At 43.7% G+C, this 144179-nt stretch overlaps 1 protein-coding gene across 2 annotated transcripts; it reads left to right on the forward strand.

The window, feature by feature from the left end:
* The first annotated feature begins 4464 nt into the window (after window positions 1–4464).
* Window positions 4465–79981, forward strand: kdm4aa (lysine (K)-specific demethylase 4A, genome duplicate a). Of its 2 annotated transcripts, none has more exons than XM_078560877.1 (22): window positions 4465–4566; window positions 12739–12895; window positions 16042–16217; window positions 20171–20285; window positions 21633–21826; window positions 24119–24168; window positions 29189–29292; window positions 30760–30897; window positions 32149–32426; window positions 33739–33947; window positions 38755–39068; window positions 47973–48096; window positions 48926–49104; window positions 51527–51743; window positions 58463–58539; window positions 60582–60637; window positions 62508–62616; window positions 64154–64342; window positions 71349–71519; window positions 72104–72223; window positions 76042–76134; window positions 76572–79981. In XM_078560877.1, the coding sequence occupies exons 2-22, from the start codon at window positions 12758–12760 to the stop codon at window positions 76710–76712; spliced, it is 3192 nt and encodes a 1063-aa protein (XP_078417003.1). In that variant the 5' UTR covers window positions 4465–4566; window positions 12739–12757; the 3' UTR covers window positions 76713–79981. The 2 variants fall into 2 exon arrangements, with proteins under 2 accessions (XP_078417003.1, XP_078417002.1); XM_078560876.1 differs by lacking the exon at window positions 4465–4566 and adding an exon at window positions 11541–11668.
* The last annotated feature ends 64198 nt before the right edge of the window (window positions 79982–144179 follow it).

Raw genomic sequence — 144179 nt, forward strand, 5'->3', positions numbered from 1 at the left:
AGAAGGGCAGCTTTTCATCAGCAGAGTCCCTAACTCAACGAGTTATCCTTGGCTTCCTCCTCTGGTGTCCTCACCTCAATGAATTTCAAGAAAAGCAAAGCAGAGTTCCACTTACACCACCTTCGCCCTTCTGTTTGCAGACTGATACTCTTTGACCTTTTCTTCTGACTTCTCTTCCCACTTCCACCTTTCCATTGTAACTGCAACCCCACAACCAAAGTGATGGTTTGAGTTTCTTACTCCCTTTATCCACTAAACAAAGCGTCTGAATTTCGAGCTATCTATTCTTTTAGTTTCAACCCTAAATTTACCACCATTGTCACTGAACAAGGTTCATTCCACTATTGTATGGTACTCAGGCCTTTGTGGCTGGGAGGCAGAGCAGCAGTGAATGACTACTCTGCCCTTCCTATTTCTTGATGATAACTCCATTAACAAACATGCCACCACAAAGCACCAAATTGTCACTGATCTTTCTTCTGGCAAAGACTTTATCCCTTTATTTCAGCCTCTGTATCCCTTATATTTGCAATAGTAGCTTCCATTTCCAAAGTTTTAAAAACATTTTTCTTCAATGAGCCACACATTAACAGTGGTCTTGCTTCAAATCTCATCATTCCCTAATCCTGCACCGCCTATTTCTACCTCCAAGATCCATGGACAGCAGACCCACTGGGCAGAATTTTAACTGCCAAAGGCAATGGCAGAGCTGGTGTGGTCAACATTGGGTGTGGGCTGGGGATTAAGGCCCAGAAAAGTAGCACCAGCTTGCAAAACCAATGTGATCCCAGCAAAGTGTGCAGGTGAGCAAGGAACCCACATGGAGCTGTTGGGTAGGTAATTAACATATGGAAATAGGCAATCAATGGATTTAACTCAGCATTTTGGCTTTAACAGCCATCACCCAGGTTTCCTGAGCTCAGAGGAACTCACCAGGGTCAGTGAGGTGGGAGCGCAGCAGGGCCTCATTAAACAATGAAATTGACAGGCTGGAAAGGGTTAGTGTAATTGCAAGGCTTATGGCCAGCCTCAGTGGAACGTTTGTGCTCAGAGGAATTATTTGGAAATCCTGATTTCACTGCCATTTCCAACTTTTCAAAAATACTTTCATGCATTGTGGACTTACTCACCATGATCTCAAGTTCCTTGCTGTCAGTCTTCACTGCAGCATGGGAGCAACATACAACAGTAGCCTGGACCTCGGAACAGCAACAGGAGCCACACCACCAACAGCAGCTGCTGCCTTCTCTGCAGCCCAAGCAGAAGGGATGGACAGAGGGGTCCAGCTTTAAGGAGATGATATCCCCACCACAGGATATACAGACAGATGGTAAGCTTCCTCAACACGGAAAGAGCAATGTGCCTCAGAAGGCTCGAGCTTTCAGTGCAAGTCGTTGCTGAGATCTGCAGTCTCCTGTAAGACTTCTTCCAAAGGGCCAGATGGGCACACACTGACATTGGCTGTAAAGGTCACCATTGGGGCAGAAGGCAGCTTGTGTGGCTGTCTAGTTGGCGGGGGGGGGGGGGTTTGGGTGGGAAGGGATGAGGCAGAAATACCCTTTCTTCAACTTTCATCTCATGACCCACCTGCACTTCCCTGCTAACCAAGAACTGGAGAGAGTGCTTGTTTACATTTCAGTGAGGCACTGAGCTGCAAGGGGAGGCTTCCCTGCATCAGGTGCAAAGTGGTAGAAAGACAGTGTCCAGGCCATTGCTGAACTGCCATGACTAATTCTCCATGCAGGTGATACTCTTTCCCTGGAGCTGGACATCAGCACAAATGCCCGAGTCATCTTGTCATTCATGCTAAAAATGGACTCCTCCAATCTCTTTCCAAGGGTGCACACTGCATCTGGAACTGCTGACAGAAGCACATACATCTTCCATTGCTGCTCCACAAGATCCCTGAGATTTAGCATATGCATCCAGCTGATCAGAGCTTGGAGTCTCCTGCAGCCTTTGACAGGGGCACTCTACTGTCCCTATCTCCAAGCACCTGCTCCATACAATGTGCTCCTCATATTACAACCTAGCTATCTCTCATGCAGTACCCACTGAGGCATGTCTGTCTGAGTTGGTGGAAAGGGCATGAGTCACATGATGGTACACTATCAGAATGCTTGACCTCTGAAGATTTCTCAGCCTCCACTGCAGCAGCTCTGCTGTTACCCTTGAGGGACCTGTGGGAGATCAAACAAGAGTTTGTGCTAACATGGGGAGAGGGTCAAAACTCAGTGGATATCATGGCATTTCAGTTAATGGTGACATTGGTTCAACATGAATGACTATTAAGCGCCAAGAGGGAGTGTGATACCTAATGCTGTCACCAGGTCTGTGGATCACCCCCATCTCTTCGTCACTAATACCTAGTATGTGTCACGCTGCCCATCTCCAAGCTGAATTTCTCCAATGTGGTCGGGGTGGTTATGGCTTCAGGTCCACCCACTGGTTTCCTGCCTTTCCTTGGAGTTGTAGGCTTCCTGCAATGAGAGAAAAGTTAGGTGTGAGAAGTGGAATGCGAGTTGAGGATAGAATGAGAACATGGAGGGTGTCTGAGGAATGAGTGCAAGATGGCAATAGGATGATTGCCTGAGAGTGTTGGCTGTTCAGATGAAGATTTGCAGGTTTCCTACCCTGATGTCCATTTGTGAACCAGGTGGGTTTTTATGACAATTGGCAATGGTTTCACTGTCATCATTAGACTTTTAATTCTAGATTTTTATTGGATTCAGATTCCACCATCTGCCTTGGTGAGATTCAAACCAGGGTCCCCAGAGCATTACCCCTGGGTTTCCAGATTACCAGTCTAGTGACAATACCACTACAGAGGCATGCTGTGCAGGAGTGCACTAGGGAAGTCAGAGGGTGATCAATGCCACTGGAAAATGGTGTACCACTCCCCTTTCCTGACCAAATGAGGTCATTAAACTTCTTTGACACTGAATCCAGGTCCTGGGCACCTGCCACTCAGCCTCCAAAACTTCCAGCCACATCTGTTTACTTTGAGCAGCTGGCCTCTGTCCTGTCCTGAGGAAAAAGCACCTTCCTGTTCCTCACTGCCTTCAGCATGACATCCAGGAAAAATTCAGTAAGATGGAAGGGTGGGGTGGGTGGTGGTGGTGAGCAGCCTTCCATTTCCTTGCCTCCCCAAGCCTTCAGAATCTGTTCAGTGATTCTGATCCCAGCCAGAGTCCCTTTAAATAGAGATCCTTCATTTGCAGGATTCAGATCATGTCGAAGGGAATAAAAATTACACGTGATCCTGGTTTTGAAAGTCTTTGCAGGTGTGATGGACCAAATGGCCTCCTTCTGTGCTGTTTACTATAATAAATAAATGCAAGTTGTTGTTATTGTATGGTTACAGCTTCATTCCACCCTATGTCTTCAATCCTCTCCAGACTTACTGGTTGAGGGCATGAAACATCTAAATCAACTTGTTTTCTGTGTCCCTATCGCCTTGAGTGCTACAGACAAGGAAAAGAACGAACACAAGCCCTTATTGATGCTTCACTGAAGTAAGTGTACCCAGGCACAAAAACGGATATGAAACTATCCAGTACTGAATAGTAGTCAGACCGGCTAAAAGACAAGACTGTCCGGTGCAAAACCGAACATCTGGCCACCTGAGTCTTATGTACCATCCTATGCTCCACAGTTCAGATTCTGGTTCTCCCCTCATTGCCCACACCAATTGAATTCAAAGCCTTCTGCCTCTCAATACTCTGGAGTTTTCCCCCTAACTCTTTCAATGTTCTCTCCAGCTGAAAAAATCTTCTTCCATTCCATCTTCTCCATCAAGCTTTAGGTCCCATCCCCCATATAGGGCTGGGGATTGGGGGGTGGGGGGGTCACTTGACCCCTTTTCTATGGTAAAGGCACTATATAAATGCAAGTTGGCAATGGAGAGAGATTTATGGTGTGAGACACAGAATGGTTGAAACGGATGAATGTTAGTACCAGAGACTAAAACTTGAGATGTTTTCATGTCCCTTTCAGGCAAACATAGAAAGTGGTTTGTAAATAGTAAAGTCTGCTTTGCAGCTGCCAGATCCACCCAGCCAGCGCAGCTGACAGCAGTTTCGCCCCAGCTCTGCCTGCACCAGCCCCGAGGACTGGAATGTGCAGATCCGCACGCGGCCAATGGAAGCCGCAATCCGCGAGTCGATTGGATAAAAAGCGACCACACGCCACAGCTGATTGGCCCATCACCCAGTCCCCACCCCTCGTTTGTCTACGGGGTGGACCCAATGCCGCCGCTGATTCGCTAACCGCTCACCCGATTGGTCGAGAACGACAAGGACCAAATCCCCCCCCCCCATTGGCCCGTTGGCCAACAGCGGAAGCCCATTGGTTGAAAATGAAATGAGGCTGCGCCAGTCGCTGCTTGTGGCGCTCCGTCGATTTTTAAAGGATTGTGAAAGGCGAATGGCCGCTGACTGACTTCGGACTTGGGAACCACCAGATAAAAGGACAGATTTCAGATAAATCTTTCGTGGCCATAGCGGAGCAATTCCCCATTGGTTACGGCTGAAGGAATTAAATTATTGATTGGCTGAGAACCCAATGGTGAGTGAGTGGTGCCTACTGGACGATGCTGATTGGTCAGCGGAGGTGGAGGGGGGTGGAGTCTAAGGCTCTAATTGGGTAAACGGTATTTACAATTAGCAGCAATTATAGGCTGCTTATCGGACGATTAGTGCTGGTGGTGAGCGTACATTTCCTGCAGCTGAATGAATGTTCGGAAGAATGAAGCCATTGTTTCCAGAGCCTTCCCCAAACTCAATTCCCGAGCCCCTGACTCCATCCATTTTCCTCAGCAGCCAGGCTGATCCTGGGGATGAGCTTCTCCTTCCATGTCTTTATCATCTCTGGACTTGACCATTCCAACACACTCCTGGCTGGCCTCCCACATTCTACCCCCTGTAAAACTGACATCAGCTGAAACTCTGAAATTAAAAACCCCAGAAAATGCTGGAAACACTCAGGTCAGGCAGCATCTCATCGACAGAGAGAGAGAGAGAGAAACAGAGGAACAGAATCTGTGGGGGCAGGCCCGACGTGCTAACACGTAAAATGATGCGCGATGACATCGGACACGTGCCCTGACATCGTCGTGATATTTTGTTCGATGCACGTGGCAAGGGCCCCTCTCAAGACCGTTAAGAAGTTAATTAAAGAACGCTTAATTAGGAACGCTGCCCGTCCAACCTTAAGGCTGGCGGGTGCATCGGTCTCTGTGGCGCAGTTGGTCAGAGCGTTCAGCTGTTAACTGAAAGGTTGGTGGTTCAAGACCACCCAGGTATGAAAATTCCCCTTAAGGCTGGCGGGCAGGTGAAAAGCCCAAGCGGTCTTTGTTTTTCAGGAAACCTCACCCACGGGCAGGATGAGGTTTCCTGAAGTTTTAATAAATAAAATTTCCCACCTTTACCAACATGTCCCAACTCATGACTGGGATACGTTTGAATAAATTTAATTCTATCCTGACGTGATTTTATTATATATTCAATCTCCAAGGCAGCTCCGTGCCTCAGGGAGATGGCTGCGCTCTTTCTCACGGTGAGAAAGAGTGCAGGCCCCAACTCTCCCCAGCCACACATTACGCTTGGCAGGCCTTAATTGGCCCACCTGCATAAAATGGCAGCACACAGCCAATTGTGGGTGGTGATTGGCTCCATGCCCACCCGCCATAGGAAAAATCCAGGCCAGAGTTAACGTTTCAAGTCCAATATGACTCAAGACCATTTTTCAGCATTTCCTGTTTTTATTTCAGATTTCTAACAAAACTCTGCTGCCTATGCTTTAATTTGTGCCAGGTCCCATTCACTCATCACCTCTGTGCTCACTGACCTATACTGGCACCTGGTCAAGCATTGCCTTGACTTGACTTTAAAATCCTCATGTTGTTTTCAAATCCCTTCTTGGCTTTGCCTATCCTTATCTCTAATCTCCTCCAGCCTCAATCCTCAGATATCAGGGAACAAGTGGCAGAATGGATTAGAGAGGGAGCAAAGGGTAGTTTTCCAGAGTGGCAGAAGATGGGAAATGTTGCTCCTCAAGGATCAGTGCTGAGACCACTGTTGTTCATAGTTTACATTAACAATTTGGAATTAAAAATACAATTTCTAAATTTGAGTGACTTCCAATGGCAGGGCAGGTAGTCAATACTGAGGAGGACTACACCAAATTACAGGAGGACATTAATAAACTTGCAGAATGGGCAAATAAATTTCAACACAAATAAATATGAGGTTTGATAGGAAGAATAGGGAGGTCACTTGTTACTTGAAAGGTGCACGTCTAGGTGGGGTAGAGGAACAAAGGGCTCTTGGAGTATAAATATACCAATCACTAAAAGTTGCACCACAGGTTAGCAAAGCAAGCCAAGTAATAGGTTTTAATTCTATACAGATAGAATTGAAAAGTAGGGGAATTCTGTGTCGAACCTTGGCTAGACTACACAGTTCTGCTTGCCAAGAATAGTTAGGCACTGGAAAGGGTGCAGAGAAGATTTACAAGGACAATACTAGAAATGTGTGGGTACACATCAGGAAAGCATTGACAGGCTGGGTCTGTTTTCTCTTGAAAAGAGAAGGCTGAGGGGGTGACCTAATAAAGATCTTTAAATTATGAAAAGCTTTAATAAAATGAATACAGAGAGAATGGTTCCTCTTTTGGAAAAGCACAGAGGTAATCAATATAAGTTAGTCACCAATAAATCCAACAGGGAATTCAGAAGAAACTTTACAAAAAGTGGTGAGAATATGAAACTTGCCACCACAGGGAGTGGTATATGTGATTAGTACTGTACAGATGCATTTAAGGGTAAGTTAGACAAGCATATGATGGAGAAATGAATAGAGGGTTACAATGATAGATTCAGATGAGGAAAGATGGGAGGAGGTTCAAGTGGAACAAATATCGTCAACATAGACAGATTGTGCCAGATGGCCTGTTTCTTATCATATCTCCTATGTAATCCAATGTGATATCTGTGCTACTGTAATTCTGGCCTCTTGAACAACCTGATTTTAATCACTCCACATTGGTGGCTGTTACCTTCAGTTAGCTAGGCCCCAAACTCTTGAATTGCTCATTTAACCACTATGCTTCTCTTTCCTCTTTTAAGACACTTAAAACTTAACTCATTGAACAAGATTTTAGTCATTTGTCCTAATATCATTTTATATGTTTTGGTGTCAAATTTTGCTTTGTAAAACATTTTATGTTAAATCACAGAATTTTAATGGCACAGGAGGCCATATAGCCCATCAAATCTGCACTGGCTCTCCAAATGAGCATTATGACCTAATGCCATTGCCCTGCCTTTTTCCCCATACCCCTGAACATTGCTTGTTTGAATAGAAACATCAAATGCCCTCTTGAATGGCCTTGATTGAAGCAGCCTCCACCACACTTCCGGGCAGTGCATTCCAGACCCGAACCACTCGTGAAAAAGTTTTTCTCATGTCACATTTGCTTCTTTTGCAAATCACTTTAAATCTGCGCCCTCTTGTTCTTGATCCTTTCACGAGTAGGAACAGCTTCTCCCTATCTACTCTGTCCAGTCCCTTCAAGATTGAGCATTTCTATCAAATCTCCTCTTAGCCTTCTCTCCAAGGAGAAGAGTCCCAACCTCTCCAATCTATCTTTGTAACTGAAGTTTCTCATCCGTGGAACCATTTTTGTAAACCTCTTCTGCACTCTCTCCAATGTGTTCACATTCTTCCTATAATGTGGCACCCAGAACTATTTAATACTCCAGCTGAGGTCTAACAAGTGTCTTATATAAATTCAGGATAACCTCCCTGCTCTTGTGCCATATGCCCCTTTTAATAAAGCCCAGGATACTATATGCTTTATTAACTGCTCCCTCCACCTATCCTGCCACCTTCAATGATCTATGCACATATATACCCAGGTCTTTCTGCTCCTGCACCCACTTCACCCCTTATTTTATATGTCTGTCCATGTTCTTCCTACCAAAATGCATCACTTCACCACATTCAACTTCATCTGCCACCTATCTGCCCACTCCGCCAATGTGTCTTTCTCCAGCAATGTAATGCTCTCCTTAACCAATACCACCCCCCAGCCCCACCACCCCCCACCCCCATCTCCCCCCATCCCCATCTCCCCCCATCCCCCCCCCATCCCCCATCCCCATCATCTCCATTGCCATCCCCCCCACCCTCCCCCATCCATCCCCCCCCAACCCCCCCCACACCCCCACAGCCCCCCACCAACCAACCCCCCCACCATCCCATCCCACCAACCAACCCACCCCCCCATCCCACATCCCCAATCCCCATCATCCCCATCGCCCCCCATCCCCATCGCCCCCCATCCCCCATCCCCATCGCCATCCCCCCCACCCTCCCCATTGCCCCCCATCCCCATCGCCATCCCCCCCACCCTCCCCGATCCATCCCCCCCACCCTCCCCGATCCATCCCCCCCCACCCTCCCCGATCCATCTCCCCCCCCATATCCCCACCCCATCCTCCCCCATATCCCCACCCCATCCTCCCCCATATCCCCACCCCATCCTCCCCCATATCCCCACCCCATCCTCCCCCATATCCCCACCCCATCCTCCCCCATATCCCCACCCCATCCTCCCCCATATCCCCACCCCATCCTCCCCCATATCCCCACCCCATCCTCCCCCATATCCCCACCCCATCCTCCCCCATATCCCCACCCCATCCTCCCCCATATCCCCACCCCATCCTCCCCCATCCATCCCCTACCCCCCACCAACCCCCCCACCATCCCACCAACCAACCAACCCACCCCCCCCATCCATCCCCCCCATATCCCCCCCCATCCATCCCCCCCATATCCCCCCCCAACCGCCCCCCACCCCACAGCCCCCCACCAACCAACCCCCCCACCATCCCATCCCACCAACCAACCCACCCCCCCATCCCACATCCCCAATCCCCATCCCCCATCCCCCATCCCCATCGCCATCCCCCCCACCCTCCCCGATCCATCCCCCCCCCATATCCCCACCCCATCCTCCCCCATCCATCCCCCACCCCATCCATCCCCCACCCATCCCCCACCCCATCCATCCCCCACCCCATCCTCCCCCATCCATCCCCCACCCCATCCTCCCCCATCCATCCTCCCCCATATCCCCACCCCATCCTCCCCCATCCATCCCCCACCCCATCCTCCCCCATCCATCCCCCACCCAACCCCCCCCCATCCATCCCCCACCAACCCCCCCCCATCCATCCCCCACCAACCCCCCCCCATCCATCCCCCACCAACCCCCCCCCATCCACCCCCCACCAACCCCCCCCCCCATCCCCCACCAACCCCCCCCCCCATCCCCCACCAACCCACCCCCCACCAACCAACCAACCCACCCCCCCCATCCCACCAACCAACCAACCCACCCCCCCCATCCCACCAACCAACCAACCCACCCCCCCCATCCCACCAACCAACCCACCCCCCCATCCCATCCCCCACACCCGCCCCATCCCACCAACCAACGCCCCCCCCCACCATCCCACCAACCAACGCCCCCCCCACCATCCCACCAACCAACACCCCCCCCCCACCATCCCACCAACCAACACCCCCCCCCCACCATCCCACCAACCAACACCCCCCCCCCACCATCCCACCAACCAACACCCCCCCCCCACCATCCAACACCCCCCCCCCACCATCCAACACCCCCCCCCCACCATCCCACCAACCAACACCCCCCCCCCACCATCCCACCAACCAACACCCCCCCCCACCATCCCACCAACCAACACCCCCCCCCCCACCATCCCACCAACCAACACCCCCCCCCCCACCATCCCACCAACCAACACCCCCCCCCACCATCCCACCAACCAACACCCCCCCCCCACCATCCCACCAACCAACACCCCCCCCCACCATCCCACCAACCAACACCCCCCCCCCACCATCCCACCAACCAACACCCCCCCCCCACCATCCCACCAACCAACACCCCCCCACCATCCCACCAACCAACACCCCCCCCCACCAACCAACACCCCCCCCACCATCCCAACACCCCCCCCCCACCATCCCACCATCCCCCAACACCCCCCCCCACCATCCCACCATCCCCCCCCACCCCCCCCACCCCCCCCATCCCCCCCAACCCCCCATCCCACCATCCCCCCCATCCCACCATCCCCACCATCCCCCCCCCCATCCTCCCACCACCCTCCCCCCACCAACCCCCCCCATCCCCCCCCATCCTCCCACCACCCTCCCCCCACCAACCCCCCCCATCCCCCCCCATCCCCCCCCACCAACCCCCCCAACCATCCCCCACACCATCCCCCCCACCATCCCCCCAACCCCCCCCACCATCCCCCCAACCCCCCCCACCATCCCCTTTGGTTAGCTATATTACTTTATTATATTAGCCCTAACTTTCCCTTATTCCTGGCACTTCTCAGTTAAATCCAACTTGTTTAAAAAACTACAGCTTTAATTTACTCGCCAGGTCCCCCTCACCAAAGGCACTGCACTTTTTGATGAAAGGTAGAAAAGGGAAGAAGCGCTACATTGCTCCTCACCAAACTCCCAATTTCCCCCCCACGCCCCCCCACCAGGGCTGTCTGTACCTTGCTCGCCCTGCTTTCTACACTTAATGTCCCCATTAGCACATTTCTTGGCATCAACACCTCTTTATTAGCCAAGAAATGTGCTAATGGGGACATTGTGCTGATGGTGGTGATACTAGCCAAGAACACCATCAACACCTCTTTATCCTTTTGTCTATCTCCACCTATCACAGGCCCTCTATCCAGCTCTACCTGTCCCACCCACCCCTTTTAAACCAGCTTATATTTCACCTCATTTCTATTTTTCCTTAGTACTGATGAAGAGTCACACGGACGCGGAACGTTAACTGTATCTCTCTCCGCAGAGGCTGTCAGACCTGCTGAGTTTTTCCCAGGTATTTTTGTTTTGTTTTGTTTTCCCTCAGTCATCTTGAATTCTTGCCACTGGGCGCTACTTGTTGTTAAATAGAGGTGCTAATTGGCAGCCAGTGAGGGAAAAATCCGCTGATTGGTGGGTCGTGGTGGCCGCATTTCTGATTGGCTAGTAGCGGAAACCCAGGTGCTGATTGGTTCGTACTGGGAAACGGGGCGCTGATTGGCTGGTAATGGTTGGAAAAGGGCGGGTTGAGATGTCATTCTTTTAACAAATGTAGACGGGAGGCGCTGAGGAAACGGGCGAAGCTTGGTAATGATGGGCATCGGCTTCTGCTGATAATCAGGCGAAGGAATTCTTTTTTTTTTCAAAAACTTCGAGGTTCGATTCGCCGCGATCGTCCAAATTTTTCTAAAATTTATGAATAGATTAATATTGATTTCCGGTTGTCGTAACTCGCGGCAACTTAACTTGCTTGAACAATGGCCTGACCGACAGGACGAATGACCAATCGAGTCGAAGCGCTGGCGTTGTTATGACGTGAACCGTACGGGGCCGTCTAATCAGCAGAGGCAGGGCCGAGTGCGGGGGGAGGGACGGGGGAGGGGAAACGGGCAGGTTTGGTTGAGGCGCACGATCAGCGGCGGCCGCTGTCTCCGAGTGGCGGAACGGAACCGAGGCGAGCCTGCGCCTTTCCGCTGAAAAGCGTCGCCGGCTTCGGGTGGGCAGTGAGGCGCTGAGCCCAGGTGACACCTTGTAAAACAATGGGGAGAACCGGCGGTGGGGGGGCCGTCCCCAGTCCCCCCCCCCCATCCCATTATCTCTTCCCCCAGCGGCCACAAAGGGAATTAGGGCAGCGATTTAAAGAGCAAACGGCCGAGAGGGAAGCTTCTCGGCCCCGGTTCGGTTCGGCTCAGCCCCGGCTGTTTGCAAAGTGCTGCCTCGCCCAGGGTCGTGCGGCGGCGGTGATGGGCCCGGGACCCGGGGAGAGGCGGCGGGCACGGGTGGATTCCGAGGCCAAGTGAAAATGATAGAGGGTGGGAGAGGGAGAGGGCGGCCTGGAGACAAAGGGAGATGCCGAGCCCCCAACCCCCCCCTCCCGGGGTGTGGGTTTAACCCCCACCCCGGTTCCCCTCGGTTTGCAGCGCCGCTTTACATTACGCAGACAGCCAGCAGCTTCCCTTTGTTGACACCGCCTTGCGATCTCCTGGATCGCAACTTGCCTCTCGCGGTTCGCATCCTGCGGCGTTTATGCAAAAATATTTTCTTTTCCATCGTTTCCCGTTTTTGTTTTGCCTATAGATCGATGCGAAGTTTACAGTTCTGTTTCCACCGTAGCGGCCTTTTTTGTCAGTGCGGCGAACATGTTTTTTTTGGCTCCAACCTTTTGTTAGCGAAGATTTCCGAGCGATTTATTAATCCATTATTTATTTCTTATTTTAATTTCCTCCGGTAATCTGATTCTCCCTCCTTGAGAGCGATCAGATATCCAGTTTTATGACCTTATTCCTGGTTTTGTAAGCGTGCTGAAATATCTGGATAATGCACTGTTTCACCATCTAAATTGCTAGCAGAATTATACAATAAATGTTGTTCTGGAACTTCCATCAATTTTAAGAATCCTATAGAAGTGGGATACCTTGCTATGATTCTGTATACACTGGTGTGGGAGTGGTCGGTTGACACTGGTAACCTTAGCTTGAACTGTTTCAGGTCATTTTGTTATAGGCCCTTCTTAATATTTGTAACAAATATGTCTTATCCCATGTAACCTCGGGTTGCCAAATCTCAATTTGTGTGAATGTTTGCATTGCAGGTGATTGAATTTGATAACCATGGCGTCAGATTCTGGAATGCCCAATCCCAGCTCTCGGATAATGACTTTTTATCCTACAATGGACGAGTTCAAAAATTTCAACCGTTATGTTGCATATATAGAATCACAAGGAGCCCACCGTGCTGGACTTGCAAAGGTAACTTGACAAATGCACGTAATTATATTGTATTTTCCTTTCAGGGGATGACTTATACTGAAGTTTCCAATTCCAAAACACTATTATCCCAAGTTGTGAAGCTTGTGATTGTCGCACGGCAGGGACAGATTTGAATCTTGGCAATTGCTGGGCGCAAGGGCTGTATATCTGTGCAGTTGCATAAGGTCCTAAGCCAGTGTGATCTATCTTGGAACGCTCTTTTGTTATTCTAGGAACTCGGGAACCATTTCCAATTTGCTGATAGCAGCAAAAAAATAAATGCCCGCAAAACAGAAATTGATCCTAATAAAAGTGTCACTGTTCCAATACTCCATCTCCGTTTGTCCAGCACGCTGTAATTTTTACGTTCGACCACATTGTGCGAATGACTGGATATGAAGATCCATTGACGTTTTTTACGCGAGCAACCCAAACATTGTAACAGTACGCAGGTTAGGTGCTGTGCACAGACATGATTCAGTGGCTATGCAGTAACCTTCCAGAAAGAAGATGCAAGAATCAGGTAGAGGAGAGAAAGGAACGAGGGTATGTGGGGAACAGGGCCCGGGCTGAGTTGCAGGATTTGTGTGGAAGGCAGTATAGGTGTTTTACTAAAACTGATGGGATCAGCCCATGTATTGGACTGAAGCTTCAGCGGTAGGCATTTGACTCCAAATGCTTAAATTTATTCAGAAAACAAAATCAAGGAGTCCTGAATTTGATATAATCCTGGTCAACATACAAAACCTGTCACCATCTCTTACTCTGAATGAAAATATGCAGCCAAATATGTTCAGTTAACATCTGACCTGACACGGTGGAGTGCTGAAACCCACCCATTGTTCAGTATGAGAGCCCAATAATAAAATGGTCAATTTTAACAATTATTGGACTGTCTCGTTCAAAGCATATTTAATTCTTCACCATCCCTTTTTCATTACGTACAATTTTTATTGGTAAATCTTTAAGATTTCCATAATTATTCAGTGCCATTTACTCTTCTGTCCTATTTTTTTTTAATTATTTTGTCAGTTATTTTTAAATTACCTGTTGCAACCATTTCTTTTCGCAATTGTACATATGGATATTGAACAGCAGAGTAAATGGTAGTACTTAGTTTCATTGTCTAATAAAATGTAGGAGTCCAAAAGCAAACCTCTGGGGACCCTGCAAGGTTAAACCTAGAATACTGCAAACAGTTTTTGCCTCTTTATTTAAGGAGGGATATACTTGCATTGGAGGCAGTTCAGAGAAGGCTCACTAGGCTGATTCCTGGAATGAGGGGTTTGTCTTATGAGGAGAGCAGGTTGGGCAGGTTGAGCAGGCTGGGGCCTATACTCATTGGAGTTTACACGAATAGGAGGTGATCTTGCTGAAACACAAGGTTCTGATGGGGATGAGAGGATGTTTCCCTTGTGCGGAAACCTAGAATTGGGGGCATAGTTTCAAAATAAGGAACCTACCATTTAAAGTGGAGATGAGGTGGAATTTCTTCTGGAGGGTTGTAAGTATGTGGAATTCTATACCCCAGAAAGCAGTGGAAGCTGGGTTATTAAATATATTCCAGGTTGAGTTAGAACAGAATTTTGATGGACAAGGGAGTCAAGGGTCATCAGGGGAACAGGCAGGAAAGTGGAATTGAGGCCGCAGTCAGATCAGCCAACATCTTGTTGAATGGCAGAGCAGGCTCGAGGGGCCAAATGGCCTACTCTTGCTCCTATTTCTTATGTAACACCATCACAGCTACCTGTAACCTGTTAGCACATGATGCAGCTGCGTCTTAGATGTTTTGCACCACGGTTACCATTCTCCTCCACTCCCTGTAGAGCATATCTTTAAGCGATATGATTTTGTAATGCACACCCAAGGGAATCAGTATTATTTAGCAACACCAACAGAGAGGAAACGCAAAACTATTTCAAGTGAAATGTTAAATGTTGCTACTTTTCAATTTTGGCATGCCTCCAGTTTGATCAACTTGTGTATGATAGTTTTTCAACATGTGCCATTGTTGAATAATACTGCAATAATTTTGCTTCAAAATATCAAACAATAACTAAACTATATGCTGAATTAAGCATTTAGTTGATTTCTGAAATGGAACTTGAACATCCCAAATTTCATCCGTTGCTGATGACCTTGGTTACTTTAGATTACCATAGTAATCGAAATTACAACTTTAATGTGTAATAAGGGTGAAAAAGACAATCGTTACCATTAAAACAGATAGCTTATGACGAATCTTAGTACATGCTTCTTTGAATGTCTTGTCTTTTATTTCTCTAAGATAAAAGCAAAATACTGCAGATGCTGGAAATCTGAAACAGAAACAGTAAATGCTGGAAAAACTCAGCAGGTCTTAAAGCATCTGTGGAGAGAGAAACAAAGTTAATGTTTCAAGCCCCTGATGACCCTTCTTCAGAGCAATCCACAGATGCTGTCAGACCTGCTGAGTTTTTCCTGCATTTTCTGTTTTTATTTCAGATTTCCAGCATCTGCAGTATTTTGCTTTTATCTCTATTTGATGAGTTCTGTTATATTCAAATTTCACGTGTCAATTAAATTAATCTTGTGAAGGAACACTTTACAATACTGGAACTCCAAGGTTCCAAATAGATGTGCATAATTTGAGGCATCCCGTGCAGTATTGGGGAGCAGCTAATTAATCCACAGAATAATTTGGGAAGAAGTTTGGGATAAATAACTGATGACATTCCTAAGATTTGATAATTAGGATCCTTGTGTCCAGATCATGTGTTGATGTTCAGACATCTATTACACTGTACTTGGTGATGTCCATGTGGGAGTATAGGCATTTTTTTTTAAAAAAGTACATTTGTAAAAGTGGCAATGCAGCTGGCATTAGAGTTCCAGTTTAGGCTCTTTACTGCTCTAGACTGGCATATCCAAGTACCTGTAGCTACTGTTAAACTGTCGTGATCAGTTATGATCTTAAAGACATGGCTAATGTTAGCAGCTACATATAACAGTCTTGTGTCAGGAGCACAATGAGCAAAGCCATAGGCGATATAGTACATTACAATATTGTTGACTCATGTGACCTATTTCTTAAGCTGTATCACATAAAATGCTATGTACTATTTTTTTCAAACATACATTTAGCTAATTCTCCTTGTCTCTAACAGGTTGTCCCTCCAAAAGAATGGAAGCCTTGTAAAAGCTATGATGACATTGATGACCTGGTGATTCCAGCCCCTATTCAACAGGTGGTGACAGGCCAGTCAGGCCTGTTCACACAGTATAACATCCAGAAGAAGCCAATCACTGTACGCGAATTCCGAAAAATTGCTAACAGTGATAAGTAAGAAAGCCTCTTTCTGTTGCTGCTTCTTATAGTAGATTGTTAGTGAAATCAACCTGTTAGCCAATTGGACAATATTACACTAGAAGCCAACAATTTTTTATTAGACGTGTACAAAATGTGTTTTTGAGGTTTCTCAAGTATCTAGCTTTGGGTAAATCATATTGCGTCCTAATAGAGTCCATTCAGTTTCTGACTTAAGCTGCAGTTATGAGTGGTAAATCAAACTCATGGTATTTGCTTATTATTTGAGTGCTCTAGCATTTCAGTAATGAGCAGGAGAACAGTCAGTAGTTGAGGTGATTTTCATAGGTGGCAAGATAGCAAGCATAGACAATGATTAAATAGTATTTACACCGCAGAAACTGGACATTTGCACCCACCCCCCCACAGTCTGTGGTGTTTATGCTCCACACAACCTTCTAACCACTGTCTTTCATTTAATTCTATCTGCAACTCCTTCCTTTCCTTTTTCCCTCATGTACTTAACCTAACTTCCCCTTTTAAAGGCATCTGTGGTAGTTGCCTCAACTACTCCATGATAGCAAGTTCCATGTTTTAACCACTCTCTCAGTGGTCTTGTACTGTCATCTTTATTATATTTATTGGTGACTATCTTGTAGTTATAGTCCATAATGTTTTATTTTCCTACAAGTGCCAATATCTTCTGTATGTCTACTCAGTGAAACCCATAGATAATTTTAAAGACCCAGCCTCCTCCTCTCTAGAGAAAAGTGTCACAGCCTATTCAGTCTTTAGATCATTGTAACCTCTAGAGTTCTGGCATCATCTTTGTGGGTTTTTTTTTCCACCCATCAGTGCCTCTATATCCTTTTTGTAATGTGGAGACCAGAACTACACCACACTTTTTAGGTGTGGGCTAACCATGCTTCTATAAAAGTTTAATGTAACTTCCCCGCTTTTAAATTCTATTCCTCTAGAAGCAAACTCCAATGCTTTGTTTGCATTCTATTTAGTTTGTGTTGCTACTTTTAATTTGTGAATGTGTACCCCTAGATTCCTTGGCTTCTCCATCCCATTCCTCTGGGAAGTATGTGGCTTCCTTATTCCTACCAAAATGTAACACCCCACATTTTATCTATGTTAAAGTTTATTTGCCATTTACACTTATGTTGGCTTATACTTTCAGTCTTCCTCAGCATCAACTATACCTAACTAATTTGCTGTTTTCTCTTTTCTCTGCAAATTTTGAAATTTTACAGTAAAGTCCTGCAGTTCGCAACTTCTTTCGTGATTGCGCTTACCCGCGCGAAAGTGCTACACGATCACCCTTTGTGGCCCCAAATCTTCGCCTATCCACAATTTAAGCAAACTAAAAACAACGAATTCTTGTAACAAGCCACTTCTTTCTGCGTGTGTGTGACACTGAAAGGGAGAAAAGAGATGCAGGTTTGCTGTGTATGCGCGCACATTTATATAGAGATGTTTTTATAAGCGAGTGAAGGTTAGTTAAACAGTGTATGTTTCTCCCAGTTGTTAGAGTCTGTCTCTTTGGTTGCTCTCAGCTCTTGCTCGGGCCTGGCAACCAATGAGGGTCCCTGTTGTAGTGGCAGCTTCTCGCCCTCGTCCAAACAGGAGAGGGACAGAGTGTGAGAGAGAGGGCCAGCATCAGCAGCAACTTCAATCCTCCTAACTGTCACTTGCACAACAACAAACAGCAACAGAACAACAAGCAGCGACTTTTTAAACATACAACTTCTCTCGTCCAACACCACCCTGAGCTGGGAGCGGTGAGAAGAGAGCACTGATTAGAGAGAGAGAGAGGCTTTAAAAGGGCCGCTGGACGGACAGGACCCCGGCATTTGGCCGTAGTTAAATGTTGGGGAAGTGAGTAAGGGGTTTAAATGCCAGGATTACAGGCGTGAGCCACCTCCATACTGGACAATAATGTGATGTTGTCAATAACTTGGAAAGTTCTCATCTCTCACCATGAAATGGCAGAGTGAAAGGAACTGGCTCGGGGCCAGACTGTGCTTTTTGCATTCAATTTTCTGTCATGAGAAAGCAAACAAATAAGGAGGAAAGGGACGGGGGGTGGGATACTGGATTGGAGAGAGAACCTTGTGTAACGGTTCAGCTGGTGCCTTCAGTACAGGAAAGCCTCTCAGAAAAATACCCAATTAACATCCAAAGTTTGGGATGGCAGGTAACTATCTAATTCACTCCCATTATAAAGGATTTCGCCCTTTGCGAGAATTCGCAGGAGCGTAGCTCCCTTTGAAAGGCAGGACTTCATTGTATTTCCAATTTGAGCTCAAGTCATTTGTGTAAGTGGTGAACAGCAGTGGTCCTAGCACCAATCCTCTGCACACCACTTGAGTTCTTATAATCCCTAAGCTCTCCTGGTTTGTAGTTTGGCTACTTGTCCCCTCAATCTGTGTGCTCTGATTATAAAGTAAACTGGGAAGATGGTGGTGTAGTGGTAATGTCACTGGACTGGTATTCCAGAGGCCCAGATTAATGTTCTAGGGACATGGGTTCAAATCCCACCATGGCAGCTAGTAGAATTTAAATGCAATGAATTAATAAATCTGGAATTGAAGGCTAGTATCAGAAATGGTGACCATACAACCATCGTCAATTATTGTAAAAACCCATCTGGTCCATAATGTCCTTTAAAGGGGAGGAGATTTATCATCCTTCCCGGCCTGGCCTGTAGACCTACTGCAATGTGGTTGACTCTTAACTGCCCCCCCAAATGATCCAGCAAGCTACTCAGTTGTGGAAAAATAGGGATGGGCAACAAATGCTGGCCTTGCCAGTGGCTCCCATATCCCATGAAAGAATAACAAAAAATGACAGATATTAGGGAGCAGGTTCATAAATGGTTTCCATGATCTTTCCCAGCAATATTATTTTTAAGTGCATTATGGAATTTTAATGTTCCATTAAACGTATACTATATAATAAATATATAGCATCTATAGGTAAACATATAGCATCTATAGACACCACTAAGTATAGCATCTGGAGAATGATTTTTTTTAAAGAATTCCCTGAGGCAGTATTGTGAGATAAGACCATATAAAAATGCATGTGGTTTCCTGACTAACAGAGGACTGAAACAATCTTTAGCTGTGGGCACTGGGGAGGTGAAATGGGAGATTTTGGTGTCTTCACTTTATAAAGTTTGAAGACTTGAAAATGGAATGTCAAAAAATTGCTGTGGAGGAGTTCAGACTAGACTAAGGGATTTGTTTGAAGATCTCAGATTCAAAGGGTTCTTGAATTTGCTACTCCTGTAACCTTCCTCGAATCTAATTAAAGCAACACCAATTGAATATAGCCTTAATGGTCAAAGCCCTGGAGTTGATATTATTTGAATACAGTCAAGCCACTTGCACAGTATGAAATAGCGTTTTGTGGTTTGATGTTCAAGTTAATCTAGTTGTGTCCTGGCCCTTTGAACTTTAATAGCCTTATCGCTCAATCTGGAGCTTGTATTTAGGCAGTCAGGCTTGTTAAATTGTTTGTCCAATCTCTAACATGGGTAATGGGAGCAGAAGCAAAGGGAGAATAATGTATGAGTTTTGGGGAAGGGATTAAAGATGTGTATTTTAATTAATGTAAAGCTAATACTCCATTTCTTTGATTTTGAGAATGAAAAATACAACAAATTGTTTTAATATTTTTATAATTTTATTGGGTTACTAGTATTAAAGCTATTGCTGAATTTCCTATGGTTTTATTAACTCCTAATGCTAGAGTTTTTTAATGATGTGTGAGTGAGAAACCTGGGAGGAGGGGAGAATTTATCTGGGTTCACCACAGTAACAATTCAAAGCAAATATTTGAAATGTGCTATTCCTGCTCTACAGTCTAGCTGATGAGCTCTAGAAGTCAAGCTTAACTCATTTCTTCATTTTTGAACTAAATTTAAGTCCAGTTAGTATTGTTCAATTTTTTGGCTATTAAATGTGTACCTCTTTCAGATACTGCACCCCACGCTATTCAGACTTTGATGATCTGGAGCGCAAGTATTGGAAAAATCTCACATTTAACCCACCAATCTATGGTGCAGATGTCAATGGTACATTGTACAATGAGGTAAGGCATAAATAAATCCCTAGTTTTCGATTGTTGTGGTTCCCAGATATATTTAATATAGCGGCCTTGCTTCAGTTTGCCCCAGCCCACCCACCCACCTTGCCCTGAAAATGCTTTTAAATTGAATGGGTTTCAAGCATTACATTGTCTGCGGTGTATTTTGTGACATATCCAGAATTGGTGAGAATTGTCGTCTCCTAAATTAGACTTAATACTACTCATCCTCAATCACTAAATTTTAGTTTAATGGAATCGTAGAATTATCAGAACAGGAGGCCATTTGGCCCATTGTACTTGCATCAGCTCGCTCAAAGGGCTACCAATTAGTCTATCCCCTTTGCGCTTTTCCTACAGCTCTGCAAATATTTCCAGTTTAACATTTCGAGTCCATATGGCTCTTCTTCAGAGCTACACTCGTGTCCTGCCTTGTTACTTTACAAACTCATGTGGGGAAAAATTGCACTGTGTTTTCATAAATCCAATTAGAACAGCTTAAAAATGGTTTTTGAATATTCCCACACTTTAATTCTTCTAGTTCTTAAAGTTATTTTTAAAAACATTTTCAAATCGTCCGTGTCATTCCTCCGCCTTCTCTGCTACAGTGCCTTTATTATCTCCTTTCTTTTTCCCTGCTAGTTGAGTTTGGTGCTCTCTATGCAAAAGATGTTACTGGTGCCTAATTTAGAAATATTTTGTGTCTCCAGCGACACCAAGGGCTGTGGGTTCTAGCTCAATATGAATTAGAATAAAAGCATGATCCATAGAATAGAATTCTAGAAGAGACAGGCTTTATCTTTTTTCTCTTTGCCTCGTTACTTTTAATTGAGACGATCGGTCTGATAGCTGCTTCTAAATCTCTTTGTGACTGGCTGCTCCCTCACCAAATTTGGAAATGCCTGGCCCTCCACTTTGTAACCTCCAGTTGAGATCAGGTACATGCTGAATAACTAATAGCAGGTGTGGAATTGTATCTCATTATTCAATGGAGCATCTGAGAGAGTTATTGTAAATAAATATGCTGCTTGTGACTTGGTCGTTTGACGAAAGGTTACTGTGTAACGGTAATTCGTTTTTCTTTCATAGTGAAGCTAATTTTCCAGGACACTTAGTGGCTGCTGGGAGTAGGCTGCTGGGAGTAGGGGAAATGAATGGCGTGTAATATTTCCTTTTTGTATAAGAAGGAAAGGTTGAATTGTCTCTGGGCACTCTCATTTCCACAAGATACAACATTAGTGTGCACCTTTAGTTAGTTTCTTAGTAATTAAGTTTAAAATTTGCACATTTGCCAAATGCTGTATTTTTTTAACAAAATATTTTGCTTACAGATGCAATTTTCTGTTTGTTTAGGGTGTGTCTGAATGGAACATTGGGCACTTGAACACTATCCTGGATGTGGTAGAAAAAGAGAGTGGTATCACAATTGAAGGTGTCAATACACCATACCTCTATTTTGGAATGTGGAAAACCACATTTGCTTGGCACACTGAGGACATGGATCTCTATAGCATTAACTACCTGCACTTTGGCGAACCCAAGTCTTGGTAATGGGCTCAGATTTATCTTGCACTCTTCATATTTCTTTCTGAACACTATATCTTGGATTTAAAATGTGTTATAGTGAAATTGCTTTAGCTGTTTAATACTTGACTTCAGGCACTAAAATGATTAGTTAAAGGCTCATTTGTTGTTGTAGTATGCAACAACCAGGATGGCAGAAGGCAAACTAGAAGGACCTTAAAATTTTTATTGCCGAGTAATTCCTATGTTGTTGTGGAGCTCCAGGTCAAATCTAAATATGGAGTAGAAGTGAGCTGATCTATTTTGGGAAAGGGGAGAAAGAATTGACTTGGATATTCAGTAACTGCTTGACTTGTGTTTCTCACTGATTAGTGTTCGTACATATGTAGAATAGATTGTGATTAGACTGAGTACTGTTAAGACTTGCAGCTATATGAAAAGAAACAGAAACTTGTATTTTTGTAGTGCCTTTCCAATCATATTGTCCCAAAGTGTTTCATGGTCATTTAGCAACTGTAACTGCTGTTATGTAAAATGCAACAGTTGATAGGTGCATGGCAATGAGCTAAATAACCAGTTAACATACTTTTGGTATTGTTGGTTATGTGATTAAATGTTGCTCAGGACATTGGGACCATTCCTACTGGAAAACCAGCCCCTGATCTAGATGTTGTCTGCAGTCTGCCTTGTGAAATGGAGTAGTAAAGCCATGTCTCCTGTGACATGTCCAGCTACATGTGGAGGGCCCTGGGTCTTGAAATTTGGATAGACTACTTTGTATTCAGCCTATCCTGGATTGACCTTCATCCAGCTTCTTTGGAAATGGGCAAGGAATGTCCTTAAATCCACTTGCACAGTTCCATTCATGTGTCCAATGCAACCAAGGTTATTGAAGAGAAACATTTTTTTAAAAACAGCAAAATTTATAAATCGCAGATTTTACAGCAAAAAATATACACTAGGAAAATGCAGCAAGAATTACTGGAAAATGAGGTGATGGGGAAGCATTTTTGCAGATGTTTCAACATCTACCTACAATTTTAAGAGATCTGCTTGAGCAGGACAGGCCCCATTTCACCTGGGTGAGCAACATAGTGAGCATTTGTTTCCTGACTTGAAGTTGAGTGAAGGATCTAATTTAGATATACAGTCAACGTGAAGTCTGTGCATACTACTAACATGGGCTCCATCTCAGTTCAAAAATCGTCTGTCAGGAAATTTGGTGATCATCGGCCTGTCTGCAAAGATCCACATCCTGCCTAGACCATGGGTAGCTAACCTCACTGTTCCTGAAGTTTGTGTTGAGCCTAGTTTCAGAAGTTCACAAAGATCAAAGATGGAGTGGTCAGAGTGGAAATAAGTGAAATTCAAGGAGCTCAGGGTCACCTTTGTGAACAGAACAGAGATTTTTGGCAAAGCATTCACCAGTTGTGTGTTTGTTCTGCCCCATGTAGAGGATAGTACATCAAGATAGTAGAGGATTAAAGCAAATTGATAGGATTTTCACTTGGTATTGGTTGTGCTATTACTTGCCTGCGAGTACTTGATATTGACATGGGATACTCAATGTGGAAACATTTTACACTGACATCGTGTGTTGTGCTAACTCATTTTCATGAGCGGAGATTTGACAGAGCTATTCAAAATCATGAAGTGCCTGGACAGATGAGATAGAGAAACTGTTCCCATTGGCAGAAGGGTCGAGAACCAGAGGACACAGATTTAAGGTGATTGACAAAAGAACTGGAAGCAACATGAGGAAAAACATTATTAATGCAGCAAGTGGTTAGGATCTAGGATCCAGAATGCACTGCCTGAAGTGTAGTAGGGACAGGTTCTGTTGTGAATTTCAAAAGGGAATTGGATATGCACCTGAACAGAGAATTTGCAGAGCTACAGGAAAGGGTGGGGGAGTGGGACTAACTAAAGTGCTCTTGCAGAGAGCTGGCATGGATATGACGGGCTGAATTGCCTACTTTCGGCAACCATTCTATGATTTTGTACAAATGGTGAAAACAGATCACTTATTCAAAGAAAATATATCTGGTTGACTAATTTAAACTGCATTTTTATTAATTATTTCTGGACTTCTTGTATTGCCTCTCTGCCTGAAATAAGACAGCATAATTTGATGGTGAGCTATATTAAACAACTTCCACCCAGCTTGTTCCATGGAAAGTCAGAACAGAAAATTCCCTTGAGGTGTTTTGTCAGTGGTAGAATTGTGATACTGCAGATGCCTGAGTGGTGGTGCCCAAATAAGGAATTTGCAACATAAGCTACTGAGTAATATATATGTATCTATATTCTTGCAGGTACACTGTTCCTCCAGAGCATGGAAAGCGACTGGAACGCCTGGCTAAAGGTAAAAATTTGTATTGCAATCTGTTTGGTCTTTGTATGAATTTCTTCCTTGAAATAGCTTGGTAGGATAAGTTCAGGAGAGAATTTTCTGTTGAATATACTTCCTCATTTTTATAATTGGTGGGGAGTTTGCTACAGAGTAGAAATATTGCACAGGTTTCCTTTAATGTCTATCTAAGGAACTATCAAGTTTCTTACCGTTGTGAACACAGACAGACAAGATTACATTTCATTCCTTGTTGGTCACTTTGTGACATCACCATGGTGTGCCCTCGAGCATTCCTGTTGGAAATGATAGCAGTTGTGACATAAACAATTCTGAGATCCAATTGAGCTGCATGACTGTTGGCTCTACGTTTAAGTTGTCTTTCTCATCATTTACAACACCAGAACTGCCTGCATCCTCTCCACCCACTGCGCACAGCCCTGCCATTTTTCCTCTAATGTAGTCACTTCCGAATCTGTCCAGTTGGTGATCTCCTGAGAAAGGCATGAGGTTCTGTGCAGTGAAATAAAAATTTTCTGTCCAACACCACCAGTTTATACATTGAATTAATTTTAAAAAATACTATATACCCTTTCTTTACTCCTGCCCTTCTTGAAGGTATAACCTATTTGGATCCAGCCAAACAAAGTATTTTCAGATTTCTGGATGAGTGTGTCTGACAAAGGTTGTAGGGACACGTTCTGGAATGGTTCCAGTATGAATTGGTGCTTTCTACTGGCCTAGAGTCTGATGTATAGCTGCCCGCTCCACATAGAGTCTGGCTTCACCCACTAATTCATGCTCTCAACATAAAGGGGTCTGAGTATCTTATTTACTCATTTCTTTTGGAGGAGAGGAGATTGGAAAGACACAAGTGACTTTCAACTTGAGTATATTGTAGGTGCTTTTAGCCACATTGTATAAATGTACATGAGGTAAACATTGGCAGATGTTTATAATTCAAGCACTCTCTTTCAGCATCACTAATATCTGGGGGCTAATGCCAAAATTGGGAGAGCTGTCTCACAGACTAGTCAAGCAACAGCCTGACGTAGTCATCCTCACAGAATCATACCTTACAGATAATGCCCCAGACACCACCATCGCCATCCCTGGGTATATCCTATCCCACTGGCAGGACAGGCCTAGCAGAGGTGGTGGCACAGTGGTATACAGTCAGGAGGGAATTGCCCTGGGAGTCCGCAACATCGACCCTGGACCCCATGAAGTCTCAAGGCATCAGGTCAAACATGGGCAAGGAAACCTCCTGCTCATAATAACATACCACGCTCCCTCAGCTGATGAATCGGTGCTCCTCCATCTTGAACACCACTTGGAGGAAATACTGAGGGTGGCAAGGGTGCAGAATTGGGTGGGGGACTTCAGTGTCCATCACCAAGAGTGGCTTGGTAGCACCACTGCTGACCGAGCTGGCTGAGTCCTAAATGACATAGCTGCTACTCTGGGTCTGCGGCAGGTGGTGAGGGAGCCAACGAGGGAAAAACATACTTGACTTCATCCTCACAGCCTGCCTGCCGCAGTTGCATCTGTCCATGACAGTATCAGTAGGAGTGACCACCGCACAGTCATTGTGGGGACGAAGTCCTGCCTTCACATTGAGGATTGCCTCCATCGTGCTGTGTGGCACTACCACCGTGCTAAATAGGATAGATTTAAAACAGATCTAGTAACTCGAGACTGGACACCCAAGAGGCGCTGTGGGCCGTCAGCACCACTCGAACACAATCTGTAACCTCGTGGTCCAGCATACCCCCCACTCTACCATTACCATAAGCCAGGGGATCAACCTTGGTTCAATGAAGAGTGCAGGAGGGCATGCCAGGAGCAGCACCAAGCATACCTAAAAATGAGGTGTCAACCTGGTGAAGCTATAACACAGGACTACTTGCATGCCAAACAGCATAAGTAGCAAGTAATAGACAGGGCTAAGCGATCCCACAACCAATGGATCAGATCTAAGCTCTGCAGTACTGCCACATCCAGTCGTGAATGGTGGTGGACAATTAAACTATTCACTGAAGGAGGAGGCTCCACAAATATCCCTATCCTCAAATATGGAAGAGCCCAGCACATCAGTGCAAATGATAAGGCTGAAGCATTTGTTACAATCTCTGCCTCCTCTGGAGGTCCCCAGCATCACAGATGTCAGTCTTCAGCTACTTCGATTCACTCCACGTGATATCAAGAAGCGGCTGAAGGCACTGGACACTGCAAAGGCTATGGGCCCTGAATATTCCGGCAATAGTACTGAAGACTTGTGCTCCAGAACTTGCCGCGCCCCTAGCCAAGCTGTTCCAGTACAGCTACAACACTGGCATCTACCTGGCTATGTGGAAAATTGCCCAGGTATGCCCTGTGTACACCAAGCAGGACAAATCCAACCCAGCCAATTGCCGCCCCATCAGTTGGCTCTCGATCATCAGTAAAGTAATGGAAGGGGTCACCAACATTGCTATCAAGCGGCACTTGCTTTGCAATAACCTGCTCACCTACACCCAGTTTGGGCTCTGCCAGGGCCATTCAGCTCCTGACCTCATTACAGCCTTGGTTCAAACATGGACAAAAGAGCTGAACTCCTGAGGTGAGGTGAGAGTAACTGCCCTTGACATCAAGGCAGCATTTGACCGAGTGTGGCATCAAGGAGCCCTAGCAAAACTGGAATCAATGGGAATCAGGGGGAAACCTCTCCACTGTTTGGAGTCATACCTAGCACAAAGGAAGATGGTTGTGGTTGTTCAAGGTCAGTCATCTCAGCTCCAGGGCATCACCGCAGGAGTTCCTCAGGGTAGTGTCATCGGCTGCTTCAACAATGAACTTCCTTCCGTCATAAGGTCAGAAATGATTGCGCAATATTCAGCACCATTCGTGACGACTCAGATACTGAAGCGGTCCATGTCTAAACGCAGCGAGACCTGGACGTTATCCAGGCTTGGGCTGACAAGTGGCAAGTAACATTCGTGCCACACAAGTGTCAGGCATTGACAACAAGAGAGAATCCAGCCATCGGCCCTTGATGTTCGATGGCATTACCATCACTGAATCCCCCACTATCAACTTCCCGGGGGTTACCATTGACCCGAAAATGAACTGGACTAGCCATATAAATACTGTGGCTACAAGAGCAGATCAGAGGTTTGAAATTGTGCTACGAGTAACCCACCTCCTAACTCCCCAAAGTCTGTCCACCATCTACAAGGCACAAGTCAGAAGTGCGATGGAATATCCTCCACCTGACTGGATGAGTGCAGCTCCCACAACACTCAAGAAGCTTGACACCGTCCAGGACAGAGTAGCCTGCTTGATTGGCACCACATCCACAAAATTACACCCTCCACCACCAACGCACTGTAGCAGCAGTGTGATCCATCTACAAGATGCACTGCAGGAATTCACCTAGGCTCCTTTGACAACACTTTCCAAACCCATGACCACTATCATCTGGAAGGACAAGGGCAGCAGATAGATGGGAATGCCACCACCTGGAAGTTCCCCTCCAAGTCACTCACCATCCTGACTTGGAAATATATTGCTGTTCCTTCACTGTCGCTGGGTTAAAATCCTGGAACTCCCTTCCTAACAGCATTGTGTGTGTACCTACACCACATGGACTGCAGCAGTTCAAGAAGACCGCTCACCACCATCTTCTGAAGGGCAACTAGGGATGGGCAATAAATGCTGGCCCAGCCAGCAAAGCCCACATTCCATTAATGAATAATTTAAAAAAGCGGCAATAGGTGTTACATAATAGGGAATGCAAACAAAAAATCAGACTTTTAATGTATGAAAAATCAATTCAATTTCAGTACACTTTCTAGATACTTACAATTCCTGTTCACAGAAACGTAACAAAACTAGAATTTATGTAGCAGAATGTCAAAATAAAATTAGTTAAATGGTGCCTACCAAAGTTGGTAGTTATCTTGTTTTTTAAGCAACTTTTTTTTAATATATCATTGAGCAATATTACTGGAGACCAGTTTCAGGTTATGACTTCACACTTCCTGAATCACATTTTTGTTACCTAACACCATTGTGGGGACATTACCCCCACAAGGACAGGAACAACTCTTGCAGAAAACCTAGCAACATCACCTCCCCGTCATGTTAAGTAGGATATGCAATAAATGCAACATTTGTCAATATCTCCCATACCATGAACAAGTAGTTTTTTTTAAAAAAAAACTCATCAAATTTTACTGCTTCATTATTTGAAAACAATCCATGTGAGACAGTGACAGTATCTCAACTGAACCCACAGGTGCTGTACCATTCACCAACTAGCAAGCCACCAAAGAATAGATAGAAATCAAAAATGAGTTAACCTTTAGTTCATTTTTATTTTCCCTCAGCAACTTCAAATATCCAACATTTTACAATATCAAATTATATACTACATAATAACATATTCACACTTGTATATGAAATTTTTTTTGTGTGCCATTATAAGCATCAGTATTTGGAGATCTGAGCCTCTCAAAGATCTAAGGCTGTGCATTTTCCTTCATGCTAGAGCTTGGATTCCTTTTATAGCCTCTCTTTTTTTTCATCTGTGTATTGGACTTTAACTGCCTGAACAAATGTCTTAAGCAGTTTTCTGTTTTAAGTGTGGCCAGGTGCAATGGCACAATATCTGATAAATAGTAGTGTTTAAATGCAATTATTTCCTTGCATAAATAGAGAACAATTACCATAAGAGCATTCTTTCTTGCATGGCAATTTTCCACCCCACTGTCTGTAGGAGTAATAGAGTTTAAAATTAGTGAAAAGCAATTTTGAAACTGTTGTCAGAAAATGTTTATTTAAAGAATGTTAATTGTTAGAATGATTTAGCAGATGAACTATTAGAATTGAGTGATGGGGAGTTCAAGGTGCAATTGGATGTTAGACTGAGAAAAACTGGAGTGATAATTCAGTGAGATAAATAGCCTTTCCATGCCTTTGATTTTTGTCTTGTTTTGTAAATGGCTTGTGAGATGAATAATCTCAGTCTTACTGATTTTTTTTTTTAAAATAGGCTTTTTCCCAGGAAGCGCTCAAAGCTGTGAAGCTTTTCTGCGGCATAAAATGACCTTAATATCCCCTTCTATTCTCAAGAAATATGGAATCCCGTTTGATAGGGTAAGTACATGATGCTGTTGGAATGTTGTACAACTCTTGTCTAAATAATTCTTGGGTGATAGGTTTATTTTCATTCATATGGCAGGGGTGGGGTCTCGTCTGTGCAACTGTTGCACTCTATTTCATGGCAGACTTCATTTCAACCAATTTGCTGTTGGAGCTTGTTGATCAAAATCAACTAGTTAAGTAAAATTAGAACCAATACTGAATATGATAGTCAAAACCTATTATGCAATAAATCTGCATTTTTATTGATTTCTTAAGGCATTCAAAAGTTGAATGTATAGAACGGATATAGCTGCATCAGGTGCAGCAAAAGCTTCAAAGTAAATCATGTGATTCTGTACAACTGAGTTGCAAGGCTGTCATCTGACTGTCAAAACAGTCAAGGTTTGATAACTTCAGGCTCATTTAAAAAAAACTAACATTATGAAAGATTTTTCCTAGATATGTAGTCTACTCATTCCAGTTGTTGGATTGTGAAAGTTGATTATAAAATAACTTTGTTCCAGAAATCTTCATCTGAAAACTATTTTTCTCAGCCAACATCAATATCTGTATTATTTGAATAAGGAGATAATTGTTCTGAAATAATTTGGTGGTCTGTATTTGAACAAGAGGTTAATAATAGGGAAGACGTGTTTATTATATAAACTCTTAGTGCTCTGCTATCTAGTTTTTATCTATTATCTGTTATCTATTTTAAAATATTTTTTCTTCTAATCTCCATATGGAAGTATTAAGGCAGTTTTCTTCTTTTAATTCTTTAAAGCTGCTTTTTTGCTTGAAGTGTTTATTGGTTACTTATGTTTTATGTGCCTGTGTCATCAATAGAGCAGTGAAGTGTTAGTGGATTTCTGTTTAGAAGTAAAATATATCAGAATACTTGATCTCTCTGCTTATATTGACTTCAGCTACACCTGCACTTTATTGGCCTGAGGATGGTAGCTGCAAAATTAACCCAACATTTTGGCAGTAGCTAATTTATGCTGCTGAGATGTTATTGCCTGTTTCAAGCTAGGAAAGAACTTGTGCAAGGTACTGCTTCTCTGTATGTTTTGAGAGCAGGAGTGTCTGTTTTATCAGGACAATTTGCAAAACACATCAGCCAGATTACTCAAGTGACCATTCAATTTAGCAGTATTTCTAAGATGCCTTTGATCAACCGTGTTAATTCTTTCTATGGTCTGCTTATACTGGTTACTGTATTACCAGAAATTAGGTGTACTACTTGTCAAAATTAGGTCGTCAAAATTAAGTCATTAAAATTATGCTTCACTAGTAGAGAGAAGAGTGGATTAAGATTTTCCTCAGCAGTTAATCCTCAGGTTTATCTGTCCCTATCTAGTTGATTACTTAATATTTTAATTTCATTTTTGCTGGAATTTGTCTTCATGTTTGCATCAGTAAAGCATTCATTCTAAGGAGACATTCACCTTTTGACCGTTCCTTTTCATTAATTCCTAGGTAACTCAGGAGGCAGGAGAGTTTATGATCACATTCCCCTATGGTTATCATGCTGGCTTTAACCATGGCTTTAACTGTGCTGAATCAACAAACTTTGCCACACTTAGATGGATAGAGTATGGAAAGCATGCTGTTCTGGTATGTATTGCTCTTTTGATAGTATTTTATCATTGATCTCTGGAGGTGACACGAGTTTTATAATGCTCATTGCCTTGGGTTAACTATTGGCACTAATTAATATTTCATATGATCGAATGACTATTGACTGGTTTAGAATTACTATTAATATGCATAGTCTTCTACATGTAAAATCTGTAGCAGTTTGAAAATAGTCGCTTATCAGTTGGGTAAAACATTTTTCATAGAGGAGCAGTGTCTTATTTACTATGTGAATTGCAAGGAAAATCTCTCGCAATTTAATTTCACCATAACAGATTTCCAGCATCATTATTCATGGATAGCCTGTAATTTGAAGCGCAGTTGCTATGTTTAGCTGCTAACTTGGCCTGTTCTTTAAGGCTGCAACTATCAAAATCCTGATAATGGAACCAAATATAAACTGCTACGGTCAGAGTAATTAGTTGTAACTGCTTGTAAATTTTCAAGGCTCCAGGTTCAATTATTAGCTTTTCTTAAAAAAAAACACTTTTGTATATGTAACAAAGTCAGACCTTTGGTGTGAAAAACATGTGCACATATGTTTAAAAAAAAAAATCCTTTGTCAAGGTATAACAGGAGATAATGCTCTAAACCAAAGTGTACTGTTTATGGTCAAGATAACGAAGTATCGAAGAAAATAAGAGCAAGGGGGCAGGTGGAATTGATTACAGTATCCGGACTATAGATTCACATGGAGCGGCATTGATCAGAAGTTGATTTTGTACGGTGGAACAAGTTGACTGAAAATTGTTTTTTCACTTAGTAGTGCTGTTGCTGCATTTAATTTCCAAAAGTGACCTTACAATATAAAACTCTTGAAAGTTAGTGATGTACCCATTTCTTGAGAGGAAATTTGATTAAAGTAGACACATTTTTCAGAGAAAGGAAGGATTTCAAGTGTCATCAGCTAATTTTGATCTGTATTTTTGAACTCAGATTTCTAAATAATTGAAGTACTGTCTATTGATTTGTGGACAGTTCAGAGATTTTCATGTTGCATTTGACAAGAAAAAAACAGTATTGTCAGTTTTGGTATAGAACTAATCACAGTGGAACCTCCCATTTATCTATCTGTCTGTCTATTCGTCAGAAGTTGCATTTTTCCATTGTATTGTACTTGCCTTCGTTCCCATTTCCTGTGTATTGCTGCACCATGAATAGAAGACCAAAATTTATGGACTTGCCAATTTTCACTGCATTATGGTAATTATTATAACTCTTTCTATCCAGTGCTCATGCCGGAAAGATATGGTAAAAATTTCGATGGATGTTTTTGTGCGCAAGTTTCAGCCTGAACGTTACAAGTTGTGGAAAGTAGGAAAAGATACCATTTTCATTGATCACACACGAGCCACTCCAGAAGCAGTTGAATTTCTTGGTGAAGAATTAAACTCTGTAACTGCAAAGAGTTTGAAGGACCAGGATGCTGATGCAGCTGAAATGGAATTAGATGACAAAGTTGAGAAAGAAGTATCCAGTCAGCAGGAAGACAGCAATGAAAGAAGAAGGTACAATTATTTCCAGTGCTTGCACCTCTTAAATGCTAACCTGGTTAAATCCAGTATTATGTCGGGAAATGCCACTTACTTTGTTAATGTCTGTTCCAATGTGTTTTTATTATGTTCGTTCTTGGAGTGAAAAATGTTAGATAAGACTTTCTTAGCATAGATACAATGTGTGTCTTTTCAAGTAACAGTAGCTGGTAGCTTGTGACTTTGTGCCTGTGGCGCTTGAGTTCAAATCTCTATTCTTATCTTTTCACTTGATGGAATTGATTTTTTAATTGTGAAGCTCTAATGCAATAGGATAGCTCCATAATTTTTGTTTTCATATTGTAATTTCAGGAATTATTTTTCTAACAATTTATTCCTACATCATTAACAGTGTAAGGAAGTAGTTTAGTCAACTAATCAAAGACTTTGGCAAGCAGTTCTTGTTATCTACAGTTTGAATGCTCTGTTCAGCACTGTCTTTAATACTCTTTCTTAGCAAGGTGTTTTTTAACTTTTAGTAATAGACATGTTAACATAGTACCTTGAGAACAACCTTCTAACAATTGGATATTCCAGAGTAATGCATGACTAAGTTATCTACAATTCTGCTTATAAGTGCATTAGCTCATGAATTATCTTATGAGCATTAATAGAAATTCACTGATTCAATTTTTAAAAAGCATTATTAATAAGTGTACTTATTGTTTCAACAAGTCAATACTTCAAAAGCAAGGTGGTGGCAGGATAAAGCCTATTGCAAGCTTGGAAACATTTTATCATTGCAACTCAGAGCCCTTGTATAAATACACGAGTGTACCAAGTAAGAAATTAGATCTTCATTTAGATTTCTGAGCACTTAAAGTGTCAAGATTTTGTGCTTGAAAACTTAATTTGGAGTGACATCATGCTGCTTGGAAAGTTGCTAAGTTTAGTGAACTATCATGGGGAAAATCTCCATTCCATTGGGTGTATTCGTGCAGATAGGAGATTTTAGATTTGGCGTATAAATTATAAAATCAGAATTTTTGGCTTTTGGGCTCCCTGGCTGATGAAGTTACTGATCTGTACAGCACTGAACCACACAGACCAGAAAGCCTCTAGTGTAATGCTGTACAGTGGAAGGGCCTGTTAACGCACAAAGATAGGCCACCATACTCCAGAAATTGAAACCAGCTGTGGAAAGTAGAGGAGAAAATTGGTGGAATGCAACAAAAAATTATCTTTATTGTTTAGTGAGGAATGGATTTTTGTGTTTGTAGACAACAGTAGTCATTTCGATTGTGCTTTTACTACAATTTGCTAATGATCATTGTTTTTCATTATCCAGCCCAATAAAGCATCGAATAGGAACAAAGAGACACAAGGTTTGTCTCGAGCTGCCGCAGGAAGTGAGTGACCATACTGATGTCTTGAAAGAAAATGAAGAGAGTAATCCTGTTCCACTAAATGAGCCTGAAGACTCCAAAGGGGAACTGAAAGAGGATGAGAAGGGATGCGGTCAAGTGGGAATTGACAGTGCTGATCTGATTGTGCCAGGTAGGATTTGGTAAATACTATTCCAGTTACTGTAATCGACAATCATAATTTTTTTCTTGTTTTCTCTCCTGAATGCTGTGCCTTGTACTGTGGTATGGTTGCAGCCTGGTTGCCAAAGTGCGGACTGAGCAAGTTACCAGCAGTTGTTTTATAGGAGAAATGGGGCTGAATTTTATGGGTCACCTGCAGCTGGGAAAGTAGGTAGGTGGAGCCATAAATTAAGGCACCATGCTATTGGCAGCTGGCCCACCCTCACTGCGATTTTATGAACAGTAGGGGTAGCATCTGGTGGATTGCCTGCGTGTGGCCCAATTGAGTCCCTTAAGTGGGCAATTAAGGGCCTCATCCCACCACCGCTCTGATTTAACAGGTGGCATGAGATGTTAATGTTGCAATCCTGTCACAATGAAGTGCATGCATGAAGTTGACTGTAGCTGGTACTAATTGGGGAAAGATTAGGACATTTTCCCCAAAACAGGTGGAATAGGAAATGGAAGTCTATGCATGTGTTCTCCTATGTTAAGGAAAGAGTGGTTCCAGATTCTTTCTTGACTCAGTGAATGAGCAACGAATTATAACATAAGGCTGGTGCTCAACCTGCAGCCTGGTAGGTTTAAACCCACCAGGTGGTTGGGGGGGGCGGGGCTTTTGTCAGGAATCTGGTCCCAATCTGAGGCCCCTACTCACATTCACCCTCTTCTCTTGCCCTGTCCAACATGCTCCCACCCCTTCGCTGGGGCCTGAATGTCCAAATCCGTCGTTGAAGACCACCTCCTTGGCTTCCTTGCAGCACCAGCAGTGGCCACTGCTCCTGCTGGCACTGCTGAGGTGCAGAAGGCCAGCAGCTCTGAAGCAGGAGTTGCAAGAAAATTAGAGGTGCGAAATTATAGAGTAGTTATAATGCGGGACTTTAATTACCCAAATATAGACTGGAATATTTGTTTGAAGGACAGATTGGGGCAAAAGTTCCTAGGGTGTGTTCAGGAAACTTTCTTGTTTCTCAGTCCAGCAAGGAATGAGACACTGCTAGACCTGGTTCTTGGAAATGAGGTGGGACAAGTAGATTAAGCGTTGGTAGGAGAACATTTAGGGGACAGCGATCATTGTATCCTCCTCCGGAGGTCCCCAGCATCACAGATGCCAGTCCTCAGCCAATTTGATTCACTGCACGTGATATCAAGGAACGGCTGAAGGCACTGGACACTGCAAAGGCTATGGGCCCTGACAATATTCCAGCAATGAAGACTTGTGCTCCAGAACTTGCTACGCCCCTAGCCAAGCTGTTCCAGTTCAGCTATAACACTGGCATCTACCTGGCAATGTGGAAAATTGCTCAGGTATGTCCTGTACACAAAAAGCAGGACAAATCCAACTCAGCCAATTACAGCCTCATCAGTCTACTCTCGATCAGTAAGATGATGGAAGGGGTCATCAACAATGCTATTAAGCAGCACTTGCTTAGCAAATCTTCCATATTCAGCCCAGTTCTCAATTGTAGTTTCTTCCTAACACCTGTCATAAGCACACATTTTCTTCTTTTATCTTAATTTCTATCTTCTTTGTCATCCAGGAGCTCTGGATTTGTTTGCCCGACCTTTCACTTTCAACAGAATAAACCTCAATTGTGCTCAAATTCGCTCAAAAGAAGCCCACTGGTCAGCAGCCAACATTTGGCTCCAATTTATTTGGCCCAGATCCTTTCTCATCCCATTGAAGTTGGCTTTCCTCCAGTTAATTTTAACTGATGCCCAGTTTGGATTCCGCCAGGGTCACTCACCTCCTAACCTCATTACAGCCTCGGTTCAAACATGGATAAAAGTGCTGAACTGCAGAGGTGAGGCAAGTGACTGGCCTTGACATCGAGGCAGCATTTGACTGAGTGTGGCATCAAGGAGCCCTAGCAAAACTGGAGTCAGTGGAAATCAGGGGGAAAACTCTCCGCTGGTTGGAATCATTTAAGGCGGGGTGGTGGCATAGTGGTATTGTCACTGGTCTAGTATTCCAGAGACCCAGGGTAATGCTCGGGGGACCCTGGTTCGAATTCCACCACGGCAGATGGTGAGATTTGAATTCTGGAATTAAAAGTCTGATGATAACCACAAAACCATTGCTGATTGTCACAAAAACCCATCTGATTCACTAATACCTTTTTAGGAAAGGAAATCTGCTGTCCTTAGATGGTCTGGCCTACATGTGACTCCAGACCCACAGCAATGTGATTGACACTTGAATGCCCTCTGAACAAGGGCAATTAGGAATGGGCAGTAAATGCTGGCCTAGCCAGTGGCACCTATATCCTGTAAAAGTATAAGAAAAAGAGTGGGTATGGAAAAGTACAAAGAACAGTCCAGAGTAAGAAAAATTAACTGGAGGAAAGCCAACTTCAATGGGATGAGAGGATCTGGGCCAAATAAATTGGAGCCAAAGGTTGGCTGCTGACCAGTGGGCTTCTTTCAAGTGAATTCGAGCACAATTGAGATACTTTCTGTTGAAAGTGAAAGGTCGGGCAAACAAATCCAGAGCTCCTGGATGACAAAAGATAGAAATTTAAGATGAAGAAAATGTGTGCTTAAGACAAGTGTTAGGTAGGAACTACAATTGAGAACTGGGCTGAATATGGGAGATTCAGAACGGAGGTGAAGAAGCAAATAAGAGAAACAAAGAGGGAGTATCAAAAAAGTCTGGCAACTAACATAAAAGGGAATCCCAAAGTCTTGTATCGGCATATAAATAGTAAAAGGGTGGTAAAAGGAGTAGAGATGATGAGGGACCAAAAGGGGAGCTTGCACATGGAGGGTATAGCTGAGATAATAAATGAATACTTTGCATCTGTCTTTACTAAGGAAGAAAATGCTACCTAGGCCATGGTAAAAAGGAAGGTAATTCGGACACTAGAAGGGTTTAAAATTGAAGAGATATTGGATAGGTTATGTGTATTTAAAGTTGATAAGGCACGAGAACCAGATGAGATGCACCCAAGGATGCTGTGAGAATTGAGTGTGAGAAATTGTGGAGGCGCTGGCTATAATTTTTCCATCTTCCTTAGACTCGGCACAGGTGACAGAGGACTGGAGAATTGCAAACATTGCACCCTAGTTCAAAAAAAGGTGTAAGGATAAGCCTAGCAACTACAGGCCAGTCAGTTTAAATTTGGTGCTGGGGAAGCTTTTAGAAACAATTTGAGACAAAGTTAATAGTCACATGGACTATTAGGTTAATTAAGGAAAACCAGCATGGATTTCTTAAGGGAAAATCATGTTTAACTAACTTGCTGGATTATTTTGAAGAGGTAACAGAAAGGGTTGATGAGGGAAATGCTGTTGATGTGGTGTACGTGGACTTTCAAAAGATGCTTGATACAGTACTACACAAGATTTATGAGTAAAGTTATAGCACATGGAATAAAAGGGACAGTGCAACACGGATATGAAATTGGCTGAGTGACAGGAAACAGAGTAATGGTTAATGGATGTTTTTCAGCTGGAGGTAAGCTTGTAGTGGAGTTCCCAAGGGGTCAGTATTAGGACCCCTACTTTTCCTGATATATATTAATGACCTAGATCTTGGTGTATGGGGAACAATTTCAAATTTTGCAGATGATACAAAACTCAGAAGCATTGTGACCTGCGAGGAAGATAGAGTAGAACTTCAGAAGGGCATAGACAAGTTGGTGGAATGGGCAGACAGTTGGCAGATGAAGTTCATTGCAGAGAAATTGAAGTGATTAATTTAGTAGAAAGAATGTGGAGAGACAGTATAAAATATGGGATACAATTCCAAAGGGGGTGCAGGAGCAGAGGGATCTGGATGTATTTGTGCATAAGTCATTGAAGGTGGCAAGACAGGTTGAGAGAGTGGTTAATAAAACATTCAGTTTCCTGGGTTTTATTAATGTGGGCATAAAGTACAAGAGCAAGGAGGTTATGTTGAACTTGTATAAGTCACTAATTCGGCCTCAGCTGGAGTATTGCATCCAGTTCTGGGCACCACACTTTAGGCGCCTCCTGCGCCAGACAAATTCTGTGATATCTCTATGGTCTCAATAATAAGAACTGAAGGCCTGTTGCTGTTTTTGTGGTGATGGGTATTTGTGGCGTCTGAGTATCATGCTTTGGAGAGGCAGGACACTTCAATTAACATGTTGAAACTGAACTCCCACAGTGCAGTTGGAAACCAAAGTTAACTTTTACAATTGCTAATGGATTTCCCAGGGATTGGGAAACCCAGCAGTGAAAGGGAGGCATTCCTTGTAGGCCGGAGACCTCCCTGCAGCTGCTTGAGGAGGCCTTTGGCTCCATACCCTTCTACAATTTTTGATTGCACCAAGCCCCAACGATTCTTCCTATTTCCAGCCAATTATGGCCAACATTCTCTTTTCTCTTCCCATAGCCAATTAATGAATCCCTGGCTGTGGCCTCCTGCATCTGGTTTTCTTGCCCTGTCAGTTTGGCCAGTTGCTAGCAGGAAATGGAAGAAAATGCAGTTGGACCTTTCCATCCTCCACTTTTCTGGCCTCCCTGGCATCTTGCAATAAACGTTGGAGTTTTTGTTTCAGTCCCATGGCCTGGCACAGACAAAGTCACATATTATAAAGCCCTTGCATATGATTTTTGAAACAACAATCTAATACAATTGAAGGGTGTTGTGAAATTCTGTTGATGTATTTGTACTGAAGGTTTGCTTTTAGAGTTGAACATAAGTGCACAGAGATTCTACATTGTGCATATATTTGTTATAAGCTACAACCAATTGTTTAGTGAAATCGCAATTTTTTTTTCCATCTATAATCCATTTTTTCCTTTTGCAGAACCTGCTCCAGCACAAGTCGAGCCACACATTGAAAATGGTCCACTTGAAGAGAAGCTTACGTTGAAGCGAACCATGTCCAGCGCAGTGGACACAGCTGTTACTGTGTTAAACTTCTCTCTAGCCGCTCCTTCCCAAAATACTCCCATCCCATTTGTGAAATCATTTGAATCCAGCTCATCTGATTCAGAGACTACAAGTACTCAAAGTTCAAGCCAAGAGAGTGCTGCAGAGGACTCTGATAATAGCCCAGATTGGAATGAAACAGTCAAAACAAATATTGGAACTAGTCTCAATGAACAGGACCTTGCGGAGGTATTTATACATCAAGTAATTACATATTGCTTTGAGTTGCTTCCCTTTTTTTCTGTGTTGAGCAGTCTCTCGATCTACCCTATAAAGCAATGTACATCAGTTAGATTGATGCAATATAATGAGTATGGTCGGGAAAATAGTCACAAAATCACTTTAAGTAGAGGGTAAGGTAACTCAGTCTAATCATCTTGTGAACTGTTGATCTACAGGTTGAAGGAGTCTTCAGAAAATCAAGTTTAAGTTATTGATCACTGTGTGCCTTTGGTGAATACTTGTTCCAACTGACGCTAGTGTATTATTCACAGCGTTTTCATTAGAAGATGAATTGATGAAGGTTTTTTTGCAGGTTGTATACTCTTGTACACAAGAGTATACCTGGAAACATTTTAAATTTTTACAGAAGGCCATTCAACCGATTATTACTGGAGACTCTGTCAAAAAGCTACCTACCAAGCCCTTTGACAAGTTTATCGTCGTCCATTTTACCCTTGATTTGAGGATGATGTTTACTCAGGGTTGCAGGTTTCTGCCATGGGTAGTCTTGTGACTGAACAGCCTGATTCCTGATCTGAAGAACTTTGGGCACATGGGGCAGGACATTCCATGAGATAGTGGGATCTGGAGTGCTGGATTTGCTTCCTTTTCTTTCCTTCTGTGCTGCCGCTCTGCCTCATCAAGGCATTTAGACTCAAAGCATGATGCAGTTCGATAGACAAGTAGGCATCATTTTGAATAACTGGTAGCAAACTCCTCCTAGTCATTGATGTCAATGCTGCCATGCTTCAAAGAGAGCTCCAGAGTGTCTTTGAAGCGTTTTCTTTGCCCTCCACTGGAACGCAGACTATGAGAGTTGAGAAAACAGGACCTGGCTGGGGAGATTTTTTTCAACCTTCTGGACACGGTGTCCAATCCATCAAAGTTGATTGTGCCGGAGTTTTGCCTAAATCTTGTAGAACTGGCTTCTGGCAGGTTTTCCCATTAAATCCAAAGGATGCAGCAGAGGCATTACTGATGGAATTTCTCTAGCACTGTTACGTGTCACTGATACACAATCCAGGTCTCACTGCAGTGCAGGAGTGTAATGACGACACTAGGACTTTTGTTGACTTGCGGAGGTTTTAGTTGTCAAATGCTCGCTGCCGTACAGCTGATCTAGTACTGTATTGAATTTCCTCATCAGTGGTGGCACTGTGAGCGAGGTGGCTACCAGGCATATGGGAAGTGCTCAACATATTCCAGAGTGTCTCCTTCAACATGTATGGGAGGTGGAATATTTGGCTGACCAGGTGTGGGTTGAGACAAGTTTAGTTTTGGCAGCATTCAAGGACAGACCAAGTCTCTTGTATGCAGAATTGAAGAGATTGAGAATGGCTGGCTGGCTGGCTGGCTTGCAAATCTGGTGGAGAGTGGGCAATGACACTGCAGTCATTTAAATCATGTATATCTCTGGTTGTTAGTTTTGGCATGGGCACGACTGAGGTTAGTTTTCCATCTAGGTGGTATGTAATACTCTCACCACCAGAGGGCAGTTGATCTTTGTGGTGAATAGCCATTGATAGGTAGATTGTAAATAGTATGGGGGCAATCACACAGCCTTGCTTGACACCAGCCCAGATTTTGAAGGCACCTGTTTCAGATCTTCCACTAAAGACAGTTGTAGTCGTATCATCATGAAGCAGTCACAGGATTGTGATGAAATTTCTTCATCCAAATCTTTGGAGCACAATCCACAGAACCCACTATTTACTGAGTCAAGTGCTTTCATCAGGTCACTGAATGCAGTGAAGAGCTCATGGTGGTGTTCTCCACATTTTTCTTGGTTTTCTCTGGCAACAAAGGCCATGTCAGAGATTCCTCTGGAAGGTCTAGAGCCACACTGTCTCTGGGAGGATTTCTTCAGTCTGCACTGGAGTACTGCTTTGATCTGCAGCAGAGTGCTTAAGTTGATGTTTAGTGACTGAGGGACTTTGGTGAGGAGGGAATGAGGTGATCCTTTGAGTACCATGAGTACGGTCGGGTAAGTATTTACTACTTTTACCGCTTAGTTTTTAAGTTCTTATTTTGTGGTTCATCGTTTGTTAGGGCTATATTCTGTAACAACAAGGAGCAGGGAAGAAGGGCCCTAAAGTAATTAATATTATTTGATTATTAAGTATCTTCAAAAAGGTTTAATTTAATTTAAAGGGGTAAGTCATGGCAGGAGAGCTCAAAGCAGTGGTGGGCTCCTCCTGCTCTGTAGGAAGCCGGGAACATTTCCAGTGCCCCGGGCCAGCATGTGTGCGGGAAGTGCCTCCAGCTGCAGCTCCTGGAAGCCCGGGTTTCAGAGCTGGAGTGGTGGCTGGGGACATTGTGGAGCATCCACGAGGCAGAGAGTATTGTGGATAGCACGTGTAGGAAGGTAGTCACACCGCAAGCTAAGAGTCCACAGACAGGAAGGGGATGGGCGACCACCAGGCAGAGCAAGAGGACTAGGCAGGCAGTGCAGGAATCTCCTGTGGCTATTCCCCTGCAAAACAGATATACCGCTTTGGATATTGTTGATGGGAATGGCCTCTCGGGGGAAAGCAGGAACAGCCAAATGCGTTGCACCATTGTTGGTTCTGCTGCACAGGGGAGGAGTAAAAAGTGTGGGAATGCAATAGTTATAGAGGATTCAATTGTAAGGGGAATAGATAGGCGTTTCTGTGGCCGCAAACGAGGCTCCAGGGTGGTATGTTGCCTCCCTGGTGCTAGGGTCAAGGATGTCTCAGAGCGATTACAGGACATTCTGAAGGGGGAGGGTGAACAGCCAGTGGCCGTGGTACACATTGGTACAAATGACATAGGTAAAGAAAGGGATGAGGCCCTAAAAGCAGAATATAGGGAGTTAAGAAGTAAGTTTAAAAAGTACGACCTCAAAGGTAGTGATCTCGGGATTACTACCAGTGCCACATGCTAGTCAGAGTATAAATAGCAGGATATATCGGATGAATATGTGGCTGAAGAGATGGTGTGAGGGGGAGGGTTTCCGATTCCTGGGACATTGGAGTTCTGGGGGTGGTGGGACCAGTACAAACTGGACGGGTTACACATGGGCAGGACTAGGACTGATGTCCTCGGGGGAATGTTTGCTAGAGTGGTTGGGCAGGGTTTAAACTAAAATGGCAGGGGGATGGGAACCTATGCAAGAAGTCAGAGGAGGGGGAATCCAGGACAAACACAAAAGACAGAAAGGGGAATGAGTAAAGTGATGGGCAGAGAAATCAAGGGCAAGAATCAAACGGCCTCAGTGAAAAATAGTGGGAACGGGACAAGTAATGTTAAGAAGTCAAGCCTTAAGGCTTTATGCCTTAACGCGAGGAGCATTCACGGTAAAGTGGATGAAGTAAGCGTACAAATAGATGTAAACAGGTAAGATATGGTCGGGATTATGGAGACATGGCTGCAGGATGATCAGGGATGGAAACTGAACATCCAGGGGTATTCAGTATTTAGAAAGGACAGACAAAGGAAAAGGCGGTGGAGTTGCATTGCTAGTTAAAGAGGAAATTAATGCAATAGTGAGGAAAGATATTAGCTCTGACAATGTGGAATCTGTATGGGTAGAGCTGAGAAACACTAAGGGGCAAAACACATTAGTGGGGGTTGTATATAGACCTCCAAACTGTAGTGGTGATTTTGGGAATGGCATTAAACAGGAAATTAGAGGCACATGCAATAAAGGAACATCTGTAATTATGGGCGACTTTCATCTGCATATAGATTGGGTAAATCAAATTAGTAACAATACCGTAGATGAGGAATTCCTGGAGTGTATATGGGGTGGCTTTCTGGACCAATACGTTTAAGAATCAAGTAGAGAACAGGCCATCCTCGACTGGGTATTGTGTAAAATTGGCAGTCTAGTTGTGCGAGGCCCCTTGGGGATGAGCGACCATAATATGATAGAATTCTTCATCAAGATGTAGAGTGACGCAGTTGATTCTGAGACTAAGTCCTGAATTTTAATAAAGGAAACTACGATGGTATGAGGCACGAGTTTGGCTATGATGGATTGGGAAAAGTTACTTGAAGGGATGACGCCAGATAGGCAATGGCAAACATTCAAAGAGTGTATGGGTGAGCTGCAACAATTGTTTATTCCTGTCTGGCGCAAAAGTAAAACGGGAAAGGTGGCCAAACCATGGCTTACAAGAGAAATTAGAGATTGTGATAGTTGCAAGGAAGAGGCACACAAATTGGCCAGAAAAAACTACAAACCTGAGGATTGGGAGCAGTTTAGAATTCAGCAAAGGAGGACCAAGGGATTGATTAAGAAGGGGAAAATAGAATACAGGAGTAAGTTTGAGGGAACATAAAAACTGACTGTAAAAATTTCTATAGGTATGTGAAGAGAAAAAGATTGGTGAAGACAAATGTAGGTCCCTTAAAGCAGAAACACGGGAATTTATAATGGGGAACAAAGAAATGGCTGACCAACTAAATACATACTTTGGTTCTGTCTTCACAAAGGAAAATAACATACCAGAAATGTTGGGGAACACAAGGTTTGGTGAGAGGGAGGAACTGAAAGACATCAGTATTAGTGGGGAAATGGTGTTGGGGAAATTGATGGGATTGAAGGCCGATTAATCCCCAGGGCCTGATAATCTACATCCCAGAGTACTTAAGGAAGTGGCCCTAGAAGTATTGGATGCATTGGTGGTCATCTTCTGAGATTCTATAGACTCTGGAACAGTTCCTACAGATTGGAGGATAGCTAATGTAACCCCACTATTTAAAAAGGGAGGTAGAGAGAAAACAGGGAATTATAGACCAGTCAGCCTGACATCAGTAGTGGGGAAAATTCTAGAGTCCATTATACAAGATTTAATAGCTGAGCACTTGGAAAACAGTGGCAGAATCGGACAGAGTCAGCATGGATTTATGAAAGGGCATTCATGCTTGACAAATCTACTGGAATTTTTCGAGGATGTAACTAGTAGAGTTGATGAGGGGGAGCCAGTGGATGCAGTTTATTTGGACTTTCAGAAGGTTTTTGACAAAGTCCCACACAAGAAATTAGCGTGTAAAATTAAAGTGCATGGGATTGGGGGTAGTGTATTGAGATGGATAGAAAACTGGTTGGCAGACAGGAAACAAAGAGTAGGAATCAACGGGTCTTTTTCCGAATGGCAGGCAGTGACTAGTGGGGTACCGCAGGGATCGGTGCTGGGACCCCAGCTATTCACAATATATATTAATGATTTAGATGAGGGAACTAAATGTAATATCTCCAAATTTGCAGATGACACAAAGCTGGGTGGGAGGGTGAACTGTGAGGAGGATGCAGAGATGCTTCAGTGTGATTTGGACAAGCTGAATGAGTGGGCAAATGCGTGGCAGATGCAATATAATGTGGATAAATGTGAGGTTATCCACTTCGGTAGCAAAAACAGGAAGGCAGATTATTACCTGAATGGCTATAAATTGAGAGAGGGGAATGTGCAACGAGACCTGGGTGTCCTTGTACACCAGTCGCTGAAGGTAAGCATGCAGGTGCAGCAGGCAGTAAAGAAAGCAAATGGTATGTTGGCCTTCATAGCCAGAGGATTCGAGTACAGGGACAGGGATGTCTTGCTGCAATTATACTGGGCCTTGGTGAGACCACACCTGGAATATTGTGTGCAGTTTTGGTCTCCTTATCCGAGGAAGGATGTTCTTGCTGTAGAGGGAGTGCAGCGAAGGTTTACCAGACTGATTCCTGAGATGGCGGGACTGACATATGAGGAGAGATGGAGTTGTTTAAAATTATATTCGCTGGAGTTCAGAAGAATGAGGAGGGATCTCGTAGAAGCTTGTAACATTCTAACAGGACTAGACAGGGTAGATACAGGAAGGATGTTCCCGATGGTGGGGGAGTCCAAAACCAGGGGTCACGGTCTGAAGGTACGGGGGTATACAATTTAGGACTCAGATGAGGAGAAATTTCTTCACCCAGAGAGTGGTGAGCCTGTGGAATTTGCTACCACAAAGTGGTTGAGGCCAAAACGTTGTATGTTTTCGAGAAGGAGATATACCTCTTGGGGCGAAAGAGATCAAAGGACATGGGGAGAAAGCGGGAGCAGGCCTTTGAGTTGGATGATCAGCCATGATCATAATGAATGGTGGAGCAGGCTAGAAGGGCCGAATGGCCTACTCCTGCTCCTATTTTCTATGTTTCTATGTTTCAGCTACCGGAAATGGGCAATTCAAGAGAGTACATGTCAAGGATTTTCCCTGCTATGGACCTCAATAGTTTCGACAGCATGATTTATCTCCCTCCTTGAAGATAGTTACAATTTTGGTATTCCTGAAGTCGGGGGTGGGGGGAAGGGAGGAATTATTTTCCCTCCCAAGTCTATAGTTTGAGTAAAAGACCTTTGATAAGGTCTTGTGACTAAGGTCAGGACATGTGTAGCTGGGACCAGTTGCAGAATGGATAGCAAGCCAATTACAACACTATTAGTGGAGAGTAGAGGTTAAAATTGGCTGCGCTGGCTGGCAAAAAGTGAAAATAGTGTTCCACTCAATGCTACGACCACTATTGTTTACCATTTACATAAATAATTTGGAATCAGAGGTATAATTCCAAAATTTGCATTCACACCAAATTAGTGGGATGTAGTTAATAGAGGTGGAGTGCAACAAAATATAGGAAGACATTGCAAAACTTGCAGAGGGTGTGTGATTGAAATGAACTTGAATATGGATAGATGTAAAGTAATACATTTTGGTAGGAAGAATAAAAAGGCTGCATTCTCCTTAGAAAATAAGTATCGTAATGAGGTAGAGGACCAGAAGTACCTGGGGGTACAGATAAATAGCAAAATGTAGTGACATAGGTTAATAAAGCCACTTAAAGATAAAGCAAACAAAGCATTGGGGTTCATTTATATTATAGAATTTAAAAGCAGAGAAGTTATGCTAAACATATAGGGCAGAATCTTCGGGTCAGTGAGCAGAGGTAGGCTCCGCTCGCTGGCACATAAAATGATGTGCCGTGACACTGGGCGTGCGTCCCGACATCACCGCGCGTCATACTGATCCTCAGTTCGGCAGGCGCGCAGCAGAGTTGGCTGCACCCCTGACGAGCTGTCAAAGGCCTATTAAGGCCATTTAAAAATTAATTAAAGTAATTAACTGAGCTGTCCGTCCAAACTTAAGGTTGGAAGGCAGGCGAAGAGCCCAGGCGGCCTTCGCATTTATCATGAAACCTCATCCACGGGCGGGATGAGGTTTCATGAAGGGTTTATAAATTAAATAAATTTTTTTATTAAAGTTCATTGATATGTTCCAGCTCATGTCACACTGTCACATGAGGGGACGTGTCTTAAAAATTTCATTTTTCTTTATTAAAATTCTTTAAAAATCACACTAAGTTCCCTGAGGCAGCTCCGTGTCTCAGGGAGATGTGTGTGAAACTGTGCAGGCCCTAACTCTCCCTCCTCTCCCCAACCGCGCAGGGAAAACTCAGTGCTTCCGGGTGCGCATCATGCTGGGCGGGCCTTAATTGGCCCACCCACGCAAAATGGCGGCACCCAGCTGATCACAGGCGGTGATTGGCTGCGTGCTCACCCACTCCCGCCCAACCCCCCCGATGGGGAGAAAATTCTCCCCATATAGAGGCTTGGTGAGGCCACACTCGAACGCAGACACGATGGGCTATATGGCCTCTTTCTGTGCCGTAATTTTTCAATGGCTCTAACACTTCTGGTCTCTAATATTAAAAGGATATCGAGGTACTGGAGAAGGTGTAAAAAAACTGGTAGGATGGTACCAAAACCGGTATATTGATCAGAAAAGATTGAACAGGCTTTGGCTGTTTTCTGCAGAAAAGAAAAGGCTATGGGGTGATCTGATTGAGGACGTTAGGTTTATGAAAATGTTTGACAGTGTTGCCGCTTGCAGGAGACTGAACTAATGGCTATAAATGTTAGATGGTCATTAATGAATTCAGGAGAAATTTCTTTATCCAGAGAGTGGTTAGAATGTGGAACTCTTATCATAAGGGGTATTTGAAGTGATTAGCATAGATGTATTTAAAGGAAAGCTAGATAAACATATGAAAGAGAAAGAAATAGGATATCTTGAGAAAGGTGGACGAGAGAAAACTCTTGTGGGATGCATCCGTCCAGTCCACGAGCGTGACCCCCAGTTCCGGTCACTGATCACTTTATCCTCTGCTCCACTCCCACTCTGACCTTAATGTCCTGAGCCTCCTGCGCTGTTCCAACGAAGCTCAAAGAACAGCACAATCTGATCTCAATATTGAGTTCAACAATTTCAAATCATAACCTCTACCTCCAGTGCTTTTTTTTCTTCTGTTTTTGCATGGTTGATGATTCTGCTTTTCCCATTTACACATTTAGACATCTTTTTGTTTCTTCACATGTCCCATTATCATTTCCTTTTGCCTTACGTCATCATTCCTTTTGTCAATTAATCTCTCCTGCCTTGCACTCTATCACTGACATTCCTTGGGCTTCACCCCACCTTCCCTTTTCCTGCCTCTACTTGCTTAAAACCTGTTGCACCACCAACTTTTTCCAGTTCTGAAGAAAAGACCTATCAAGTTTCATGTCAATGATCTAACTCCTCTGTTTTTCTCTCTCCATATTTCTAGCATTTTCAGTTTTTATAACAAAATTTTAACCTGTTTGCCTCCAACCTTGTGTCTGTGTCTTTGGGAGCATATTTTGCATTTGATATGTTACGCTTGATCAATGGGGATCATCGATAACTTTTCATGCCTTCAATCTTAACATATAAATAATGCTAGCATAATTACTAACTCAAGACTTGCAAAAAGGACTGTTGTCAACCATTACAAGTTTCCCTAATACTAAAATGCAACTCCTGTCCCTCAAAGGAGCATTACAGACCTATTGTTTTATTCTACCACAGATGGCTGAGCAATACATGAAAGAAATGAAATCCAAGAAGAAGGCCAAGAGTCGGCGTCAGCCTCTTAGTAAACCACCACGGCACCACCCGCTTTCTGTGGTAAAGGACTGCGTTAGCGATGAAGGTGTGTAACCAATGTTAGAGCTTATCATGCAGCCATATTCAAGAGGCTTTACTGTTGAAGGCCTTGTTGGGAACTGAATTCTACTACTTTAGACTGGTTCATATCTGGGGTCAAGTATGTAGCAAAATTTTTTAATCTCGTGCCTATATGTGTAAGCAACAAATGTGTTCTCTTGTAGTTTCTTCTCCAATGTTGCCTCTCTTTAATATTTCTATGACACTAAATCTATGTTGTGGGTAAAATATGTGCAGTAGAAAAACAAACTTGTAAAAGCATGCCTTGTTTTTGCCAACTTTGTGTGCAAATGAAACCTTTCTCTCCATGCCTATGGCTCTTGGTTAAAGATTTAGTTCATTTCATGTTGCCAAGATAGTGTATGCAATATGATGAGAAAATATGATCTATGATGAGGGAAAGTCCTGAGGCTTAAAGGAGGCAATGGGAATATCAAGTTTATTTGCGATAAGACAGTTTCAATGATCTGGTCTGTCAGCATGCTGTGCAATAGAATAAGTAGTGTGTAGGGTTGTGAAGAGAGTTCAATAGCATTTGGGAGAGAGAAGGGTCCTGCTATGACACATGGTAGAAGGGAGCTTAGTACTATTATGGTACATGCAGAACTAATAGTGGAATGATTGTGAGGCAAAAAAGAAAATAGGACTGCTAGAAGTAGCAAGTAAACACTGAAGGTATGATGGCAAGACAATCGTAAGTCAGAAGTCACTAGAAAGTGCAAATGACCATACTATCTACTTTCATTTGATAATGTTCAATGGACATTAACTGTACTGGACTTGATTCTTCTTTAAAACTGCTATTTTTGTAACAGAAATGCCAGACTTGTTGTCGGTAGAAGATGACCCAATGGAATCCGAACCGTGGGCAAAGCCTCTTGCTCATCTGTGGCAAAACCGGCCCCAGAACTTTCTTGCCGAACGAGAATACAACTGCACAATGGCACAGCTGATGCCTTACTGCTCAATTTGTGCACTCTTCCAGTCATACCAGGTTGGGATATTTTTCATTTTACTTTCCAGCGTTTGAACTTGGACTAAAGCTTTCCTTTATAAATTACCCTGCTAATGATTAATCCGGATACTGGTAGATCTTAAAATTGTACTGCTTAGAAAAGTCAAAACAGTTTTTCAACTTTAAGAATTTTTGTAGAATGACCATGGATTGTGAAAAATGAAACATTTTTATTCTAAATTAATTTGTGAAGATATTTTATTGCATTTGCTGGTGGTCATTGCAATCCGCTTTGTAAATATGTTGCAAAATGATCCCTGAATTAAAATGCAGTCGGTCTTCAGTTGTCACTGGTTGAAATTCCAATTACAGTAATTGTTACATATTGCATAATTGTGGGATATAATGAAATGAAGGTTTGTTGGAAGGCATTTCTTGTAGTATCCTCCATACATGATCAATTTGTTTTGTAGTTTTTATGATGTTGGCAGTTACTTGTGCAACTTTTTTCCCAAATGGGGATGTGTAATGGGGAAGGGTATAAAGTGTGCTCCCGACCACCTGTTAATTTATGCCTGAATGGTAGAGAAGTTCCCTTTTTTTAAGTTTCTACTTTTTTTTGTCTTAAACTGTGGTAGAACTGAATAGTACCAACTGACACTTCCCTACTGGGTTCAAGCATCATATGAAGGATATCCAAAACAAAAACAGAATTACCTGGAAAAACTCAGCAGGTCTGGCCGCATCGGTGGAGAAGAAATCAGTTAACATTTCGAGTCTTCATGACCCTTCGGCAGAACCCTTCGGTCATGAAGACTCGAAACGTTAACTGATTTCTTCTCCACCGATGCTGCCAGACCTGCTGAGTTTTTACAGGTAATTCTGTTTTTGTTTTGGATTTCCAGCATCCGCAGTAGCTTTTAGCTTTTTGTTTTTATCTATATGAAGGATATGTTGTGCTATTGAAGGTGCCATCTTTTTGGGTTAGACTGCAAATATTTTTTTTTGTTCATGGGATGTGGGCATCGCTGGCTAGGCCAGCATTTATTGCCCATCCCTAATTGTCCTGTCCAGAGGGCATTCAAGAGTCAACCACATTGCTGTGGGCCTGGAGTCACATGTAGGCCAGGCCAGGAAAGGACGGCAGATTTCCTTCCCTAAAGGACATCAGTGAACCAGATGGGTTTTTACGACAATCGGCAATGGTTTCGTGGTCATTATCAGACTTTTTATTTTTATTGAATTAAAATTTCGCCATCTGCTGTGGTGGGTTTCAAACCTGGGTCCCCAGAGAATTACCCTGGGCCTTCTGAAATACTAGTCCAGTGACAATACCACTATGCCACCACCGTGATATCTGCCCCTTCAGGTAAATTTAAAGGAACCCATAGCACTTTTCAGTGAAGAGCAGGGATTTTGCCCATCACCCTGGTCAACAATTATCCCTCAAACACCACCATCAGAAACAGATTATTAATTGTTCAGGCATTAGAAAGATTGAGGAATCTTCATCTGTCCTTTCCCTTCTGTGTAGGGAAGAGTATTCTTTTGATGCTGCAAGTTGATTTGAGTGGACCCTCAAATACAGATTTTATCTACTTTTATTTTTTTCATGACCGTTCCATCATTCTGCAACTGTGTAGTCATTTCACATTCCAAACTCTCACCCTGTTTTGAATGACATTGTGTGATTTTTCTTTTTCTGGAAGTGGATCAAAGAGATCTGGTATTCTCCTGGTGGGATGGGTCATATGGACAATGTTATCAGCATTAAAACATTTTGGAAGGGCCCTTGTATTTGCTCTTCTTGTGGCATATTTCCATTCTAAGGAGCCTCTCATGGAGGATACCAAGTGGTGAGACCTTGAATTGTGTTTTGCAAGACAGGCACTCTGCTTGGGTTTCTTTAAAGTTTTACTGTGCACATGCACAGCAAGTGACTTTCTAAAATGTTTGTGAATTGAGGTCAGCGACTGAGGTACATGCATTTGTTTTGATCATTTATAGCACAGTGGGATAATAAAACCAAATCTCTCGAGTTCATGCAATAATTTCTTATCAATTCCTGTTCCTCCTCTGAAACAATTGTTGATGATATAGGCTATTCCACCCTGTGGTTACAATTAGATGGATATATATAGCCTTTCCAGAAGCTGCTGAAAAATTCTATAACTGCTTAATGTTTATTCGCTCTACCATTATTTGTAAAAGGCAATGTTGTCACCAGCTATATAACGAGACATATAACCTGAGCTTCTGTGAACTCATCGTTTTCTTAATAGGGCATTCCTGGTTCCAAGAACATAGTGACTTAACTGAAAATTAAAACCTTGCATTGAAAGATACTGAGTGGTGGCTATATCCTTGTCTACCATGGAGTCTGCTTAATATAAATTATCTGATGTAATTAACAATATGTTTCTCTTCCCTTACTGACACCTTCCCACTTTTGTTTTGACAGGTAGATTGTCAGGAGAGTCAGGGTACCAGAAACAAAAGCCAACCTTTGGATGCAGGCAAACCCAGAAACCAAATAAAAAGCAAGCCATTGGTTCCAGAAATGTGCTTCACATCTGGAAGTGACCATGTAGACCTAACGCTCCCCACTTCTTATGTTGACGAAGATGGAACAAGCATCCTTGTAACATGTGCAAAGTGCTGTGTATGTGTTCATGCAAGTAAGTGTTATGGGCTCCTGTGGTAGAGAAAGGAGGGAGCTTGGAAGGAGGAGTAGAAGAGCAGGCGAGTTCTCCCAGGTGTACCAGTCAATATTTATACCTCAACCAATGTCAGTAAATATCACTAAAATGTCAGATTATCTCATTGCTGTTTGTGGGACCTTGCTATATGTAAACTGGCTGCAGTGCCTCCTACATTATAGATGAAGCATTTTTGCAAATATAGTACTGTTAAGTGTTTGGAGCATCCTGAGGAAATGTAAATTGCTATAAAATTGCAAATTCTTCCTTCATATTCTGGTGGCTAGTTATTCTGTGTATTGAATTTGGAAGTCCTAAGTATTCAAATTCTTAATCGTCACAGTTGACCAAAGCTTAGGTTCCCCATAAATTGAAGCTGCTGGAACATGCATTTAAGGGCATTGGTTCTTTGCTCTCTGGATCCCAATGTATGATTAACCCACACACTTGGATTCCATTGCAGGCAACATGCCAACTTTCTGTTGGCTGCTTATTTCAGTGATTTCAGCAGTCAGCATGTTTAGCTGTTGTTGGCTGTTGATTGACTGGATGCATTGGCAGTGGACCACTTAAATTTGGTCTGCACCTCTCAAAGGGGTGATTATATTGTGGCTGGAGGAGCAGCTGCCAGTCCAACAGGAAATGACTAACTTGGGAAGAATGGCACCCAATGGGAGAGAAAGGATTCAATGTTTTCAATGCTGCACCGGAGGTCTTGGGGGAGGATTTGGAAAGGAAGAAGATTGTTGTGTATCTGCAGTGACCTAGGAGGCCCTCCAGATATATGCTCAGAAGGCATCGGGAGCAGTTAACTGTGGAGATCCATGCTAGGAGTAAAGCCCTGAGGACCTGGGTGCTGTGCTGCAAGAAGCTCAGACCTCAAGGTTGTATTTTCAAATGCTATACCCTTCCTGCCATGCCACTAGTCTTAAATCATGCCCATCACTCACCTGTCAGCAATCTTTCTCAAAATGGATTTGTACCTGACTTGCAGGTGCTTCACCACACTATCACACCTTTATTTATTTATTTTTTATTCATTCATGGGATGTTGGCTTTGCTGGCTGAGCCAGCATTTAATACCCATCCCTAGTTGCCCTTGATAACGTGGTGGTGAGCTGTCTTCTTAAACTGCTGCAGTTCAAGTGGTGTAGGTACACCCGCCGTGCTGTTAGGAAGGGAGTTCCAGGGTTTTGACCCAGGAACGGCAATATATTTCCAAGTCAGGATGGTGAGCTACTTGGAGGGGAACTTCTATCTATCTGCTGCCCTTGTCCTTCTAGATGGTAGTGGTCGTGGGTTTGGAAGGTGTTGTCAAAGGAGCCTTGGTGAATTCCTGCAGCGCATCTTGTAGATGGTACAAACTGCTGGTACACACTGCTGCTACTGTGCATCAGTGTTGGAGGGAGTGAATGTTTGTGGATGTGGCGCTAATCAAGCGGGCTGCTTTGTCCTGGACAGTTTCAAGCTTCTTGAGTGTTGTGGGAGCTGCACTCATCCAGACAAGTGGGGAGTATTCCATCACACTCCTGACTTGTGCCTTGTAGATGGTGGACAGGCTTTGGGGAGTCATGACGCGGGTTACTCGTCGCACGATTCCTAGCCTTTGACCTGCTCTTGTAGCCACAATATATGGATATATGGCTAGTCCAGTTCTGTTTCTGGTCAACGGTAACCCCCCACCAGGATGTTGATAGTAGGGGATTCAGTGATGGTAGCGCTATTGAACATCAAGGGATGATGGTTGGATTCTCACCTGTTAAATATGTCATTGCCTGACACTTGTGTGGCACGAATGTTACTTGCCAGTTGTCAACCCAAGCCTGGATATTGTCCAGGTCTTGCTGCATTTAAACGTAGACTGCTTCAGTATCTGAGGAGTCGTGAATGGTGTTGAACATTGTGCAGTCATCAGCGAACATCCCCGCTTCTGACCTTATGATGGAAGGAAGGTCATTGATGAAGCAGCTGAAGATGGTTGGGCTGGGGACTCTACCCCAAGGAACTCCTGCAGTGATGCCCTGGAGCTAAGATGACTGACATCCAACAACTATCTTCCTTTGTGCTAGGTATGACTACAACCAGCAGAGAGTTTTCCTCCCTGATTCCCATTGACTCTAGTTTTGCTAGGGCTCCCCGATGCCACACTCTGTCAAATGCTGCTTTGATGTCAAGGACAGTCATTCTCACCTTGCCTCTGGAGTTCAGCTCTTTTGTCCATGTTTGAACTAAGGCTGTCACGAAGTCAGGAGCTGAGTGGCCCTGGCGGAGCCCCAACTGGGCATCAGTGAGCAGGTTATTGCTAAGCAAGTGCTGCTTGATAGCATTGTTGATGACCCTTTCGATTACTTTACTTACGATTGAGAGTAGGTTGATGAAGAGGTAATTGGCCTGGTTGGATTTGTCCTGCATTTTGTGTACAGGACATACCTGGACATTTTTCCACATAGCTGTGTAGATGCCAGTGTTATAGCTGTACTGGAACAGCTTGGCTAGGGACATGGCAAGTTCTGAAGCACAAGTCTTCAGTACTATTGCTGTAATATTGTCAAGGCCCATAGCCTTTACAGTATCCAGTGCCTTCAGCCGTTTCTTGATATCACATGAAGTGAATCGAATTGGCTGAAGACTGGCACCCTTGATGCTGGGGACCTCCGGAGAAGGCTGAGATGGGTCATCCACTTGGCACTTCTGGCTGAAGATTGTAGCAAATGCTTCAGCCTTATCTTTTGCACTGATGTGCTGGGCTCCTCCATTGAGGCTGGGGATATTTGTGGAGCCTCCTCCTCCAGTGAGTTGTTTAATTGTCCACCATCATTCACAACTTGATGTGGTAGGACTGCAGAGCTTACATCTGATCTGTTGGTTGTGGGATCACTTAGCGCCGTCTTATCACTTGCATGCTTATGCTTTTTGGCATGCAAGTAGTCCTGTGTTCTCGCTTCACCAGATTGACACCTCGTTTTTAGGTATGCCTGGTGCTGCGCCTGGCATGCCCTCCTGCACTCTTCATTGAACCAGAGTGGACCCCCTGGCTTGATGGTAATGGTAGAGTGGGGATATGCCGGACCAAGAGGATGATGTTCGAGTACAATTCTGCTGCTGCTGATGGCCCACTGCACCTCATGGATGTCCAGTCTTGAGTTGCTAGATCTGTTCGAAATCTATCCAATTTAGCATGGTGGTAGTGCCACTCAACACTATGTAAGGTATCCTCAGTAAAGGCGGGACTTCGTCTCCACAACGACTGTGCCATGGTCACTCCTACCGATACTGTCGTGGACAGACGCATCTGTGGCAGGTAGGTTGGTGAGGATGAGGTCAAGAATGTTTTTCCCACTTGTTGCTTCCCTACCTGCTGCAGACCCAGTCTAGCTATGTCCTTTAGGACTCCGGCCAGCTCGGTCAGTAGTGGTGCTACCGAGCCACTTTTGGTGATGGACATTGAAGTTCCCCACCCAGAGAACATTCTGTGCCTTTGCCACACTCAGTGCTTCCTCCAAGTGATGCTCAACATGGAGGAGTGCTGTTTCATCAGCTGAGGGAGGGGGGCATGTGGTCATCAGCAGGAGGTTTCCTTGCCCATGTTTGACCTGATACCTGTGAAAGAATAGAAAATTGGCATGATTTCACTAAATTTGGTTTGGCTTATTGATTTTTGTGGTAGCCTTTATTTTTGTGTAAGGTATGGGACTGTTGATGAATGGGGAATTGGAGTTGCAGTTACTGATATTGCACTGAGTCTTTTCCAGACAGACTACCAGAAAGGGCTGTGTTGGTTTCCTCTTTGTTTCTCCTCCCTTTCTTCTTGTGCTCCCACTGCTCAGTAACTCACCATGTAGCTGGTGGCTGTCCTTGCTTGATGGCAAATTTATGCAGAAGAATGGGTATCTTGACACTCTGCCAGGTACTACATGACTCTGTCAGAGTGGTTCAGGCAGCAGCAGCATTGTATCAGCATTGTAATGGTCTACTCTGTCATATTTCAGGTTGCAGGATGGCTTTCATTGAATGCATCCTGTGCATAATGTTAAGAGGGTCAGTGCACCAGAGTTATCAATTGCGTGGTCATTGGATAGACCTTACTGCACAGTAGAGATTCTTGGTTTGCCATTATAGGCGGAATGCAGCTCGCACAGTGGGCTGCAGAATTTAGTTCCTGTGATGGGGGTCCTCCCTACCTTCTGGAGAAACAGTGGGAGCACCACATTTCTCTCCAGGAGGCTCAACACTATTTAAGTGCAATCAGGCATTTAAGTGGACAGCGTTGGGCCTCCCACACAATCACAACCCCAGTAGATTGGAAATCCAGCCCCTGAGAGCCGGCAGCTCCCATTATTGGCAATGCCACTGGGAGTGGTGGTTGCTGCTGGTAATGCCCTGAGGCCAGGGATGATCGCTTGATCCCATGAGACAGATGAATAGGACGGGATGAGGATCGGATGCAAGGGCACGGGGTTGGTTTTCATTTGCCAGTGTGTCTGTGAGCGAGGGAGGTGCCCGGCAAACGCAACAGGGATTGCTGCGCAGTCTTCGGGGGGCATGGGTAAGCCCTGTTAAATCACTGAGCCACCGTTAAATCCTGGTGGGCTTGGGGATAATTGGCTTTAAGTGACTCATTAATGAGTCTAATTGACATTCTGTCACCAGCAGGCGGAATTCTTGCAGAGGGCCTTTACCACACCCCCAATAAATTAGGGACAGTTTTCCCAATGCCAGGAATTGAACGTGAGTGCTCCTGCCCCATTCTCCCGCTCCCTCTCTTGGGGGGGGGGGGGGGGGGGGGGCTCCATTAAATTCTGTCCGACATATGGCGCCTACAAATTAATGTGCATGCCGACAGTAACACCCTGCGCCATAGGGAAGGCTGCAGTCCTATCAAAGTCACGTGCTTGCTCGACCTATTTTTCTCTGGCAAAAATAGAATGTAGTTGGCACTCGTTGATTAGAGAGCTTGAGTGGACTTCCCTTGCACAAACTGGAGGGTAAGCTGCGAGATGTTGTAAGCATCTCCAGCCTGGAGGGAGCAAGATACATGAATGTTCATAGGCTCTGGGAATATGGTTCTTCTCCTGCTTTTGAGCTTGTGGCTGCAGCAGATTTCAGCGAAGATGTCCTTACTGAATCACAGATGTCACACACACTGTTCCTTACTGAGGTTCTGGTAGGATAATTGCTCCATGATCATCCTGGGTGGATGTGGCCTCCTGCTGAGAGCCCTCTTCCATCTAGGAGCTAGTCCTGCTCTGCGTGGCCTCTTTTCATTCTCTAACTTGTTCTGTATTCCAAAGAGGAATGTCTATGATTGCACCCTGGGAGCAGATAGTTTGTGCAGAAGCCTTGAAATCATAAAAGCTTCGTCAGCACCTGCCACACCACTTCCTGTAGGTTTTTTGCAACTTGAAAGAATTAAAGAAAGCACCGAACACATGTAGAATTGAAGCAACAGCTAATGGCACTGGTGGAGTGTCCTTCCTGCTGCTGAATGAGTGTTGGTGGCTGTACAAAGTTAAGAAAGGGTATCGGCTGGATCATTGAACTCCACATGGCACTACTGGTATCAGATCAACATTGCACGCTGAATGTTGTTGTGATCTATCTGTTCTGCATACTTCTATGGATTTTTACACCGTCGCCAATATGTTAGCTGGCATTATTCACCCCAAAAGTGTGTGCTCACAATACAGAAGCGTTTTGTAGTTCTTAAGGGCACTCGTAACATTCAAAAATATGGTGGAAATGGTCCCAATTTCTGCCCATAGTTTTTCCATGTTATTACTTGCTGTTCTCATCCAGACAATCTGGGGAGGTGGTAAACCGAGACAGTCGTTTTCAACTTTGGCAGCAGAAGTAATTTCTTGATTTTTGCATTATGTTGGTTTGAATGAAATTGACAAAATCTGTGGCAGAAAGGTGGCTTCCCTAAAAGTGAACAATTGGCATATCTGAGTGGGAGAATAATTTCCCTTAATGGAATCCTGTGCATTGTGGGTTGGTCAAGATATGGTATGTTTTAAATGAAAGAAGTTGCATTTATATAGCATTCTTTATGACCTCAGGGTATCTCAAAGCCCTTTACAATCAAGTGCTTCCTTTTCTTGTGAAGTATTGTCACGGTTGGTAATGTAAGCCAATTTGTGCACAAAAGGGCTTCCACAATCATTTTAATGAAATCTATTTGAGATGTTGATTGAGGCATAGTTTGGCCAGATCACTGGGAAAACTCTCCTGTTTTTCGATTAGTGTCATGGGGTGTTTTGCATCCACCTGAGAGGGCTGGAAGGCCATGACTTAATGTCTCATTGGAAAGTCAGCAGCTCTGACAGTGCAGCATGCCCTTGCTGCCAGCCTTGGTTGTCTGCTCAAGATGCTTGATTGAGGGTTTAACACTCAACCTTAAAAACTCAGGCGAGCATGCTACCACTGAGCCAGGGATCATAAATTTGTCAACAAGGAAAAGATCATGAAATTAATTAAATTACCATGATGTGTTTAGTGCATAGAATGCCTAGTTAGCTGCTAAATTTGAACATCCCTCTCTTTCCTCTCTCCCATCCTAACGTCTGTGGAGAGAAAATTTTTAAATTACGCAATTAAACATTTACTCTTTTAAAAGGATAGTATAATTTTAAAAAGCTGCATGACTTGAAGCTTGTGATAAACTAAACAGCTTGAATTTTGTTATGCATCTTCTGAAGGTTGTTATGGAGTGGCTCCTGAGAAAGCAACTGATGATTGGATCTGTGCAAGGTGTGCAGCTAATGCTTTAGCAGAAGTAAGTATTTTCATCATTATAGCAATTAGGCTAATGTAAAACATGGCCATTTTTATTGGAGACCTGAGCATTATCTTGAAATGATCTGGGTTTCACTTTTTTAATAAAAGCAGCATTGCACAATAATCTTCATTGATCCATATTCTTGGAAATTGTGCAGCAAGCTAAGGGAAAATGCAGCCATTGTTTTAAATTGTGAATTCTTAACTGCAAAACCTTTTTGCACTCTGTTAATTGAGTTCTGGGACACTATCTGTAAACCAATTCCCTGAGCTACATCTAACTCAGTTATTTTGGTGGCTGTATCATAGATCCAGTCTTTTTTGGTGAGGGGTGGCCTGTGTTCCTGTTGTCAGGATAAGGAGGCTGGATTTAAGAGTGAGAATGCACAGACGTATGCTCGAACTCATCTATGTTCAGACACTAGACTTGGATTGAGTAAGCATTGGTGGTTAGTGGTTGAATTTTTGACTGTTGGTCCAGATTCATTTTCTGGCCTTTCAAGTTGTGCATCCAGTTCTGTCCTCCTCCTGTCAAAAAGCATTTGGTTGCTCTTCAAAATTTAGGGCTTAAGAATAGGGAGTGATGGATTGCGGATTGATTAATGGGCAGAAAACAGAGTATGGATAAATAGGTCATTTTCGGGCTGGCTGTAAATTGTGGGATGCAAAACAAGGATCAGTGATTGGATCTCAGTTATTTACATTCTATATATCAATGTCTTCGAGATGAGGGGGCTCTGTATTGTATCCAAGTTTGCTGACGATACAAAGCTAGTTGGGAAAGTAAGCTATGAGAATGATGCAAAGAGGCTGCAAAAGGATAAAGTTGACAAGATGGAATGTAACATGGGGAAATTCAAAAGTTATCCACCTTGATAGGAAAAATCGAAAGTCAGAATTTTCTTTAAAAGGAGAGACTGAAAATGCTTGTATACAGAGGAAACTAGGTATCTTTTTACACTAATCACAGAGACAAATGCAGGTACAGCAAGCAAATGGTGTATTCACCTTTTATTGCAAAGGGATTGCAGTATAAGAATTAACTAGTCTTATTGCAATCATATAGGACTTTGGTGAAACCACACCTGGAGTCCTGTGTACAGTTTTGGTCTCCTTTCCTTTTGGTTTCCTTTCTACTTGCCTTAGGGTACAGCAAAAGTTCAGTAGGCTGTAAGGGGATTGTCCCATAAAGAGTGATTGAGTGGACTAGACCTAAGGTTAAGAAGAATGAGAGGGGAATCTCATTGAAACAACATAGTATTTTTAAGAGGCATGATGGAGAAGATGCTGGGAGGATGTTTTCCTTGGCTGGAGTGTCTTGAACTCTGGGTTAGAATTTCAGAATAAGAGTTGGCCATTTAACTGAGATGAGAAGTTTCTTTGCTCAGAGTTGTGAATCTTAAGAATCCTCTATCCTAGAGGACTGTGGATGCTCAGTAATTTTGGCATGTTTAGGGGAGAGATAACAGATTTTCGGATACTGAGGGAATCGAGGAGTATGGGGATGGGGTGGGAAAGTGGAGTGGATATATTTTAAAAAGAAAATTCTTATTGAATGGCAGAGCACACTTGAAGGGTTGAATGTCCTACTTCTGTTATTCTTGTGTTCCTAAAAAAGCAAAGTGAGCTGTAGAAGTGGCAGTGTACAGAGTCTTTTTAAACTTTCTTTTAAGCATGCTTGTACGAGTTTACATTTCCATTATTCTTGCAGTAAGTGAAGTTGAAATTTGCTCTGCCGATCTGTTTGATTGTGATCTGATCCAAATATTTTTTAAAATCTCTGAAATATTGCAGTACGAGCCTGCTCGACCTTCTTGTGCAATGATTTATATATAGTATACTTTATACTGAAACAAAATCAAAATGCTGCAGATGCTGGAAATCTAAAATGAAAACAGAAAATGCTGGAAAAACTCAACCAGCCAGGCAGCATTTGTGAAGAGAGGAAAACGAGAGTTAATATTTCTGATTGATGACCTTTCATCAGAACAGTTCTTGACGATTTTTGATTATAATACTTTTTTCCTTGAATCTGTACAGGATTGTTGTCTATGTACCCTTCGGGGAGGAGCACTGCAGAAAACCACCGACAACAGGTCAGACTAACCAATACACCCATACAGTGTGCTTTTTTATTTTATAAATGATACTAAACCGTAATACATAGCTGCAATTAAATGTTCTCTAGCAATCTCAGTTGGAGCAAAGTGTCATTGTATTTTATTAAGTTAGAGAAGTGACACAGGACCAAGTTTATGTTGGTTGATACATCAGAGGCTGTTCTGAAATGAGCTGCATTGTTTGTTTGCAACTTCTCATTGTCTACTTTCAGTTTTTTTTGTTGCTTTGACCCCAAATTCACTGGATCTGCTCAGGGCTCTGAAATGGTTTCTTTTCAGCTGTCATAGGTGACAGCACATAGGAGTGACACCAGTTGCCTTTAAACCTTATTTCTAGGGAACAGACCCCTCAACCGATGTAGGACTTTCTGCTGTGCTGTTCTATGTTTGTAGGGCTGGTACCATCTCCCATCACTGTTTAGATATATATCCTAGATATACTCTCATGAGCATATTGTCTTGGGCTATTAAGTGTGCAGATATGAAACTGTTTTTGTTTATCTAGGATGCGGTACATAATTGCATGCTAACTATTTGGCCTTAGCAATCCAGTCTTGATTTGTTTATTGATCTGTATACTTACAATACAAGTCTGGTTAAAGAAAGAGTTGTAAAAAATTAGAAATGTTTTTTATTAAACTACCTTTCTTACTCAGTATTTCATAGGCTCCTTCCTGAACAATATGATTCTATTTGGGCCGCCATTTCTAGGCTAGTTTTTGAAAAAGCTATCAAACTAGTCACACTTTCCTGCTCTTTCCCCATAGCTCTGCACTTTTTCCCCTTTAAAGCATATATTCAGTTCCCTTTTGTAAATTACTATTGAATCTTTTCTACCACCCTTTCAGTGCATTATGGATCATCATAACTTGCTGCAAAAATCAAAGTCGTCTCCGCCTGGTTATTTTGCAAATCACATTAAATCTTTGTCCTATGGTTATTGACCCTCCTACTGGTGGAAGCAGTTTCTTCTTACTTTATCAAAGCCCTTCATAAATTTGAACTTCTCTATTTAATCTCCCCTGAGCCTTCTCTGCTCTAAGGCGAACAATTTCAGCTCCTCTAGTCATTCTTGATAACTGAAGTCCCTCATTCCTGGTTTCATTCTGTAGAGTAAATTCCTCTACACAAGATCTTGACATCCTCCCTGAAACATGGAGATCGAATTGGACATAATACACTAGCTGAGGCATAACCAGTGATTTATTAGGGAATAGCATAACTTCTTTGACGTGTTAAGTACCGGCCAAATTATGTAAAGGGACTTGGAAGACTATTGGCCACTCATGTTAATGTTCATTCAGGTCTTTTCGCTATAATTCTGAGCTGTGTCATTCATCCTGTAATTTCAGCTGTGTATATTCATTTCACTTCCTCAGCAACTTCTCCCAGCTTGTGAAACCATGGTTGGGAAAGGAGGCTTATCTTGTGCCATGTTAAATATCTTTTGCGACCTGAGCAAAGTGGTATTTAGAAAGTATTGTTGGAAGTGAGCAATCTTTGAGAAGTCTGTAGCTAGAATGGGAAGTGGAATAAGAATAATGTATTATGTATATTATGTATACTTTAAGGCTGAGATAGATGGATTTTTGGTGTCTCAGGAAATTAAGGGATATGGGAAACTGGAGTTGAAGCCCAAGATCAGCCATAAGATATTGAATGCTGGAGCAGACCTATGGTCCACTCCTCTTTTTTCTGGTGTTCTTGTGTGCATTTCTTACAGAAAAATTCTGAAAAGTATTAAAATTAAAGTATATGCTATGAAATTTGTTTGAGTGAAAATACTCCTCCATTCATTTAGTCACTGGATTTATCCCAATTCAATACTTCTTTAAATATTGTACAGGTGGGTTCATCTACTATGTGCTGTTGCAGTGCAGGAGGTACGGTTTGTCAGTGTTGCAGAACGCAGCCCTGTGGATGTCAGCCCAATACCACCACTACGATGGAAACTGGTATGGAATCACGAAGTTGAAGTAACTTAATAAAATTTAAATAACACAGACAGAGTTGGGAATGAATGCGCAAGCTGCCAAGTTCACAGTTTTTTGCTTTTATCCTGTAATGTACTGTATGCTTTGGTTATCTGCCTCAGAGAAATTGCATCTAATCTGCACCAGCATAAGAGAAGTAATAGGGCATTGCTAACTATCTAACTTTAATCTCTACTGTTTAAGTGCATTTTCAGTCTTTTTGGCGACTGGCTGGTGGTGCTGGTTAGACTTGTCCCTCTGTTGAATGCAGCCTAGACAAATGGGGTAAAAAGCTTATCCTCTCCAATGGGCATGAGTCCATGGTAAACTATTTCTATTGTAGGAAACTGCCCTCAGAAGAACATGCCTATTTTATGGCAAAAGGACAGAACATGATTGAGGTAGTAGCCTCAATTTTCCATTATTCCATTGTTTTGCCCCACTGTTTAGAAGTGTTCATTTTTTAAAAATTGACAACTCCAACGCACTACTGGTGATGAGATGTTAAACTGAAGCCCTATTTGCTTCAAGTAATGTGTTTTGTTAAAAACTCGCAGTGCTAGAATGATTTCTTCCCTTGATCTTCAGAAACTCTGTTTGAATGGAAACCATTGTTTTAAGTGTCCACAACGTCTTGTGTCCAGGCCAACATTTATCACTCAGCTACCATTAGCAAAGTTAATTAATGGATAATTTATCTGGCTGTTTATGCAACATTGCTGTGTGCCATTTTGCTGTTGTGTTTCCTTACCTGCCAATTGTATTCACTCTATGTATGTTTGTATAGGGAAAAAAAATAGGTTACCTATCTTTTTTGGGCACTTTAATTCATCAAATAGTTTCTTCTTCTTATTCATATATCTCAATTATGTAGCCAATCCATCTGTCCTTTCCAGAAAACAGATTTCTTTTTAATTCCACTTCATCATGTAAACGGAAAACATGCTTTCCACTTAAAGAACAGCCTTTAAGTTGCATTTTTATTTCTTCACCGTCCCTACCATTTCATTATTTATATTCAAATTTGGGTTATGTAAATGTTAAGAGTGCGATCACATCATAAATAGTTCAGCTTCGCTCTTTTTAGTTAATCCTTTACAGGAAACGAGAAGAGCTGCTTTCAATTATTAAGAATGTGGTGAAATATGATAACAAAAGTATAAAAACAATTTATCATTCTCTCCTCTATGCCAGAAGAGAAGTTGTAGAACAGAATAAAATTGATGGAATGGACTTGAGGAAAGAGGGCAATGTGGACAATGCATACAAAAGTTATCTTTTTGGCAACTGATAGAAACTGAAATTACTTTTAGTCGATAAGTTGACACGCTTGGTAGTATACTGCAAATATGAATTCATTCCTTAAACCAATATAGAAGGTGCAGATTTGTAAACTTCAATGTGTGTTAGAACTCCTCTTTTAGTGGTATACTTTAAAGCAAATTGACCAGTGTTACCCAAATATCTCAACCATACAACCGTGTGTGCTTTGTCAATGATGTAACTTTGGCCATTACAGAAATGCTTCTACTGTAAGAAACGGATGAAGAAGACTGGTGGTTGCTGTGTGCAATGCTCCCACGGCCGTTGTCCGACTTCCTTTCATGTGACCTGCGCCCAAGCCGCTGGAGTGGTCATGCAGCCTGACGACTGGCCATTTGTGGTCTTCATCACCTGCTGCAGGCACAAGACACCCAACCAAGCAGAGGTAGGCCAAGTTTAAGAGTAGCAACAATTAACTGCTGCCAAATGGATTGATTACCCCACGCCCACTTCTTGTCAAATGTCTTAACCATATTGTTTCTAATTCAGTTAAGGCGAAATATCTTATTCAAAGTGTGGGTATATTACCAATGCCGTTTTAAGTTTTGAAGTTATTCATGTTTTAATTGTGGTGATTGCTAATTAGAAACCTGCTTTTTTGGGAGGTACTGGTTTAAATCATTAACTCTTAAATCCTTAATCCATGATACTTAAAATTAGCAGAAATTAAGGTTAAAAGGATATCATTGCTTTGAGTATCCACGACTTGTTCCTCTTTTGATAAGTTGCAGGTATCATCTTATTTCATCTGGGATGCTTTGTTCTTAATGTTTTCATTCCCCAATGTGTGGGTAATTCTCATGACCACAACTCTTGTCTAGATAGAAACCTGATAATGTGGCAGTGCATCTTCAAATCCATGCAACTGGCAATGAGCTAGAATGTTGCAAACTTTGCCTTGGCAACTACTTAAATCATAGTCATTTTAACACATAATGAAGCCATTCGGTCCATCGCTTCCATACCAGCTCTCTGTTGAGCAATCCAGCCACTCTCATTCCCCCATTCTGTTCCCATGGCTCTGTAAGTTTAATTCCCTCAAGTGCCCATCCAATTTCCTTTTGAAATGTATCCATCTCGGCTTCCACCATCCTTGTATGGCAGGTCATTATCAATCATAGAGTATAATTGTAGAATGATACACCACAGAAGGAGACCAATTGGAGGCTGTTTGGTTGAGCTATCCAATTAATCCCACTTCCCTGCAGCTGTGGCTCAGTTCATAGCACCCTCGCCTTTGAATCAGAGGGTTGTGGGTTCATGTCCCACTCCCGGAAAACCAAGAACTGTGATTGTACTTGAAAGAAGTTGCAATCTGTGACTGTTGGTAACTCGAAAGAGTTTCCCTGCTCTTTCCCCATAGTCCTAAAAAATAAATTTCCCTTCAAGTATTTACCCAATTCCCTTCTTAAATGTTACTGTTGAATCTGCTTCTACCATTCTTTCAGGGAATGCATTCCAGACCACAAAATCTCGCTGTTTAAAAGCCATTTTCCTTATATTGCCTCTGCTTCTTTTGTCAATCACCTTGAAGCTTTCACCTCTGATTATTGACCCTTCTGCACTAGAAACAGTTTCTCCTTTTTTACTCTATCAAAATCATCCATGAAGACCTCCATCAAATATCTTATTAACCTCCTCTGCACCTTCTCCGCATAACTGAAGTCCCTCATCTCTGGTACCATCCCAGTTAAATTGTTTCTGTAACCAGTCCAAGGACTTGTCATTCTTCCAAAAATGTGGTACCCTGTATTTAAGAGTATTGCAACTGAGGCCTAACCAGGCCTAAAGGTTTAGCATAATTTATTGAAACTAGGGATTTCATTTCTTTTTCAGCAGACTTCTCATACTCCTCTGACACTTACAAAGATTTTGTGTGTATACATTCCTAGGTCTTTCTGCCGCTGCGCTCCCTTGAAAATTGTACAATTTAGCTCATATTGCCTCTCCTCATTCTTCCTACCAAGTGTGTCATGTCTTACTTCTCTGGATTAAATTTCATCTGGCCAAGCATGTATCTGTCTGTTTCACCAGTGTCTCTACATCCTCCTGAAGTCTGTTACTACCTTCGTGGTCATTTATGACATATGAGTTAAATATCATCTGCACACTTAAGTTGGCTCTCTGCAAGCAATGAGTAAAAATAAGGTTGCTCAGTGAGAAGATGAAACATTTTGAAATGGTAGTCTGTTTAATTGAAAATGTTAGTGTTCAGTGATGATTGTGTCAATAATGATTATTAAATGCAGATACTCCCAAGTTGCAAATGTTAACTTTTGTGTGATATACAGCTGGATTTCTGGTCACTGCAGAACAGTAAACACTAGAGAGTGTAAAGGGGATTTTTAAAAATTCTTTTACGGGATGTGGGCATTGCTGGCTAAACCAGCATTTATTGCCCATCCCTTATTGACCCTGAGAAGGTGATGGTGAGCTGCCTTCTTGAACCGCTGCAGTCTTTGTGGTGTAGGTACACCCACAGTGCTGTTAGGCGGGGGGGTGTTCCAGGATTTTGACCCAGCGGCAATGAAGGCAAGGCAATAGGGAAGGCAATGGCGTAGTGGTATTATATGCTGGACTAGTAATCCAGAGACCCAGGGTGATGCTCTGGGGTTTAAATGCCACCACGGCAGATGGTGGAATTTGAATTGAATACAAATCTGGAATTAAAAGTCTAATGATGACCATGAAACCATTGTCTTTTAGGGAAGGAAATCTGCCGTCCTTATCTGATCTGGCCTACACGTGACTCCAGACCCACAGCAATGTGGTTGACTCTTAAATGCCCTCTGAAATGGCCTAGCAAGCCACTCAGTTGTATCAAACCACAACAAAGTCTCAAAAAAGGGAAAAGGCCAGACGTACCACCCGGCATCGACCTCGGCACTGGAAATGACAACGGCAGTCGCAGCTCTATTGACCCTGCAAAGCCCTCCTTACTAACATATGAGGGCTAGTGCCAAAATTCAGAGAGCTCTCTGAGTAGTCAAGCAACAGCCTGACATAGTCAACCTCACAGAATCATACCTTACAGATAATGTCCCAGACACCACCATCACCATCCCTGGGTATGTCCTGTCCCACCAGCAGGACATACCCAGCAGAGGTGGCGGAACAGTGTTATACAGTCGGGAGGTAGTTGCCCTGGGAGTCCTCAACGTCGACTCTAGGCCCCATGAAATTTCATGGCATCAGGTCAAACATGAGCAAGAAAACCTCCTGCTGATTACCACATACTGCCCTCCCTCAGCTGATGAATCAGTACTCCTCCATATTGAACATCACTTGGAGGAAGCACTGAGGATGGCAAGAGCGCAGAATGTACTCTGGGTGGTGGACTTCAATGCCCATCACCGAGAATGGCTCGGTAGCACCACTGCTGACCAGCTGGCCGAGTCCTAAAGGACATAGCTGCTAGACTGGGTCTGCGGCAGGTGGTGAGGGAATCAACAAGAGGGAAAAACATACTTTACCTCTTCCTCACCTGCCTGCCGTAGGTGCATCTGTCCATGACGGTATCGGCAGGAGTGACCACCGCACGGTCCTTGTGGAGATGAAGTCCTGCCTTCACATTAAAGATACCCTCCATCGTGTTGTGTGGCACTACCACTGTGATAAATGGGATCGATTTCGAACAGATCTAGCAACTCAAGACTGAGCATCCATGAGGCGCTGTGGGCCATCCGCAGCAGCAGAATTGTACTTGAACACAATCTCTATCCTCCAGGCCCGGCATATCCCCCACTCTACCATTACTATCAAGCCAGGGGATCAACCTTGGCTCAATGAAGAGTGCAGGAGGGCATGCCAGGAGCAGCACCAGGCATACTTAAAAATGAGTTGTCAAGCTGGTGAAGCTATAACACAGAATTACTTGCATGCCAAACGGCATAAGCAGCAAGTGATAAAGCTAAGTGATCCTACAACCAAAGGATCAATCCTGCCACATTGGAGTCGTGAATGGTGGTTGACAATTAAACAACTCACTGGAGGAGGAGGCTCCATAAATATCCCCATCCTCAATGATGGGGGAGCCCAGCACATCAGTGCAAATGATAAGGCTGAAGCATTTGCCAGAATCTTCAGCCAGAAGTGCCGAGTGGATGACCCATCTCGACCTCCGGAGATCCCCAATATCTCAGATGCTAGTCTTCAGCCAATTCAATTCACTCCACGTAATATCAAGAAAAACAGCTGAAGGCTGTGCACACTTTGAAGGCTATGGGCCCTGACAATATTCCAGCAATAGTACAGAAGACTTGTGCTCCAGAACTTGTCGCGCCCCTAGCCAGGCTGTTCCAGTACAGCTACAACACTGGCATCTACCCGGCCATGTGGAAAATTGCCCAGGTATGCCCTGTACACACAAAGCAGGACAAATCCAACCCGTCCAATTACCACCTCATCTGTCTACTCTCCATCAGTAAAGTAGTGGAAGGGGTCATCAACTGTGCTATCAAACGGCATGATGGGAGGGAGTGAATGTTTGTGGAAGAGGTGTCAATCAAGCCGACTCCTTTGTCTTGGATGGTGCCAAGCTGCTTGAGTGTTGTTGGAACTGCACTCATCCAGGCAAGTGGAGAGTTTTCCAGCACACTCCTGACCTGTGCCTTGTAGGTGGTGGACAGGCTTTGGGGAATCAGGAGATGAGTTACTTGCCATAGGATTCCTAGCCTCTGACCTGCTCTTGTGGCCACAGTATTTATGTGGCCAGTCTAGCACAGGTTCTGGTCAATGGTAACCACAGGATGTTGATAGTGGGGGATTCTGTGATGGTAATGCCATTGAATGTCATGGAGGGTGAATGGTTAGATTCTCTCTTGTTGATGGTCACTGCCTGCCACTTGTGTGGCGTGAATGTTACTTGCCACTTGTCAACCCAAGCCTGAATATTGTCCGGGTCTTGATGCATTCTTTTGGACATGGACTGCTTCAGTGTCTGAGAAGCCGTAAATAGTGCTGAATATTGTGCAATTATCAGCAAAAGTCCCCACCTCTGACCTTATGATGGAAGGGAGGTCATTGATGAAGCAGCTGAAGATGGTTGGACCTAGGACACTATCCTGAGGAATTCCTGCAGTGATGTCCTGGAACTGAGATGATTGACCTCCAACAACCATCTTGCTTTGTGCTTGGTATGGCTCCAACCAGCGGAGAGTTTTCCTTCTGATTCCCATTGAATCCATTTTTGCTAGGGCACCATGATGCCACACTTGGTTAAATGCTTGAGGGGTCATCAACAGTGCTTAGCAATTACCTGCACATTGACTCTCAGTTTAGGTTCCACCAGAGTCACTCAGCTTCTGACCTCATTACAGCCTTGGTTCAAACATGGACAGAAGAGATGAACTCCCGAGGTAAGGTGAGAGTGACTGCCCTTGACATCAAGGCAGCATTTGACCAAGTGTGGCATCAAGGAGCCCTAGCAAAACGGGGGTCAATGGGAATTGCTGCTGACTGCACAATATTCAGCACCAGTCATGATTCCTCAGATATTGAAGCGGCCCATATCCAAATGCAGTAAGACCTGGACGTTGTTCAGGCTTGGGCTAACAAGTGGCAAATAACAACATACGTGCCACACAAGTGCCCGGCACTGTCCAATCTCTAACAAGAGAGAATCTAACCATCACCCCGTGACATTCAGTGGCAGTACTATCGCTGAATCCCCCATTATCAACATCCTGGGGGGTTACCATTGACCAGAAACTGAACTGGACCTGTAACCCCCCAGGATGTTGATAATGGGGAATTCAGCAATCACGATGCCATAAAGGGTAGGTGGTTAATTCTCTTGTTGGAGATGGTCATTGCCTGACATTTGTGTGGCACGAATGTTACTTGTCACTGAACAGCCCAGGCCTGAATGTTGTCCAGGTCTTGCTGTATATGGACATGTGGACTGCTTCAATATCTGAGGAGTTGTGAATGGTAATGAACATATTGCATACAATTAATAGAATATATTGTGTTGTACCAGTTGCTCATTCACCAGCATTGAAGATAAGAGACCTTGTTCTTAGTGTAAGCAATCAATCATCTTTAAAAACGATTCCAATGCAGTTGAGCCCTTTATAATTTAGAAGGGTAAATGGCCTCTACAGTCAGGCCAGAATCTACTCTCAAAATAATAGCAAGGCTAATGACGTTCACCATTATTTATGGGTAAACAGTATCGCAACTTCAGCCGCAAAATTAGATGTGCTGTTAAATGCGAATACTAAAATATTGCTGTCCGAGTTGTTCTGCTCCACTGTTAGCTTTGCAAATAACAGAATGCCCTGGCTGAAAGGGCAATGGAGGCAGATTCAATTGTAACCTTCAAAAGCGATGAGCATCAGCGGGGAAAATTTTTGCAGGGCTATGGGAGAGTAAGACTTGCTGAATTTGTTTTGCAGAGAGAACTGACATGGACTTGACAGGCCAAATGGCCACCTCCTGTGATTCTGTAATTTGCTGCATTTTTCCATTTAATGCCCATTAAATTGGCCACAAAGTTAAGTCTTGTCTTTAAGAGAGTGTACATATGCCCTCTGGCACTAAAATTACCTGAAGCGTGAATCTCCTTCAGGATTTTAATTTTTTTTAGATTTTAACAATATCCAATTTTTTTTCTTCTTTCTGGTTCTTTTTCTTTCCCTCTGTCCCTTAATCCAACCTTTCTTCCTCTCCTTACTTCCGTACCTATTTTGATATTAAATTTATCCCCTTTAATTCACCTTCCTTTTTTCATCCTTCTGTGTTTATTTCCTAGTCCTTGACTCTCCTTGGTTAAGAAGATTACCCTGTTGGTTACCTGTTGGCTCAGCTCCCAAATATCCAGCTTCCATTGCAACTTTCAGAAACTTAGTGGGCAAAATTTGTTCCTGGGAATGAGACGGCTGCCCTATGATGAGAGGCTGAACAAATTGGGCATATATTCACTGGAATTTAGAAGAATGAGAGGCGAGCTCATTGAAACACAAGATTCTGAAGGGGCTTGATAGGTTGGATGCTGAGAGATTGTTTGTTTGTTTGTTTCTTTCTTTCTTTCTGCTGGTCTGGGAATATAAAACATTGGCAGCGGGGTGGGGGTGTACAGAGTGCAGACAAGTAAAATCGAAACAGAGGTCCTAAGGAATAAACTACATTAAAGCGGAGTGACCTTACTGTATTGAATGGTGGAGCAGACTCAATGGAGCAGAAGTGGTTTACTGCAGCTATTTCTTGTTTTCAGCTGGAGAGCCTGGGACAAGTCTGACTAAAGGCTATGGCAAATGCTGTCCCGTTGTCTTGCATTTTATTAACATGGCATCCAAAGTAGCTTTATCTGATATTGGATATTTTCTTTTTCAGAATAGTTAATATCAGTGAAATTCTTATATAAGATTCTGATGATTTACTTTTCACAGCGTGCCAAATTAGCTTTGAATGATATTGAAATTGGGCAGAAGGTCATCTCGAAGCACAAGAATGGACGCTTTTACCAGTGTGAGGTGGTGGGATTGAGTAAAGAAACATTCTATGAAGTGAATTTTGATGATGGTTCCTTCAGTGACAATTTGTATCCAGAGGACATTGTGGTAGGTGGAGATTTTGTTTCCTTAAAAAAAAACTTGACTGAAAATAATAGTACTGCCAAGATGCATGTGAAGCTTTTTTCACAGTTCTCAACACAATTCTCAAATCTTCACTATAGTAAATCCGGATCTCCAGCTGGTTACTGAAAATTTGCCTGATATCACAGAATGAATGTTGGGAGTTTATTGAGCTTAGTCCTAATCAGCAATCTGTTGTTCTTCCACCCAGTTTTGTGTTGATCGTAAGACTACTGCACTAAATAGCATACTAAAGTGGATGACCAATACACCCTTTTCATAGATATGAGGGTGATCTTTCTCAGTCCCCCTGTTACCCTAATGAACATGGTATTTGTGAATTAAATATACTTGCCTATTTTTCCAATCCGACTATGCCTTTTTGTTGCGATGCCATTGAAATTATGTTTTGATGTTTTTCCCACTAAAAAATGCCTTGTATCAAATATATTGCATTATAATACCGTTTTACCTGTTGTTAATAAATTTACATTGTTCTAAAGAATAACTTTGAATGTTCAGAACACAAGTAGAAATTTCTGATTCTTTAATTTATCGCTGATTTTCAGAGCCGGGACTGCCTTCGTTTGGGACCCCCTGAAGGGGGAGAGGTGGTACAAGTCAGATGGACCGATGGGCTAGTATATGGAGCCCAATTTGTAGCATCACATGTTATACAGCTCTACCAAGTAAGAAACCATTCACAATGTATTGTGCATACAGTAATAACCCTGAACTGTGTGTGTCCCTGTGTGTGACCCTTGGAGCTTAGGGTGGTTATTGCAGAATACTTGATGTGTCTAATCCAAACTAGTCGCTTAGATCACGATTGCACTCCAAGCTGCAAAACTGAATTTTGGTTAATCATTTTAAGTACAGTAGGTCCTCACTTAAAGTTGTGGCTGCGTTTCTGAAAATCAAGACTTGCTAAGTGAAATAACTTCATGTAAATCAAGAGTTCCCATAGGAATCAATGCTGAATCTAGAGTTATGGTCCTTCAGACATTTCTTGCCCAGAAAAACAGTGTACAAGTCAAAGTACTGTACTGTACATGTACAACACTGTGCATTCTCTTAGCTGGAATAACTTGCAAAATAAAAGAAATCACTGAATATAACAGAAATACTGTATAGATTGAAATTAGATAACACTAAATCGTCCAAACAAGCCCTGAGTAGCGCAGTTTCTGTGTCTCACTCACTGCACTGCTGAAAGACAGCTTAGCTTAATTTTTTTGCATGCTTTCCTTTCTCTGTCCCTTGTCTGCTCACCTGGCCCACCCCACCCCCTCTTTTCCCACTCTGTCTCCGTGCCTTTCTGTCTCCAGAGCCTGGACCCCATCTTGACAGTTTGCAGGGGCTGAGCCTCCATCCTGTGGGGTGCCATGGATGAAGCCAGGTGGTGGTGTTGATTGGACCTGGTGGGGCCGTGCAATGAATCAACGGGGCAGAAGCCTGGGCGGGCCCCTCTCCTCGCTACCTGCCCCCCACCACCACCGCTCAGATTACTCAGGATTCATCACCTAATTGGTGGTTAGGAGCTGTCCTGCCCTGCCCTGCCTACACTCCTGCTCCCGGATCTCAGGACTCACTCTCTCCCCGCAGCCTGCACCTCTGGTGACTGCGGTGGCTGCTCCGGCAACGGAATGTGGTGGTGGCTGGCCCTGAGTTCTGCGTGGAGAGGGTGGGGCCAGAGTGCAGACAACGTAAAATCGAAAATTACAACGTAAATCAAAAAAAAAAATGATACGCGTAAATGACATTAGTACGAAATGACTTTAAGCAGTATGACTGAAAGTGAGGACTTACTGTGGTTGATGTGCAACCAGGGTATTGTCTACATGTGTTTAGATTGCTGACAGTCATCAAAATTTTTTTTCCCTTGGCTACTCGTTACTGGTAAATAATTCAGTCTCGTATGTCAAAGATTCCTCCTATACAGCTCCAGGCGATTGGTTCTGTAATGCCCAGTCCATCACCTATAATGTTTACATTTGGTGCTAAAATTGGAGCAATTGACTAGTTTACTCAAAATCTTGACAAAAGGGAATGAGGTCTCTTCAAAATACAGGTTTTCCATAGTTTTTTTTTTAAAGTCTTGGTCCTTCATACAGAAACTTGGCGCGCAAACAGCATTCAAAGCCAGCATTCAAAGTCAAAGTATGCGAAATGCATGTGATTTTCTATATCTAGGTATCTATCTATCTATTTTGTCTTTGTACATGAACTACAGGAAGTTTACATATACAACAACCAAACAAACCCTTTATTACAATGGGATTGGAGTACAAGAGTAGAGAGGTTTTACTGCAATTTTTTTAATTGACTCATGGTATCGGAGGGTCGCTGGCTAGGCCAGCATTTATTCCCCATCCCTAATTCTCTTTGAGAAGATGGTGGTGAGCTGCCTATTTGAACCGTTGCAGTCCATTTGGGTGTAGGTATACCCACAGTGCTGTTAGTGAGGGAGTTCTAGGATTTTGACCCAGCGACAGTGAAGAAACGTGATATATTTCCAAGTCAGGGTGGTGTGTGGCTTGGAGGGGAACTTCAAGGTGGTGGTGTTCCCATGCATCTGCTGCCCTTGTCTGGTACATACAGGGTTAATATGAGACTGAGTACAGTACCGCCCACACAGCGATGTAGGAAGACACCTGACCCAGAGCCAGGGTCAGTTTGGAAATGGACACAGTTGGGTTAAGACCTAGAGTGGGGTCAGCTCCATACCTATACCTTCTACTATAAATTTGTACATAGTTATGAGTTGTTAATAAAGACTCACTGTTACCATACTCCAGACTGGAAGCCTACTTCATGGTGTTTGTAGCAGAATCCTTCAATGGTTCAATGAGCCACCTTCCATGTGGTGTAGATAGACTCTGTGCTGTTTGGGAATTCCAGGATTTTAGCCCAGTGACAATGAACGAATGACTATGTAGTTCCAAGTCAGGTTATTGTGGCTTGGCGAGGACTTGCAGGTGAGGGTGTTCCCATGCATCTGCTCCCCTTGTCCATCCAGGTGATAGAGGCTGCATTTTTGGAAGGTGCTTTCAAAGGAGCCTTGGTGAGTTTCTGCAATGCATCTTGTAGATGGCGCACACTGCTGCCACTGTGCATCGGTGGTGGAGGGAGTGAATGTTTGTGGATGTGGTGCCAATCAAGCAGGCTGCTTTGTCCTGGATGGTGTCAAGCTTCTTGAGTGTTGTTGGAGCTGCATTGATCCAGGCAAATGGAGAGTGTTCCATCACACTCCTGACTTGTGCCTTGTAGATGGTTGACAGGCTTTGGGGAGTCAGGAGGTGAGCTAATCACTGCAGGATTCTTTAGCCTCTGACCTGCTCTTGTAGCCACAATATTTATATAGCTAGTCCAGTTCAGTTTCTGGTGAATGATAACCCCCAGGATGATGATAGTGGGGGACTCAGTGATGGTAATGCCATTGAATGTCAAGGGGCTATGGTTAGATTGTCTCTTGTTTGGAGATGGTCATTGCCTGGCACTTGTGTGGTGTGAATGTTACTGCCGCTTGTTAGCCCAAGCTTGGATATTGCCCAGGTCTTGCTGCATTTGGACATGGATCTGAGGAGTTGCAAATAGTGCTGAACATCCACACTTCTGACCTTATGATGGAAGGAAGGTCATTGATGAAGCAGCTGAAGATGGTTGGGCCGAGGACACTACCCTGAGGAACTCCTGCAGTGATGCCCTGGAACGGAGATGATTGACCTCCAACAACCACAATCATCTTCCGTTGTGCTAGATATGACTCCAACCAATGGAGTTTTTCCCCAATTCCCATTGACTCCAGTTTTGCTAGGCCTCCTTGATGCCACACTCAATCAAATGTGGCCTTGATGTCAAAGGCAGTCGCTCTCACCTCACCTCTGGAGTTCAGCTCTTTTGTCCATGTTTGAACCAAGGCTGTAATGAGGTCAGGAGCTGAGTGGCCCTGGCAGAATCCAAACTGAGAGTCCGTGAGCAGGTTATTGCTGGGCACATGTCACTTGATAGCACTGTTGATGACCCCTTCCATCACTTTACTGATGATTGAGAGAGACTGATGGAGCAGTAATTGGCTGGGTTGGATTTGTCCTGATTTTTGTGTACAGGACATACCTGGACAATTTTCCACAAGTCTTCAGTACTATTGCCAGAATATTGTCAGGGCCCATAGCCTTTACAGTATCCAGTGCCACCAGCTGTTTCTTGATATCTTCATTCAAAACGTTGTGAATCTTTGGAGTTCTCTACCCTAGAAAGCTGTGCATACTCAGTCATGAAATGATAGATTTTTGGATGCAAAGACATTATGGGGATAGTGTGAGAAGGTAAAGTTGAGGTAAAAGATCAGCATTATCTTGAAAGCAGAGCAGGCTTCAATTACTGAATGGCCTACTCGTTCAATTTCTTTGTTCTATCTTGTCACTCCTTAGGCTTAAGTTTAAATTAATTTGTCCTATCTTCAGTTCCCAGTGCACACCTGACCATGCTTTGCTTATTCATTCAGGTGGAGTTTGAAGATGCATCCCAACTGATGGTGAAAAGAGAGGATGTGTACACTCTTAATGAGGAACTCCCCAAAAAAGTCAAGTCCAGGCTGGTTAGTATGTTGTCATTCAGTTACTGCTGTAATCTAAACCCAGCAGGGTGTATTGGTGTTGGAGGGAGTACAGTGTAGATTTAGAATGATACCTGCACACCAAACATTACATTTATGAAGAAGAATTGCACAAACTCTATTTTGTTTTCTTTGAAATTTAGAAAGTTAATGGGTGATTTGATCACTGTTTTCAAGATTTTAATGGAAATTGTTAGGGTAGAGAGGAACTATATCCACTGGTTGGAGAGTCTAATAGGAGTTGTCTAAAAATTAGAGTCCGACCTTTCACAAGTGAAATTAGGAAACATTTCTAAATTCAAAGGGTGATAAAAGTTTGAAACTCTCTGCCATAAATAGCCATTGGTGTTACATGGCTTTTTGTTAATAACAATTTCACAGTAAGTTTTAAAAAGCATGTCTTGTGTTTTGTTTTACAGTCTGTCGCATCAGACATGCGCTTCACTGGAATTTTTGCAGAAGAAGAGGTTGCACCTGTGTCAAAGCGACAGCGAGTTTTGAACTCCAGGTATCGCGGGGACTATGTTGAGCCATCTCTGTACCGTGCAATTATGGAATAAAATGACTGTCATTACAGAAACTGTTCAGAACTTCACCTATGGAAGCCATTGGGACAGATTGGTTTTCATATCTGGTTCTATTGTAGATACACGAAAGCAGTTGAGGTGCAAGCTGAGTTCTAATCCCTCTAGCAACAAAACTACTCTTCATCACCAAGGGTACCTCATTAACAACACTCCCATGGAACTCAAAATATCGAATATCTTGGGATTTCAGCAAAGCTGTTTTCAAGCATTCTTTGGTCTTGCTTCGGACTCCTGCTGCATTGTAAAGTGCAGACTAATCTGGATCATGGAATGTCTTTAACGGAATCTTCAGTGGGCTAGAAATAGGATTGCAAAAAATATCTTTGGGTTAGATTTTGACACTAACATCCATGTTCAGAATGAGAAATGCATTTATGTTTTAATATTGCTGGTCTCTCTTTGGTAAATTTCATTAACATCTGCATTAGACTATCAAATGAAACCTATTGCATACTGGTCTGTTGAACACAATGTACTAACTTATTGTACAGTAAGATTGATTGACGCATGGCTCTTCATAGACATAGAAGCATTCCCTCTGTACACAGGCTATGAAGTTCTGGAAGGTGTGAATGGGTTTTCACGATATCCAGTCATTAGCCCAAAACCAGGGCCATCACCGGTGCTTGGAGTTAAAACTCTTATCTGTATTTATAGGGAAGTCTTAAGACTATAGGTTGGCTCAAATGATTAGACACAAGGTTTTTTTAAAGTTTTCTTTCCCTGCTAAATATAGCAGTTTATTCAGTGTTTGCAATGGAAGTAAATAGAATATGGAGTCCCTTGAATGGCTAAGTATTAGTGATGAAGTAGCACATGATTTATTAAAGGCCAAATATATTTGAAAAGTGAAAGAAAATAAAACTGTTCCCATTTTCCCTGCCCCCACTACCAACTCCAACTTCACCCTTCCAAATGTGTGCTGATCTTATGTGAACCTCAAGTACCGGATGGACTTCTGTGCTGTTTTTACCTGTGCCACAAATTATATTTGTTTATTCAATCAATTATTAAATTTTATTCCAATATTCTTAAACTTAATTGCAATGTAAAATGTTCCTTTCAATTGCTTTATTGGTTTGGTGTAGACTGTAGAAACAGACATTGGACAAAAACGCCACAAAAGGTTACTGATCAAGATTGAAGCCATGATTGAGTTTTCATCTGGGCCCGATTTATTTTCATAATGTAAAGTTGTTTGCAAAGGTTGAACCAGCTACAAATTAATGCAGTAGACCATTTTGGAGTTGACTAGTTTTGTATATTTATTTGGTTCAATCAGTGCCATCTGTTGCTGTTGGTTTAGCTTGGGGGAATAATAGAACCGAACAACTTGATGTTATTTTTAAAAAGTAGGTGGTGAATTTAAGAGCAAGATGGAAAGAACTACAAAACACATCCCAGTTGTTAATTGCATGTGTTCTGAAAGTCTTGTTGCCCCTTAAACTGAAAGGAGAGTGCACCAGTGAGAATCTTAGGCTGCTTTTCTTATTTTTAAGGGAATTAGAAGTACCTTTGAAAGCCCTTTTGAGTCTGTAAACAAAAGGGAAATTTGTATCTAAATTTACTTGACTGAGGAAAAGAATGCAATGATGATTATAGCCATATGATGTAGTTAGCCGGTATAACTGTGATACTTTCATTTCCTTCCCCAGGGAACAGTAAGCTTAAACTTTCTAAACTACTTTTTTTACCTTGGTTCTGCAATTTTCTAGTAGCATCCAGTTTGTGTTTTTGCCCCTTCAGCTTAATTTCCCTGTTTTAGAAAAAAAAATCCCCCTCAGTCTAATCCCCCTCCCCCCTCTGGTTGGATCTGAATTGCCATGTGCAGTTTGGGAATCTTAATTAAATCCAAACAGTGGGGTTAGAACTCTGGAAATGTTTTGCCGTTTTCCATTTTGTCACGAGCTATTACTCCAAAGCATTTTGTTGGTTTCTGGAAAATCCACCAAACTGAGATTGGGCAATTAACTAATATACCCAAATGTTGTTTATCATTTGGATAAATGAGAGCTCAATTTTTCAACTTCAATTTCCTTCCTTGGAGCTAATCACTGTGCTGATCATCTTCATCCCATCAGTTGCCCTCAGTAGACACTTATTGTCAGCAGTTTTAAACTTGTTGCTACCCGATTTGGATTCCTTCTGATGGCATTAACGCTGAACCACCTAATCACAGTTGGTCTGGATTGATAAAACTTCATATCTCTAATGCAATTGGACCTTAAATGGCAATGGTAATTTTTCCAATATTTAAGCAAATTTATTTGCAATATTTTCTCACCTCCACAAGTTGAACTTCCTTTATTGCACCTTGAGAAAAATCTAACCTCTAACCTTGCTTGATTCCCATGAGCTTTTTGATTGTATCCTCCAGTCATAAATTCACTGATATTAATTAGCTTGTTTATTTCAATCTCCCTTACTACTTTCATTATCTAATTTTAAAGCATTATCTCAATGCATCTCTTCCCAGTGAAATTACTTAATAACCTTGAGATTTCCTTCTTAGTTCAGAATAAATGAGAGTTGATGCTGTTTAAGATATGATCTAGTTATACCTAGAATGTTGTATTTACTGTCACAATTTCTAAATATGCGGTCTGTGAGTTCAATGATGCCAAATCTTGTTTTCATGTGTTAATTTGGAAACAAGAAGGTTACCTATTGGCTTGCGTGTATTTTCACTTTATTCTTCAACCTCTGCTTTACAAGTGATCACCATCGTCGTAGTGATTCTTCCTTCAGAGATGGTGAAAGAGTAGTACATCTCTATAACTTGATGCTGCAACTATGTGAAAGTGATCCAGTGCAGCAACTATAAAAACTGATTGGCAGTGGGTGAGGGATAAGTAATTTCTCAAGACCAATTTAACAGCTCTTCATATTTCTTGGCTATATGCACTGTTCTTTTTGAATTAACCAGATTTGTGGAATAATATTTTTGTGTTGCATCTCCACAGCAAAAAAAAATCCACCTTAAAAACCCTTATGGAACAGTTTCTCACTCCCCATCCCCAATCCAGTAAATGAACAGTTCTTGAAATCATTGTGTCTAATCTGAGAGACCTACAGTCTACACTACAACCACCTCAGGAGTCTGTACATTAATTGATTGTATTGATCTATGAAAAATGACTGTATTAGTTCAAGCAAACATGAAGTTTAAATGGCTTGCTGTGATTGTTTAGGAAAATAAGACAGGTTGAAATGATTTGCAGTCAATAAATGTGTTTTTTTTTGTCTTTGATTCTGCTTTGTTCTAATCACCATAAATCCTGTCCTTATGGGTTAATGCCACTCCTATGACATGGCTGTCCACTTGCACTAAAAATCAAAGAGCTTTGCCTGCTCTTTTTTTCGCTAATTGCAACAACATTAGGGCTAGTTAGAATGTGTAATTTTCCTGCTCTGGAAGGGAGAGAAGGCAAGAGGTGGGGAGAAAGACTTCATCAATAAATTGTGTGATAAACACTCTATCTTCTGAAACAAGGAGGCTGGCACCCTAACTTTCCAATGGTTGGCACCTATGTGGAAATGTAAGACCAGAAGCTAAAATTGAGTTTGTGAGGGATCAAAGGTGATTATTGCTGAAAGAATTCTATCGCACATCTTGCGAAACAGCCAACAACTTCACTACTAGTAAGGATAGAAATGTTCCCAAGCTTCTTTTAACATTATAGGTCAAGGAGAAGATGTTGACTTGTTTTTCTGCCTCTCTTGACTGACGTGAATCTTAAATGAAGAAAGCACAACTATTATCTAATTTATTACTTTGGACATGGATGGAATGGTTTTATGTTATAAGATGCACACTGACAATAATATGTTGTTACTCTAACACATCTATAACTGATAGTAACATTCATCCCACAAACGGAGAAGGCAATAAACTGTGGTGTTGAACAAGGGAGAAATTTTTTGTGCCAGATTAACTTCCAGTTGTCCTCCATAAGTTTATGGCAGAAAAACTTGGAGTCACCAATTCCACCAGGGTTGGTGAAGGAGCTGGTCATGTGGAGCAGGCAACTTCAATCTCCAATGCCCTTGTCAGACAAATAATCTACGTAAACTATAATTGATTGCCTTCAATAGATATCTCTTGACTTTTCCCCCCCAATGAAAACTGTGGAGAGTTGGCATTCTGATATCTAGCTCATGTATTGATTTAAATTGATAGGGCTTTAGGAAGTGCCATGTGTGAAATAATAGGACACCAAATTAACCCATCACCAATGGGGAAGGTCTGATTGACAGCTGAAATGTTATAATTTGGATTTTTTGTTAGTTTTTTTTCTTTTGTGAACCATGATGAACTGTATTTGATCTTTGGTGGAGTGATGCCTAGATTTTGTTTCTGAACTGATGCTCTTCTGTTCTTGCTATACCCCTGCATTTCCCAGCCTCCAATTAGGAATGTACTCATGCTTCGCTTGATACATGCTAAGCACATTTTTGGTCCTGTGGCTCAGTTTGACATTTGATGCCATGTTAAGGATTCCATTGTTAACAATTGCCAGCAGTACTATAAATGTCTTCCCTTTATCCTTGGTGCTGAAAACAAATCTTGGTAATTTTCCTGAAGATGGTCATCATTTTCAAAATAGCACTTGCAACATTAAAATAGACTGATTTGGTAACCCCTCTATAGGAACATGGGAACAGGAGTAGACTATTTAGACCCTCAAACCTGTTTTTGCGGTTAATGAGATCATGGCTGATGTGATCTAACTCCAGATCCCTTCAATTTTTGCTAACTAAAGGTATTATCAGTTGTCACTCAGTAGCACTCTTGCCTTGCTTCAAGTCCCACTTCAGTACTTGAATACAAAAAATCTAGGAAGATGCTCCATTGCAGTACTGAAGGAGTGCTGTAGTGTTGGGGGTTCTGTCTTGCAGATGAGATTTTAAACCAAGGCCCTGTCCTCTCAGGTGGAAGTAAAAGATCCCATGGTACTATTTTGTAAACGAGCAGGAAGTTTTCCCTGATGTCCTAACTGACACTTATTTGTCAATCACCATCACACAAACAATCTGGTCATTATCACATGGTTGTGGGAGCTTGTTTGCAAATTGTTTACAATTCCTATGTTACACGAGCTATATTTCAAGGTACTATTATTATCTGTAAGCCACCCTGGGATGCCCTGTGTTGGTGAGAGCTTTAATATTTAGACTCTGCCCCCTAGGCCTAGACTCACCATGGGGCAGAAATCCTCTTATGGAGCCACACCAGTAATACAAAACTTTAAACCCCCCCCCCTACCCTCCAAGGAGAAGACAAAGATGCTGCAAAGAGACTTGGTCATGTTAAGTTAGCTGCCAACAGGGTTCCAGATGAACTATAATATGGGGAAGTGTGAGGCAGTAACAACAGAAAAGCAGAATTTTTTTAAAAAGCCATGAAACTTGTAATGTTGATGCTCAGAGAGAGGTGTGCTCGTACAAGGAATGCAAAGTTAGTATGCAGGTACAGCAAGCAATTAGGAAAGCAAGCAGCATGTTGGCCTTTATTGCAATGTGACTGGAGAATGTGAACAAGGAAGTCTTGCTACAATTGTATAGGGTTTTGGTGAAACCACACCTGGAGTATTGTGCGCTGTTTTTGTCTTCATATTTAAGAAAGGGTATTGCTTTGGAGGGAGTGTGACGAAGGATCACGGTATGCTTCCTGAGGAGAGACTGAGTAAATTGGGCCAATGCTCGTTGGGAATTAGAAGGAGGCGAGGTGATCTTATTGAAACGTGCAAAGGGCTTAGTGGGGTAGATACTGAGAGGTTGTTTCCACTGGCTGTGGAATCTGGAACATGGGGACACAGTCTCAGGATAAAGGACCAATCATTTAGGACTGAGATGAGAAATTTCTTCAGAGTTTGTGTATCTGGAATTCTCTACCCCAAAGGTTTATGGATGCTCCATTACTGAGTATATTCAAAACTCAGATCAATTTTTGGTCTCTCAGGGAATCAAGGGATATGGTTAATGGGAGTTGATGCACAGGAGTGAGGAGTTGAGACAAAAGATCAGCCATACAATCTACACTTGCTCCGTCTTACGCTGTCTTCTGTTCTTCTACCACATTCCTTTTCACTCTTCTGACTGGAATGACCTGCACCACAGAGCGATGATTGGTTGCTCATTCATCGTGCAGACTTTGCTGTTATCCACACAGGCACCAGGAACCTCCTACCTGTTGGATAGGGCAAAAGCACTTCACTTGGAGTCCCCTTACCTGCCTAATTCATAGTCCCTGACCGCAAACCAGATCAAAGTTACTTCCTAATCTAAGGGGTTTTACTACCCCCTGGATCAATGTGTCCAAGTATCTCTTTCCTCCTTGCTGATTTCGTGCATCATCTGCACCTTAGGCCCCAGCTCTACAACACAGCTGAAGTTTCTCGAAATTATGACACTTATGGCATGCTCTTCACAAACTCTCATTTGCTGCAGTTGTGGTGCCCCACACACTGCCATCCCTATATAAACCTGTTTTATTTAATTAATTGGCTTATATTTATTAAATGTAACTTAAATTTTAGTTTTTTAACTAATTGATTTAGTTTGTTATAGGTAGATTAAATTCAATATTTATTCATACATGATCCACTACAAGTATCTGAGGCAAAAAGCAAAATTTCCTTGTATTTTTAAAATTTATTTAGTGGAATAGCATATGCTTATGTGTCTGCCTGCTTGAATATTTTGGCTCTCTGTAAGGGATGATTGTACTGGCACTTTATGCATCCAAAAACATATTTGAACACGAGAGGGAGCCAAGTAACAGTCGGAATGCAGACCAGCTGATAAAAGTGAATCTAGTTTCTTTTAAAATACTGGGGTCTTGGGTTTTTAAGACTGCATGTTTATAAATTATTCAGATAATTACACGCAAAGAATTTGAGCCAAATGCTTAAAAGTACAATGCTGCAAGCGGAGTATCAGGATTTAATTAATTTGTTCTGGATTCTACATACAGTAATAGAATCTTTAGCTCTGAAGAACATTCCCACACCTAAATACATATACTTGAAATGATATAGTACCTAATGTCCTTATGCCAGCCATAAGTACTTTTCAACCAACAGATTACATTTATAGTGAAGTCACTTGTGAGCAAACACAACAGACAATTGATCACAGCAATGTTTCACAAACAGCAAATGTCCTGAATAAGTAAATAATCTGTTTTTTGGTGGTCACGGTTGAGAGAAGAATGTTGGCCAGGGTAGCAGGAGAAGCCCCTACTTTTGAATAACGGCATGGGATCTTTCACAATCCTATGTAATTCATATTCTTTTTGCTTTTATTTTCTTCTTCCTGTGGTTTTCCTACATATTCTTTTCCAGGTGAGAAGCTGAGTCACACATGTGCAAGCAGTTTTCCACCTGTTCCATTTTTTTTGTTTCTCTGGTTGTGAAGATGGGTGTGAATGATCTAAACACTGCTGGAAAACAATCTGGGAACTTCCAGTGTGGAAAATGTGTGATCCTGCACAAAACGGGTGCAGTAAGTTTCAGTTTCTGTGTGCTGTGCTGTCTTCAGCTCTTTATTTCATCTTGATGCAAATAGCTTAAATTGATAGCGCTGTCAAGTCCTTTGTCCTCAGTCATGATCTGAGAATGAATGCCCAAAAATGTTCTTACAAATGACAATCTAGTTTATTCGGATATAATCTGCTGCTGAATAATGGCATAAGTGATATCACTAGTTAGCATGCAGTGATCCATAACTATTGTGTTTAATCCTTTTGTGGCAAATAGTTAAGTAAGCACTCTATTTTGGTGGCAATTCCAATTATAATAATCTACTGATGCCAGTTTAACTGAGCCTGAAAATCAGCCCACATTACTGGGAGTGAATTTAAAACAGCAGAAAAACCAAAATAGTCACCTCAATAACCTGATCCTGAATTTATTTAACTTTTTTTTCTTCATTGCTTCTAGCTGCTAACTTCCATCAGACACCAAAGAACTCCCAGTAGTGCAGAATAGCAGAGATCTCTTTCAGATAATGTTCTGTGCCTGAGGAACTCGTCCTGCTCTTTAATATTGTGTGTCTACTTATTCTATTTAGAATTTTGTAGGAGATCTCTCCATTGGAGTGATAAATAATGGCACTGTACAATTTAGTACTTAGAAGATCACAAGTTTAATTGGTGGTCTTTTATCTCTGTAAGTTTAGCAGTTCATGGTTACAATTGGTCCACACTGGGCTAGAAGAAACAATATTAAGCTGGGTGTCCATTTCTAATTACTGTTTAGTGCCTTCTGCTAAAACTGAATAAGAAAATGATGAGGTTCTCCTGTGATTGACTGTCACTGTCTGAGCCCATTACATATAAGAAATTCAGGAGGATATAGACAGATGAGTGCAATGGGAGGACACATGGCTGATGCAATATAATGTGAAAAAGTGTGAAATGTGCTTTAGGAGATAGGATAATCTAAGCGGTACTATTCTGATTTAGGTGCAAGGGTGGAAAGACTTTGAAGGTGGCTGGGCAAGTTGTCATCAGCTGTCCCTCCATCCAAGGATGACGTTGACTCGGGGTCATGTGTTTCTGCCATAAATCATCTTATGACTAAACAGGCCAATTTTGACCTCCAGATCTTTGGGCCCATGGGGCAGGACATCTTATGAGATAGTGAGATCCAGAGTGCTGCCACTCTACCTCATTAAAGTGTTGGGACTCAAAGCATGGTGCAGCTTGATGGGCAAGTTGTCACCATATTGAACGATTGGTAGTACGCTCCTCAGGCCATTAATGTCAATGGTGCTTGAGGGAAAGCTTCAGTGTCTTTGAAACCTTTTCTTTGTCCTTCCCTGGAACACTGACCCTTTTGAGAGTTGAAAGAGTAGGACCCAGCGGGGGAGAAGGTTTTTGGCTACCTGGACAGAGTCCATTGGAGATGATTTTTGCAGAGTTTTGCCTGAATGCTGGCTTCAAGAAGGACACTGGCGTTTGTTCGATGGTCCTCCCATTGAATCTAGAGGATGCGGCAGAAGTATTGCTGATGGAATTTCTCCAGCACTCTGAGGTGTCACTGATACACAGTTCAGGTCTCACTGCAATACAGGAGCATGGTGAACGATAACAACTCTGTGCACTGAGGGCAGAATTTTTTGGTCCGCCATCAGTGGGTTTGCAGGTAGGGGGGGAAGACCCGTAAAATTCCACAGGTGACCTTTCCACTTGCCACTGCAAGTATTCTATAAGCACATCAATAGTAAAAGAGTGGTAAAAGGAAGAGTAGGGCCAATTAGAGACCAAAAAGGGGGATTTACACATAGAGGCAAGAAGCATGGCTGAGGTGTTATATGAATACTTTGCATCTGCCTTTACCTACAAGGTAAATGCTGCCCAGGCCATGGTGACAGAAGGAAACTCATTCTCTAGAAGGGTTTAAAATTGAAAAAGTGGTGGTATTGGATAAGTTGCTGGTACTTAAAGTTGAGAAGGCACCTGGACCAAATGAGATGCATCCAAGAATATTGAAGGAAGTGAGAGTAGAAATTGCAGAGGCACTGGCAATAATCTTTAAATGTTCCCTGGTTTTGGGGGAAGTGCTAGAGGACTGGAGAATTGCAAACATTACAACCTTTTTTGAACAAGGGCATAAAGATCTGCCCTGCAATTACAGACCAGTCAGTTTAACTTCGGTGGTGGGGAAACTTCTAGAAACAATTATTCAGGATAGAATTAATGGTCACATGGAAAAATGTGGATTGATTCGGAAGAGTCAGCATGGATTTGTTAAAGGAAAATCGTGTCTCTAACTTGCTGGAGTTTTTTGAAGAGGTAACAGATAGTTGATGAGGGCAAAGCCGTTGATGTGGTGTATATGGACTTCCAAAATACTTTTGATACAGTGCCACCCAACAGACTTGTGAGGAAAGTTATAGATCATGGAATAAATGGGACAGTAGCAATGTGGATACAAAATTGGCTGAGGGATAGGAAACAGAGAGTAATAGTTAATGGGTATTTTTCAGGCTGGATGAAGGTTTGTAGTGGAGTTCCCCAGGGGTCAGTTTTGGGACCCTTGTGTGCAGGGGACAATTTCAAAGCTTGCAGATGACACAATACTTGGGAGAATTGTAAACTGAGGAGGACAGTGTAAAAATTCATAAGGACATTGACACATTGGTAGAGTGGGCATATAGGTGGCAGATGAAGTTCGAAGTGTGAGGTGATACACTTTGGTACAAAGAACACGGAGCAACATTATAAAATAAAGGATACTATTCTAAAGGTGTGCAGAGAGACCTGGGTGGATATGTACATAAGTCATTAAAGGTGGCAGGACAGGTAAAGATTTTCTAAAGCATGCAGTATTCTAGGATAAAAGCCAAAAAGCTTCCTGTAAGGACTCCATCCCATTCTCTCAGTTCCTTCGCCTCCGTCGCATCTGTTCTGATAATGCCACTTTCAAAAACAGTTCCTCTGACATGTCTTCCTTCTGTCTTAACTGAGATTTTCCACCCACGGTGGTTGACAGGGCCCTCAACCGTGTCCGGCCCATCTCCCGCACATCCACCCTCATACCTTCCTCTCCCTCCCAGAACCATGATAGAGTCCCCCTTGTCTTCACTTATCACCCCACTAGCCTCTGCATTCAAAGGATCATCCTCCACCATTTCTGCCAACTCCAGCATGATGCCACCACCAAACACATCTTCCCTTCACCCCCCTGGCAGCATTCTGCAGGGATCGTTCCCTCCGGGTCCACCCTACACCTCCATCACCCCCTACACCTCAACCCCCTCCCACGGCACCTTCCCATGCTACCGCAGAAGGTGCAACACCAGCCCCTTTACTTCCCCCCTCCTCACCGTCCAAGGGCCCAAACATTCCTTTCAAGTGAAGCAGCATTTCCCTTGCACTTCCCTCAATTTAGTCTACTGCATTCGTTGCTCCCAATGCGGTTTCCTCTACCTTGGAGAGACCAAACACAGACTGGGTGACCACGTTGCGGAACACCTTCGGTCTGTCCGCAAGCATTACCCAGACCTCCCTGTCGCTTGCCATTTCAACACACCACCCTGCTCTTACGCCCACATGTCCATCTTTGGTCTGCTGCAATGTTCCAGTGAAGCTCAACGCAAACTGGAGGAACAGCACCTCATCTTCCGACTAGGCACTTTACAGCCTTCTGGACTGAATATTGAGTTCAACAATTTTAGATCATGAACTCTCTCCTCCATCCCCACCCCCTTTCCGATCCCCCTTTTTTCCAATAATTTATATAAATTTTTCTTTTCCCACTTATTTCCATTATTTTTAAATGTATTTCCATCCATTGTTTAATCTCTACCTTTTAGCCTATTTCGATCCCTTCCCCTCACCCCACCCCCACTAGGGCTATCTGACCTTTGCTTGTCCTGCTTTCTACCCTTAATGTCACCTATTAGCACATTCCTTAAATAATATCACCACCTTCAACACCTCTTTGTCCTTTTGTCTATGACATCTTTTGGTTATCTCCACCTATCACTGGCCCTCTACCCAGCTTTACTTGTCCCACCCCCTTAAACCAGCTTATATTTCACCTCTTTTCTATTTTCCTTAGTTCTGTTGAAGAGTCATATGGACTCGAAATGTTAACTGTGTTCCTCTCCGCAGATGCTGTCAGACCTGCTGAGTTTTTCCAGGTATTTTTATTTTTGTTCAGTATTCTAGGTTTCATTAGTAGGGGCATAGAGTACAAGACCAGGGAGGTTACGATGGACTTATATAGGACACTGGTTAGATCTCAGCTGGAGTATTGTGTATAGTTCTAGACACCACACTATAGGAAGAATGTGAACACATTAGAGAGAGTGCAGAAGGGGTTTATGAGAATGATTCCAGGGATGAGACACTTCAGTTATGAGGGAAGATTGGAGAAGTTGGGTCTGTTTTTCTTGGAGAGGAGAAGGGTAAGAGGAGACTTGATAGTAGTTTTCAAAACCATGAGGGGTCTGGACAGAGTAGATAGGGAGAAGCTGTTCCCACTCATAAATGGATCGAGAACCAGTGGGCACAGTTTTAAAATGTTTTGCAAAAGAAGCAAATGCGAGGTGAGAAAAAACTTTTTCAGACAGCGAGTAGTTAGGGTTTGGAATACACTGCCTGGAAGTGTGGTTGAGGCAGGTTCAATTGAAGCATTCAAGAGGGCATTGAATGATTATTTAAATAGAAATAATATGCAGGGTTATGGCGAAATGGCAGGAGAATGGCACAAATATAAAATGCTCAGAGAGCCGGTGCAGACACGATGGGCTGAATGGCTTCCTTCTACACCGTAACAATTCTGTAATTCTGTGAAAATCCTGGAACTTCCTCCCTAACAGCACTGTGGGTATACCTACACCACAGGGACTACAGCAGTTCAAGAAGGCAGCTCACCACCACCTTCTCAAGGGCAATTAGGGATGGACAATAAATGCTGACCTAGCCAGTGATGCCCACATCCCACAAATAAATTTTAAAAATCCACTACCTGCTTCTACCTATCCACAAATTTACAGGGGATGGGTGAGGCCTAGGCTGGTCAGCTTATCATTGCCCCATTTGAGGCCAAAACATAGTCATTAATTGCCCACTTAAGGGCCATTTCCCACCCAGCCTCAATTTTGAGCTTTGTGGGAGGAGTTCAGGGCTGGGGGAAGCCCAGCAAGTCACCCTGATCGGGCCTCGGAGGGTGTTGGGGAGGTGGAACACCTGCTCAACAGCCTCCTTTCCACATTGGACAACTACCCCCAGCCCTGACAAGGTCTGCTCCCTGTAAGTGCTCATTTCCCTCTCCCCCAGCATCTCCAAGGCCTCCATTCCTCTCTCCCCACCTCCCTGGGCCTTACCTCCTCACACTGTCACGAGGCCACCCACACTTGGACTATGGGATTTGAATCTGGGTGTTGCTTGTAATCCTAGTCCTGGCCACCACTGCTACTGGCCTTGCTGGGACTACAGAGCTATTGGCCAATCTGAGGCGAGACTTCCTCCTGAGTAAGGACGGAGGTCCCATCTCCAGCCATTTAAAACTCCTTGGAGTGTTATTGGCGGGCAATGCTGCCTCTTTTGGTGGCGGGGTGGGAAACCCCACCATCTGAAAAATCCTGCCCTAGGGCTTTTGCTGATTTGGGGTGTCTTTGCTGTCAAACACTCGCTGCTGTAGTTTGTAGAAAGCTGAACTGGTGCAGCTGATCTGGTGTTGAACTTCCTTGTCATTTTAAGAGAGGTGGCCGTCAAGCTATGGGAAGTACTCAACATATTCCAGAGTCTCTTCTTCAACATATATGGGAGCTGGAATATTTGGCTGACCAGGTGTGGGTTGATATGAGTTTTGTTTTGGCAATATTCAAGGACAGGCCGAGTTTCTTGTATGCGGAATTGGAGAGATCGAGAGTAGCTTCCAAATCCAGTGCAGAGTGAGTAACGTCACTGCAGTCCCCTGCAAACTCTAGATCATGTATGTCTATGGAGGTTAGTTTAGTTTTGGCACAAAGGCAACTGAGGTTAAAGAGTTTTCCATTTAGGTGGAATTTAACACTGATACCAGAGGGCAGTTGATCTTTGATGAGGTGAAGAGTCACTGTCAGGTAGATTATGGGAGCTATCACACAGCCTTGCTTATTCCTAGTCTGTATTTTGAAGGCTTCTGTTTCAGATCTTCCACCCAAAACCATTGCAGAGGGACTTTGAAGGTGGCAGGGCAAGTTAATAAGGTGGTTAATAAAGCTTATGAGATACTTGCCTTTGTGATCAGAAGTATTCATCATGAAATCAAGGAAGTCATGCTAAAACTTTACAAATCACGGGTTATGGATCAGCTGGTACTCAATAGTACAATTGTGGACATCACAATTCATGGCCTTGGAAATGGTACAGAGTTTTACCAGGATGGTGCCAGGGATGAGGGATTTCAGTTTTGTGCTTTGAGAAGCTGAGAATGTTCTCTTTACAGCAGAGAAGGTTTAGAGTAGACCTTAAAGAGGAATTCAAAATTATGAGGGATTTTGGAAGAGAAAGTAGGAAAAATCTGCTTCTTTGCGCAAGTGGATCAATAGCCAAAGGATATAGATTTAAAATAATTGGCTAAAGAAGTAGCGGGGAAATGAAGAGAAATTTTTCTCTCTCAGTTGTTAACACCTGGAACTTGCCACCTGGAAACAGATTCCATGGGAACTCTCAAAAGGCAATTGGACATGTACTTGGATTTGCAGGGTATGGGTTAAAAGCTGAGGCATATGATTAAATTAGTCAGCTATTTCAAAGAGCAGGCATTGTGTATTAAAGGGCGGAGTTTCTTAGATAAAATTTTAAATAGGGGAATTCAAGTGGAGATTAGAATTTCACATATATATAAATAAATGTACTTGAGTGGTTTGAATATGGTATTCTCTGCCATAAACCATTTCATAGGCTGAATCCATAAGAAGGAATTAATTCAAAAGCAAAATACTGCAGATGCTGGAAATCTGAAATAAAAACAGAAAATGCTGGAAATTCTCAGCAGGTCAAACAACATCTGTGGAGGGAAAAACTAAGTTAACGTTTCAGGTCAATGACCTTTTTGTTAGAACTGGAAAAAAGTCAAGATGCTCCAACTTTTAAGCAGCAACAGAGGCAGGGAAAAGAGGGCTGGAGCAGAAAGACATACAAAAGAGGTACTGGAGTAAGGCAACTGAAGAAAGTAGTAGTGTGGGGCGAGGTGTGCACAGATCTGATCTGAAACGGAATTCATTGCTCAATAAAGAAGATTACTAAAGTGTGTACAGTGTAGGGAGCAAGCGAGAGAGTAGGATTAGACTAGATAGTTTGCAAACTAGAATTCATGATGGGCAGATGCAAGAACTGGTTGACCTGTTTTGTGCTGTAATATTATGTAATCTAGTAAAACCTACAGATACTGTAAAAATTGAATTGATTTTGGTTGTGTGTCCAGATCTTGCCTAATTGCTTAATCTCATGAACAGGCTTTACAGTGTAAAAATAACATGAAAGAATACTAACATGTATAGCAGAATTCACTCACTCACTTTTCCAGAACTGCTCCATTCAATTTAGGGTTGCAGGGAGTCAGAGCCTATACCGACAAGCAATGGGTGCCAGGTGGGGTATACCCAGGACAGGTAACCAGTCCATCACAGGGCACACACTCAGGGACAATTTACCATAGCCAATCCGCCTAACCAGCATGACTTTAGACCGCGGGAGGAAACCGGAGTACCTGGCGGAAACCCACGCAGACACACGGAGAACATGCAAACTCCACACAGACAGACACTCAAGGTCACAATCGAACCCAGGTCCCTGGAGCTGTGAGGCAGAAGCACAACAGCGTGCTTCGAGGTATGAGTGCTAACTTAGGAGTTTGGTGCAGGTGGGAATCTCTAAGTTTTAAACAAGTAATTAAGAAGGCTAATGGAATGCTATCCTTTATTACAAGAGGAATTGAACATGAAGGTAAGGATGTTATTGTTCAGTTATACAGGGCATTGGTGAGACCGCATCTCGAATAGTGTGTGCAGTTTTGGTCTCCTTATTTAAGGAAGGATGTAAATACATCAGAAGCGGTTCAGAGGAGGTTTACAAGATTGATACCTGGAATGAGGAAAGGTTGGACAGACTGGGCTTTTTTCCACTTTTTAGAAGAGTGAGGGGTAACTTGATTGAAGTATATAAAATTCTGAATGGTATTGACAAGGTGCACGTGGAAAGGATGTTTCCTCTTGTGGGTGAGTCCAGAACTAGGGGCACCGTTTTAAAATTAGGGGTCGCCCTTTTAAGTCAGAGATGAGAATTTTTTTCTGAGGGTTGTGTGGCTTGTGAACTCTCTGCCTCAGAAAGCTATGTAAGTGGGGTCATTGAATAATTTTAAGGGGGAGGTAGGTAGATTGTTGTTAGGCAAGGGAATCAAAGGTTATCAAGGGTAGATGGGAATATGGAATTTGAAACACAAACAGATCACCCATAATCTTATTGAATGGGGGAGTAGGCTTCAGGGGCCAAATGGCCTACTTCTGCTCCTATTTCATAAGTTCATATGTTTTTCTCAAGCCATAATTTAGATTAGCACTCAGATTCTGATTTTGAACTTTAAAACTGCATGCCAGCTAAAAAGCCTAGTTTAACAGAAACTGCCTAGCAGCACAACTATCTGTCAATCAACTGAAAGTGAATAGGTGTTAATCACTTCAGCAGAAAAAGCTGATTTATCAGGTGTAACTTGGGTGTGAGTCATCAGCTCTCAAAAAGTAGTTAGGTTTCTCTACCACACAGAGTATGGGAGCATAGTATGAGCTGAGGATGGAGTGCTTCGAGGTACAAGTGCTAACTTTGGAATTCATTGTAGGTGGACATTTGGTGCAGAGGGGTTGGGTGAAGGAGGTGTTACTTTTTATACCTTTTTTCAGCCTCCAGTAGCTGGTGAGTGTTAAAAGGCATTAATTAGGTGAGCAGGTAGATTTGAGTTTTAAGATTTTATCCCTGTAAACAGGGGCATTGGTTTAAGCCAGTACTGGTATTGCAATAAATTTATAGCTTAACTAGTTAAATTACTTAATATAACTACAAATAACATTTAAGTGACATTTGTAAATAAATAAAACACAATAAAGATGGCAGAACAGGTGAAGTGTTGCAGCTATAGGTACAGGTGGACACCAGAGTGATCCATGACCACCACATCTGCAATAAGTGTAAGTAGATCGAGGAATTCCAAGTTGATGAGTTGGAGTCAGAGCTTCAGATACTGCAAGCCATTAGAAAGAGGAAAAGTTACCTGGACACTTTGTTCCAGGAGGCAGTCATACCCATTAGTCAAGGTAATTCAGGTTTTGTCTGCAGTCAGGGATAGGAAGGTGTGGCTGCGAGTCAGGAAGTCATAGGGACCCAGAAATTGGCAATGGAGGGTCCTAGCCCTTGCAATTGTCCAACGGTTTTGAGGTTCTTGTAGCCTTTGTGGACGACAGCAGTGACCATTGCACCATGGTGCAGGCGCCATTCATGAGGGAGGAGTAAAAAGGAATGTAGTTGTAGTAGGGGATGGCAAAATTAGGGGGATAAATACTGTTCTTTGCAGCTGAAAGCGCCTGCCTAGTGCCAGGGTTCAGAACATCACGTTGGGGGGGGAAGAACTTGGAGTGGGAGGGGATGGATCCAGTTGTTGTGGTCCACATGGCCTTAAACAACATAGGTAAGAAAAAAGTATGAGCAGCTAGGGGCCAAATTAAAAAACAGAATCAGAAGAGTAATAATCTCTGGATTACTACCTGAGTCACAAGCAAATTGGCATAGGGTAAATAGGATTAGAGAGTCAAATGCATAGCTCAAAAATTGATGTGCGAGAAATCAGTTTTGATTCATGGGCCACTGGCACCAGTACTGGGGGAACAGGAGATATACCTTTGGGACAGTCTACATACTGTGACTGTTGAGTCGTAGAACTAGGGCTATAGAGAGGGCTTTAAACTAAATAGTGGTGGCGGGGGTATGAGGATTCATGTGAGGGGAGATTTGGAAATTTAAAGAGAAATGACAAGGTAATGCAGGATAGCTGTATGGGTAATGGTAACCAGAGTGTGACATGAGGGGGCCACCTTAAATATTCACTCCCTCCACCATCGAAGTACAGAGGCAGCAGTGTGTACTACATACAAGATGCACTGCAGCAGTTTATCAAGCCTCCTTCAACAGCATCTTCCAAACCTGCAACCTTTACCACCTAGAAGAACAAGGGCAGCAGACGCATGGGAACACCAACACCTCAAGTTCCCCTCCAAGCCATGCACTATCCTGGACTTGGAACTGTATCACCATTCCTTCACTGCTTCTAGTCAAAATCCTATAACTCCCTTTCTAACAACACTGTGGATGTGCCTATAGCAGATGGACTGGGGCACTTCAGGAAGCCAACTCCCCATCACTTCCTCAAGAACAATTAGGGGTAGACAACAAATGATCAGTGAGGCTCACATTCAGTGAAAGAATTAAAAAAAACTCTTGGCTATTCAAAGGCTTGACCTTGACAGTCCTAACTCCTTTCTCTTATTAGCAGGCTTCAGCACTGTGGTGAACATTGTATGAATATCCTCCGATGTTCAGACTGCAGAAGGTGGGAGGTGGGGGGAGGGGGTTGCTCATAAATATTGATGACCAGTACCTTCTCAACCAAGCTCTGTGCAGCTGACATTTTTAAAACAGGCAATCCATGAGTAAAAACATCAAGGGGCTGGAAAAAAACCGAACAGTGCTCTCAGGACTTTGTAAGAAAAGGCCAAGCAAGGATCTGGAAAGGGTCAAGCAGCCTGGGCACGTGCGTTTTTTTGTGCATTGGAGACAACATGAGGCTACAAAAATAGAGAGGATTTCAGCACCAAATTACCTGGATTTTATCTTCCAAGCTTTTGAAAATGCCAGGGCTGTGAAGCGTGAGGCGGATGTAGGTACTTCAGGCAATCCTATCAGAACACTTGTTCTTGCTTTGCAGCTCAGTAGAAGCAAGAGCTGTTAAATGTTGAGAATCTCAGATCCCTTTAATTATCTGAGCAACTGCGCTAAATACAGGGACAATCCTGCAGCCCAGAGCAAGGAGTGGACACATCACATCTATTTCATGTAAAAAATGAGTATGAAAAATATATTTAGATATAAAATGATTTTCAACAATAAGATCTTACAGCACTCAACTATAACAGTGATTTAGAACAAGTTATTGTGAGCTCACTGTGATGTTTGCACTCCATGTGCTATCTAATGACATTCAATATTGGAAGTGGATGGGGTCAGGTCTCCAGCTGTCATACAAACATAGAAGTAGGCCATTCAGCCCATTGTACCTGCCCTGCCATTCAATATGATCATGGCTGATCATCCACTTCAATGCCTTTTTCCCACACTATCCCCATATCCCTTTACGTCATTAACATTTAGAAATCTGCCAATCTCTAAACATACAATGACTGAGCTTCCACAGCTCTCTGGGGTAGAGAATTCCAAAGATTCACAAGCCTCTGTGTAAAAAATGTTCTCCTAATCTTGGTTCTAAGTGGCTTCCCCCTTATTTTGAAGTTGTGTCCCCTGGTTCTAGACTCCCCGACCAGGGGAAACATCTTACCTGCATCTACCCTATCTATCCCTTTAAGTATTTTGTAGGTTTCAATGAGTTCAGCTTTCATTCTTTCAAACTCTAGAGAATACAGGCCCAGTTTCCCCAATCTCTCTTCCTAGGACAGTCCTGCCTTCCCAGGAACAAGTCTGGTGGGCCTTCGTTGCACTCCCTCTGTGGCAATAATATCCTTCCTAAGGTAAGGGGACAAAAACTGCACACAGTACTCCAGGTGCGGTCTAACCAAGGTTCTATACAATTGAAGCAAGGCTTTGCTACTCCTGTACTCAAATCCTCTTGCGATAAGGGCTAACATACCATTAGCCTTTCTAATTGCCTGCTGCATCTGCATGTTAGCTTTCAATGACTTATTGATAAGAACCCCAGGTCCTTTTGTACATCTACACTTTCTAATCTCTTACCATTTAGGAAATATTCTGCACATCTGTTTCTCCTACCAAAGTGGATATGCTCACATTTTTCCAGCTGCCATGTTCTTGTCCACTCAATAAGTCTGTCCAAATCCTCTTGAATCCGCTTTGCACCTTACTCACAACACATATTCCCACTTAGTTTTGTGTATTCCATGAGTGGAAATCTTACATTTGGTCCCCCCATCCAAATCATTGATATACATTGTGAACAGTTGAGGCCCGAGTACTGATCCCTATGTTACCCCACTAGTCACAGTCTGCCAATGTGAGAATGACCGGTTTATTCCTACTCTCTGTTATCTGCCTGTTAACCAATCCTTAATCCATGCCAGTATATTACCTCCTATCTCATGTGCTTCAATTTTGCTAACCAACCTCCTGTGAGGGACTTTATCAAAAGCCTTCTGAAAATCCAAGTATACAACGTCCACCAAATCCCCTTTATCAATTCAATTAGTAACATCCTCAAAAAACTCCCATAAGGTTCATCAAGCATGATTTCCTGTTCATAAATCCAAATTGACTATGCCCAATTAGATCATTATTATCCAAGTGTTCGGTTATCACATCCTTTAGAATAGATTATAGTATTTTCCCTACTACTAATGTAAGGATAATGGGCCTGTAGTTCCCTGTTTGCTATTTTCCATTTGCTACCTTCCAATCTGCAGGAACCATTCCAGAATCTATAGTAATTTGGAAGATGATCACCACTACATCCACTATCTCCATAGCTACCTCTTTCAACGCTCTGGGATGTGGATTATCGGGTACCAGGGACTTATCAACCTTCAGTTCCATTAATTTCTCCAATACAATATTCTTACTAACACAAATTTCCTTCAATCCCTTATTCTCTCTACTCCCTTGGATCTCTAATTCTGGAAGATTTCTTGTATCTTCCTCAGTGAAGACAGACACAAAGTAATCACTTAGCTTCTCTGCCATTTCTCTATTCCCCATTATAAATTCTCCTGACTCTGCCTGTAATGGACTCACATTTGTCTAAGCCAAATGTTTCCTTTTTACATACCTATAGAAGCTTTTAAAGTCCATTTTTGTTTTTTGCTAGTTTACAGTCATATCCTATTTTACCTTTCTTTATCAGTTTCTTGGTCCTCCTTTGCTGTACTCTAAAATCCTCCCAAGCCTCAGGTTTGCTATTATTTCTGGCAACTTTATAGGCTTTTTCTTTTAATCATATACATATAATCATATATATATATATATATCATATGCAGTTGAATGACTTTTCTTTTTGGGCTTTTGTGCCTAAAAGGAATGTATAATTGATGTAAACAATGTAATAATTCTTTAAAGACTGTCCATTGCCAATGTACTGTCACACCTTTTAATGTATTTTCCCAATCCACCTCAGCCAATTTTCCCCTCATATCTTCATAATTTCCTTGTTCAAATTTAACACCCTGGCTTCAGATTGAACTGCCTCCTCACTTTCAAACATAATATAAACTTCTATCATATCATGGTCACATCTGATGCATAGATCAACATTTTTTGTAAACAGCAAATAAATGAAGTACTCAAAGAGTTAATTTGAATGGGACACAAGGACAAAGGGTTTAATAGATGTGTTTGCCTAATTTCTCAACTATTTTTTCTATTCCTATTTTAGTACATTTTGTGTGAAAATTCTTTTAAAAAGTGCTTCTAATTTCTAAAAGCAAATGGAGAAGGTTGAATAATAATGCATGAATCTAGAAAAGTAATAAAATACATGATTATTTTGTACCCCATCTTACGTGCTCTTTGATTATTAGCCATGTGTGGAAGATGGCTTTTCAACAATTCCCAGCTCTGCAGGTTCTGTGAGGTGATCAATAGTACATGAAACTTATACCAAAGCAAGTCTTTGTGAAGGTTATAAACATATTGTCCTTGCACTGTCATGCAATTCCTACATTTTTTGCATACTAAGATGTCTGCCTCCACTGCGATTGGATTGAATTAGGTAATTGCTGCTGATAATCTATGGTTGGCAAAATGGTCAGAGACAGAATTATATTTTAGACTGCCAAAGGAAAAATATAGAAATTAGTTGTTTGAGTATGCACTGTGCTAAAACATTCACATAATTAAGGAGAGGTGGTGGCATAGTGGCATTGTCATTGGACTAGTGTTCCAGAGACCCAGCATAATGCTCTGGGGACCCAGGTTTGAATCCCACCATGGCAGATGGTGCAATTTGAATTCAATAAAATTCTGGAATTAGAAGTCTGATAACTACAAAACCATTGCTGATTGTCATTAAAAACCCATCTGGTTCACCAATGTCTTTTAGGGAAGGAAATCCACTGTCCTTTCCTGGCCTAGCCTGTATGTGACTCCAGACCCACCAGCAATGTGGTTGACTCTTAAATGTCCTCTGAGCAAAGGTAATAAACGCTGGCCTAGCAACCCACATCCCATGAACAAATTTTTTAAAATTATTTTTAGGGTATCCAGTAAATTTAGTTAGTGCTTGATTTCAGAAGTGTTTTTCTATGTGAGCATTGTTGGCATTTTACTGATTTGCATCAATAGTATCTCCTCAATCAGCTTCAGGATAAAAATCCAGATAGCTGGTATGCAATGGAAGTGTACAATGTGAAATTACAGTGAAACTCTTTGGTATTAGACCAACCTATTCAATGAAGGCAAGACACTAATCAATTCATGTGTTGAATATGATGATGTGATTTATACCTATATTTCATATGCAGAAATAATTTTCAAAAGCAGTGATCATTTTTCAAACTCCATTTACATTTGTATTTGGATCTGTCCTATTCAATCCATGGCGACTCCAAGCACAGCATTTCTGTTCTCATTATAACTTGCCATGAGCCTTGGGTAAAATCACAAGCTAGTTACAAATGAGGAAAGCCATCCAGAGAGATCCTAACATGTCCTCATAACATGGTAGATAAAAGTGAACATTTTCTGAACCTGTGCAGGTGGCTGTCGGTACAGACTCAGAAAATTTACCGGAAGCAACAGAAAGAGAAACAAACTTGAACAGAGAAAGAGAATGGCATAACAAAAACAGAATTACCTGGAAAAACTCAGCAGGTCTGGCAGCATCGGTGGAGAAGAAATCAGTTAACGTTTCGAGTCTTCATGACCCTTCAGCAGAACTGAGTATAGTTAGGAGAAAGGTGAAATATAAGCTGGTCTAAGGTGGGGGGGGGCGGGGGGAGAGAGAAGTTGAGGGTGTGGTGATTGTGGGGATAAGCAAGCAGTGATAGGAGCAGATAATCAAAAGATGTCACAGACAAAAGGATCAAAGAGGTGTTGAAGGTGGTGATATTTGTCTAAGAAAAGTGCTAATTAAGAATGGAAGGCAGGATACTCAAGGTACAGCTCTAGTGGGGGTGGGGTGGAAAGACTAAAAAAGTTTTAGTTTTAGAATTAAAAATAATGGAAATAGGTGGGAAAAGAAGAATCTATATAAATTATTGAAAAAAAAGGGAGGGGGGAGAAACGGGGTGGGGATGGGGGGAGGGGGAGCTTAAGATCTAAAGTTGTTGAATTCAATATTCAGCCCGGAAGGCTGTAAAGTGCCTAGTCGGAAGATGAGGTGCTGTTATATATAACATTATATGCTGTTGTATATGGCATAGATGGATCAGTTGGGGATTTCCAATGGGGATCTAGGAGAATGTTCTCCATGTTCTTGAAAATATTGTTTTTGATTATTCATGTCTCCCACCCCCATGAGATTCATTAAGATGGTGAGTATTTGTGATAGTCTGTTGAAAATATGCTGAAATTACCTTTTCTCATTTCGTTCTTGCTTGAATATTCTTAAAGATGTTTGAGCGGTCATGTCTGAGACCTATAAAACATTGCTGTATTTTATTTATTTACTTGCATAAACTCAGAGTCAAACATTGTTTTATCCTAGGCTTATGTTAAATTATTGTAAAGTAGCAGCACTCAGGGTTGTTTCTTTTGTGAAGGTAATTTGTTGTCCATTCTAGACTAAGAAGCATGCTTTGACTTGGCTACAAAGGTAAAACTATTTTGATGCGAACTCAGATAAATTGTTTATCAAGTAATTTTGTAATATATTAACAATGATGACTCCCATAGTTTTAATACAGTCAACCTTCAAAATAATGCAGCAGTGATGGAAAGGGCATGCAAATGAGTTTGCTATCTATAATTATTAATCTTTGAATAATGTTCAAGTACAGAATAGGTTTTAGCCTGGCAATAGATTTGCTTCCTTACTTAACCCTCCTCAGTTCTTTTTCCAAATTCCCCTCATGGCATCAATGAAATTCAGACCGCAATGTGGAAAATTGAGAGCTGGAAGCCTTATCCTACCATTCTGTGATGTAACAATTTTTCAATAACTCTTTCTGGTAGCTGTACAAATCTCACAACTCTAGAGTGTTAATAATCAGACGAGATCTGTGCTTTGGGTAGCAATAGCACAAAATCTTCACTGACACCAAAATAAAACCATCTTGGAGCACCAACACACTGCAGCATCAAGACAACATCATTAGTGATTCTGTTTTCAATATTCCAGGTTTAAGCACCTATCGATTTTTTAGTGTAAATGTACTTCAATGGATTAATTCAAGAACAGATCCTACATGTACAAACTTATGGAAAGATTGTTGAGACAAATATTACAAACCCAATTGTTCGAATATGACTAATTCAGTGTTGCTGGGTTCATCATCATTTCAGTCTGGTCAGAAGCATAGGAAATTCAAAGCAACTAAGAAATTCCAATGTTTTATTTTCAAAGTTTAGTTTATATTGGCAACCAGAGTAACCCCCACTTAATACTAAGCTATCCCAGTTAACTTGTAGATTTTTCTTGAGCTTTGTATATTGAAAAAGATTTAATTTCTCTACTCTTGTTTACTTTGCCAATTGCCTGCCTTTCTCTACTCACAATGCTGATAGGGTTTATAGGGTTGACATTTCGAGTCCTCATGACCCTTCAACAGAGTTCTGTTGAAGGGTCATGAGGACTCGAAACGTCAACTCTTTTCTTCTCCGCCAATGCTGCCAGACCTGCTGAGTTTTTCCAGGTAATTCTGTTTTTGTTATAGTTTTATAGGCACTGGCTACCTTCCTCAACTCTGCTTAAGTGGTCATTCTTTATAAAGTTGAGCAATGAGTGATGGCATAAAAACAGAAAACACTGGAAATAGTTAGCAGATAGATCTGTGACTGAAATGTTATCTCTGTTTCTCCCAGGCTTACTGAGTATTTCCAGCATTTTCTGTTTTTTATTTCAGATTTCCAACATCTGCAGTATTTTGCTTTTGTATTGGTGACAATAAATTATGGCACTCTGCTCATCCTAGTTCCAGTCCACCATTTGCAGACTGCTGAGATCCACTTGCACAGCACAGGCTAATGTTGAACTTGGGATATTTCTGATTGTGTGACTCTGCCCCAAACTGCACAGTGCCTTTGCAAACTGATCTATTAGGAGACAGTCTGTTTATTTTATATTTTACTCTCGGGTGGAAAGCTGGGGAGAGGTTTCCAGTGTAAATATTTGAACTGAGTAGTGAGAGTTTAGCCTCATGCTGGGAGAGGCCAGTTGGATGATCAAGTTTAACCTCAGCAGGAGTTTACCCCTGAGGTATCATTGGACATGGTTTTGTTACTAAAATTAATATTCAGTGAAGTAAGTAAAATAAATGTGAATTTTGTGAGCATTTAGCGTTAGTGGTAGTTCAGTCTAACATTTTTTAAGCTTAAAGACTGAGTGGTGGCCATGCAAGGAATATGTGTAGGGTGAGATATGGGGACCATGCTAGATCCTTAGGGGAGGATTTTGCCCTCGTCAGGTGGGCTTGGCGGGCAGGGGCATTTGGGAAGCTAACCACTGCCCGCAATCGGGGCCGGACCTTGATTTCACGCTGGTGGGCCAATTAAGACCCGCCCAGCGTGAAACACGAGCAGCAGCGCTCAGCGCTGCCAGCACAGAGCTGCCTCAGGGAGATGAACAGTTTTCAAAATAAAAAATAGAGAATCTAAAATGTTATAAAACATGTCCCCCCATGTGAATCTGTCATTAATTACATTTAAAAATTTTTATTTTATTTTTATTTGCTGTTGGAAACCTCATCCCGCTTGTGGATGAGGGTTTCTAAAAAATGCAAAGGCCGTTTGGCCTTTTCACCTGCCCGCCAACTGTAAGGTTGGACGGACAGCAAGACATTTCTTTTAATTACCTTTTTAATGGCCTTATTAGGCTTTTTAATTGTCGGCAGGCGCGCTGCTGACTCACCTTCACGATACCAATTGTCTTCTCAATCAATGAGCATGTTGTAGAATGAGCAACTTTATAACTCTCCTCTGAGGCACTTTGTGGCCATTGAACGGGCGCCATCAACCACATCCTTTGTGGGTAGCCTTTGTCACTTAGGAGCCAACCTTGGGTGTGCTGAGGGCCCTCGAAGATCTGTGGCACCTGTGAGTGAATCAAGGTGTATGAGTCGTGTGAGCTTCCAGGGTGTCTTGTACATACCGATATAATCTGTTTCTGGCAGTTGCAGACCAGCTGCACATTGAGAGAGTGGAACCCTTTCCTTTTGGTGAATTGTAGTGGCTACAGCCAGGGAGATCTTAAAGCCACATGAGTGCAGTCGAGCACCCTGCACCTGTGTGAATCCGGAGATTGCTGCAAATCCCACTGCTCTGGCAGCCTGGCTGGCTTCATCTAGGGCAAATTGGATGTGATTTGCGGGCCTTGCTAAATAGGACGTCCATAAACTCTCGAATGCATTTGTGAGCCGATGCTTGAGAAATCCCACAGTGGTCCTCAGTGGAGCCCTGAAATGAGCCACTTGCGAAGAATTTCAGAGCAGCAGTCACTTTTAAAGCCACTGGCTATGGATGGCCTCCCAGTCCCCACGGCGTCAGCTCCTCCCGGGGAATGTGGCAGATGTGAGCCACCTCTTCCCTAGACATGCCAAGATGTCTACAGCACTGTTTCTCACTCATCTGGAGGCATGAGAGGTGTCTTTTGCACACCTTTGGTCTTGCAAGATGCCTCTGCTCAATAGCTCCGTCAGCCTCAGCTTCTAGCTCTTGAGGGGGCCCTGCTAGCCCGGCCTGATGGCCACAGGCCCTTCTTCTCCTCCTTCTTAATTGTCTGATTACAATGTTGCCTGCTCCATCCATGAGGCACTCGTGCTTGTGTCTACAGAAACATTGAATAGAAATGTGAATGAACATAAGCCTGCAATGTACACCTTCCAGTCGCTAACTAGGAAGCTAGTGTGGAGCCCATGGGTCACTTTCATCCCAGCCATTACATCCCCAATTAGTCTCTCGGAGTGTTATTACAGCCTTCTGGATCACTGGTAGGGCACCTAGCCTGCCCACCCAACCACTTCTCCCCCACCCCCACCCGTGACACAGGCATGACAGGGCTTTGACACAAGGGCTTGGATCTAACTGAGTTCTGCTAGGCAAGAGAAGCCTCAGTCTGGGCACTGACAGACTGTATCCTTTGGATTATATAGTATCCCCAACTTGCACTCATAAGAGCTTTGTAGGGGGGGCGAGTGTGACAAACCTCAAAGGGAAAAAAGGAAAAGAAAAACTTACCTTTTAAAACAGCCTCATTCCCAGCAAGCCCTGGCGGTATCTGCTCATGTGCCGGCCAGAGAATGGTTGCACATGTGTGGTTCGTGCATGTTCACGTCTTCTGTGCAGCTTGTTTCTTGTCTTTTTTTTAGCTGGAAACTGTTCCTGCACATCCATGCAGAAGGGGAAACAAGCTGCGAAAGTGAAATAGCATGAAAAAGAAGGTCAGGTAACCTTCTGCAGCTCCACAGAGAATGGTATTCAGAAGGAAGTGCCAGAAGAAACAGGATGGAAGCTGCAGGGAGCAGGTCCCAAAGACCAAAGAGGAAAGGTCCCAAAACCAAGGAGTGGGACAGAAAGAGGTCCCAAGAAGACAGTCAAGTCAAAGGAAAAGAACAGGAACCTGAAAAAGGTCCTGTCAAGTGAAATTAAAAGTAAGGAGTAGAGGAAAAGATCCTGAATTAAAGAGACAGAGCTTCAGGGAGCAGACTTAAAGCAAAGCGGGCTTGAGAGAAGCCAGAAGATTTGAAAAGACAGTCAAAGGTTGGTGACTCCTTAGTACGGTCTTTTGGAACAGTGGTGATCTGTAGGCATGGCTGAAATCTAACAGAGCGCTTGTGGAAATTGGAGCTTGAATGTACAAAGAGATCTAGAGGAAGGAACATTGGAAGGAGAGCTCAAAACCCTGGAGGTGGATCCTTGTTGAAGACATCCGAGAGAAAGTGACTTTTGGGGGAGAATTCCAAGGCAATTTCTTCGAGTGTGGAGTTTGGAAACCCTCGTGATAAAGACAGAGTTTCAGTGAGATCAATTGGCTCACAGTGTAACAAGCGTCTGTGGGGTGGGGTTGGATGGGTTGATGAGAAATCCACAAAAACTTGGTTTTGGAGTGTGATGTGTCTGACCACTGTTTACCTATATGCTTACATGGGCTGTATACGTACTATGAACATTAGATTATAAGATAGATTTTGTAACTTGCGTTATCTTTATGAGGTTGTATATATCTGTAAAGGTATAGTTGAGGTGAAGGAGTAGTGTAGTATAGTTCATCCTTTCTTGTTTAATAAATGCTTTATCCTTTTGTTAAAAGTTCATCAGCAGGCTCCTGTGACTCTGTTCAGTAGCCGCCCTCTACATTTCTAAACAAAAAATAAATAAAAGTTAGGAACTATCAAGCCAGATTCCACCCTGGGATCTGACTTCTCCAGTAGTAACATCAGATGGGATTATAACAAGGGGCCTTCAAGTTCTTAAAATGCCAGCTGCAAGGTTTAAAGTTGCTAAGACCATGAGGTATATGCATTTTGGCCCATGGACCCTTTTCAGTAGGTCCCTTCTGACACTTGGGATTTCCCACAAGAGGGACAAAGGGTTTTTGGAAGCCAATTCTAAAATGGCCCCAATTCGGTTTATACTCTCGCAAGAATGCAAAACATGAATTAAGGTGCGAAATTCTCTAATTTGGCATTTGACTGTTCCTAACATGTCTCAGCTTTGCCTTCCTCTCCATATGGTAAAGCGGAAATTAGTAGAGTACCCCTTCAATCAGCATACAAGTGCAGTAGCCGACACCTCCCAAAAGCCCTGACAGCCCTCCCCAGCAAATTTTTCTCATAACTTATTTTTCAATTGAGTCATTGGATCAGCTTGAAAAATGCTGTTGCTGAGGTTTTACTACCAGACCAGCTTCAATGAACCCCCACCACCCCCCATCTCTGTGTTCTCTTCCCCAGTCATTCCTCACCTCCCCCCTGTCATGTTTCTCTGTGCTCTCTTCCCCAGTCATATACCCCCCATCATGTCTCTGGGCTCTCTTCCCCACTCATACCACCCCCCTCACAGTCAGATGTCTCTGCGCTGTCTTCCTCAGTCATCCTCCCCGAGTCAAGCCTTGCCTTTCAGCCCCTTCCCTTGCCTCTGCCTTGTCTCAGCACCCCCTCAGTCAAACCTTTGTCCTCCAGCCCTTCCCCTTGCTTATGTCTTGTCTCAGCAACACCCCCCAAGTCAAGCCTTTAACCTCCAGCCCCTTCTACCCCACCCCCACCGTACCTTCCCACTGGTCTCGCATGGTAAGCCTTGGCTCTGAGCCCCCCCTTGAGTTCCCGCTGGCCTTGCCTGCACAACCTTGGCATGGAGTCAGAGCATTCATGAACATAGCGCTATAGAAGGTGGGCGAACATGCCTCGAGGTCACGAGTGAAGTGGTGCTCGCCAGGTGCATGTCACTTATATCCAGCCGTGAATCATGCCATTCTAATTTGTCGCCAGTGTGGCCACTTGATCTCGAGTGGAGACGTGATTCTGATGAGCTGCCTTTTTAATGAGCATTCATGATATTTAAATCAATGCAAATGTGATTCCCGACATAGCGCAGTGGGCTACCCAACTTGTCATGAGAGTTGGGAGCAGAAAATTGTGAACTATTTTTTTGCCGGCGGGAAACTGACTTTGGGCTGTTCTCCACATTTTTACATCCCACCCGCCACGATGCCCCCCTTCACTGACGGGACTGGAAAATCCCACCCAGGGTTGTAGAAGGGATAAAAATAAATGAAGAAACCAAGAAAAAGAACGAAGGACAATGTTTTAAAAAATAAGTGGGAGTGGTATGTATGAGAATGTCTAAACATTCAAAACAAAATTGAACAGCTAGAAACATGTAAAAATATGACATAGCAGCTGTAACAGAGACATTGCTCCAGTTTCTATAGGATTAGGAATTTAATATATAGCATTTTCAAGAGAAATAGGGAAGGAGAAATGGGTAGGAATGGGTGTCAATGTTATTGAAAGATTTTAAAAATAGCATAGAACATAATGTCCTAGGAGAAGGGAAGGGAAATTGCATAACTTTTTTTTTGACACACCAAACCACAAAACATTGGCTATGATATCGAGGTGCAGATCTGGAGACAGTTCAGGAAGATAGAGAAGCTAGAAATGTGATAATATGGTGTCGGTTGTGTTGGCTCACTGATGAAGTCTTGAGACTTGTATGTTTAAACATGAGCCCTTTGTTGTTAATCTTGAACTATTTACGGATCCCAGTTAATGTCATGCATGGTGCTGCTACTCCATGTAGGTAGGCTTCTTCTAGAATGTTCTTCCTAGACTGTTCTCTCAGTCTATTGCCTTGTGACCCTATACATCATACCATGAGGCTGTGCTATTCTCCAGTCTCTCATTAACCTTGGCTCTGCTGAGCACCTTTACATTACAATGGCATGCAGGCATATACAACATCATTAGACAAGAACCATACAATAACATTCAGTCATTTTAACTATTCAAAGTTTGATTGAAATAACGGTAATGTGGGCAAAGTGGAAAATGTTTTTTTCAGAATGTACTCGGGATTGCATCCTGCCTAGTTCAGAATATGTTTAGTTCAATAGAAAAAACTTTGATCAGAATAATAAAGTAGGGCAAAAAGCTGATGTGACAGTAAGGGCAAAATTGGAAAATACTGATCACAACAGGCAGGAAAAAGTTAGAGTAAATGGCCTGGACTTTGGAGTGAGCAATGTTGACACTTGCATTTCACCTTGCTGACAGCTACACACAAAGATTTTGTAGGCTTTCGAATCGAGATATTTGGACTAACCCTGTGTCTGATCCAGTGGGTGCCCTCTGGAGGACATCTGTGGCCAAGAGTTAGTGAGGGGTGGCGAGAGAGAATGTGAAGGGATAAGGGAGAGACAGTGTGAGAGGTTGGGGGGAAAGAGGGTGTGGGGGGGGTGCGAAAGAGTGTAAGGGTTGGGGGAGAGACAGTGTGAGGGCTGGGGAGAGAGAGGGTGTGAGGGGGTGGGGTGGAGAGAGAGGGTGTGAGGGGGTGAAGGGGAGAGAGAAAGTGTGAGGGGTTGGGGGAAAGAAAATGTGAGGAGATGGGTAGAGAAAGAGTGTGAGGCATGGAAGAATGTTGGTGGGGAGAAAAGAGAGTGCGGGGAGAGAGAGTGATTCACGTTAATTCCTTGGCGGTGGTGGCCTGAGGAGGTGAAATGCAGCATAGTGTTTGTGTTGCCTGCTGGCAGCTTTATATGGAATTTACAGCACAAAAGCAGGCCACTTGGCCCACCTCATCTATGTTGGTGTTTATGTTCCACACGAGCCTCTTCCCAACCTTCTTGATCATCCAACAGGGTAACCTTTAGCTTCTTTCTTCCTCAAGAGTTTATCAAGTTCCTTGAATGTATCTACACTTGAATCATAGAATGGTTATAGCACAGAAGGAGGCCATTCAGCACATTGACTTTGTGTCAGTTCTCTGCAACAGCAACTCAGCTAGCTCCACTCCTCTGCCTTTTCCCTGTGGCCCTGTAAAATCTTTTCTCTTCAGATAACTCTCCAGTTCCCTTTTGAAAACCGCAACGGAACCTGTCTCCACTACATGCTCAGGCAGTGCACTCCAGATCCAAACCACTTATTGTGTAATGAAGTTTTTTCTTATGTCGCTGCTAGTTCTTTTGTTAATCACCTTAGGGTTCTCAACCTTCTGCTGATGGGAATGTTTCCTCCCCATTTACACTATCCAGACACCTTGTGATCCGACAAATCTCCTCTCAACCCTCTCTTCTCCAAGGAGAACAGTCTCAGCTTTGCCAATCTATCCACATAAGTGAAGTCTCTCACCTTGGGAACCATTCTCGTAAATCTTTTCTGGACCCTTTCTCAAACCTTCACATCCTTCCTGTTGAGCCTGAACCAGTGTCCTTTGTAAACTGTGTCTCTATTTATAAAACCCAGGATTCAGTATAACTTATTAACTGCTTTCTCAACTTGCCCTTCCACCTTCAATGATTTATGCACATATACACCCAAGTCACTCTGCTCCAGCATTTCCTGTAGAATTGTACCCTTTATTTTATGTCATCTCTCCTCATTCTTCTGATCAAAATGTATCACATCATCTGCCACATGCCTACCCATTCCACCAGCCTGTCTTTATCCTCTTGAAGTCTATCACTATTCTCCTCACAGTTCGCAATACTTCCAAGTTTTGCATCATCTTCAAATTTTGACATTGCGCTCTGTACACCCATGTCTAGATTATAAATACAAATAAAGAGAAGAAATAGCCCCTCTATATACCTTTCCCCAGTCAGAAGTAAGTAAAATTTTCTGCAATTCATGTTTTTAATGGATTTGAATTAAATAATTAAACTGTTACATAATGAAATTCTAGCTATGCCAAAGCCTAATGATTCAAAATACCACATGATTAGAAATAAAATGCCTACCGGCACTAATATTTCTCACTTAAAAAGCATAGTTTTACTGACATTAGGGGACTCAAATAATTAATACATTGGGAAACAACGTAATTGTGGATATAGATATAGTGTCAAAATTTGACACTACACCACTGGTTCTCAATAGAAGGCCTTAATTATCCATCAAGAGTTTTCAGCAAGCGCTTTTCCTTCTCCTTCCACCTCAGCCAGGTGCAGTACCTCAGGTGCCTATGCTTTAGCAAGGGGGTGGTCACCGAAATGAGCCACCTCCTACAACGAAAACTGCAGCCTCACAGCAGGGCAAGAATGAAGGTGGCTGTCAAACATAGAAACATTGAAAATAGGGACAGCAGTAGGTCATTGGGCCCTTCGAGCCTACTCCGCCATTAAATATGATCATGGCTGATCCTTTATCTCAACACTATACTCTTGCTTTCTCCCCATGCCCCAACAGCTTTAGAGTCTAGAAATCTATCTACTTCCTTCTTAAATATATTCATTGACTTGGCCTCCACAGCCTTCTGTGGTAGAGAATTCCACAGGTTCAGCACCCTCTGAGTGAAGAAGTTTCTCCTCACCTCAGTCCTAAATGGCCTACCCCGTATCCCGAGACTGTGACCCCTTGTTCTAGACGTCCCCCCCCGCAGCCATTGGAAATATCATCCAGTCTCTCCATCCCTGTCAGAATGAGATCCCCTCTCATTCTTCTAAACTCCAGTGAATACAGGCCTAGTCGACTTAATCTCTCCTCATATGACAATCCTGCCATCCCAGGAATCAGTCTGGTGAACCTTCGCTGCGCTCCCTCTATGGCAAGTATATCCTTTCTTAGGTGAGGAGGCCAAAACTGCACACAGTACTCCAGGTGTGGTCTCACCAAGGCCCTGTACAGCTGCAGAAAGACATCCTTGCTCCTGTACTCAAGTCCTCTCACAATGAAAGCCAACATGCCATTTGCCTTTTTAACTGCTTGCTGCACCTGCATGCTTGCTTTCAATGATTGATGCACAAGGACACCCAGGTCCCTTTGTACTTCAACATTTCCCATTCTAACACCATTTAAATAATACTCTGCTATTCTATTTTTCCTATCAAAGTGGATAACTTCACATTTATCCAAGTTATACAGCATCGGCCATGTATTTGCCCACTCACTCAACATGTCTAAATCGCCTTGAAGCCTCTTAACATCCTCCTCACCACTCACATTCCCACCATGCTTTGCATTGTCAACAAACTTGGAAATATTACATTTGGTTGCCTCATCCAAATCATTGTTATGTATTGTGAATAGCTGGGGCCCAAGCACTGATAACTACAGTACGCCACTAGTTACCGCCTGCCACTCCGAAAAAGATCCATTTATTCCTACTCTCTGTCTCCCATCTGTTAACCAATTCTCTATCCATGCCAATATATTACCCCCGATTCCATGTGCTTTAATTTTGCACACTGACCTCTTAAGTGAGGCTTTATCAAAAGCTTTCTGAAAATTCAAATACGCCACATCCACATTTGCTCCCTTAACTATTCTGCTAGTTACGTCCTCAACAAACTCCAGTAGGTTTCTCAAACATGATTTACCTTTCATAAATCCACATTGACTTTGTCTAATCCCACTGATCTTTTCTAAATGTCCTGTTATCACATCTGTTATAATAGACTCAAGCATTTTCCTTACTACTGGGGCAGAATATTGTGCTCGTCGGGTGGGCACGTGCCCGACCCGAACAAGCGTAAAATGACGTGCGATGACATCGGGCAAGCGTCCCGAGGTCATCACGCACTCACGCGATATTTCGGACGGTGAGCATGCACGGGAGTCGGCAGTGCACCCACCGACAATTAGGCGGCCTATTAAGGCCCTTAATCAACTAACTGTTTGCTATTTTTCTCTGTCCATCCAATCGTTTGGTTGGCGGGCAGATGAATTGACCAAGCGGCCTTTGCATTTTTGGCGAAACCTCATTCGCGGGCGGGATGGGGTTTCGTCCGGTGATTAAAGAAATAAAAACTTTTTGCACTCATATTTTCCATATCCCTGCTCATGTGACAGAGGGGACATGTTTTCATTATTTTAATATTCTTTATTTATATTGATAAAAATCTTCAGTTCCCTGAGGCAGCTGTGTGCCTCTGGGAGTTTTACTGTATACACCCGCGGGCATGTGTGAAGTTCAGCGCTTATGCCCCTGCCGCCCCCACCCCAGCAGTGCTGCAGCGTGTGTTTCATGCTGGCTGGACGTTAACCGGCCAGCCAGTGCGAAATCCACATCGGGGCCTGATTGTGGGCGGTGGTCAGCTTCGTAACCGTTCCAGGGCCCGATGACGGAAAAATTCTGCCCTGATGGCTAATGTTTTCTCCTTCCCTCCTTTTTTAACTAGTGGATTACATTTGCCACCCTCCAAATTGCCAGGACTGTTCCAGAATCTACAGAGTTTTGGAAGATGACAACCAATGCATCCACTATTTCCATGGCCACCTCCTCTGGGATATAGATTATCAAGTCCTGGGGATTTATTGGCTTTCAGTCCAATTAATTTCCCCGGCAGTATTTTTTTCATCATATGAATTTCCTTCAATTGCTCTTTCTCACTAGACCTTTGGTTTCCTAGCGTTTCTGGGAAGTTACTTGTGTCTTCCTCTGTGAAGACAGAACTAAAGTAGTTGTTTTAATTTCTCTGCCATTTCCTTGCTCTCTAGTATAAATGCTCCCATTTTGGACTGTAAGGGACCTACATTTGTCTTCACTAATCTTTTTCTTTTTACATGCTTATAGAAGCTTTTACTGTCAGCTTTTATGTTCCTTGCAAGTTTACTCTCATACTCTATTTTCCTCCTCTTAATCAATCTCTTGGTCCTCCTTTGCTGAATTCTAAACTGCTCCCAGTCCTCAGGCCTGCTACCTTTTCTAGCAACTTTATAAGACTCCTCTTTGGATCTAATACTATCCTTAATTTCTTTTGTTAGCCATGGTTTGCCACTTTTCCTGTTGTGTTTCTGCACCAAAAAGGAATGTATAACTGTTGCAATGCATACATTCGTTCCTTAAATATTAACCATTGCCTATCCATCATCGTGCCTTTTCATGAAGTTCCCCATTCTATCTTAGCCAACTCATGCCTCATGCCTTCATCGTTTCCTTTGTTTAGGTTTAGGGCTCTATTTTTGGATTGGACTACTTCTCTTTCCATCCTAATGAAGAATTCTATCATATTATGGTCACTCTTCCCTAAAGGACCCGCACAACAAGATTATTAATTAACCCCTTCTCATGCACAATACCAAATCTAAGATGGCCTGTTCCATAATTGGTTCCTCGATGTACTAGTCTAAAAAACCATCTCATACACACTCCAGGAATTCACCTGCCACACTATTATTGCTAATTTGGTTTGCCCAATCTATACGTAGATTAAAGTCACCCATGATTATTGTAACACCCTTGTTACATGCATCTCTAATTTCCTGTTTAATGCTGCCCCCTACTTTACCACAACTGCTTGGAGGCCTATAGACAACTGCAACTAATGTTTTCCACTCCTTGTTGCTTCTTAGCTCCACCCAGACTGATTCTACATCGAGATTTTCTGAGCCAATATCCTCTCTCACTATTGCACTGACTTCATCCTTAACTAACAATGCCACACCATCTTTTTTTCCTTTTTGCCTGCCCTTCCTAAATATTCAGCACTCTTGGATATTCAGTTCTCAGCCTTGGTTACCCGGCAGCCATGTCTCAGTAATCGCAATCATGTCGTACCTTTTTACATCTATTTGCGCTGTTAATTCATCTACCTTATTGTGAATGTTACACGCATTCGCATGCAGTGGCCAGAATTTTCCAGCACCCCCTCCCCCTAGCCCCTGCAGCAGGGCTGGTTAGCCATTGAAATCTCTGTTCACATGGCGAGAACAGAAGATCCCGCCAGCGTGAGGGGCTGAATAATTCCGACCAATGCCATTAGACTTGTCTTTTTAACATTTTTACACATCTGTTTTTGTACCATGGCCCTATTTGCTGCTAGCTCTTGTTTCCTCGGCCTTCCACTTTTGCTTTCGACTTTTCTACATTTTATTTCTCTCTTTGTTTCCCTCTCTTGTGTCTCCCTGCTCAGGTTCCCATCCCCCTGCCACTCTAAACCCTCCCCCACAATTAAACCCCACAAGATCAACAGCCCCCTAAATTTCTACACCAACAGAACCTTCCAGGCAGGAACAGATTAGCAATATTTCATAGGTGCGTCACTGCATCGCAGAGGTAACAGAGGCTTTGTTTAGAAAAACAGAGGAATTTGTTAACTTCTCACTGACCAGAGAGAAGCAGAAGGAGTGAGCATATTGATTTGCCAGGTTGGCAGATTTCCCAATGGTGCAGTGCACCACTGACTGCATTCACATGACTCTGCGGGGAGATGTACAGCAACCACAAGAGCTACCACTCTATTAACATCTAGCTGGTGTACAACCATGCCCAGAAGCTCCTATTGGTGAATATCTGTTATCCTGGCAGATGCCAAGATGCATTAATTTTGCACCAGTCAGTGGTATTTGCCATTTTGGGCCACCACGAGGAACTAGAGGCTGACTGCTGGTTGACAAGGGATACCCACTATACATATAGTTCATAACTCCCCTCCACCACCTGACCACATGAGAAAAGAACATCTGTATTGAGAGCCATGCATCAATCAGGTGCAAACTGTTCTGCTGAAGCAATAGTTCCACTCCAAGGAGCCCTTCAGCATTCACTGAAATGTGTCTCCAAGTTTATCGTAGTCTGCTGCATCCTCTATAACCTTACCATCATGAGGGCACAGCCCTTGTCACTAGGCCTTCAGAAGCCACCTCAGGAAGAGGAGGAGGAAGGGACGAGGCATCTGGAACCCCTTTGCTGTTGACGAGCTATTCGTGAGTGGATACTCAGACTCCAGATCCACTGAGATGTCATCCCAATGTTGCAGTTGCTCTACAATTCCCCACCTTTCAATCCATCTGCTACGTGCTATCACAGCACCCCCTTACCAAAATCTTAAATTAAAATCCACCACATTCCATGACAATTTTACCCAATAACACTTCCAGTAATAGGTGCCTTTAGTGCTCCTATGCATTGTTACCCCAATGGTTGCAGCATGGTTGGTAGAATCTGCTGACTTGCACTTGGGGAGACTGAGATGGCCTCGCAGGGCTCTTCCAAGGAGCTGTGTGCCTTGATTGATCGACTTTTAACTGCACCAAATTGGCATGAGTGCCAGCAGCCTGGGCTGGCTGGCTGAGAGACAACAGCAAAGTGAAGTGGCAGTGGTGGGAACTCAAATGCTGTCACCCAGAGAGGACAGCAGGCTTGTGAACCACAGAGCCTCTAGCACCCTCCAGGTTGGCACCTCGGCAATCCTAGTAATGTTGGAGAACAAACCGCTGGACTGCTGTGAGAGCCCGTAAGGTCCCTTGAGAACTGATATCCATAGCCATGATTGAAGCATTCTGAGCCTGCATGGCACCAAACATGACTCCTATGACCTGAGTTTGAGCTTCCACTCCATCACTGAGATGTTGGGTGTATTTTTTCTGTGCTGTAATGAAAACTGAGACATCAGCCTTGAGACACTGCCTCATGGGTGGGTCCGGAAATGCTGTCAGGGGGTTGGCCACCACTTCCATGTTGGAAAGGATGGGCTTCAAGCTGAGTGTGACACCCTGTGCTAAGTTGGAACCAGACTCCTCGTTCTTTGACAAGAGGCTGAGTGGCAGGCGTGTAAATGCACCAAGCATCTTGGTATGCATGCCCATCAGAGTTCTGTATGCCTCCCCATCAAAGTCCTCTGCAGAAGATCTCATCAGTGATCTCTCCCTCCAGGAAGCTGGCACACAAATGATCATTTTGACTAACTTGGTTGCAGCTCACTCATGCCCAATGACTCACCACATGCTTTCCCAACTCTATACTATACCCTCTAAAAATTGCACAGCGCCAATATCTGAGCTGGTGGTTGCAAGTGTCAGTTCAATTGACAATGTTTCTTCATCAGAGGCCTTTCTGAGGAAATTCCACTGACTATTCAAGTGGCAGTTCTTGGGTATCTGAAAGCACAAATGCAGAAGGGTGGGGTTGACGTGAGGGGGTGGAGTATGTGGAAAGCAAGACATCTTTCCATCCTCAACTTGCGCTTCATTCCAGATAGCAGGATGACGGTGAGATGGAATTGAGAGGGAGCATAAGGCAGGAACATATCATCATCCTGAATGTTCTCGGTGACTCTGGATGCAATGGCTTAATCACAGCCAGCCCATGATGTAAAATACCACCTCCTCCAGAGGATTCATTTGATGCAGACATCCCTATCCCCCATTGCTATTCTGCTGCTCCCTGCAGTTATGGACTACCTTGCCCTGCAAGAGAGAGGGAAGAAATTCAATGAATGTGATTCCATAACTGAAGAGCTGGAGATATCTAGAAACAGCAAGAGGTGGGTATGTGGCTGGCAGCATTGGCCAGTGTGTGAGGGTGAGGTGGAGTATCTGAATGTTAGTAGGTGTCTGATTGCTGATGAGTGAATGATGGTGGTGTGCTGCATTGAGAAACATGAGGGGTTGGTACACAGGAAATGTCATGTGATAATGCATTCACTGACTTTGACCTGTGTGAGGTCATTGAACTTCTTGGAGCACTGCAGCCAGGTCCAAAGGGTCAGGCTCTAAATCTCCCTGGCCACCTGTTCCCATTCTCTTCTCAGGGTATGCCTTGAGGGCCTCTGGCCCCTTCTAGAAACATGGTGTCTCTCCCCTTTTCTATTTGCATTGTTAATGCCTCCAGTGGCACATCAGCAGCCTTCTCTCTTGATTGCTGCTCCATTTACTGTGATTTTTCTTCTGGTCAGAGGTTTTGGCAGCTCCTTTTATGCTTGAAGAGATCTAGGCCAGCTGTATGTGTCATGCTTGCCATGCACATTGTTGGGCCTCCTACTGAGCATGCAGCCAGCCACTTAGCCCATTCTACGCTGCATTGCATGCTGCAATTGTGTTGATGAGCAGGCAGCACTAGGACATAAAATTACATTTTCAGGACCAGAGAGGTTGTTTGATAGTAATTATCCCTTATCAAATTATCACTTATCACACCATTAAAAATCCACTTACTCCTGAATGCACAGCCCTAATTTTTCTGGTGTCTTTATTGGGCAAGTACTGCAACTTCGCACCATTGGATTGGTTTTAATGGCAAGTCTATTGGTAAGCACTATTAAATAGGGGCTTAAAGTACTAGGGTAAAAAAATAAGATCAATTTGTAAAAACGTTAGTTGTGATGTTTGAGTACTGTGTGCAGTTTGGGATGGTTCATTGTAGAAAAGACTTCAAATCCATATTACAAAAATAGTTTCAGTAGGATGATGCTGGCTTGGACATGAGGAGAGTTTTGAGATACTCGGAATATTTCTGCTGGAGCAGAGGAGCTAATAGGAGACCTAATTTTGACAAAATAAATTGCTCCACCATTAGTCACCATGTCTTCAACTGCCTAGGCCCTAAGCCCTGGAATTCCCTCCCCCTAAACCTCACCACCTCTCTACCTCCCGTTCTTCCTTTAATGAGTTCCTCAAAATCTATTTCTTTGACCAAACTTTTGGACATCTGCCCTAATATCGCTTCAAGAGGCCTGTTGTTTAATTCTTCTTGATAACGCTCCAGTGAAACACCTTGGGACGTTTATTGTGTCAAAGGCACTATATAAATGCAAGTTTGTTGTCAAAGAAGAATTTTAACACAAACAGTTCAAGTTTTAATTAGGGAAAGTTTTTTGTGATTATTGACCCATGCAGTATATATACCTTGCTTTCTGTTCTTTTACCTTTTTGGCGAGGCAGCATCAAATACTTTGAAATCTCACACAGCTTGGATGCATAATGCCATGCTTTGGAAAGCTGCAGATGATCTTGAAATCCCAATGCAATATTATCTAGGCAGTATCATATAAACTGGTTTGCCACTAACATAATGGAACAACTATGGAAGCATATTTCACTTGCTTTCAGGTTGCATGGTTACGTGTCTGGCTTAAGTATATTGACGCAGCAGTGGTAAAAGAATGCCATTGTATGTCCAAGTCAGCTTGTTGTATATCTTGACAGGGAATTTGGAGGTGATGGTATTCCCATGACATTGCTGCTCTTGTTCTTCTTGGTCAAGAGGTCAAAGGGTGGAAAGCGCTGTTGAAGTAATCTTAGTGTGTCAGCAAAATTGGCATACTTCTCTTGGTAAAATATATCATTTTCAGTAAGCTCAGCTTTCTTGAAAATTATTTTGAAACTTCCAAGGATGACAAAAAATTACTTTTTACGCTGAAGTTTATTTTGTTTAAACAATTGTGGCATAATTCACTATAGAGCATTGCTACGAATACATCCAAGCAGTCATGTCCAAATGCTTGTTAGCTTACTTTTTCTCTGCCACAGGGATCTATAATTGGGAAAGTAATGTCAGCATCTACACTTCAGCCTGAAATAAATTAAAATTTAAGTGAACAAATGCTGAACAGAAATGAAATGTGCTTAATGTAGGCGGCAGTGTGGAAGTTCTTGTTTCAGTCAGAGACAGCTGTCTGGATTTCTCATGTTTTGTCATTTATGTGAATTTAAGCTTAGAATAATATGACTATACGACTTCGGGAAGGAAATTGCTCAAACAGCCAACTAAGCTGCTATTTAAGGTGGGGGTGGTGGGGGAGGTGGCGGGTGGATGGGGAGTGGGTGGGGGAAGGGTGGTGGTGATGAGGTTCCATTTGAACACAGCACCATTTATAAGTGCTGAAATTCTCTCAATAAACTCACTTAGCCTCTTTCACTCCAGTTAAGCAAACAAATGTTCACCAAGGATTTATAAAAAATGTTGTGAGCTTCCTCATCTAAATGTGTATAATCAGCACTCTTTCAGTCACATTTTGAATATTTTACTTATATTCAGGTTGTTACAGATAGTTATAGATTGGAATGCCATTCCTCCTGTATAAACCTTATAAAACATATTTTCTCTTATTAGAAAATAACATCTAACTAATATTGAATTGGGTCCAGTTTAACAGGAGATGCCTACACAATGCTCAAGAATCGATTAGTGACATTAATGTTGCCAGTACTTAAAAAGAAAGCAGAAATACCTAGCTGCCAAAACCATTTGTGTAATTCACAGGAAATCTTTACACTCACTTCCTCATAATAGTCATAATTACGAAGTTAACTAGTGATGTTCAAGGTACAGAAATATCACTTTTTATAAGATACAAAGGCTAACAATAAGAAAATATCTATGTGGAGATTACCTGTTTCTTATGCTTTTCTTTTAGTAAGTGGGTCACCTTTGAAAGAAGAATTAACTTAGTGCACAAGGGATAAGTAAATCATGCAAAGTACATCACACAGTACTCAGAGTAGTTTATTTCAAACTGTGTCACGAAGAAACTGCAATAACGCAAAGAATATAACATAAGAAATCGGATCGGGAATAGGCCTTTGAGCCTGCTCTACCATTCAGTAAGATCATGGTTGATCTTCTACCACAACTCCACCTTCTTGCACTACTTCCATATTCTCCGATTCCCTTAGCATTCAAACATTTATCAATCTCCTTTTTGAATGAACTCACTAACTGAGCATCCACAGCTCTCTGGAGAAGCGAATTCAAAATATTCACAACCCTTTGAGTGAAGAAATTTCCCCTCATCACAGTCCTGAATGGTCGACCATTCTGCAGCTCTGACCCCTAGCTCTAAACATTCCAGCCAGGGAAAATGTCCTTCCAGCATTTACCCTATCAAGCCCTTTAAGAATTAATATATTTCAATGAGATTTAAAATTTCAAAATCTGAAACCAGACTTGAACCTGAATGAATTAAACTTGTGGTATTAATAAAGAAAGGTTGGGAGACAAGTGACTAACCTGTTCTCGAGAGGCAAATCGGTTATTTAAATATGGTAATGAGGATGCTTGCTTCAAATCTTATCAGGCTTTTAGAGTTGTTGTCTATGGGCTCAGGAAACCTGGCAGCTAGAGGGATGCAAGAACCATTGTATCCAGTAAATGTGTTTTTTCAGCATGGCTTATGGGCCAGAAGGAGCAGGATATTTCCCCACGCACCACATACCACAATGGCTCCTTATGCAAATCAGCTTGCCTCCCTGTCATCAGCCTCCCTACTCGGGATTAACCAACAACTCCTACCTGTGATACGAAGTCCCCATGATACAAAGTCTCCCATGATTTCCAAACCAGGGTCTGTTCACAATCTCTTCAAACCAGCACCCTCCCATCTACAATCTCCCCCAACCTGCGACCTCTTTTCTCACACCCCCAAACACTATCTGCTCTCCAATGCACAATCTCTTCAACCCTTCCAATCCCCCTCTCCCCTTCCTCTCTCCCTTCCCTTCCTTGTTTGTGGACTTCCAGAGCAAGTTTTATTACTTGAAAGCCAGTCAGTCACTCATTCTGGCTGCCGGCCAGGCAATGGAGGAAAAAAATTCAAACGAGTTCCTGCAATTAAATTTGGCCGGTCCTCCACATTACCTGCATATTCAGGTTCCCCGGCCACTCCAAGTGTTCCCCACTCCCAGCCCAAACACTCTTCCTGTAAGATTTGAGCTTGGGTCTCAGCATTTCTGCCTCTGTTGTGATTTTGTATTTTTGAGTTGCTAGCAATTTCTTTTCTCATGTTCTATATGAATAAAAAGCAATTTCTGCGATTTTGGCAATAGTTCCTCTGAGCAGTTAATATTTTCTTTTAGATGTTTGGAGAGGGGCTGCTCCACTTGGCATTTGCGGAGGGCTCTTGGGAGTACGTCCATGCAAAAAGATTTTGTGAATCAGTGTATTAAAGAAACAATTCGAAGCAGTCATTTTAGCACGGCCTGCATTAGCAAACTAAACTTCCGTTCTCCTAAATAAGAATGAAAAAAATGAGAAAAATGATAAACAAAAAACAAAATGCCAAAATGCGTGGAGCTATGGCGTTAATACTTATGATTCCTCATAAAAGGTTGGAAATTATTGCAGTTTATTTCCATTCAGTATCTATTTACCATATTGATCATTATATACTGAGCGAAGAGGAGAAACTGAACCAGCCTGAAAGTTCCCACCACAATCCACCAGAGTAATAAAACCAGAACTAAAGTCACTCCAGAATATGCATTATTTTTCCCTTTACATATTCAATGTCACAGAGTCACAGAATCACACAGTGCAGAAGAGGCCCTTTGGCCCATCGAGTCTGCACCGACATGTGAGAACCCTACCTAATCCTATTTACCAGCACTTGGCCCATAGCCTTGAAGGTTATGACATGCCAAGTGCTCATCCAGGTATTTTTTAAAGGATGTGAGGCAACCCGCCTCCACCACCCTCCCAGGCAGTGCATTCCAGACCGTCACCACCTTCTCGGTAAAACTTTTTTTCCTCACATCCCCCCTAAACCTCCTGCCCTTCACCTTAAACTTATGTTCCCTCGTGACTGACCCTTCAACTAAGGGGAACAGCTGCTCCCTATCCACCTTATCCATGCCCCTCATAATATTGTACACATCGATCAGGTCGCCCCTCAGTCTTCTATGCTCCAACGAAAACAACCCAAGTCTATCCAACCCGTCTTCGTAACTTAAATGTTTCATCCCAGGCAATTTCCTGGTGAATCTCCTCTGCAACCCCTCCAATGCAATCACATCCTTCCTATAATGTGACCACCAGAACTGCACACAGTACTCCAGCTGTGGCATCACCAAGGTTCTATACAACATGATCTCCTTACTTTTGTAATCTATGCCTCGATTGATAAAGGCAAGTGTCCCATGTGCCTTTTTCACCATTCCACTAAAATGCCCCTCCGCCTTCAGAGATCTATGGACACACACACCAAGGTCCCTTTATTCCTCGGAACTTTCTAGTGTCATGCCGTTCATTGAATACTTCCTTGTTAGCAGTTTTCGAAACATATACACTATTTAATCAGAGGGTATGATGTTTAGTCATTTGGTAGTATAGAACTTGAGTATTGCTGAAAAAATATATTTTGTTGAAGCTTTCCATCTCGCATTCATCAGGAAAATCGCAAGAATACCAATGTCAGGGGAAGCAACAACTTTATACTGTACGAGAAGAGAGCGCTGATTGCTTGGCAAGTCGACTCTGATTGGTAGAGGCATTTCTATGGAGAATGCACCAGTTAATGGTGACTGACAGTTAACTACCAAGCATCGTTTGAAATTTAAACCAGGCAGCTTGATTCTGATTGATCAAGACATTGCCCTGAGGAATGAACCAGCTAATGGCTATCACTTATTTTGTTTAGCCGAAACAGGCACAACGTATGTACATATTCTTTCTGTTTGCAAAGAACAGGGGCCTGTATATTAATATATGTAGCTTCCAATACACACAAATGCACCATATTGTGAGCCCGACTGACAATCTTAAATTGGCTGCCAGCATAATTTTTTGCAATCAGAGTCCACTTGCTAACCAATCAGCACTCTCTTTTCATATAGTATAGTTATTGTTTCCCCTGACATTGGTATTCTTGTGATTGCCCTGATGAGTGCAAGATGAAAAACTTTGGTAAAATGTCTTTTTTCAATCAATACTCAAGCTATGATGTCTATTTTAGTGTCGTCTTTGATGTTAGAAACACTCAAAAACATTTTGGCTATTCAGATGACAATTTTGTACCCATAATTACCATCTGTCAGGTTGAAGATAAACTCATTAATCTCAAAACTATTAAAAGCAAGTAGTATTTTTAATTCCTTTTCTTTGAAGGTATATATGGCATAAACCATTCCCATTCCCGGCTAAAATTACCTTTAAACTGATGAATAGAAAGTGTGTGGGTATTATGCGGGTTGACTTGCCCTTAAATTTCCACTCCTTTTTCATGTTTTTGATCAGGAAATGTAGCTGAGATTTGGAACTCACACCAAGCTTGGAATTTTGCAGCAGTGAGACCATGCCATGCCACTGAATGTCGGGTGGAATTTTCCAGCCACGTCTGCTGCTGGGATCGCCCATGGGCCGCCGAATCTCCTGGGGTGGGCTGACAGGGCCGGAAATTCCCAGCCGAAATGCTAATCACCCAGTAATTTTTCTACCTGACCACAGAGGGAATGTTTCACCTTTGTAAAAGTGAAGCTTCAAATGGAGACTCTCTCAATACGTGCAGCTACATGTTGTGCCTATATTGGCAACATTTGCCTGTGGAATTCTCTTCCCCAAGAGTGGTGGAGGCAGGGTCGCTAAATATTTTTAAGGTAGAGGTAGATCAATTCTTAATTACCAAGGGAGTCAAAGGGTATATGGGATTGGTAGGAAAGCGCTGTTGAGGCCACAATCGGGTCAGCCGGGACCTTATCTACTGGCGGAGCAGGCTCGAAGGGCCAAATGGCCTCCTCCTGCTCCTAGTTTGTATGTATCTGTCATCAGGAGTTAATGATGGTAATCGACTACATAGACTACACAGTACAATGTATATAAGAATTTCTAGGAACAGGAAGAGACTGATAGTTAGGCTTTAGTATATTGCTTATCAACTAAACATCTATTTAATTATGTGTACATGAATCGAGTTGAATTGGACAATTTTGGTTTGATTCATGGCGATCTAATATTTGTTCAATCGAGAGTAAATCCAATGTGAGTCTGCCCGCTATTGACAAAGGCTACGCTCATAAGTCTTAGGCAGTCCAGTGGTGAATATGCATCTGTTTTTGTAGTTGTGTTATAAGAGAGACCTTCTTATCCCTGGTTATGAAGAGATATGTACACATCAATTTTCCCTGATGATCTATCTTCAGAATGTACTTCTGTTTTCCTTGTCAATGCTGTCAATCTCATCTTCTTTCCCTTTCCGCATCATTTTTTATTTGTGTTTAGGATGTTAAAATATGCTGGTAAAGCACCATTCATTGCACCTCCCAAATGACAGCATTAAAAATCAAACATGTAGTGGGGGATTGGAATCACACTTGGATTAGACTGGAGGGCACAGCAAGTTCCCATCCTTGAAGGACATTGCGGTCAAACCTATTTTTTTCTGGTGTCAGCTCACAAATTAACAGAGTTATTGGGCTGAATCGTCTGTGCCCACTGGCATTGGACATTTTCGGTGGCGTGAGCGGACAATATGGTGAGAAGGCCAAAAATTGGTTTCACGACATTGTGAAACCAGTTTGCGATTGTCCATTGATGGCAGGTATGCTTCCCACCATTGGATGTCAGGAACCTCATTGTAATACATCAGCATATTATTATAAGGCCAGTCGCCGGACTCACCCAACCCCCACTGGATCGTCTACCCACGTTGACATGATTGCACGCCCACATGTTTCACAACAGCATATAAAAGGCGTGCACTTGGCAGGCTACACTTTGAGGGGAACTCGGAGGTGAGTGCACGGTAACATTGTGGAGTGATAGCAAGGGATGCCTGTTGCACTTCAAGGTTGAGGTACATTGTTGGGGGGCAAAGGCTGCCCTGTGGCTGAGGCGACTTAGGGTTTTGGGGTGCAACCTGTGGTTGAAGGTAGTGCACAAGCATGCGCGAGGGTGGGGTGGTGGGCGAGGGAAGCAGCCATGCAATGTGGAAACCTTGTATAAAGTAACCATTCCCCTGCAGCTGAGACAGTTCAGGCGCAGCCAGATTGGTATGATTGGAGTCTTGCCTCTAGCTTATTTGCCCACTCAAGCAATGCAGAGACATTAAAGTGCCACTAAGTGCTCCAGAGCTTTCACGCCTCAGGCACAGACTGCAAACTAATGAGCATTTTAGTAGACTGCAGAACAGTTGGACGATTGGGCACATTGTACAATCTCCTCACTAAAGCTGGCCATGGAGCAGTTACTGGTGGAGGCGCACACAGCCCCTTGCAATGTCATCATCCCGGTTTGGATCAGTGTCCCCCATGGTTCAAGCTAACAGTGCAGCCTTGCAGCGTGGGTTAGGAGAATGCCTGCGCCTGAGCTGAGAGCACAGCATGCAGTCCAATGGGCAAAGCTGCCGCCAATCAGTCAGGTGGAGTGGGGCGGAGGAAGGTGGGGTTTTGGGCAGCCATGCAGTGCATTAATCTCTGGCCATCCAAGTGGTGGCCAGTAAACCCCGTGATGGGTTAAGGGGCCATCAGACTTAACAAAGAGAGGTTCTTAGTGCGCCCATGCTAACCCACGCATCTCTCTCTTTCATCCTGCAGGAGAAATATATTAGGATCATGGAGCCTGGTGAACCAGCTATATGCCTCGTGGCATACAAGAGGGCAAACATGATGGAGAAAAGAGCAATTGAGGTGCCTGGCTGCGCAGAACAGAGGGAGGAGCAACACCTTCAGGAAGAAGAGGCGGTTGGGGCTCCCACACACTCCGCCGAAGAGCCACAGCGAGCCATTGCTGGTCGGCGCCTAGTTAGACCCAGGCTTTATTGATGCCACCTTTCATTCTTGCAGATGACCAAGAACCAGCGTCGCCAAAGACTGTGCATGTCCAGGGAACTGGTCAGTCACATCTGCCAGCTGATGCAGGATTTGGTGCCATGTGGACATGAAGGGCATCCATTGCCAGTGACCCTGAAAGTGACAATGGTGCTCAATTTCTACGTCAGTGGCTCCTTTCAGGGCTCCACAGGCGACCTCTGTGGGATATCATAAGCCTCCACCCACAAATGCATCCATGAGGTCGTGGATGCTATCTTCGCGAGGGCACACAACTTTGTGCATTTCGCCTGGGACCAGGATAGCCACGATGTAAGAGCAATTGGATTTCCCCAGATCACAGGTTTCCCACAGCTGCAGGTTGCCATCAACTGCACTCACTTGGCGCTCAGATCTCTGTCGCAACACGTGGTCAACTATGTCAGCTGCAAGGGCTTTCATTCATTGAATGTGCAGGTGGTGTACAACCACTGCAAATGGATCCTGCAGGTCTGTGCAACGTTTCCAGGGAGTGTGCATGACTCCTAAATTCTCAGTCGGTCACCAATCCTTCAGATCTTCCAGGGTCCACAAAGGCTGCAAGGATGGTTTCTTGAGGAGGATGCGGCTGATGACACCTATGCGACGGCCTCAGGCTGCAGCAGAGTGAAGGCATAACGAGGCTCATGCTGCAACTCACAACTTGGTGCAGCAAAACATTGGGATGCTGAAATGAGGTTCTGGTGCCTGGATCGATCTGGTGGAGCCCTGCAATATAACCCACAGAGGGTGTCACACATCATCGTCGTCTGCTACGCCCTTTACAACCTGGCGCTGCAACGGGGAGAGGAGCTGGCTGAGGAGGAGATGCAGGAGCCGGAGGTCTCCTCTGATGAGGAAGACGTCAATGGTGATGAGGGTGAGGAGATCCTCTAAGGTGACGGTGACAGTAATGAGGCCCTCGCACTGGCCATACAAAGCACACTTGGGAGGCTCTCATAGTTGATAGATTTATGGAGGATGATGCTGACATGCAGTGAGGAGACACTATAAGATCCTCACATTGCATCAATGAATGTTCGGCTCCAGACTGGCTTGTGGCAGGGCACATACCCTCTGTGACAATGCTCCTGTCATGGAGATGCAGTGGAGACCCTAATAGTCGCTCAATTGCAAGAGGGTGATGATGAGATGCAGTGAGGGCACTTCATAGATCTTCACGTGGCCTCTGAGAATGTCTGACTCCTGTCTGGCCGAGGGTAGCTCACTTGCGCTCTGTGATCAGGGTCATATCATAGAGAAGCAGCCGTGAAACTTTAAAAGCATCTGATCCTTTGAACACCTTTAGCACCTGAGCCCTTCAGGAGCACAGTATCACTGGTTACAGATGCTGAAAAGATGGGGGCCAGTCCCACCGTAAAGGTGCTGAGAGCCACACAGAGAGAATGACGGAACTCTGTGATGCCTGCCCACTACATTCTGGCAGCAATGACGAGCACCATCGAGGTGCAGGCATCAGTAATATGCCCAAGAGGTGTGAGGCTGGACCATCACTTTGGTCTGAAGGCTGCACAATGCACAGGAAAGAGGCCCTGAACTGAGACACTTGCCTTTATCTTGTGCAGAAAGGTTTCACATCTGAGTGACATGAACACTGCTCATCAGAACAAGAAACCAGAGGCACGAGGACATTCTTGGGCATTTATGGACAATAATGAACATTATGTACAAATTATTAACATCTGTTCCCAGAGGGAGCAAGTGGTGTCCATTGGTACCATTGAGGCCTTCTGTGCTTGGTGGGCACTGCGCAGACTAGGGTTGGGGGGAGGTGGGGGTGGTGGAAGGGGTGTGGGAGTTGGGGGGGGTGGGGGTGGTGGGTGGGGGAGGCGGGCGGGTGCGGGGGTTTGTATTGGACTGTGTTGCGATAGGGGAGGGGAGGGAGGGGACTGAGACTTCCCTTTTAGACATCTGGTATCTTCCCCACCCCTCCTCTTGCCCATTTTCGGAGTCCAGGCTAGTTGGGGCTGCCTGGTGAAGAGCAACTATACCAACTTTTGTGTGCCAGGCAGTCCCAGCTGCCTGGTGGAGATGTTGCCCTCCCCTATTGGAAGAACAACCAGACCCATTTCACCTCCCACCCTTCCCACGTCTGGCACTTATTCACCCTGTGCCTTCTTGAACTCCTCCTGTGCCCTCCTCTCTCTCTCTGTCTCTCTGTCTCTTCCTCTCTAAACACCTGGGGGGGCGCGGAGATCATTTCAGTCCCTTTATCTCTCCCCTGCCTTCCATTTGCCAACATCTTATTCTCGGGGTGGGTGTAGCTTGACTGCCCCTTGGCAGCACCTTTGTCACCGATGGCGGGGCCTTCCAAAGCCACCTACGTAGGGGCAGTGGCCTCCTCAGCTCCTGCTGCTGCTCCTCTGGCCCCGTCACCCTTTCGGCTGGTGATAAAACAACGCGGGGTGAAAAGTTACACCCATCCTGACATGACCGTGGGGGCCTGCATCAAGGCAATGGCTGGGGTCTTTGGCCCCTCGGCCATTGTCACGGCCTCTAAAACCTATGGCAAAGCCGTATTTTTCCTGAGGGTCAAGCGGGCAGTGCGCCTGGCCCTGGAAAAGGGGCTCTTTGTGGGTGGGGCCTTGCTGGCGGTGGACCCTCTTGAGGCCACTGCCCAGAGACTCATATTGTCAAACGCCCTTTGTCTCCAGTAGGCTCATCCTCCCCCAACTCCATCTGCTGGGGGAGGTCAGGTCCGGGATTTTGCCGATCCCGCTCGGCCTTAGGGATGCAAGTCTCAGCCATGTATACCCCTTCCAGCGTATGCCTGGCCTGGAAAGTGTGCGCGGAGGGGGGCTTCACAGTGGAGCATGAGGGGGCTGCCTACAGGGTCTTTTGGACTGCGGATGGCATGTGGTGCCATGCCTGCAAGAAAAGTGGGGCATGTCTGAAAGAACTGCCCCGCCTCCAAGGCTGCCAATGTCACCCAGGCAGCCGCAGCTGGCACCGCCGCTCCTCCCCCTGCCACTACTCCATCTTCCTCCCCACAAGGTGGGGAGCTGCCAGCAGCCACCGTCACCTTGGCTGCCAGCAAGGTAGTGAGAGAGACCCCGCGCTGTAAGAAGACGTGGAGGAAGGACAAGCACGCTGAGGCAGCCCCCCAGGCCCAAACCCAACCCCAGCCTGAACCCCAGGCCCCCCAAGACATTGGCTTGGGCAAAATAGAAAGAACCGGACCTGGCATTGCAGTGGCACGTCAACCCGGGCCCGTTGGCGCCCTCAGCATCTAGTGCTGGGCCTGGTGTCATCTCTGCGCAGGCTTCCGGGTCCGCCGACATTGGGGTGCAGGACCTTGAGCTGGTGGTATTGCCAGAAAAGATGCCCAGAGGACAGAGTGTCTGGGGGAGGGAAGTGAGGTAGTGGGGGCCTCACAAATGGAAGTCTCCCTAGCCCCTTGCCTCCTCCAGAAGAGGCGCCTCTTCTTGGATGGGGAGGGATTCATGACTCCTGGAGTCAAAGTTGTTTCCTCCCCAGATGAAGAGGAGGTGGCGTCTCCGCCACCAAAATCCCCAATCCACCCTGTGGGGGAGGGTGGGGATGATTGTGTCTCATTGTGGTCCCCTGGGCAGGGCCCTTCGGGGGTCGGTGAGGGTACCACCCTTGAGGCGACACCCACTCTGACCAACTCTATACCCCCAAGATGCCATCTGACTGCAGGGGAACTGTGGTGATTGCCCTATTGCTGGGTCATTGGGTGGCAGTGGCGAGAAGGGCCTCCCCGCTCCTTCTCGGCCTTTGGTGCTGTTTTGGGTTTGGAACATTTTTTGGGATTCACCAGGTGACCCGGTGCCTGAGGCGGAGCGTGTATCTGAGCCGCTGCCACCCTCTGACCCAGGGACCCAAGAGGAGACCAGAGAGGGCCCCACTGGCCTTGATCCTGGGGGTGGGATCGAGGCAGAGGTAGAGCCAGCTGGCAGCTCCAGATCAACCTCCCAGAAGCTGGAGGTGACAACCCGGAGGAAGATGGGGTGTCGATAGTGAGCACCACCGAAGACCTTGAGTCGTTGGAACTAGGTGAGGCGATGGGGGCTTTGGTACCCGCTGTCGACTCACCCCGCCATTGGGGAACTCCGGGACTTTTTGGCGAGCAATCGCAGTCGCCAAGACAGGATCTAGTTGGCCTTGGACTGGTGGCATTCTTACCCGCTGGTGTTCTGGTCTGCCCCAGAGGCCCTAAAAGCCCCTGAGCGGGACTGGGACACCTGGCGGAGGGTCCACACGTTTCTCACTGGGTTCCTGAAGGAGGGGAAGACTTAAAATAATCCTCTCCTTCTTGCACTTAGCATTAAGTGATGGTCACACATACTCCTGGCAATGAAGACCACCATAGCTAGCCTCAACATCAATGGCAGCAGAGATGCACAGCACAGGCTCCAGAACTTCTCGGTCCTCAGGGACAGGAAGTATGTGGTGTGCTTCCTGCAGGAAATCCATTCTGTTCCGGGAGACAAAGCTATGTGGCTCCTGGAGTGGCAAGGTGGGGTCTACATGAGTTACCTAGCCTCCAATTCTGGTGGGTGGCTATCTTCTTGTTCCTGCATTTTCAGCCAGAGATCCTGGGGGTCAAGAAGCCGGTGCCAGGCCGGTTGCTGCACATTATTGTGCACTAGGGGGGTGCGGCGCTTCACTTTGTGAGCGGGCAGCAGCAAGCGAGCTTCTTTGATGAAGTGTCCACTCATCTTGGCTCCATCGACGCAGGTGACTGCATCGTCCTCGGGGGGGGATTTCAACTGTACCCTCAAGCCAGGGACTGTCTTGGTGCTCAGCACCGCAAGCTAGATGTGAGTAAGTTGAGGGATCTGGTCGAGTCCTTCGACTTGGCGAACATCTGGCGACATCTCCATCCTGACTCCAGTGTTTTCACTTTCGTGTTGCCTGGAGTCGGAGCGCCCAGACTCGGCCGCCTTTATGTTTCCAAGGCGGTCATGTCCTGCGTTCCATCGGCTTCTGTATGGCAGGTGCCGCACTCGGACCACCATCTGGTGTGGGCAGAACTTGTTCCATTCTGCGCTCAGATGGGGTCCGTGCACTGGCACTTTAGCAGCCTGCTGCTGGAGGACAAGCGGTTCCTGGGCTTGTTCCGTTGTTTCTGGGCCGGCTAGAGAAGGAAGCAGGGAGTCTTCCCCTCCTTGTGGCTATGGTGGGACGTGGGCAAGGCTCACATCCATGTCTTCTGTCAGGAGTACGTGAGGGGGTCGACAAAGAGGCGGAGATCCAGGGTCGAGGAATTGGAGAAGGAGGTACTCGACCTGGAGGCACGTCTCCGTCAGCCCGATATGGACCCGGCCCTGCGGTTGGTGTACGATGAGAAGAAGGGCGCGCTGCAGGACCTGGAGGCACGTCTCCGTCAGCCTGATACGGACCCGGCCCTGCGGTCAGTGTACGATGAGAAGAAGGGCGCGCTGCGGGACCTGGAGACATGTCTCCGTCAGCCCGATACGGACCCGGCCCTGCGGTCGGTGTACGATGAGAAGAAGGACGCGCTGCGGGATCTGGAGACACGTCTCCGTTAGCCCGATACGGACCCGGCCCTGCGGTCGGTGTACGATGAGAAGAAGGGCGCGCTGCGGGACCTGCAACTCGTCGGGTCCCAGGGCGCGTTCGTGAGGTTGCGGATCCAGTTTCTTTGGGACCTGGACCGCAGCTCCCCCATCTTCGACTCACTGGAAAAAAGGCACGGGGTCCATCAGCTGCTCCTTACACTGCTGGTTGACCACGGATCCCTTGTTTCGGATCTGGAGGGCATCAGGGCCATTACCAAAACCTACTCCAGATCCATTCAGCAAGGATGCTCACAGAGTTTTGTGGAAGGACCTGCTGCAGGTTGGCCCAGAGGGCACCGGAAAGCTTGCCTCCCCTGTAAGTCTGGGGGAGCTGACCGGCGCCCTCGACAGCCTCTCCAGGGGCAAGTCCCCGGAGCTGGATGGGCTGACTGTAGAGTTCTTCAGGGTGTTCTGGGGTGACCTGGGGAATGACTGCACGGGGGTCTGGAGGAGAGTATCACTACTGGGGAGATGTCCCTCTCATGGCGCACGGCAGTCATTGCCCTGCTGCCTAAGAAGGGGGATCTCCGCCAACTTAAGAACTGGCGCCTGGTCTCCCTCCTCATCACAGATTACAAGATCTTTGCCAGGGCAATATCTTCTCGCCTTGGCTCTGTGCTGGACCACATGATCCACCCTGACCAGTCCTACATGGTCCCGAGCCGTACCATTTTCAATGATATCTATCTGGTCTTGGACATCATCCACATCTCCCAGAGGACTGGCCTGTCAAGTACCTTCCTGTCTCTTGACCAGGAGAAGGCATTCAACAGGGTGGATCATGAGTATTTATTCAGGACTCTCTGAGCATTCAGGCTCGGGACGCATTTCATCGCTCGGATCTGACTTCTGTATGCTGCCACAGAGTGTCTAGTTAAGGTTAACAGGTCCCTGATGGTGCCCCTACGCATTGGGAGAGGAGTGCATCAGGGCTGCCCCCTGTCTGGCTGATTGTAGGCTATCTGAGTGGAGCCTTTCCTGTGCTTCTTGCGGAGGAGGTTGTCGGGGTTAGTTCTGTGTGGGCTGGGGATTGGGGTGGTCCTCTTGGCTTACGCCAATGACGAGCTCCTCACGTTCACTGACCTGGCTGACCTGCAGAGGATGCGCAAGTGCCAGGAGGTCTACTCTGCTGCGTCCTCTGCCAGGATCAACTGGAGCAAGTGTTCTGGACTCCTGGTCGGTCAGTGGCAGATGGATCCTCTACCCGAGGAGCTCAGGCCTTTCACTTGGAGCAAGACCAGTCTCATCTACCTGGGGGTCCACCTCTGACCTGCTGAGGGATCCTGGCCGGCAAACTGCAGGAGCTGGAGGCCAAAGTCCCCACTTGCTGGACAGGGCTGCTCTGAGTGCTGTCTTACAGGGATTGAGTGCTGGTCAGAAAACAGCTGATTGCCGCCATGTTGTGGTACCGGCTGGTCACTTTGACCCCTCCCATAGATTTTGTCACAAAAATCCAGAGAATGCTCGTTGATTTCTTCTGGGACAAAAGGCTGCACTGGGTCGCTGCTGAGGTTCTGAGTCTTCCGCTTAGGGAGGGCGGTCAGGCGCTGGTGTGCTTACGCACCCAGGTGGTGACTTTCTGCCTTCAGTCCCAATCGGCAGCTCTTGAGTGCCAGCAGTGCCACAGGGAGTAGTGCCCACCTCTGGTACTGCAAGAGGCCTGGGAAGAGAAACAGCACAGTCAGCCCCAGAACACTGGTAAGTGGGGTGGGCTTGCCAGGGCCTGCCTGACTGGCTTCAGTGAGGAGAGGGAGGGGTGTCAGTTTGGAGGACAGGGTGCCCAAGTGGACATCTCTTACCACTGGCAGGGCCCTCCATTGAGCACAGTGTCCAAACAGAAGCCCCCCTCCTCCAAGCTGCAGGCAGGCATCTCAGGGTATAACACTTTAAGGCCACGTATGGTCTCAATTGGCCTGGGGGCAGAAAAGGCGACCTCTACATCCCTGCACTTCACTGGGGGGAGTTGGGAAGGAGACAGACTCTCCACCCCATGTCTCCCTTTCTCATTAAACAGTCCCTTCTGCCTCCCAGCTCCCCAGTTGGGGTGGGAGAGCATTAAATTCTGCCCAGTGTGTGTTTCTGTCTCTCTTTTTCTGTGTGTCTGACACCTGTTAGGTAGTAAATATAAACATTCCAATTACTATCAATAAACTCTATCAGTTTGATCATTAGAGGCTTTCTATTAAGCTTTCAAGATTTAACATTTGTGTTTTTTGAAAGATGAATTCAACATGGAACAGGACAGATGCCCTGTGTCTCTCGACTTATGATATTTTCTGAAATTTATAGATCATGAAACAAAAGGCTACAATAGGTGTGTTAACCAAGAAAGCCTATCTTTACTCTCTAACCTGCGCACATTAAAACAATTAAAAATATATTTTACAAGACGAAACCTTTTGGAATTTTCCCTCTAACTCTTTGAATAATTTTCAAAGTTAATCTGGACAAAAATGGTTTGAATCTCAAAGCGATATTTTAGCAGTTCAGTTGTCCAATGGTAATGATGCATCCTGGGAATGTAGGCATCTCCAAATTCCCACAGGCCTTCTGACGCAGTCTGCTATGAGACCTAGAAAGGAAGTGGGACCTACATGCAGGGAGAGAAGGCTGCTATGAGTTGTTCTTCCTCCATTGGAGCCCTCAGGACCATTACTGCTACTTACTGGGGTTTATTACTAGATTCCATTCGAAGACCTTGGGAAGTGGTAGTAAGTGGGCCAGACGTGAAAAAAATCCCCTGGGTCTCTGATCTTTCCACCCGTCACCATTCTTATGAGCGGCTACTCTAATCCCGTGCAAAGTTGTGTTTACCACCATCTCTCCCTTCTCTCGTTGAAGTGTATTAAGCTGAACAGGGAAGTTCTAGATGTGGTTCTGAACCTAGCACACATTTCAACAACATCAGCACAAGCATTCCTATTCCCGTTCCATATTTACAGATCCAAGTGATTACGCAGTAAAGTAATTTGAAAATTTTAGTCTCGTAGTAAGGCCCAAAAGAGGTCTAGAGATTTTGGGGGACATAGTGGGCTTGCTGACTGATTTAGCACCAAACCAGGTTATGCCATCATCTGACAATTTGATAACTCTGACAGCTTAACGTAATTGGAAACATGCTGACTTCATCTGGAGATCGAACATTTTCTGGAATTTTTTTTGCCACTCAGAAGGAATGTAAAGGTTTCATGAAAATTTACCCAGAAACTGAACTTAGCTAAACAAATTAACATCAAATAGAAACATAAAATAAAATTTGTGCATCCCAGGACAAAGTACAAAGTAACATACCTGTAATTTAGCATCCATTCCATTCTGCAAAACCAGCACAACTCTTCCCAGCTGAGACAGTTTAGGAAACATTACACTGCTTTCAAAAAGGCAGTTCACTACCACCTTCTCAAGGGCAGTGAGGGGTGGTCAAGAAATGCTGGCCTAGCCAGTGACACCCACATCCCATAAACAAATTTTAAAAATCCTTCAGAAGAGATGTTAAATTTGCACTGATCGGGAATGGGCATTCTTTGGTGACTTGTCAAATTCTTGTGTACAGATAGCAATTCGCCATCACATCCCAGGAGGGAAAATCACCTGAGAAACAGTCCTATTAAATATTTAGTCCCTTTGGTAATTGTGCAGTGCTTTCTGCTCTACTGTGCAACTGTCTTATTCTGAGGAAGCTCTTTAATCCTGTGTTTCTCTTATTGCTAGGAGGCTAGTTCTATTGTTGCTGTTATGATTTGGGCTTCCACTTAACACTATTGACTTGTGCTCACTACAAAATCTTCCATAAGCAGACCAAATATTCTGTAAACTAAAAATTGCAACCTTGGTCCAAATCTTCCAGATAATTGGAAACCAGATGTACCCCGTGAAACCCTTTGGAAGTCCCAATGCACTGACTTCATGGGAACTTGAACTTCCTTTGGGTAATTCTCCTGCTCCCCAGGACCATTCAAAAAATTTCCCAACTCTGAGTTAGACTCTGTTGGACAGTGCCAACATTCTTACATACAAACACACATACGAACATACAAACTAGGAGCAGGAGTAGGCCACTCAGCCCTTCAAGCCTGCTCTGACATTCAGTAAGATCATGGCTGATCTGATTGTAGCCTTCCGCCTACCCCCGATAACCTTTTAAATCAGGAATCTATCAGGGCACAGGCTACAAAAGCAATTAAGTTATGAACCTTCATAAAACACTGGTTAAGGCTCAGCGGGAAGGATGTGAAGGTTTTAGAAAGGGTGCAGAAAAGAGTTACGAGAAAGTTTCCAAGGATTAGAGACTTCACTTATGTGGATAGATTTGCGAAGCTGGGGCTGTTCTCCTTGGAGAAGAGAAGGTTGAGAGGAGATTTGTTAGACGTGTTGAAAATCATGAGCGGTCTGGATAGAGTGGATGGGGAGAAACTGTTCCCATTGGCAAAAGGTTGAGGACACTAAGGTGATTAACAAAAGAACCAGAGACAACATGAGGAAAAACTTATTTATGCAACAAGTGGTTTGGATCTGGAATGCACTGCCTGAGCATGGGATGGAGATAGATCCAAATGAGGTTTTTAAAAGAGAACTGGATAGTTCTCTGAAGAGAGAAGATTTTACAGGGCCACAGGGAAAAGGCGGAGGAGTGGAGCTAGCTGAGTTGCAGTTGCAGAGAACTGACACAAAGACAATGTGCTGAATGGCCTCCTTCTGTGCTGTAACCATTCTATGATTCAAGTGTAGATACATTCAAGGAACTTGATAAACTTTTGAGGAAGAAAGAAGCTAAAGGTTACCCTGTTGGATGATCAAGAAGGTTGGGAGGAGACTTGTGTGGAATATAAACACCAACGTGGATGAGGTGGGCCAAGTGGCCTGCTTTTGTGCTGTAAATTCCATATAAAGCTGCCAGCAGGCAATACAAACACTATACTGCGTTTCACATCCTCAGGTCATCACTGCCAAGGAATTAATGTTCAGTAGGTAAACACAGCAGTGTGTTTGGGGATATTGATGCTGCTTTAGATCCAAGGAACCTTGAGCTTCAAAAACCCTGAAATATCTGTTTGTGAGAAAGCTGTGTGCAGAGAGTTGTAAGGTGTGTCTTTTTTTCCACAGTCGGAGCTGTGCAGGAGGGTTACTGCTGTTGTTGTTGCTGCGCATTGACTCAGAGACATTCAGCAGCAGCAGTGTGAGGCTCAGGACCCTGGGCCCGGTCTTCCCTCCGCCACCTCTTAATCTCCCAAGGCTTGGAATTCACAGCTATAACGCGAGCTTCGGGCATTCCAACCAATTCGTACCATCCGAGCTGAACTCAAAACTCCTGGAACTCGTGGCCAAACTTGTCCTTGTGCCCCACAAAATAACTCGGGTAGAATTCACTTGGTATGGTCCCTGTGCCGGCCACCTCTAGGTCTCAAGTTATGCAGTCCTACATGGTTTTGAGAGGATTTCCTTCCAGTCCTGATTGTTGTCATCACTAAACCATATCCCCCGGCATGTGTTACTCCTCAAAACAACTAGCTTCAATATTAGAGGCAGTGAGGATTAAAATCAAAACCAATCTTACAGACTGAAAATTCAGTCAGACAATTAATGGAGTGGGCTCCACTGAGAATCCCCCACCTCATTGAGAAATCAGTTGCTGCCAGTTGGGAAATCCAACCGGGCATAACTGGCTTCTACTGGAATAATAGGTTACAACCAGTTTTAACTGAAATAGCTGGAAATTATAACTGGACACCAGCTGATATCCATAATTGCCCAGTTGGATTTAACCGGGAAATTGGAACCTTACTGGACTCAGTTGACTTGTTTACTGGTTTAGCTGTATACAATTGGAATAACTGGCATGAACAATGGAAAACCTGTTGTAGTGCCACTTGTCCAGTTGATTTCATGTGTAAACGTTTGAATCTTGCTGGGGCCAGTTGGCTTCTGCTGGAACAAGATGACAGGCAAACTGCAACCAGTTGGAATTCAGTGGAGCCAGTTGCCATGTAGCTGCTTCAATGGTTCTTTGAACTGGAAACTGTACCAGTTGAAGCCAACTGGAATGACTTAAAAGGCTGCCTGATAAGGTAAAAAGGTGCATCAGTACACATTTTCACATCAAGTTTGCAACATGTTACAAGGAGCATAATGATATTTATCTCCTCACCTCACATATATGAATGCGCTCATCGGGACACTTTGCAAGAATACCAAATGCAAGACAAAAAGCTTCGACATTTCTCTATTTTTCAGCAATACTCAAGTTCTGCAGTACCAAATGACTATATATGAATACGTTACACTGATACCAGTTTATTAACGCTGTGCATTTAACTATTTCAAGATTTTTAATTTTTTTGAGTAGTCACACACAACTTTTCAAGATTGGGAAAAAAATAATCAAAAGAATTTTTCTCAATGAGAAATATGAAAAAAAGCCATTTCGGGAGTAACCATTGCTATAAGTCGCATAGTTGCCACGTTATAGCGTCAATTACAACTCAGTGGTAGCATTCCTTACACCCAAAGTGATTAGGAAATAACCTCACATTCTCTGAGAAACCCTGTCAAAAATGGATAATGGTAAAACCTACATGGGCATCAATTAAGAGCGTGAGTCGAAAAAATGGCAGATATAAGTGGAACAAAACTAAAAAAAACCAAATACCAATAAACATAAGAAATAAACAGACACAAGTGATGAACATAAGAAATGGTTAACATTACAAATAAACATACTGGGGGAAGATTACCCCTTGCTGCACATTCCCTCTGCAGGCCATCTGGTAAAGGCCAATTCCTACCCTCTCCCTGGTACTCCACAATAGGAAGAAACAGTAAAAGCTGGAAAATGAATGTACTGGTCTAAACTGGTCTTGTGTACCTTAAAATAGAATGCCAGTTTGGACAAATACTCCTATGTACCAGTTTTACTGTTTTTTTTTCTCCTTAGTACTGAATACCTTCTTTCCCTCACCAGTAATGGCCAACTCCCACCCACCCTCCCAGTATTGAAAGCCTCCTTCCCTCCTCCCACCCCACCCCGGCCTCCACTTGCTCCCACCACCCATGCCTCCACCCGCCTCCCCGCTCCCGCCCCACCTTCTCCTCACCACCACCCCAGTTTTCAATGCCTATGCTTCCTGCTCCCCATTGCTGTTTCTAGCTGCCCCAGTACTCACCTCGCCCTCTCAGGCATTCAATGCCTCCCTCCTGCTGCCTGCTGACCTGGTTCAGGTTGCTGAGTCTCTTGTGGGGGCTGCTAGCCCTCTTTCTGATGGAACCTCCCGCGTCCTTAGTGAGAATGAGCGACGCAGGAGGTGCGATCAGAGGGAGGCTGAATGGCCCCAACAAGAGATTCGGCGGCTGGGAGTTCAGGAAGCAGCGGGAGAGAGGTGTTGAATGCTGGAGAGGGGGAGGTGCATACCGCACCAGCTAGGAATGGCCATATAACTTCTCTAAACATTTAAATAATATCTTTGCTCATTTTTCACAGGCAGATCTCTTTTTTTCATTTAATTCTTCAACACATGTCAGAGTTTGCCTTAATTAGTTCCTCAAACAACAGTGCTTCTGTCGAATTGTACACTGTGACATAAGTCCCTGTTTGGCACAACAGTTCCCATCATACAGCAGTGGACTACAAGAAAGTAGAAAGTGGATTTCAAGTTCTAAGCTCATCCTCATGCAGCCAATTGTTAATTCCGCTTGGAGCTTCACTCAACACTTAATTAGCAGAGAGGTCAGTGATTGGGGGGATGATTGGTCGAATGATTAGAAAGGAGATGAGAAAAACATTTTTCACCGAGAGGATTGTGGGGGTCTGGAACTCACTTCCCGATAGGGTAGTACAGACACAAACTCTCAATTCATTTCAAAGTTGCCTGGATATGCACCTCAAGTGCCGTAACCTGCAGGGCTACGAACCAAATGCTGGAAAATGGGATTAGGTTGGATGGCCCGTTTCTTGGCTGGCACGGACACAATGGGCCAGGTGCCCCCTTTCTGTGTCATAAACTTTCTATGATTCTCACAGGTAGATTTCAAAGATGTAAGGCAACTTTCTTTTCATCAAAAGGGACGAGAAGGTTTGTGAATCATGGAAACCATTTGCCTGATAGAATGCCACAAACGACTAGACAGGTAAATGTAAAATGTGCTGTGTAATGCCATTAAATTGTTCTTGATCCATAGACATCGGTGAAGAGATCAGACAAAAGGTACACGGGTTTTAGGGTGCCCGAGATTTTGAACAGCATTGTCCAGGGCAACAGCAGTGTTGACAATACACCCGCACTGGACAAAGCGAGCACACAAAGATGCAGCCAGGTTAAATATCTTCTCAGTGATTTCCATTGCGAATGGTTTATGTGATTTCAAATCAAAGCTAAATGATTTCAAAAATATCTTCTCTCTGGCAGAATTATGGAGAAGTTTGCCTGCAACAGAGACCTGAGAGCAGCAATGGACGAGAGAATGGCTGCATGGAAGATTTGATAGCCTCCCAGTCCAAGAAAAAGCAGCTGGAGGCTATGAACCACACGCTACAAGAGGAAGTTGTGGACTGTGTCAAAAACAAGTGAGATAACTGTTATTTTAATGTTACATAATGCACCTCTTTCTGTGACTAATGCAGCTCTGTCTAGTCAGAAACAGATGATAGAGTGAATTGGATTTGTGCAACGGCAGCCCCCCCCCGCCCCCCACAACACTGATGTATGAATGATACAAATTATTTCTCATCATGTTGCTAAGTGAGGTGATGCACCAGCAGCACACAAGGAAAGAGTGTTGGAGATGCCTACACCACCCACGCAGAGTCAGCAAGCCCCATATATAGAGTACAAAGAGTGCAGTGACCAATTGATGACAAGGTAATGATTCTTAGAATTAATTTTCAAAACATTTAATAATGTTGGTTTCAGCAAAAAGTGATGGATCATGATGATGGTAGGTGCAGTGTTAAACTTGCCTCCATCACTAATAATTTGTCATTCATTGAGACTGAACTGTTGAATAACCTCACGTAGAGTCTGTAGTTAATCTATTTTACACATAGGATACTGAGTATGTCCCTGGTTTTACTTACAGTGTTGAGATACCAGAGGGAATGTGGGATGAGGCACACAGCCAAAGGGTGAATTCATCATTCATCAAGACATTGGCTGTTGGCATTTGTTGGTCCGATGAATTAGCAGGCTGTCTTATTGCAGAAACATAGAGAATGCAATCTCTTGCAGCAGGAGGTTGGCTTGGAGACCTTTTGTCATCTGTTTTGGAAGTCTGCAACTAATTTCAAACTTAAACTTTTTCTCTTACTTTACAGCATTTTTCACCTGCCACCTCCAGACCCAGGGAAGAGGTTTTCAAGAAACAATAATATCCAAGAAGATTCAGGACCTCAATAAGAGACAAAAATCCAGTGACGCATTCAGCATGTAAAAGTAAATGCTTAAGTTCAGTATTTTGATTAACTTCTGAAATTTAACATTTCTGCACTATGTATTTATTTTTTCAGCCCTGCACTGTTTATTTGGTTTTTACTTCATGTGTTTTGTGTTTTTATGCATCCCAATAAAATTTGAAACTTACAGTGCAGTCCAGTCAAGTTATATTTCACTACAGCATATACAGACACATTACTGGTAGTTTTTTCCCCCATTTATTAGTGGTATTTATATGAATGGAGTGAATTAATTTCCTGGATTTTCCCTTTTGCAAGTTTTGAGTACTTAGCTGCAGGGTGACTACCTGTCCCGTATTTTAAGAGATTGTCCATTGACTGTTTGTCCCATAAGGGATGCCTTGTGCCCTGTATCTTCTTGACAGCCTGTGGAACTGATCCTGGGAGTCTGCAGGGTGAGTTTCAGTGATTCAAGTGGCACTGGAACTGAATGAGTCAGCCAGCAAAAGGCCTCAACAAGATAAATTGTAACCCCCCACCCCTGGTCTCAATTAAAAGAACCCCCACCCCTCTCAACGCCCCCCCTCCCCAACACTCACCAAACCTCCATCCCCTGCGCTCATTGTCAACAACACCCTACCCCCTACCCAGGCCCATGGTCAAAGTGTTCTTTTAAAGGAGTTAGTCAACCATGGCCAGTAAATTTAACCAGGCTAACTGGACACAACTAGATAAAAGTAAAAAACTGTGGATGCTGGAAATCCAAAACAAAAATAAAAATACCTGGAAAAACTCAGCAGGTCTGGCATCATCTGCGGAGAGGAGCACAGTTAACGTCTCGAGTCCATGTGACTCTTCAACAGGATATAACTAGAACCAGCTTGATGACTCAAGTGAAAATAATTCAACTGGGAGCAGCTCAACTGGGAGCAGCTCAACTGGACAACAGGGAGCTGGTCAACTGGCCGACAGGGAGCAGCTTATCTGGCCAACAGGGAACTAGTCAACTTGGAGTTAGTCAACTGGCCAGCTGGGAGCTGGTCAACTGGGAATGGCTCAACTGGCTGACTGGGAGTAGCTCAACTGGGACCAGTCCCAATTTCCATTTAAATTCAGACCAATTGCAACTGATTTTTCCCCAATGTCCCCTTCCACTCTAACCCCCTCCAACCTCCTCCCCACTCTTCCACCAACACACCCAAACCCCCCCTCAACCCCCACAACCAGCCTCTTCTCTACCCATATCCTCCCAATCTTCAATCCATTATTTGTCAATGTGAAATCTCCAATCTATTTCCTACATTTACAACAACAGTGACTTTACTCAAAAAGAAGTACTTTGGGACATGCTGAGATTTGGTCACGGTGCTCTCACTCATGAAATCTTTGAAAACCTGGAGATCAGTTCAATCTGATACAACAGGCAGGTTTTAACATTTCTTACCATAATTCTGCTAAGGGTGAGGGGCAAGAAAGGATAAAGGGACGAGTTTACAAAATGGCAACAGAGGGACGGAGCAAGGAAGAGCTCACCCAGAAAAGCAGCAAAAGCTGGACTGACAGGTCTCCCAGTGAATGATCTGGATAAACCCTGGGCTCTGGATATCCAGTACCCGCAACTGCTCAACTTTTCAACCTCATCCAAAAAAACCACACTAGTTCAGCCAGCTTTAAAGGGTTTGTGGTGAAAGGGCCTTTGTCACCCAACCCAGCCTAATTCCTCTTCAATCCCCAATACCCAGCCCAAGTCCCGCTTTAACACCCCTCATCTCATCCCCATACCTGACCCGACTCCTGTTTAAACTTTGCAATCTGTTGTTTGAGTTTTTTTAAAATGCTGCTGACGCCCCTGCGAAAGTCATTGTATCGCCTTTTCCCCGCGGGAGCTGCAGAACTCCGTTTTTAGACATGCCTTTACTCCCCCAACTTCCCCCTCCCCATTCCCCTCTCCCCAAACCCCCAACCACCCCAGCAGCAGTGCAGCAATGAATGAAATTGACCTGACAGACCGGCTTCAAAGATTCGGAACTCCCAGTCTGAAAGTTTCAATATTTTTTTAAGACGCTCTGCCAAGTCCTGAGCTCCTGCCGTTCAGCATGGATGACGAGAACTCCATTTAACATACCGAGCCCAGGCACCCCCACTAGACCCTGGGCCACGGTGTTTGGAACTGCCTGCATCCACTCTCCCGGGGCCTGGCTGGAGGTGCAAGAGCGGTGCTCTGGTGGGGGCTCTGTCAGCACTACACCCTGGTGACAGTAGTGTATACCATCTATTACATTGTGGCTCAATGCTCTCACTGCTCTTTTGCCACAGACGTGGCAAGTTGTTGCTGTTCAATTTTAGAGCCACGCAATACTGATAAGTTGCCAAGGTGGGGGTGTCTATGGGTGCCAGTCTCTATTTGCTGTCCTTCCCAAATTGATCAAGGAAGATTCAACCATGTTGCTTTTAGACAGGTGTCACATATCGGTCTGACTGTGATTATGGGAAGAATTTTGCCCTTGTCAGGTGGGCTCAGCGGGGCCTGACGGGCGGGGGCGGTCGGCCCGCTATTGGGGCCGGACCGCAATTTCACACTGGCGGGACAAGTAAGGCCCGCCCAGCGTGAAACGTGAGTGGCAGCATTCAGTGCTGTCTGTGGGGGGGGGGGGCGTGGAGGGGAAGGGAAGAAGGGCGAGCATGAACATTGTCCATGTGCGCGGGTGTGCACTTGAAAATCTCCCTGAGGTGCAGAGCTGCCTCGGGGATGAACAATTTTCAAAATAAAAAAATAAAGATGCTAAAGATGTTATAAAACATGTCCCCCCAACCCCCCCCCCACCCCCATTATGACTCTGTCACATGAGCAGGGACATGTTATTAAATCAAATAAAAATAAAATAAAAATTTTTAAATTTATGTTGGAAACCTCATCCCACCCGTGGATGAGGTTTCCAAAAAAATGCAAAAGCCGTTTGATCTTTTCGCCTGCCCATCAACCATAAGGTTGGATGGGCAGCGAAAAATTTCTTCTAATTACCTTTTTAATGACCTGAATAGGCCTTTTAATTTTCGGCGGGTACGTGCCGAAGTCTCTGAAGAAGGGTCATACAGACTCAAAACATTAACCCTGTTTCTCTTTCCACAGATGCTGTCAGACCTGCTGAGTTTTTCCAGCATTTTCTGTTTTTATTTCAAGTTACAGATTGTGGTTGATTACAATTGGGACCTGTCAGAAGGCTCCAGTAGTGGTGGACCTTCCAAAACAAAGGAATGATATCACAAGGCAGCAGATAGGATTGGCTGGTAAGATTGGGCACTGGGTTAAATTAAGGCCAGAAACTGTAAAGTACTGTGTTAAATGTTACAAACAAATGTTGAGTAATCAGATAAAAGAAGAGGCCTGAGGTTAGCACTGCGATCTGACTGCGTCTTATTCTGGTTGGCAGGATGTGACAAGTGATGTGCGCCACAGGGATCAGTGCTGGGGCCTCAACTTTTTACAATTCATATAAATGACTTGGATGAAGGGACCGAAGGGATAGTTGCTAAATTTGCTGATGACACAAAGATAGGTAGGAAAGTAAATTGTGAAGAGGACATAAGGAGGCTACAAAGTGACATAGATAGGTTAAGTGAATGGGCAAAGATCTGGCAAATGGGGTATAACATGGCAAATGTGAAATCATTCATTTTGGCAGGATGAATAAAAAAGAGACTTATTAACTAAATGGTGAGGGATTGCAGAGCTCTGAGATTCAGAGCGATCTGGGTAACCTAGTGCATGAATCACAAAAGGCTAGTATGCAGGTAACTAGGAAAGCTAATAGAGTGTTATCATTTATTGTGAGGGGAATTGATTACAAAAGTAGGGAGGTTATGCCTCAGTTCTACAGGGCATTGGTGAGACCACACCTGGAGTATTGTGTACAGTCCTTATGTAAAGAAAGATGTAAATGCGTTAGAAGCAGGTCATAGAATGTTTACTAGACTAATACCAGGAATGGGTGGGTTGTCTTATGTGGAATGGCTGGACAGCTTAGGTTTGTATCCACTGGAATTTCAAAGAGTAAGAGGCAACTTAATTGAAATCTTTAAGATCCTAAGGGGTCTTGACAGGGTGGATGTGGAGAGGATGTTTCCTCTTGTGGGAGAATCTAGAACAAGCAGGTCACTGTTAAAAAATACGGGGTTGCTCATTTAAGACAGAAATGAGGAGAAATTGTTTTCTCTCAGAGGGTTGTGAGTCTTTGGAACTCTCATCCTCAAAAGGCAGTGGAAGCAGAGTCTCAGAATATTTTTAAGGCAGAGCTAGATAGATTCTTGATTAACAAGGGGGTGAAAGGTTATCGGGGGTAGGCAGGAATGTGGAGTTGAGGTTACAATCAGATTAGCCATGATCTTATTGAATGGCGGAGCAGACTCGAAGGGCCGACTGGCCTACCCCTGTTCCTAATTCATCTGTTCATACGTTCGTATGTAAACAGGAGGGGGAAAAAAAATCACAGTGATGTCACAGGATGAGGTGTCAAGTGGGTGAGTATTCTGGCAAGTTTTTAATTTAGTTTAAAGTAAGTCTAACTCAATTAATTAGAATAAAAACTAAAGCCAAATTGCTAACTTATATAATTATGATCGATGTTTGATTAATTGATCAGATTTAGGCGATGAAGTTAATATTAAATAGCGAGGGGTAGA

This window comes from Cetorhinus maximus, chromosome 17 (assembly GCF_964194155.1).
Source record: "Cetorhinus maximus chromosome 17, sCetMax3.hap1.1, whole genome shotgun sequence".
NCBI lineage: Eukaryota > Metazoa > Chordata > Chondrichthyes > Lamniformes > Cetorhinidae > Cetorhinus > Cetorhinus maximus.

Excerpts from the sequence above, each read along its gene's own strand:
- kdm4aa (XM_078560877.1), top strand. The coding sequence starts at position 12,758 with ATGGCGTCAGATTCTGGAATGCCCAATCCCAGCTCTCGGATAATGACT. Across the intron at positions 24,169-29,188 it reads ACTGGAACGCCTGGCTAAAG|GCTTTTTCCCAGGAAGCGCT; the intron begins GTAAAAATTTGT and ends TTTTTAAAATAG. Across the intron at positions 49,105-51,526 it reads CACTCTTCCAGTCATACCAG|GTAGATTGTCAGGAGAGTCA; the intron begins GTTGGGATATTT and ends TTGTTTTGACAG.